Here is a 144,179-nt window from a genome sequence, read left to right as displayed (position 1 = left end):
TGATGGGAACGCTTCAAGTTAAAATATACCATCGGATTGGAGAAAACTCTGATCCGATGGTATAATAGGGACTCCTGACTTTACATTGAAAGTCAATGGGGGACGGATCCGTTTGCAATTGCACCATATTGTGTCAACGTCAAACGGATCCGTCCCTATTGATTTGCATTGTAATTCAGGATGGATCCGTTTGGCTCTGCACGGCCAGGCGGACACCAAAACGACTTTTTCCTTCATGTCCGCGGATCCTCCAAAAATCAAGGAAGACCCACGGAAGAAAAAATGGACACGGATCACGGAACTACGGAACCTGTTTTTGCGGACCGCAAAAAAAAAACGGTCGTGTGCATGAGGCCTAAAGCTGCCTTTAAACTTCATCTTAAGGTCTGGACTCAAGTTATTCTTTCAAATCCCTGGGGTCCAGCAGTATCCAGGTAGGAGCACCGTGACACATTAAAGAGACATTTTAGGCCAAAACATACCACTCTGCATTTCCTACACCTGGGACATGACATAAAGGGCCCTGGGGCGCGGCCGCCAGTTGCACATGAGCATTTTGTCTCTTCTCTCCCTATGCTCAGATTACAGGGAAACGGAGGTGACCGCTCTGGATCAGGGTTTTATAGGGCTCTTCCTAGCAGAGGATGGCTACCTGCGGATTGGCTGGCTGCACGGCATTATGGGTGATATCACGTTCCCCACCTTGTCTCCTCTACACTTACTGTCACTACCAGAGGTTTGAGATGTTCTCACAGCTCTGTTTCTCCACCCCTGTGATGATGTCACTACTAGAGCTTGGAGGAGTTCCCTCTGCCCTGTTTTTCTGCCCCTGTGATGAGGTCTTTACTTTCTGTTTCCTTCCTCCCAGCTGTCCCTCCTGTGTTTGATTTTGTTGCCTTTAAATCACCCCTCCTCCTTTGTAGAGGTGCGGATTATACTTTTCATTTGAGCTGTATCTCTCGCTTGAGTATCTTCACCTGTGTGATATCTTTTCACTGGATCTGCGTTCTGCTGAAGCAAGTACTTCGGATATTGTCTGCTGACTTTGGATCTGTTTTCACTGCAGCTGCAGGTCCTTCAGTTAAGTGTTCAGACATTGTGTGTTTCTGTTTCTTTTCTGACTGGATCCGAGGTGACCCCGGTTCCGTCCATATACTGAGCAGGGCACCGGTGGCCGTGCCCCTTCCACTAGTGTAGGGGTTTCAGTGGTCATCAGCCTTAGGTACGCGGGCATGTCTCGATCCACCATCTGGATCTGGACATGGGCTTAGCAGCTTAGGGAGAACTTTTAGGGTCTGACAGGGGTCACCCTTTATCCTCCCTAGTTTGGGTCCGGTCAGTTGCTTTTCACTGTGTAGGCTCTTGTTGCTCACTTACAGCCGTGACATTATAATCCGCCAAACCATCCTTTTTTGACATGGATCCGCTTTCTGACCTGGATGACCGCATGCAGGGTCTTTCTTTGGAGGTAGCGGATCTCCGTCAATCTATGACTCAGCTTCAAGCATTGGGCTCTGCTCCGGCCCATGGAGTCTGTTGCGAGCCAAAGGTCTCACTTCCGGAAACGTTCTCCGGGGGCAGTGAGAATTTTGTTCGTTTCAGAGAGGCATGCAAACTCCATTTTTGCTTGTGTCCCCATTCCTCTGGTAATAAGGAACAGAGGGTGAGGATTGTCATCTCCCTGCTCAGGGGTAGTGCTCAGACTTGGGCTTTTTCGTTGCCATCGGGGGATCCCTCCCTTCGATCCGTGGAAAGATTTTTTGTGGCCCTGGGGCAGATATATGATGACCCGGATCGTGTTGCTCTGGCCGAATCTAACTTACGTTTTTTATGCCAGAACAAACTGTCTGCGGAGCTTTATTGTTCTGAATTTCGGAAATGGGCAGCTGATTCAGGTTGGAATTATGCTGCACTCCGGATTCAGTTCTCTCATGGTCTCTCAGAGACATTGAAAGATGCGTTTGCTTAGCATGAGAGACCAACGTCCTTAGAGTCTGCCATGTCATTGGCGGTACGCCTTGACAAGCGTCTAAGAGAAAGAAACGAGACCTCTCTGTCCAGTCATTTTCAGTCTAGGGGCAGTGGTGCGGACTAATTCAGTGTGCAGGGGCCTCATCCTCTCTCGGTTCCCTCTGTGGAGGAGCCCATGCAGCTAGGTTGACTTGTCCCTGATAAAGGAGGATTTAGTCCTCAGAGAATGGTGTGTTTTTGTTGTGGGGGCATAGGTCATTTGGCAAATGTTTGTCCGTCTAGGAAATTCTTGAACTATACTAAGAGTTATAATAAGAGAAAAACCGTTCCCGTTTTCTCCTTTCTGCCAAGGTAGCGCTAGGGAGCAAAGTCATTTCTTGTGAAATTTTTGTCGATAGTGGAGCGGCCGTCAATCTTATTGATACTCAATTTGTAACCATGCATGGTTTTCAGGTTTGCACATTAGAAAAGGATATACCTGTTTTTGCTATTGACTCTGCTCCACTCTCACAGAGATCCCTGAAGGGCATTGTTCACAATATCCGGTTAGCGGTAGGTGACACTCATGTGGAGGATATATCTTGTTTTGTCCTTAACGGATTGCCTTCTCCTCTAGTTTTGGGGTTACCCTGGCTCACTAAACATAACCCCACTATTGATTGGCAAGGAAGGCAAATAAATGAGTGGAGTGAGTTTTGTAAAGAGAATTCTCTCACAGCGATTTTTGCAGAGGTGTCTACTAAAACGGTGCCATCATTTCTCTCTGATTTCTCGGACGTGTTTTCCGAGAGCGGTGTTCAGGAGCTACCTCCTCACCGGGAGTTTGACTGTCTCATTAACCTCATTCCCGGCGCCAAGCTGCCAAAAGCACGCCTCTACAATCTCTCACAACCGGAAAGAATCGCAATGCGAACTTATATCTCTGAGAGTCTCGATAAGGGGCATATTCGTCCCTCAAAATCACCTGTTGCCGGAGGTTTTTTTTTTTTGTTAAATTCTAGATTTTAGGGAGCTGAACCGTATCACGATTCGCGATCCCTATCCCCTTCCTCTGATCCCGGACCTCTTCAACCAAATTGTTGGGGCCAAGGTTTTTTCCAAATTGGATTTGAGAGGCGCGTACAACCTGGTCAGGGTCAGAGAGGGGGATGAATGGAGAACGGCCTTTAATACCCCTAACGGGCATTTTGAGAATCTCGTTATGCCTTTCGGCCTGATGAATGCTCCGGCCGTCTTTCAGCATTTTGTTAACAGTATTTTCTACCATTTAATGGGGAAATTTGTATTGGTGTATCTTGATGATATTTTGATTTTTTCCCCTGATGTTCAGACCCATCAGGATCATCTTTTTTAGGTTCTGCGGATTCTGCGGGAGAATAAATTGTACGCCAAGTTGGAGAAATGTGTTTTTATGGTATCAGAGATTAAATTTCTGGGTTTTCTCCTCTCTGCTTCTGGTTTTCGCATGGATCCGGAGAAGGTCCGTGCTGTGCTGGAGTGGGAGCTTCCTGAGAATCAGAAGGCATTGATGTGCTTTCTGGGTTTTGCGAACTATTACAGAAAGTTCATTTTGAATTATTCCTCTGTTGTCAAACCCCTCACTGACATGACAAAAAAGGGGGCGGATTTTTCCTCTTGGTCGGAGGAGGCGCTTGCAGCTTTTTCTAAGATTAAAGAGAGTTTTGCGTCTGCTCCCGTCTTGGTGCATCCCGATGTTTCTTTACCTTTTATTGTTGAGGTGGATGCTTCCGAGGTGGGTGTGGGTGCGGTTTTGTCCCAGGGCCCTTCTCCTGCCAAGTGGCGACCCTGTGCCTTTTTCTCTAAAAAACTCTCCCCGGCAGAGAGAAACTATGATGTGGGAGATAGGGAGTTGTTAGCCATCAAGTTGGCTTTCGAGGAATGGCGCCATTGGTTGGAGGGGGCCAGGCACCCTATCACCATTTTTACCGACCATAAGAATCTGGCGTACTTGGAGTCGGCCAGGCGTATGAATCCGAGACAGGCCAGATGGTCTCTGTTCTTCTCCAGATTCAATTTTGTCGTTACATTCCGCCCTGGAAGGCTGATGCTCTCTCTCGCTGTTTTCCGGGAGGAGGAAACTCCGAGGACCCGGGTCCCATTTTGGCGGAGGGGGTGGTGGTTTCTGCTCTGTATTCTGATTTGGAGGCCGAGGTCCAGGCTGCCCAGACTGAGGTACCTGCCCGTTGTCCTCCTGGGAAGTTGTTTGTGCCTCCTGAGTTACGTCACAAACTCTTCAAGGAGCATCATGATACTGTTCTTGCTGGTCACCCCGGGAGTAGAGCCACGGTAGATCTCATTGCTCGGAGATTTTGGTGGCCGGCTCTTCGTAAGTCGGTGGAGGGTTTTGTGGCTGCTTGTGAGACGTGCGCTCGCGCTAAGGTCCCTCGTTCACGGCCTTCAGGTCCCCTTCTCCCGTTACCCATACCTTCTCGTCCTTGGACACACCTCTCCATGGACTTTATCACGGATCTTCCTCGTTCCTCAGGGAAGTCGGTGATCCTGGTGGTGGTGGACCGTTTTAGCAAGATGGCTCATTTCGTACCCTTCCCTGGTTTACCCAGTGCTAAAACGTTGGCGCAAGCTTTTGTCGACCATATTGTTAAATTACATGGCATTCCCTTGGATATTGTTTCCGATAGAGGCACGCAGTTTGTGTCCAGATTCTGGGAGGCTTTCTGTTCTCGCCTGGGGGTTCGGCTGTCCTTCTCTTCTGCTTTTCACCCGCAGTCGAATGGTCAGACTGAAAGGGTCAACCAGAATCTGGAGACATATTTGCGCTGTTTTGTGGCAGAGAACCAGGAGGATTGGTGTTCATTTCTCCCTCTTGCTGAGTTTGCTTTGAACAACCGTCGTCAGGAATCTTCTGATAAGTCACCATTCTTTGGTGCATATGGGTTCCATCCGCAGTTTGGGACATTCTCGGGAGGGGCTCCCTCTGGTTTGCCTGAGGAGGAGAGATTTTCCTCGTCTTTGTCTACCATTTGGCAAAAGATTCAGAGTAATCTTAGAAAGATGAGTGAGAAATATAAGTGTGTGGCTGATAAGAGACGTATGCCTGGTCCAGACCTGAATGTGGGTGATCTGGTGTGGTTGTCTACAAGAAATATTAAACTGAAGGTTCCCTCCTGGACATTGGGTCCCAAGTTTATTGGGCCTTATAAAATCTTGTCAGTCGTCAATCCTGTTGCCTTCCGTCTTGATCTTCCATGGGTTTGGAAGATACATAATGTATTTCACAGGGCTATTTTAAAACCGTATGTCCAGCACACGGTGCCCTCCTCTTTGCCTCCTCCTCCGATTTTGGTTGATGGCAATCTGGAGTTTGAGGTTTCCAGAATTGTGGACTCTCGCATTGTCCGCGGTTCTCTTCAGTACCTCGTTCATTGGAAGGGTTATGGTCCTGAGGAGAGGATGTGGGTTCCGGTGTCGGACATTAAAGCCACTCGCCTCATCAGGGCATTTCATAGGGCTCATCCTGAGAAGGTGGGTCCTGGGTGTCCGAAGTCCACCCGTAGAGGGGGGGGGGGGGGGGGGTACTGTCACTACCAGAGCTTTGAGACGTTCTCACAGCTCTGTTTCTCCACCCCTGTGATGATGTCACTACTAGAGCTTGGAGGAGTTCCCTCTGCCCTGTTTCTCTGCCGCTGTGATGAGGTCTTTACTTTCTGTTTCCTTCCTCCCAGCTGTCCCTCCTGTGTTTGATTTTGTTGCCTTTAAATCACCCCTCCTCCTTTGTAGAGAGATTATACTTTTCATTTGAGCTGTATCTCTCACTTGAGTATCTTCACCTGTGTGATATCTTTTCACTGGATCTGCGTTCTGCTGAAGCAAGTACTTCGGATATTGTCTGCTGACTTTGGATCTGTTTTCACTGCAGCTGCAGCTCCTTCAGTTAAGTGTTCAGACATTGTGTGTTTCTGTTTCTTTGCTGACTGGATCCGAGGCGACCCCGGTTCCGTCCATATACTGAGCAGGTGGCCCCTTCCACTATTGTAGAGGTTTCAGTGGTCATCAGCCTTAGGTACGTGGGCATGTCTCGATCCACCATCTGGATCTGGACATGGGCTTAGCAGCTTAGGGAGAGCTTTTAGGGTCTGACAGGGGTCACCCTTTATCCTCCCTAGTTTTGGTCCGGTCAGTTGCTTTTCACTGTGTAGGCTCTTGTTGCTCACTTACAGCCGTGACACTTACTTTCACTTTCTAACATGTGAAGCTATTGTAGGAAAACTGATTTGTTACCGAAGTGCAAAGAAATTTGGATTGATTTAGAATTGAAGTATTACTAAACTTCAGATCGAATTCAGCTTCAGCAGCTTCGGTTCACTCAACACTAGTTATGTCTCCTAATCCAGTTCTACACCTAATGATTTCAAATATTAGTTTTGATCTAATGATTGCAGATAAATTACATGAAGCACCTTTTAGTCCAAGCATATACAGTATAACCTACAACAAGGTGTAGCTTTATTTTATACAATGGCTTTTTGATGAGGGATAAGAGCAAATGCTACACTTAGGCCCCTTTCACACGGCGAGAATTCTGCGCGGGTGCGGTGCGTGAGTTGAAAGCATTGCACCCGCACTGAATCCGGACCCATTCATTTCTATGGGGCTGTGCACACGAGCGGTGATTTTCACGCATCACTTGTGCGTTGCGTGAAAATCGCAGCATGCTTCTCTTTGTGCGTTTTTCACGTAACGCAGGGCCCATAGAAATGAATGGGGTTGCGTGAAAATCGCAAGCATCCGCAAGCAAGTGCGGATGCGGTGCGATTTTCACGTACGGTTGCTAGGTGACGATCGGGATGGGGACCCGGTCATTATTATTTTCCCTTATAACATGGTTATAAGGGAAAATAATAGCATTCTGAATACAAAATGCATAGTACAATAGGGCTGGAGGGGTTAAAAAACATTTTAACTCACCTTAATCCACTTGCTCGCGCAGCTCGGCTTCTCTTCTGTCTTCTTCTTTTCTGTGTGCGGGAAAAGGACCTGTGGTCACGTCACTCTGGTCATCACATGATCCATCACCATTAGGGATGAGCGAACCTGAATTGTATAGTTCGTGTTCGTACCGAATTTTGTGGTGTTCTACCCGAATTCGAACATTTTCGTAAAAGTCTGGGTTCGGGTTCGGTGTTCGTCGCTTTCTTGGCGCTTTTTGAAAGGCTGCAAAGCAGCCAATCAACAAGCGTCATACTACTTTCCCCAAGAGGCCGTCACAGCCATGCCTACTATTGGCATGGCTGTGATTGGCCAGTGCAGCATGTGACCCAGCCTCTATTTAAGCTGGAGTCACGTAGCGCCGCACGTCACTCTGCTCTGATCAGTGTAGGGAGAGGTTGCAGCTGCGACGTTAGGGCGAGATTAGGCAGTGATTAACTCCTCCAAAAGACTTCATTCAGTGATCGATCTGCAGCTGTGGATCATTGAACTGCTGCTATTCAATTGCTCAGTGTTTTTAGGCTGCCCAGAGCGTTTTTCATTCACTTTTTTCTGGGGTGATCGGCAGCCATTTTGTGTCTTGTGGTGCGCCAGCACAAGCTGCCACCAAGTACATTTAACCCTCAATAGTGTGGTTATTTTTTGGCTATATCCTACATCAGGGTCAAGCTGTCACACCAAGTGCATTTAACCATCAATAGTGTAGTTATTTTTTGGCCATATACTACATCAGGGGCAAGCTGTCACCAAGTGCATTTAACCCTCAATAGTGTGGTTGTTTTTTGGCTATATCCTACATTGGTCAAGCTGTCACACCAAGTGCATTTAACCATCAATAGTGTGGTTATTTTTTGGCCATATACTACATCAGGGGCAAGCTGAGCCTGTCACCAAGTGCATTTAACCCTCAATAGTGTGGTTGTTTTTTGGCTATATCCTACATCAGGGTCAAGCTGTCACCAAGTGCATTTAACCATCAATAGTGTGGTTATTTTTTGGCTATATACTACATCAGGGGCAAGCTGAGCCTGTCACCAAGTGCATTTAACCCTCAATAGTGTGGTTGTTTTTTGGCTATATCCTACATCGGTCAAGCTGTCACACCAAGTGCATTTAACCATCAATAGTGTGGTTATTTTTTGGCCATATACTACATCAGGGGCAAGCTGAGCCTGTCACCAAGTGCATTTAACCCTCAATAGTGTGGTTGTTTTTTGGCTATATCCTACATCAGGGTCAAGCTGTCACCAAGTGCATTTAACCATCAATAGTGTGGTTATTTTTTGGCCATATACTACATCAGGGGCAAGCTGAGCTTGTCACCAAGTGCATTTAACCCGTCAAGTTATTTAGTGTCCGTCAAAGCACAGTTTTTGTTCTGGGTTGAAATACAATTCCCAATTTAGCAATTTCCTAATTTAGTGGTTTCTGCTGTATCAGGCCTACTTTAAATCTATCCCTAAAAGGGTATATAAGATTCAAGGTGCAGATAGGGTCATTCTCAATAACTTCACACACACGCTACTGTGCATTTCCAAGTCTAATTCTGTCTGTAAACGTATACCTTTCACCCAGCGCCTAAATACTAGGCCTCAAATTTACATCCATCTAAATCTGTGGTTATTGCTGTGGCTGGTCAAGTTATTTAGTGTCTGTCAAAGCACAGTTTTTGTTCTGGGTTGAAATACAATTCCCAATTTAGCAATTTCCTAATTTAGTGGTTTCTGCTGTATCAGGCCTACTTTAAATCTATCCCTAAAAGGGTATATAAGATTCAAGGTGCACATAGGGTCATTCTCAATAACTTCACACACACGCTACTGTGCAATTCCAAGTCTAATTCTGTGTGTAAACGTATACCTGTCACCCAGCGCCTAAAAAATAGGCCTTAAATTGATATTCATCCAAATCTGTCATTATTGCTGTAGCTGGTCAAGTTATTTAGTGTCCGTCAAAGCACAGTTTTTGTTCTGGGTTGAAATACAATTCCCAATTTTGCAATTTCCTAATTTAGTGGTTTCTGCTGTATCAGACCTACTTTAAATCTATCCCTAAAAGGGTATATAAGATTCAAGGTGCAGATAGGGTCATTCTCAATAACTTCACACACACGCTACTGTGCATTTCCAAGTCTAATTCTGTCTGTAAACGTATACCTTTCACCCAGCGCCTAAATACTAGGCCTCAAATTTACATCCATCTAAATCTGTGGTTATTGCTGTGGCTGGTCAAGTTATTTAGTGTCTGTCAAAGCACAGTTTTTGTTCTGGGTTGAAATACAATTCCCAATTTAGCAATTTCCTAATTTAGTGGTTTCTGCTGTATCAGGCCTACTTTAAATCTATCCCTAAAAGGGTATATAAGATTCAAGGTGCACATAGGGTCATTCTCAATAACTTCACACACACGCTACTGTGCATTTCCAAGTCTAAATCTGTCTGTAAACGTATACCTTTCACCCAGCGCCTAAATACTAGGCCTCAAATTTACATCCATCTAAATCTGTGGTTATTGCTGTGGCTGGTCAAGTTATTTAGTGTCCGTCAAAGCACAGTTTTTGTTCTGGGTTGAAATACAATTCTTAATTTAGCAATTTCCTAATTTAGTGGTTTCTGCTGTATCAGACCTACTTTAAATCTATCCCTAAAAGGGTATATTAGATTCAAGGTGCTGATAGGGTCATCCACAATAACTTCACACGCTACCGTGCATTTCGAAGTCTAATTCTGTCCGTAAACGTATACCTGTCATCCAGCTCCTAAATACTAGGCCTCAAATTTATATTCAGCTAAATCTGTCGTTACTGCTGTGCCTTTATCAGTGTAATACGGTACCTAAATAGATAGCCAGATAGTGTTAGGTGTCTGTAAAAAAAGGCCTGAATTTGAATTCAATACATTGGGCCAAATAATATTTTTCTTATTGTGGTGAACGGTAACAATGAGGAAAACATCTAGTAAGGGACGCGGACGCGGACATGGTCGTGGTGGTGTTAGTGGACCCTCTGGTGCTGGGAGAGGACATGGCCGTTCTGCCACAGCCACATGTCCTAGTGTACCAACTACCTCAGGTCCCAGTAGCCGCCATAATTTACAGTGATATTTGGTGGGGCCCAATGATGTTCTAAGGATGGTAAGGCCTGAGCAGGTACAGGCATTAGTCAATTGGGTGGCCGACAGTGGATCCAGCACTTTCACATTATCTCCCACCCAGTCTTCTGCAGAAAGCGCACAGATGGTGCCTGAAAACCAAGCCCATCAGTCTGTCACATTACCCCCATGCATACCAGGGAAACTGTCTGAGCCTCAAGTTATGCAGCAGTCTCTTATGCTGTTTGAAGACTCTGCTGGCAGGGTTTCCCAAGGGCATCCACCTAGCCCTTCCCCAGCAGTGGAAGACATAGAATCAGGGCCATTTGAAGGAATTTGGGGGCACCAAGCAAAATAGACATGGAGGCCCCCACAGTATAGCCATACAGTTTAAGTTCACCCACACTTTTTGCCGCCCTAGGCAAGATAAAAATTGACGCCCACCCCACCCCTTTCTCAGCTTTTAAATTAAAAGAACTGCTATGTTTCCCTTAGGGTTAATCCAGCTTCTTGTAGCTGTCTCTTTTTGTGGAACGGAATTGCGGACCCATACATTTCTATGGGGCCGCACGACGTGCGGCCCCGATCCGGAATTGCGGACCCGGATCCGCAATTCCGATCCTGAAAAAAATAGAACATGTCCTATTCTTGTCCGCAATAGCGGACAAGAATAGGCATATTCTTAGTGCTGGCAATGTGCGGTCCGCAAAATGCGGAACGCACATTGCCGCTGTCCGTGTTTTGTGGATCCGCAAAACACACACGGATGTGTGAATGGACCCTAAATGTGAGGTAAATTAGTTTCCAATGTAGTATTAATAACTAAACAATTACATAATAAACATATTGCATTGTCTACTTACCACCAGGACAATAAGATTATCTGGTCTCTGCTCTTGGTCTGGCTCTGCGGACTTCTTTGTCACTCTCATTCCCCCCCTCCCTTGTCACTCTCATTATCCCCCCCCTCCCTTGTCACTCTCATTATCCCTCCCCCCTTGTCACTCTCATCCCCCCCCCTCCCTTGTCACTCTCATTATCCCCCCCTCCCTTGTCACTCTCATTATTCCCCCCCCTCCCTTGTCACTCTCATTATTCCCCCCTCCCTTGTCATTCTCATTATTCCCCCCTCCCTTGTCACTCTCATTATTCCCCCCTCCCTTGTCACTCTCATTATTCCCCCCTCCCTTGTCACTTTCATTACCCCCCTCCCTTGTCACTCTCATTATCCCCCCTCCCTTGTCACTCTCATTATCCCCCCCTCCCTTGTCACTCTCATTATTCCCCCCCTTGTCACTCTCATTATTCTCCCCTCTCATTATTCCCCCCCCTTGTCACTCTCATTATTCCCCCCCTCCCTTGTCACTCTCATTATTCCCCCCCCCCCTTGTCACTCTCATTATTCCCCCCTCCCTTGTCACTCTCATTATTCCCCCCTCCCTTGTCACTCTCATTATCCCCCCCTCCCTTGTCACTCTCATTACCCCCCTCCCTTGTCACTCTCATTATTCCCCCCCCCTTGTCACTCTCATTATTCCCCCCCTCCCTTGTCACTCTCATTATCCCCCCTCCCTTGTCACTCACATTACCCCCCCTCCCTTGTCACTCTCATTATCCCCCCCCCCTTGTCACTCTCATTATTCCCCCCCTCCCTTGTCACTCTCATTATCCCCCCCTCCCTTGTCACTCACATTACCCCCCTCCCTTGTCACTCTCATTATTCCCCCCCCTCCCTTGTCACTCTCATTACCCCCCCCTTGTCACTCTCATTATTTCCCCCCTTGTCACTCTCATTATTCCCCCCTCCCTTGTCACTCTCATTATTCCCCCCTCCCTTGTCACTCTCATTAGCCCCCCCTTGTCACTCTCATTATTCCCCCCCCTCCCTTGTCACTCTTTTCTCCCCCTCCCTCCCTTGTCACTCTCTTCTCCCACTACCTTGTCACTCTCTTCTCCCCCTCCCTCCTTTGTCACTATCTCCCCCCCTCCCTTCTTTGTCACTGACTCCCCCCTCCCTCCTTTTCACTCTCTCTCATTTCCTCCCCCCTCCCTTGTCACCTCTAGTGTAGCGTGGCTGAGCTCTGTTCGGTCCGCGGTACAGGAGTATTTGTTTCCTGTACCCGACCGGACTGAAAGGAAGTGCACACTAAGTGAGCATTTCCTGTCAGTCCGGCCGGGTACAGGAAACAAAAGCTCCTGTACCACGGACCGAACAGAGCTCGGCCACGCTACATTAACAACAGCACAGAGGCAGAGCAGACACAGCAGGCAGGATTCTTTAGAGCGGTGCCGGCAAGCGCTCAGCCTCAGCCGCTCAGGCAAAACAAGCAACGGCTCTGCTTGGGGCCCCGGGCCAGCTCGGGGCCCCAAGCAATTGTTTGTTTTGCCTGTGTGTTAGCGACGGGCCTGCATAGAATGCACTGACGCACAACCACTTATGTTTCCTGATGATCAGGACATGGGAATGCCACCTCAGCACGTCTCTGATGATGACGAAACACAGGTGCCAACTGCTGCGTCTTTCTGCAGTGTGCAGACTGAACAGGAGGTCAGGGATCAAGACTGGGTGGAAGACGATGCAGGGGACGATGAGGTCCTAGACCCCACATGGAATGAAGGTCGTGCCACTGACTTTCATAGTTCGGAGGAAGAGGCAGTGGTGAGACCGAGCCAACAGCGTAGCAAAAGAGGGAGCAGTGGGCAAAAGCAGAACACCCACCGCCAAGAGACTCCGCCTGCTACTGACCACCGCCATCTGGGACCGAGCACCCCAAAGGCAGCTTCAAGGAGTTCCCTGGCATGGCACTTCTTCAAACAATGTGCTGGCGACAAGACCCGAGTGGTTTGCACGCTGTGCCATCAGAGCCTAAAGCGAGGCATTAACGTTCTGAACCTTAGCACAACCTGCATGCAAAGCATGAACTGCAGTGGAGTAAACACCTTAAAAACAAGGAAGTCACTCAGGCTCCCCCTGCTACCTCTTCTGCTGCTGCCGCCTCGGCCTCTTCCTCCGCCTCTGGAGGAACGTTGGCACCTGCCGCCCAGCAAACGGGATGTACCACCAACACCATCACCTCCGTCACCAAGCATCTCAACCATGTCACACGGCAGCGTTCAGCTCTCCATCTCACAAACATTTGAGAGAAAGCGTAAATTCCCACCTCGATCCCTGGCCCTGAATGCCAGCATTTCTAAACTACTGGCCTATGAAATGCTGTCATTTAGGCTGGTGGACACAGACAGCTTCAAACAGCTCATGTCGCTTGCTGTCCCATAGTATGTTGTTCCCAGCCAGCACTACTTCTCCAAGAGAGCCGTGCCTTCCCTGCACAACCAAGTATCCGATAAAATCAAGTGTGCACTGCGCAACGCCATCTGTGGCAAGGTCCACCTAACCACAGATACGTGGACCAGTAAGCACGGCCAGGGACGCTATATCTCCCTAACTGCACACTGGGTAAATGTAGTGGCAGCTGGGCCCCAGGCGGAGAGCTGTTTGGCGCACGTCCTTCCGCCGCCAAGGATTGCAGGGCAACATTCTTTGCTTCCTGTTGCCTCCTCCTCCTACTCGGCTTCCTCCTCCTCTTCTTCCACCTGCTCATCCAGTCAGCCACACACCTTCACCACCAACTTCAGCACAGCCCGGGGTAAACGTCAGCAGGCCATTCTGAAACTCATATGTTTGGGGGACAGGCCCCACACCGCACAGGAGTTGTGGCGGGGTATAGAACAACAGACCGACGAGTGGTTGCTGCCGGTGAGCCTCAAGCCCGGCCTGGTGGTGTGCGATAATGGGCGAAATCTCGTTGCAGCTCTGGGACTAGCCGGTTTGACGCACATCCCTTGCTTGGCGCATGTGCTGAATTTGGTGGTGCAGAAGTTCATTCACAACTACCCTGACATGTCAGAGCTGCTGCATAAAGTGCGGGCCGTCTGTTCGCGCTTCCGGCGTTCACATCCTGCCGCTGCTCGCCTGTCTGCGCTACAGCGTAACTTCGGCCTTCCCGCTCACCGCCTCATATGTGACGTGCTGGACAGACTGTGCAAGCAGCAGCAGGCCATAGTGGAGTTTCAGCTGCAACACGCACGGGTCAGTCGCACTGCGGACAGCACCACTTCACCACCAATGACTGGGCATCCATGCGAGACCTGTGTGCCCTGTTGCGCTGTTTCGAGTACTCCACCAACATGGCCAGTGGCAATGACGCCGTTATCAGCGTTACAATACCACTTCTATGTCTCCTTGAGAAAACACTTAGGGGGATGATGGAAGAGGAGGTGGCCCAGGAGGAGGAGGAGGAGGAGGAAGAGGGGTCATTTTTAGCACTTTCAGGCCAGTCTCTTAGAAGTGACTCAGAGGGAGGTTTTTTGCAACAGCAGAGGTCAGGTACAAATGTGGCCAGCCAGGGCCCACTACTGGAGGACGAGGAGGACGAGGATGAGGAGGAGGTGGAGGAGGATGAGGATGAAGCATGGTCACAGCGGGGTGGCACCCAACGCAGCTCGGGCCCATCACTGGTGCGTGGCTGGGGGGAAACGTAGGACGATGACGATACGCCTCCCACAGAGGACAGCTTGTCCTTACCTCCGGGCAGCCTGGCACACATGAGCGACTACATGCTGCAGTGCCTGCGCAATGACAGCAGAGTTGCCCACATTTTGACGTGTGTGGACTACTGGGTTGCCACCCTGCTGGATCCACGGTACAAAGACAATGTGCCCACCTTACTTCCTGCACTGGAGCGTGATAGGAAGATGCGCGAGTACAAGCGCACGTTGGTAGACGCGCTACTGAGAGCATTCCCAAATGTCACAGGGGAACAAGTGGAAGCCCAAGGCCAAGGCAGAGGAGGAGCAAGAGGTCGCCAAGGCAGCTGTGTCACGGCCAGCTCCTCTGCAACGTGTTAGCAGGAGGCAACATTTCACAAACATGGTGGAACAGTACGCGTGCACACCCCTCCACGTACTGACTGATGGTTCGGCCCCATTCAACTTCTGGGTCTCTAAATTGTCCACGTGGCCAGAGCTAGCCTTTTATGCCTTGGAGGTGCTGGCCTGCCCAGCGGCCAGCGTTTTGTCTGAACGTGTATTCAGCACGGCAGAGGGCGTCATTACAGACAAACGTAGCCGCCTGCCTACAGCCAAGCTGACGTTCATAAAAATGAACCAGGCATGGATCCCACAGGACCTGTCCATCCCTTGTGCAGATTAGACATTAACTACCTCCCCTTAACCATATATTATTGTACTCCAGGGCACTTCCTCATTCAATCCTATTTTTATTTTCATTTTACCATTATATTGCGGGGCAACCAAAAGTTGAATGAACCTCTCCTCTGTCTGGGTGTCGGGGCCTAAATTTATGACAATGGACTGTTACAGTGGTGGGTGACGTGAAGCATGATTCTCTGCTATGATATGAAGACTGATTCTCTGCTGACATGAAGCCAGATTCTCTGTTACGGGACCTCTCTCCTCTGCCTGGGTGACGGGGCCTAAATATCTGACAATGGACTGTTCCAGTTTTGGGTGACGTGAAGCATGATTCTCTGCTATGACATGAAGACTGATTCTCTGCTGACATGAAGCCAGATTCTCTGTTACGGGACCTCTCTCCTCTGCCTGGGTGCCTGGGCCTAAATATCTGACAATGGACTGTTACAGTGTTGGGTGACGTGAAGCATGATTCTCTGCTATGACAAGAAGACTGATCCTCTGCTGACATGAAGCCAGATTCTCTGTTATGGGACCTCTCTCCTCTGCCTGGGTGCCGGGGCCTAAATATATGACAATGGACTGTTACAGTGGTGGGTGACGTGAAGCCAGATTCTCTGCTATGGGACCTCTCTCCAATTGATATTGGTTAATTTTTATTTATTTTTATTTTAATTCATTTCCCTATACACATTTGATTGCAGGGGATTTACCTACATGTTGCTGCCTTTTGCAGCCCTCTAGCCCTTTCCTGGGCTGTTTTACAGCCTTTTTAGTGCCGAAAAGTTCGGGTCCCCATTTCAATGGGGTTCGGGACGAAGTTCGGATCAGGTTCGGATCCCGAACCCGAACATTTCCTTGAAGTTCGGCCGAACTTCTCGAACCCGAACATCCAGGTGTTCGCTCAACTTTAATCACCATGGTAAATAGATCATGTGACGGACCTTGTGATGAACAGAGTGACATCACCACAAGTCCTTTTTCTGCACACAGCAAAGAAGAAGACAGAAGAGATGCCAGGCTGCGCGATCAAGTTGATTAAGGTGAATTAAATTATTATTATTTTTTTTAACCCCTCCAGCGCTATTGTACCATGCATTCTGTATTCAGAATGCTATTATTTTACCTTATAACCATGTTGTAAGGGAAAATAATACAATCTACAGAACACCGATTTCGGGTTTGGGTACCAAACATGCCGATTTTTTTCACGCGCGTGCAAAATGCATTACAATGTATTGCACTCGCGTGGAAAAATCGTGCATGTTCCTGCAACACACCCGCACCTTTTCCCGCAACACCCGTGTGAAAGAGGCCTTAAAGTGTTACTGACCTTTCACAAAAGTTTTGATATGTCATAGAGATATGTGAAAGATTTTGATTGGTGAGAGTTTGAGTGTTGAGACCCCCATCAATCGTTAGAAGGAGGAGAGAGAAGCACTCACATAGTACAGTACGTTGTCTCTCCTTGCTGCAGGAGACAGCCTCAAAAGAAAGTCAATGGACACGTCTTGATTCCATTTTCTGCAGCGAGTATAGAGAGCAAATTATGTGAGCTCTTCTGTCTTCTAGAAATCGTTGGGAGTCTCAGCACTCAGATCACCACCAATGTCACTATGACATATCAAGTTTTTTTGAAAACTCAGTGACCTCTTAAAAGGATTGTCTTGTATCGGGAAAAGACCAAACAACACATGGCATCTTCCTGCAAAAAATAACTGAGTGTTACTTACTAGACAGAGGCCGACTGGAAGGACTTCAGTGGCCATGCGGGATCTGTCAGGTAAGTAATGTTCACTTCATTTTTGGATGAAACCAGGCAAGCTTTTTAACCACCATACACATTATATTAATGTCAGCCAAACCTGTCAATTTCAGCAGGACCAGCTAACAGTCTAAAATGCATGGGGGGCCTCGTGACTCTCCCACGACAGTTGCAAGGATTTCAACATCCTTCATACTATTGATCTCAGAGCAGATAATCCAACAACAGAAGTGTATGGCAGCGGCTTATTCCTCTCTCCCTATTCAGAAGACATGCACACTTAGCCAGATATCGGGAAGAATAGTTGTCGGTCGATCAAACATTCATCTGACAATTATGTAATGTGCATGGCCAGAGTTAGACAAAAAAAATTGAGAAGTGACATAGCTTTGTGTATGCAGGCTGAGGAAACAGGTGTTAGAGTAGTTTCCCTTTAAATCTTTAAATAAATATTAAAGACTGCTTTTGTCTCGTGTTCCAAATCCACAAAGATTTACAGTGAATTGATCGGCGAGTTAATGGTGCTTTTTGAAAGGCTTCAGAGCTGTGATTTGGCCAGTGCAGCCAGCATGTGACCCAGCCTCTATATAAGCTGGAGTCATAAACATTTTTTTACCCTGCTCTGAGCCCAGTGACACAGAAAAATAACTTTTATCCATCTGTTAGTTAGGTGGGCGTCGGTGGCCATTTTGTGCTAGTTCAGTGCACCAGCAAAGCATATGTGCATTTGTGACAGTCAAATACAAGGTTTAAATACTGCAGTTATATTCAGTGTTTAAAAAAAACACCAATTTTTTGGAAGACCCTACATCTGGGGCCTTTGCTGCATTTTTCACAGTGAAATACAAGCTTTAAATACTGCAATTATATTCTGGGTTTAAAAAAAACACCCATTTTTCCAAGACCCTACATCTGGGGCATTTGCTGCATTTCTGACAGTGAAATACAAGCTTTAAATACTGCAATTATATACTGGGTTTGAAAAAACACAAGATAATAAATTTGTGGCCTTTGCTGCATTTCTGTCAGTCCAATACAAGTGTTAGATACTGCTGTTATATTCTGGTTTAAAAAAACACCCATTTTGGGCAAGATAATAATTTAGCGGCCTTTGCTACATTTCTGGCAGTCCAATACTAGTGTTAGATACTGCTGTTTTATTCTGGGTTTAAAAAAACACCAATTTTTGGCAAGACCCTACATTTGGGGCCTTTGCTGCATTTCTGACAGTGAAATACAAGCTTTAAATACTGCAATTATATACTGGGTTTGAAAAAACACCCATTTTGGGCAAGATAATACATTTGCGACCTTTGCTGCATTTCTTACAGTTTAATACAAGTGTTAGATACTGCTGTTATATTCTGGTATTAAAAAAATACCAGACCCCATTTTGGTAAGAAGACACCCCAAGGTATTCCGTGAAAGGCATGGCGAGTTCCTAGAACTTTTTATTTTCTGTCACAAGTTAGCGGAAAATGATTATTTTTTATTTTTTTCTTACAAAGTCTCATATTCCACTAACTTGTGACAAAAAATAAAAAATTCTAGGAACTCGCCATGCCCCTCACGGAATACCTTGGGGTGTCTTCTTTCCAAAATGGGGTCACTTGTGGGGTAGTTATACTGCCCTGGCAATTTAGGGGCCCTAATGTGTGCGAAATAGTTTGAAATCAAAATCTGTAAAAAATGGCCGGTGAAATCCTAAAGGTGCTCTTTGGAATGTGTGCCCCTTTGCCCACCTAGACTGCAAAAAAGTGTCACACATGTGGTATCGCCGTACTCAGGAGAAGTTGGGGAATGTGTTTTGGGGTGTCATTTTACATATACCCATGCTGAGTGAGATAAATATCTTGTCACAAGTTCTATGAATTCACTATGCCCATCAGCGAATACCTTAGGGTGTCTACTTTCCGAAATGGGGTCATTTGTGGGGTTTTTCTACTGTCTGGGCATTGTAGAACCTCAGGAAACATGACAGGTGCTCAGAAAGTCAGAGCTGCTTCAAAAAGCGGAAATTCACATTTTTGTACCATAGTTTGTAAACGCTATAACTTTTACCCAAACATTTTTTTTTTATCAAAGACATGTAGAACAATAAATTTAGCGAAAAATTTATATATGGATGTCGTTTTTTTTTGCTAAATTTTACAGCTGAAAGTGAAAAATGTCATTTGTTTGCAAAAAAATCATTACATTTTGATTAATAACAAAAAAAGTAAAAATGTCAGCAGCAATGAAATACCACCAAATGAAAGCTCTATTAGTGAGAAGAAAAGGAGGTAAAATTCATTTGGGTGGTAAGTTGCATGACCGAGCAATAAACCATGAAAGTAGTATAGTGCAGAAGTGTAAAAAGTGGCCTGGTCATTAAGGGGGTTTCAGCTAGCGGGGTTGAAGTGGTTAAAAAAGCCAAGGCTGGGGGGCCTGCAGCTAATTAGAGCTAGACCCAGCTGGAGCAGGAACAAGTAGCCACAGCCCTGAGTGAGACACTGAGAGTGGTCATGAAGTTGAGAGGCTTGTGTAAAGCCTGCTGAAGTGATGCCTCTCCCATTGGTTTAACCACCTCCCGACCGCTGTACGCACCGATGCGTCCGGGAGGTGGTTGATTTGTTCCTCCTGGACGCATCGGCGCGTCATCTCGCGAGACGCGGGCCGGCTTTTCGCAGCACAGTATTTCGTCAGCAGCCTGCCGGCCACGATCATTGGCTGGCAGGTTGCTGATTTTTAAAAAATCCAATCAGCAGCCATTTAACCCCACATATTAGTAAATATGATGGGGTTATATGGCTGCTGTGCTCCTCTGCTCCTTCTTTTGGTCGGTTGGTTCCAGCAGAGGAGCAGAGGAGCACATCATCACTGTGAGTACCCACTACACCACACTTAGCCCCCAGATCACCCCAATTAACCCTTTGATCACCCCTTTGATCGCCCCTGTCAATCACTAGTGAAAGGAAAAAAGTGATCAGTGCAAACTGTCACTTTTTTTTTTCACTGGTATTGACCGTTAGGTTTCAGTATAGTTTAGGCCCCTTGGTTAGGTAGTTTAGGGATCGGTTAGCGCCCAGCCCACCGCACCGTATCGCTAATCAGCATTTGTACTTTTATAGTATCTGGAAGTGATCAAAACTGATCACGGTCAGATCTATAATAGTACTAGTGTCACCCAAAACGCAGTGTTTGCCTGATCAGGCCTGATCGGTCGCCCACACGTGCGTACACCCACGCCCGCCCCACCGCAGTGACAACATTTTTTTATTTTTTTTGATCGCTGCACATTCACTTTACACGCACTGCGGCGATAAAAAAATCAGTTTTGATATGTTTTATCAACCGCAGCGGCCTCCGGTACTTCGCTAGCCTCCCATTTGTAAGACAGGCTTGCTTTTTTTTTCTTGGGTAGTCTCAGGGAATACCCCTAAATTTAGTTGCCCACATGTCTAACAGGGGGTATTCTTCTGAAGAGGCCTACAGGCTTCTGACCCAGTCGGATGAGGAGTGGGAACCCTCATCTGATGAATCCAGCGGGTCAGAATACGAACCTGTAGAAAGCAGTGGCTCTCTGACCCAAAGTTCGGACGAGGAGGCTGAGGTCCCTGATACCACCAGGCGTACCCGGCCCCGTGTCGCTAGACCGCAGGTTGCGCAGGATCCGCTTCAAGAGCAGCAGAGTGGGGCTGGTGCTGTCGGATTACGTGGTGAGGCATACACCAGCAGCCCAGCCCTTCCTGGACCTAGTACCAGCACTGCCGTACAACCTGGTGAAGTAGCGAGCACCAGAAGGGCAGTTGAAGCTGGTACGGTGGCACGTGCAGTAGTGACCCCGTCGCAGCCACCGCAAAGACGTGCCCGTAGAGCCCCTAGAGTCCCTGAGGTGCTGGCAAACCCTGATTGGCAGTCCCCAACTTCAGCTGCACCTGTAGTTTTCCCTTTCACCGCCCAGTCTGGAGTTCGGGTTGAGACAGCTCAGATCGATTCGGCCCTGGGATTTTTTGAGCTGTTCTTGACTGCGGAGCTTTTAGACTTAGTCGTGGCAGAGACAAACCGGTATGCCACACAATTTATCACCGCTAACCCGGGAAGCTTTTATGCCCAGCCTTGACCCCATTTTGGAAAGAAGACACCCCAAGGTATTCCGTGAGGGGCATGGCGAGTTCCTAGAATTTTTTATTTTTTGTCGCAAGTTAGTGGAATATGAGACTTTGTAAGAAAAAAAAAAAAAAAAAATCATCATTTTCCGCTAACTTGTGACAAAAAATTTTTTTTTCGAGGAACTCGCAGTGCCCCTCACGGAATACCTTAGGGTGTCTTCTTTCCAAAATGGGGTCACTTGTGGCGTAGTTATACTGCCCTGGCAATTTAGGGGCCCAAATGTGTGAGAAGAACTTTGCAATCAAAATGTGTAAAAAATGGCCTGCAAAATCCGAAAGGTGCACTTTGGAATATGTGCCCCTTTGCCCACCTTGGCAGCAAAAAAGTGTGACACATCTGGTATCGCCGTACTCAGGAGAAGTTGGGGAATGTGTTTTGGGGTGTCATTTTACATATACCCATGCTGGGTGAGAAAAATATCTTGGTCAAATGCCAACTTTGTATAAAAAAATGGGAAAAGTTGTCGTTTGCCAAGATATTTCTCTCACCCAGCATGGGTATATGTAAAATGACACCCCAAAACACATTCCCCAACTTCTCCTGAGTACGGCGATACCAGATGTGTGACACTTTTTTGATGCCAAGGTGGGCAAAGGGGCGCATATTCCAAAGTGCACCTTTCGGATTTCACCGGTCATTTTTTACAGATTTTGATTGCAAAGTACTTCTCACACATATGGGCCCCTAAATTGCCAGGGCAGTATAACTACGCCACAAGTGACCCCATTTTGGAAAGAAGACACCCCAAGGTATTCCGAGAGGGGCATGGCGAGTTCCTAGAATTTTTTATTTTTTGTCGCAAGTTAGTGGAATATGAGACTTTGTAAGGAAAAAAGAGAAAGAAAAAAAAATCATCATTTTCCGCTAACTTGTGACAAAAAAAAAAAAATCTAGGAACTCGCAGTGCCCCTCACGGAATACCTTGGGGTATCTTCTTTCCAAAATGGGGTCACTTGTGGCGTAGTTATACTGCCCTGGCAATTTAGGGGCCCAAATGTGTGAGAAGTACCTTGCAATTAGTGTTGAGCGCGAATATTCGAAAAGCGATTTTTTTTCGCGAATATCGCAACTTCGCGATTTCGCGAATATTTCGAATATAGTGCTATATATTCGTAAAAACGAATATTTGTTTTTTTTTTTGTTTTTTTTTTCACAAAATTACAGTACACATATAATTGATTGTTTCCCAAAGGTCCAACAGCTCAGATCTTACTCACATTGCCTAGAAAGTGATTGAGGCGCGAATCTTCGTAAGGCGATTTTATTAGCGCACATGCGAATATCGGCACGTCCCAGAACAGAGGCAAAGGGCTTTGCATTCATACATTAGTGAATTGAGTTGCGAATCTTCGTAAGGCGATTTTATTAGCGCACATGCGAATATCTACACTTGTCCCAGAACAGAGGCACAGGGCTTTGCATTCTTACATTAGTGATTGAATTGAGCTGCGAATCTTCGTGAGGCGATTTTATTAACGCAAATGCGAATATCTACACTTGTCCCCAGAACAGAGAGGCAAAGGCCTGTGCATTCATATAGTATAGCACCATATTCGCGAATACGTAGAACTTCGTAAAATTCGATTTACGAATATTCGTATTTTTTATTTTACTTTCCACCTTACAGATGACATTGATCTGTACTCTGTCAACTACTGTCATCACCCCCCACTGTATCTCGATTGATTCCCAAAAGTCCAAAAGCTCAGATCTTACTCACAGTGCCTAGAAAGTGATTGAGGCGCGAATCTTCGTAAGGCGATTTTATTAGCGCACATGCGAATATCTACACTTGTCCCAGAACAGAGGCAAAGGGCTTTGCATTCTTACATTAGTGATTGAATTGAGTTGCGAATCTTCGTAAGGCGATTTTATTAGCGCACATGCGAATATCTACACTTGTCCCAGAACAGAGGCAAAGGGCTTTGCATTCTTACATTAGTGATTGAATTGAGCTGCGAATCTTCGTGAGGCGATTTTATTAACGCAAATGCGAATATCTACACTTGTCCCCAGAACAGAGAGGCAAAGGCCTGTGCATTCATATAGTATAGCACCATATTCGCGAATACGTAGAACTTCGTAAAATTCGATTTACGAATATTCGTATTTTTTATTTTACTTTCCACCTTACAGATGACATTGATCTGTACTCTGTCAACTACTGTCATCACCCCCCACTGTATCTCGATTGATTCCCAAAAGTCCAAAAGCTCAGATCTTACTCACATTGCCTAGAAAGTGATTGAGGTGCGAATCTTTGTAAGGTGATTTTATTAGCGCACAGGCGAATATCAGCACTTGTCCCAGAACAGAGGCAAAGGGCTTTGCATTCTTACATTAGTGATTGAATTGAGTTGCGAATCTTCGTAAGGCGATTTCATTAGCGCACATGCGAATTTTGCATCTCATAATATGTATTATGCGATGCGAAAATTCGAATTATCGCATATGCGAAATAATAACGAATTCGAATATTCGCGAATATTTTACGAATATTCTTTCGAATATTCGCGAAATTTCGCGAATTCGAATATGGGACATGCCGCTCAACACTACTTGCAATCAAAATGTGTAAAAAATGACCGGCGAAACCCGAAAGGTGCACTTTGGAATATGTGCCCCTTTGCCCACCTAGGCTGCAATAAAGTGTCACACATGTGGTATCGCCGTACTCAGGAGAAGTTGGGGAATGTGTTTTGGGGTGTCATTTTACATATACCCATGCTGGGTGAGAAAAATATCTTGGTCAAATGCCAACTTTGAATAAAAAAATGGGAAAAGTTGTCTTTTGCCAAGATATTTCTCTCACCCAGCATGGGTATATGTAAAATGACACCCCAAAACACATTCCCCAACTTCTCCTGAGTACGGCGATACCAGATGTGTGACACTTTTTTGCAGCCAAGGTGGGCAAAGGGGCACATATTCCAAAGTGCACCTTTCGGATTTCACCGGTCATTTTTTACACATTTTGATTGCAAAGTTCTTCTCACACATTTGGGCCCCTAAATTGCCAGGGCAGTATAACTACCCCACAAGTGACCCCATTTTGGAAAGAAGACACCCCAAGGTATTCTGTGAGGGGCATGATGAGTTCCTAGAATTTTTTATTTTTTGTCGCAAGTTAGTGCAATATGAGACTTTGTAAGAAAAAAATAAATAAAAAAATCATCATCATTTTCCGCTAACTTGTGACAAAAAATAAAAAGTTCTATAAACTCACTATGCCCATCAGCGAATACCTTAGGGTGTCTACTTTCCGAAATGGGGTCATTTGTGGGGGTTTTCTACTGTCTGGGCATTGTAGAACCTCAGGAAACATGACAGGTGCTCAGAAAATCAGAGCCGTTTCAAAAAGCGGAAATTCACATTTTTGTACTATAGTTTGTAAACGCTATAACTTTTACCCAAACCATTTTTTTTTTTTGCCCAAACATTTTTTTTTTATCAAAGACATGTAGAACTATAAATTTAGCGAAAAATTTATATATGGATGTCGTTTTTTTTGCAAAATTTCACAGCTGAAAGTGAAAAATGTCATTTTTTTGCAAAAAAATCGTTACATTTTGATTAATAACAAAAAAAGTAAAAATGTCAGCAGCAATAAAATACCACCAAATGAAAGCTCTATTAGTGAGAAGAAAAGGAGGTAAAATTCATTTGGGTGGTAAGTTGCATGACCGAGCGATAAACGGTGAAAGGAGTGTAGTGCCGAAGTGTAAAAAGTGGCCTGGTCATGAAGGGGGTTTCACCTAGCGGGGCTGAAGTGGTTAAACAAAGTACTTCTCCCAACGTGAACACCATGATGAGCTGCTTGCTATTGCTATGTTCACATATATCTGTTCAGAGATCTGGCAGGCTGTTCCAGCACACAGCAGCTTGCTGGATCCTCTACGTCCACGCCAGATCCCCATTGACGGCAATGAGGTCAGGTGGTGATCCGTTCGATTTCTGGCATAAATGCCGGGTTTCGGCCAGACAAAAACTATTGCATGCAATGTTTTATGTCCAGCAGACAGCCAGCATTTGCGAAGGATCTCCAAAACAGAGTTGTGAAGACAGCCTATGCCTCTATGCTTTATCTCTCTTTATATTACCTATGCTGTAATTGCAGATGATGAATACATGTATTTCATACTACTAATAAACAATAAGGGGCATAATCATGGTCTGCACGTTCTTAAGAAGAATGATTCCTTGAAAGTTCATCGTTATTGCCGGCATTCTAATTGATACAATGATTGTTCTGTTCCTTTTAGCCTGTGATCAAGGAGTATTACATCACTGCATTCACTGAGTGCCCCTCCTCTTGCAGATACTCAGCAAAACCCAAAGAGGGAGGGGAATGGGTAAAGCAGCTGACAGAGAGAGGTGATGATGGAGAGCGGACAAGTGCAAGGCTTATGCAGCTTCATAATGCAGGCCCTACTGCTGCTGTTAGCTATCAATCAAGCAACTACTAAAGGTATTTTCGTATCAGTACCATCTACTCCATGCCAGGCACCCTTGCAGTGGGAAGGCAGGACAGTAGTGTATGATCATAACACTGGTAAAAACACCAGGGCAACTGTCAGTTATGATGCCCAAATGCAAAGAATCCGGATCTTGGAGGAGAGAAAGAGCCTTGTGCCCTGCAAACGGTAGGTTTTATTACAACACAGCAACCTACAATAGCAGGTTTAACTGCTCCTAAAATGATGGTTGTCTTTTTATTGTTATCTGTATAATTCCAAATTTTTGACTGGTTTTAGTCAGCAGTTTATCAGTTGTCACAGTCATTATTCTATTGGTTGACACATTAACCAGTTCCACTATAAAATGTAGACATCATGTGCTAATGTACTTATAATGTAAAACTCTCTGTGCTTTACTGTTGTCGAGATATTTTATAGATGTTAGGCCTGTGATGACTGGAGCTGTCTTGAAAGCAAAACTGGCATTAAATGCTCAAATGACAGTGGGCTAATTCCCCTAATAGTGCCATTTTCAAGTAATGTAAGAAGGTTCTTCTTTTCTTCTTGACAAAAAAGAGTGCCATGGAATCAACCCTTTTAAATGGATCTCTGTGTTCCAACAGGTCTGTATTACCTAAAAGTACTCCATGTGAGAAACTTTATTCTCTCCTGCCATGAAGCATGATTTATTTGTCCTCTTGGTGAAAATTCATAGGAACATAGAGATGAGCAAATCCATTCTACACAAGTCAAATCTGTTATAAATTTTCCCAAAAAATTCAAATTCCAGTGAATCCAAACTGTGTGATTCATTTGGTAGGAACCGATCAAAATGGCAGCCACCATTTTACAGATCAGAAGACAGAGAAGGCATCTGCCACCAAAAAGGTACAATTTTTGGACCGTTCATGTGTTTACCCATAGCCATATATGTCACTTTGACATTACTAAGGGTACTTTCACACTAAAATTGAAGTTTTCCGGTATTTGGTTCTGTCACTGGGGCTCAATACTGGAAAAAATGCTTCAGTTTCGTCCCTATTCATTGTCAATGGGGACAAAACTAAACAGAACGGAGTAGTCCAAAATGCATTCTGTTCCGTTTAGTTGCATTCCCAGACCGGAGAGCAAACTGCAACGTGTTGTATTTTGGTTTCCGTCCTGGGATGCGGAGCAAGATGGATCCGGCACTACCCCCAATGCAAGACAACGGGGACGGATCCATTTTCTTTGCCACAATCTGACACAATAAAATACGGTTACGTCCCCCATTGACTTTCAGTTGAGTTAATGATGGATCCGTCTTGGCAATGTTAAAGATAATACAAACGGATTATCAGCAACGGAAGCGTTTTTGCTGGACCCTGCTCAGTCAGGGAAGAGCGAGCATCGGACGTCACTGGGCTCGGCGCATGCCCAGTGACGAGGATGAAACTCCTGCCCTCAGTCTCCTGCAGATCGCACTGGCGCAGCCCTCAGTGGGTACTGCACCTGTGCGAGAGTTCGTTCGGCCGTGAGGGAGGGGGAGGAGAGGGATGAGAGGCTGTGGGAGGTTAGGCAGTCGGAAGGAAGGCGGGCTGGGCACTGTAAGAGGGGCGTTACTGGACTCACTAAGGGGAACACTGGATGGATTACAAGATAGAAGAGCACAGCCTATTCAAGGTAAGCTGTGCTGCATGACTGCTTTAAAATCCGATTTTGGGTTAGGGGAGGTGACAATCCCTTTAAAAACATTTCAAATTAGGAATCTAAAATCGGGTTCTGTACCAAGGTACCAGCTGGTACCAAACCCCATTTCAGGTTCTGAAGCATTAAAATGAAGTGCTAGAGCAAATCAACTTCAATCTATGATCTAAAGCTCGATTTGCTCAACACTAGCCAGTAGGCCTAATAATGGGTCATGATTTCCTGTTCTGCATAGGAAAGTTTTCAGTAGCTATTATCATTATCACCATAGGCAGAATTACAATAAAAAGTAACACTGTAACCTCTGTATAACACAGTATTTACCATTCACATTAGGTGATATCACAGCTTGTTAGCTCCATCCTAACCCCTGCACAGGCACAAATCATGCCTAGAAAACTCTTCCATAGAAGACAGTGATGTCAGCTCCTGTCCATTGTGTCTATGGCCCATTTAGCTGCTCTCAAACAGGAAGTCAACATATTTTAGGCCTCAATATATATGTAGTGGACCAGAGGGACACTACCATTCCTACATTCCTATTGCTAGCCATTGTATTGGTTTGCATGACCAACTATACCACGAGCAGCAAAGTGTCATTTTGTTATATGCAAAAACTGTTATGTTCATGTACTGTGCTTGGTTCACCAGCAGGTGGCAGTGTATCTGGCTTGGAATACCTTTAGATAGAATGGAACTTACCATTCCATTCTCCCCTCTTTTGAGCAGAAATGGGCTAGTCCCGCTTCTTACCAAGGGAGGTTGCAGGTGACTGTAGGGAGTTGAGAGTTGGAGTGAGAGAGTGAGGGTGCCTTCACACATGGCAGATTTTGTGACAGAAAATTCCTTGACTGAAAATCAGTTCCATTCATTTGAATGGGGCAGCAAGCACATGGATTTCTAAAAGCCCCAGTAAGGTGAATGGAACTAATTTTCAGTTGCTAAATCTTCTGCCACAAAATCTGCAGCCTGAAGGCACCCTAAAGCATCATGGTGTGGTCAGGAAGCACTTTCCCCTCACTGATGCAGAAGCTTTAGGAAAGTTGCTCAGAGAGCAGCACATTCCTGCTATATAAAAGAACTTAGTACTAGTGTCGAGCGAGCATGCTTGGCCGAACGGCTGTTTGGCTCGAGCATTGCCATGCTTGGCACATCCAAGTGCTCAGCCGAATACTGCGGGTGCTCGAGTACAATTTAATACAATGAAAGTCAATGGGAGACACGAGCATCAAACCAGGCACTCCCTGCTCTGAAGAAGAGAGGGTGTCTGGTTCACAAAAAAAGGTTAGAAATTGATGGAAACCCCATCAAAATGGTTTGGAAACAGCATTAAGAGAATGGATGCATCTTGGATTCCTATTATCTACAACATACAATCACACAAAAGCTATATGTTAAAAGCCAGGTATATGCAAGCCATCAATCTATCCATGAGACAGATGACATGCTTAGTCAGCATACCTTACAATGGAAGCCTTGTGCACTATGAGACATTCCAAACTATCTCTCAACTGACTGAGAGCCAGTAAGCCTCAAAGGTACTTCAGGTCTGTTGGATGGCTTGGGTGGACCTGTGCACCTAGATCATAATCATTAGGGAGACAAAAAGTTTTCTGATTGTCCTAATATAATATTCAATAACCTTTCTATACAGTTTTGCATAAACATGGGCATATGGGAAAGACATGCAAATGAGCAGAATCTGCCTTGTTTTTCAGCTGAAAAACCATTTGTATGGAAAATTTGCGATCTACACTACTCATGAATAGCACCATCTATTGGTTTCATAGTCTTATGACAAGAGTAATAGTCTTGTCATAAGACTATGAAACCAATAGATGCCGCTGTTCATGAGTCATGAACAGCGCCATTTATTGGTTTCATAGTCTTATGATAAGACGATTACTCTTTTCATAAGACTACGAAACCAATAGATGGTGCTGTTCATCTTGTTTGGGTGCTAGTAAGTGGGGCACACTGCTCAACAGAGTCCACACACCGTGTAGCACTTAGCCTATAATAGCCTACTCTAACACTGAGGTGTGTATCGGATTGCTGCTATCATTCATACATCTTCTAGCACTTTATCTACAGTAATATAAGCTTGTTAGGGTGTATCTGAGGACTATTGCCCTGCTTGTAATGACATCCAATAGATGGAGCTGTTCATGAGTAGTGTAGATCACGAATATTCTAATCGCAAATTTTAATAGCAAATTTTCCATGCAAAAGGCTACACTAATAATCTTGACATAAGACTATGAAGACAATAGATGGCGCTGTTAATGACTCATGAACAGCGCCATCTATTGGTTTCATAGTCTTATGACAAGACTATTACTCTTGTCATAAGACTATGTAACCAATAGATGGTGCTGTTCATGAGTAGTGTAGATTGCAAATTTTCCGTTCAAATGGTTTTTCAGCTGAAAAACAAGGCAGATTCTGCTCATTTGCATGTCTTTCCCATATGCCCATGTTTATGCAAATTAGTTTTTACATGACAAAACTGTATAGAAAGGTTATTGAATATTATCTTAGGACAATCAGAAAACTTTTTGTCCCCCTAATGATATTGATCTAGGTGCGCAGGTCCACCCAAGCCATCTAACAGATTTGAATTAACTTTGAGGCTTACTGGCTCTCAGTCAGTTGAGAGATAGTTTGGAATGTCTCATAGTGCACAAGGCTGCCATTGTAAGGTATGCTGACTAAGCCTGTCATCTGTTTCATGGATAGATTGATGGCTTGCACATACATGGCTTTTGGCATATAGCCTTTGTGTGGTTGTCTATTGCATGTCATAAATAATAGGAGTCCGAGATGCATCCAGCTATCCTCTTAATGCTGTTTCCAAAACATTTTGATGGGGGTTTCCATCAATTTCTAACCTTTTTTTGTGAACCTGACACTTTCTTCTCTTCTGAGCAGCGGGTGCCTGGGGTTCTCCTTTTGACTTCTATTGTGCTTGGTAGACCACACGAGCATATCTATGTGTTCGGCCCGAGCACACGGGCACTTTGGTGCTTCATCAACACTACTTAGTACCTCTGAGATGGAAAATGATGCTAAAGACACCCTACTCAGCAAAACAGGTCACAGGAAACCTCGCTCTCATAAGAAACAGTAACTGTAAAGCTAATAGGAACCAGACTGAAGTCAGAGATTAGCTCAGCAGCAGAAAGATAAAGCAAAATAGTCAAGATTACCTGTCAGTTTACCCTAAGCCTGCTGGAGCCAAGAGAAAGATCAAGTATTGTTTGGATGACACAAGTTTATTGCAAGTGTATTCAAGTAGAAATCATTAAACTTTACCAAGTCTGGACTTTACTTACTCCACCAACTACAACTCCTTTGTTGCTACGGAGCCTAACCCCGGGGAGGGTCAGTGTCCACGTAAGAGCACTGTGACACAAGCTATTAAGGCTGCATCACCACTCGGCATTCCTAACACTGGGACCCAATCACCCTTGGGGGGTCGCCCGTAACATATAGAGTGAGATGGAAAAATAAAAAACCAAAAATTCTACAAAATATGTTTAACATAAAAACATAATTTAAACAATAGGTAATTTACTGATGACGCATTACCTTTAAATCTCCACTCTTTCTAAGCTTAGTAGCCAAAGTAGGCATTCTTATCAGTGAAAAAGAGCTATGTATACACACTTCATCATTATGCTATTTATCGCGAATAATATGCCATTTAATTAATCACGTATTGCGATTTTGTGTATTTTACGAATATTCGCCATATTCATCTTTTAGAATATTCTTTTTTTCCCCCCAATTAGTACAGTTATTGCCCTTCAGCATACTTCTCCCCGACAAGCGTCCCCGTCACCATGGGAACGCCTGGTAGTTAGAATATACCATCGGATCTGAGTTTTCACGATCTAACTAAGATCCATTGGTATATTCTAACCACCAGGCGTTCCCATGGTGATGGGGACACTTGAAGTTAGAATATATCGCCAGGGCACTGTGATCCACGCAATTAACCCCTCAGGTGCGGGTTAATTGCGCGGATCACAGCGCCCTGTGCGCCCTCCCCCCACCTCCCCAGTATTAAAATAATTGGTTGCCAGTGCGCTCCCCCCTCCCCAGTATTAAAATAATTGGTGGCCAGTGCGCCCTAACACCCCTTCCCCCCCAGTATTAAAATCATTGGTGGCAGTGGCCACAGGGTCCACCTCCCACCCATTGGTGGCAGCAGGCAGTTCCGATTGAGTCCCAGCATAATGGCCGGGCTTCGATCAGTTACCATGGCAGCCAGGACTCTACTGAAGTCCTGGCTGCCATGGTTAGTTAATCACTCAGCAGCATTTACTTACCTGCAGGGCTCTCCTCCTTCTGAGAACTCACAAATCTTTGCGGCGCATTGCTGTAGGCATATGCGGCGCATAGACCTGTGAGTTCTCAGAAGGAGGAGAGCCCCGCAGGTAAGTAAATCCTGCTAAGTGAAACTGCCTGCTGCCACCAATGACAGGGGGGGAGGAAGGGGGACCCTGTGACCACTGCCAGGTGGGGGGAGGGGGACCCTGTGGCCACTGCCACCAATGATTTTAATACTGGGGGGAGGGGTGGTTAGGGCGCACTGGCCACCAATTATTTTAATACTGGGGAGGGGGGGCGCTCTGGCCACCAATTATTTTAATACTGGGGAGGTGGGGGGAGGGCGCACAGGGCGCTGTGATCCGCGCAATTAACCCGCACCTGAGGGGTTAATTGCGCGGATCACAGCGCCCTCGCAGTATATTCTAACTTCAAGCGTCCCCGTTAGTGCTATATATTAGTTTTTTAGAATATTCGTCATTTTTTACCATCTAAACTCTTGATTCCTCCCTGCTTCTTGCTTGGCCCACAAGCATTTTAAGCAGAAAGGTATCATGTGTTTAGATGGAGAAAATTCCGAATATTCGATATAATGAATAAATAGCACTATATTCGCAATGTTCGTGAATTATCGAAGTTGCGATATTCACGATTAATATTCGCTATGTGAATATTCGCGCTCAACACTACACAAAACCAGAACCAGGAGTGCAGCTAGGGAGTCTGAAGCTATCACTGGCAAAGGTGTATGGCCAAGAAAAGGTCTAAATAGGGCATTGAGTCCCAGGATCAGAACCTGATAGGTCCATGACTTGGTGTTTCATTAGTCAGACCCAGCACACAGGAACAGAATGGCTGGGGTGCTATACTGCATTCTGTGTGGTGCTGTATACTATACGGTGCTATACTGCATACTGTGGGGTTCTGGGGTGCACTGTAACACTAGGGTGAGCCGAACCCTGGTCTCCTTCCTGCAGAGCGGTGCCCACTTCCAGCCTGAGCCCAGCTGCCCAGAGCACTGATCCTGAGCCGCTGGAGTCTTCAGAACTGGAACTATTTACAGTCATTCATTGTACTCTACCAGATGTGTGGATTTTTTTGTGTGTGTGTTGTGGCGGAGGGCGTGATTGCATGCTAAGGTGTGGGAAGGCGGGATCCAGGGGGCCCAAGTAAATTTTTGCCCAGGGTCCAATCAATATTAAAGACGGCCCTGCTTAAACCATAGATACCTCTGGGAGATAAAATATATAACAAGTAGAATTTAGCGTTAGGTTCCCATCTTACAGAGATCACCTTGACATTTGTACAAAGTGTATTTGCCAAGAATCTCAAATTTACTAAATAAGCGTAGCATTTGCATCAGAATACTTCCTTGTACTTTGTTTGGTTTGCAGATTGCTGTTGCATTGTATTTTTATTTCTTTGTGTTTCTAGCCATGGCAACGTGCACCTGTGCATTGGGATGTGCTGACTGACCCCATTTTTCTTTACAGTTTGAACCGGAGGTGTGGCTGACTCTTTAGTCGTGCACTCCTGACTAGCCTGTATGCCCCATAGGCTGATTCTAATTAGTGTAAGTATAAAGCTATAGACTGCGCTCCCTGCACTCACTGCAAGCCTTTTGGCATCAGGAGAGGTATAGAGTGGACTCTCATTGCATTCATTGGAGACCATCTGGCACCAGGAGAGGTATGGAGTGGGCTTGGCAAGCATGTTGGTACCTGAATTCCCTGGATTTAATGGGGGCCATTTTGGCACCAAAAATGATAAAAATCACAGTGGGCCCAGCATGCATGTAGAACCTGCACTTCCTGATTTTTATGGTGGCCGTTATGGCCTATATGGCACATATCAGTTAGAATTTAGTGTAAGGTTCCCGTCTTACAGAGATCGCATTGACGTTTGGCAGACGGGCCCAAATAATTTTGTACAAAGTGTATTTGCCAATATTCTCAAATTTACTAAATAAGCGTAACTAGCATTAGCATCAGAATACTTTTTTGTACTTTCTTGGTTTGCAGAGTGCTGTTGCATTGAATGTTTTTTCTTTGTGTTTCTACCCATGGCAACGTGCACCTGCACATTAGGATGTGCTGACTGACCCCTGTTTTCTTTGCACTATCCTAATTTGTTGCCTTGGATAGAACAAAATATTTGGCGTTTCAAAGAATTGAAAGATGATTTCTTACATTATGGGCCAACAGAAAAGGATTTTTGCTACATATGGCAAGTAGTATTGAGAAAAGTGAAGCAGAATTTGGTCCGAAGTTTAGGAAAACTTCGATTCACAACAAAGCCGAATTTCCTTGTGCTTTGTTGTGACGAATCAGGTTTTCCTAAAATGGTGGCTTCACGTGTTACAAAGCAAGAATAAGAAACCCGGAAGAGCGAGATCTTCCATAATGCCGTGAAGCCAGCCAGTCTGCAGATCATCCCGTGATGTCACAGCCTTGCCGCCATTTCACTGTGATCTGAGCATAGGGAGAGATGAGGCAATTGCTCATGTGATAGAGACAGTGTTGCTTAAAACTGTTTTAAAAACGGATATTGGAGGGGGAGAGTGCAGGGAGATTGTAAAGAGAGTTTTTTGAGATTGTAGGGAGAACATAGGGAGACAGCAGGGAGACTGCAAATTGAGTGTAATCGCCGCGTGCAACACATTCTAGTGCACCCACATTCAGAGTTAATCACTTATTTTAGTGATACAGTTATGATGCGTCCATATTCCAGGACAGTGTAATTTTTTGCGCTGTACATGTGTGCAGTGGAGCGAAATTTATCATAGCGAATGCCATAAGTTGCAAGCAGTTGCATTACATAGCATCAGTATTAGGCCATAATTAAATACTTCGCCCTGTACATGTGTGCAGTGTAGAGAAATTTATGATAGTGAATTCCTTCTGTGTGCAATGAAACTAAATTTATCAAAGCAAATTCCTTCCGGTAACAATATAGTTGTTACACACAGCCAAAGGAACAGGCAGTGGGAAAAATTATGCTGCAGTCAGCAAAAGTAGCAGCAGACGAGGTGGTGGTAGCAGCAGCAACAGGCCAGAGGTTCCACTGTCATCTAGTGGTCGTGTTTTGACCAACAATCCAGCTGTACTAGAATGTGTGACTTGCTGTTTAAACAATCATCTCAAGTAACAACAGATACACACAGCCAGCAATCTGGCATCTAGTTGCATAAGGCCCAAGAACTGCCTTTATAAACTCCTGAATCTGCCTCTTGCTTTTGCTGCTCCATCTGTTAGCCAAGTAATGTTTGCCGTCGGCTCTGCTCCACTTTTCTGCGACAACTGTCACAGGCCAGCACAAACTTGGAGGAGCGGTCCACTGCAGACTCCTCTACCTATGATGGGAGTATATGTGGAATGTTGCAAGAGGTCAGGGGCATGCACCAGAGACAGGTGAGGGTGACACAAGTTACCTGAAAACATATGTAGATGGTAATGTAGCCGTATCGCACATGCCAGAGGGTGAAGAGGGGGCATCGTTATTATCAGGGGGCAAGGGTGGCAGCTTGCCCATGAAACAGCAGGGCGGAAGCGTGCCCATGAGACAGCAGGGTGAGGGTAGTGGGAGATCTGGAGCCAAACATGAGAGGGGTACACCGTCTGCTACTACCTGTGAGGATCACACTAGCAGTGCACGGGTTCATAAAAGCAGTGGCAGGCAGGCATCTTGTGTAGCTTTTATGTAGATTTTATGTTGAATGCCAAGATTGAACAGTTGAACCACCATCTTATGCATACCACCATTTTGTGATATCTTTTCAACACGTGTTACGTACATGGACTATCTGCTGCGGAGGTGGCAGTGTTATATATGAAGAAAAGTTGATAATAAAGAAGATATTTTAAGCATTTGGTGTGCTCTTTAAACCTACTGTTTCCATAGAACGGCGCTAGAGGAATTACAGAGTACTAGACAGTCTGGTTAGACTAAAAGTCAGAGATACCAAAATTCTTCTAATGCCACAGCACAAAAGGCACTTCATAGTGCTGCACCTGCCACAGTGGTACTATTACCCTCAGAGGGCGAAGCGATAGCGCTCCTCAACTTGCACAGAAAAGAGCGCATTAGAGCAGAGGAGAGCCAGCATATACCGCCGTGCAGCAACTGTTCCCTGAGTGAGCAAGCAAAGACACCTCAGCAGAGCTACAATAGAGGCCATAGAACATGTGCATTAGTCAAACTGCAGCCGACTCTCAGTGGCAGAACGGCAAAGGCAAAATAGTTAGAGAAAGAGCGCAAACCCTCCAGCAATCCCTAGAGAGAGAAAGAGACGCATGGTGGGAGGCCAAATTCCAGAGCTAGAGTGCCCGCACTGCTATCCACGGAGAGACCATGTACTGCAGCCAGTTAGTTTCCCGCCACTAGGCCCAAAGCCTGCAGCAGCGTATCCAAGCCAGTGCATGGCAAGTCTGCACAGAGCATCGCAAGTCTGCACTGAGCATTGAAAATCTGCACAGAGCATCGCAAGTTATCACAGAGCATCGCAAGTCATCGCAGAGCATCACATCATCAAGAAAAGACATGTCTCCTTTAAGACTGACATTTGTTCCTGCTCCTCAGTTACACATAGGTTTTTTTTTATTACTTATCATTACACATAGGTTTTGGCATAAAGAGACATCTTTTGTGTTCAGAAATAATAGACTTTAAAGTAAAACAAAGGACAGTTTGTAGTACACGGACTCCAAAGTAAAGTCATTTACTGCCTGCAAGTAGCAGTATTGATAGAGAAGAAATTCACCCGGATGTATGATAGGTGGAAATCATACATTAAAGACATTCGTAGAAAGCTAAAACAAGAAAGTATAAAAAGGAACTTGAGTGACATGGTAGAGACGATAGAAGAATCTGAATCAGAGCTTATGGCAGCATATGTCAACCTGCGGTCATCTACGAAACCTTCCCAGGATATTGTAAGGAACATGGACACATGTACTGCGGTCACTAAAGATTTAGTACGGCTCATGAGAGAACTTTCATCTGCAGCAAACAGTGATGAAATTAAAGTAAGAAAGAGAATGAACAAGCTTTTTATGAGAGACTATGCTAGGTCCTGAGGGGGAACCACATTCTACCTTCGCTGGCAGAAGTGCCATTCACATATCAGAGTCCTCAAGTACTTCAGCTAAAAGAAAGGAATTGGTTGAACAACTTGCTGTCAAGAGAGCAGAAATTGAGAGGGAAGCTACCATCAAGGCACAGCGCCATCAAATAGAGGCACAGCGCCATCAAATGGAAGCTGCATGAAAAGTCTGGAAAGGCAGAAAGAAGTTAAGATCATAGAAGCCAGACTCAGAGTACACGAAGAGGATATGAATCAGAGTAGTCTTAGGTTCAAATCTGTACTAAGTGAAGAAAAAGACTTCTATTTTCCTCTATACGCCAAGGAGAATGGAAGGAAATCTCCAGCATTTAATGAGGAAATAAGTCATTATCCTTCCATTCCTGAACAGAAAGACAAAGAGAGACCTAGTCCAGTGTTAGGAAAAAGGTGTGTGAACTTACCTTCTCTAATGAAAAATTAAGAAGAGGACTCCCCTAATTCAGAACTAAATGAGAAAATAGAACTGATTATATTCCTAGATGTCACTGCAATGGTCAGGAGAATGTTACAACCATTGTCCAGGCAAAACCACAAAGAACAATCCTCGCTAGACTTCCCATTCTGGAACCTACTGAATTTTAAGGAGACGTAATAAAGTCATAGGAAGGCAAGCTTTGAAATGATCATTCAGCATCATTGCTTCAGTCCAGTTGACAAGTTGGTGGAGAGATATGTTGGTGGAGAAGTCAAGGTAGTTCTTAAAGGTAACTTCTATAGAAGAGACGAATAAGTCTACAAGCAAGCTTGGGAAAAATAGAATGCAAGATATGGTCATCCTTTCTTAGTACAAAGAGGCTTTAGAGAGAAACTAGCCTAAAATAGGTCCTAAAGAACACTTCAGACTCCAAAAGTATGGTGACTTCCTGCAAGCATGCAGCAATGCCGTCCCACATGTTCAAGGACTGGAAGTACTGTACAACTAACTAGAAAACCATAGGATGCTAACTAAGCTACCTGAAGAAGTGGCTTTTAGATGGAATCACTATGTGACTAAACAGTTAGATCTAGGTAAGAACTTCCCAAGTTTTAAAGAGTTCTCTGAGTTTGTCAATGAGGAAGCACGGATAGCATGTAATCCAGTAACAGCATTATATGTCTCAAAATCCTTAGAAGAAAGGCCTGAAAGACAGATAAGATGTGCAAAAGTAACTAGCTTTGCAACAAACACAGCAGCTAAAGGTCCAGATACCTACGAGAGCAAGTCCAAAGTCACTACTGGGATCAATAGAGAGACAGAACCAACAAATCTTCAGACTACCTTCAAATGTATGTTCTGTGGAGAGAACCACTCCATACACAAGTGCCAACGATTGAAGGAGAAGTCCCCAGAAGAAATGAAAAAAAATGGTACTGGATAACCAACTGTGTTTCAGATGTCTAAGAAAAGGCCATGTTACTAAGGAGTGTAAGAAAAAAGCCACATGCAGCGTTTGCAAAGGACACCACCCTACACCACTACATGAAGAACGTCCAAAGAAAGATAAATCCTCAATACCTAAAGATACTTAGGAAGAAAATAAAGTATCGGTATTCTCTTGCAGAGTGAGGGAAGGAGAAAGCAATGGCACATCAATGGTTGTACCAGTGTGCATTACAAATCCTAAATGGAGGAACAAGAAGGTATACGCCTATGCGCTACTGGATGCCCAGAGTGACGTCACCTTCATTGATCAAATCTGCAAGAAATTACAAGTGGCTACAGAACCAGTGAAGCTCAAACTCCCCACGATAACGGGGAGAGACACATTAGTGAACAGTAAAAGGGTCAAAGGAGAGAGTTAGAGAACTCCATTCAAACTTCACATTAGATCTACCTCCAGCTTATACAAAATATGATATACCTCTAGATCAAGATCACATACCTACCTGTGAAACAGACAATGAATGGGATCACCTATCTGTTATATCTCATGAAATGTCACCACTGAAGGATTTTGGTGTTGGACTGTTGATAGGCTATGATTGTCCTGAAGCCTTGGTACCACGAAAGGTAATCACAGGAGGAAAGGGTGAACCCTACGCTGTTCAAACTGATCTAGGATGGGGTGTTGTTGGAGGAAAACAGCAGATCGCAAACTCAAGACAGGTGACAGGATTATGTCATTGTATATCTGTCTAAGGCTGCTTTCACACTAGCGTTCGGGTTTCCGTTCGTGAGCTCCGTTTGAAGGAGCTCACGAGCGGACCCGAACGCAGCCGTCCAGCCCTGATGCAGTCTGAATGGAGGCGGATCCGCTCAGACTGCATCAGTCTGGCGGCGTTCAGCCTCCGCTCCGCTCGCCTCCGCACGGACAGGCGGACAGCTGAACGCTGCTTGCAGCGTTCGGGTGTCCGCCTGGCCGTGCGGAGGCGTGCGGATCCGTCCAGACTTACAATGTAAGTCAATGGGGACGGATCCGTTTGAAGATGTCACCCTGTGGCTCAATCTTCAGGCGGATCCGTCCCCCATTGACTTTACATTGAAAGTCTGGACGGATCCGTCCCAGGCTATTTTCACACTTAGCTTTTTTTAGCTAATATAATGCAGACGGATCCGTTCTGAACGGAGCCTCCGTCTGCATTATTATGGGCGGATCCGTTCAGAACGGATCCGCCCGAACGCTAGTGTGAAAGTAGCCTAAGAGTTACCAACTGTAAGTCCAGCGACAGTAATCAAGATCCTTGAATCCGACTTTTCAGACATAAGTTCTAAAGAAAAGAGTATATCCCAAGAAGACATAATGTTCGTAAACACTCTAGAAGTCTAGCAAGATAGAATTGTTTGAAGAAAAGGATGGGAAGAGATCCCAAACTCAAGAATGATTATTTGAAATTCATGGAAGGCATCCTTGAATAAGGACATGCAGAGAAAGTTAATAACCAACCTAAAGAAGAAGTGTGGTACATCCCACATCAAGGTGTTTACCACTTAAGGAAACCAGATAAGATGAGAGTAGTATTTAATTGCTCAGCAAAGTAAGATGGTGTTGCATTGAATGATCATCTACTAAAAGGACCAGATCTTACAAACACTCTGCCAGGAGTACTCTGTAGATTCAGAAAGTATCCCGTAGCGGTCATGTGTGACGTTGAAAAGATGTTCCACCAGTTTCATGCGAAGAATGAAGATAGAGACTTCCTGAGGTTTCTATGGTGGGAGGATGGAGATACAGAGACAGCAGAATACAGAATGAAAGTACACTTGTTTGAAGCAGCATCATCTTCAGGTTGCGGCAATTATGGTATGAAGTACCTGGCCAATCAGAATGAAAAGGATTGGCCATCAGCAGCAAATTTTCTGAAGAAAAACTTTTATGTAGATGATGGTCTAGAGTCCACAGAATCTGCAATCGAACTAGTGAAATAAAGCCAAGAGTTATGTGCAAGAGGAAACCTGCACCTTCATAAATTCATCTAAAAAAACAGAGGTATTGGAATCCATCAGTGACTCTGAACGTGCAGCAACAATGAAGAATTTAGATCTCAATTATGATCATCTTCAGGTCCAGAGCGTACTTGGATTGGGATGGAATGTAGAGAATGACAACTAGATGCACCATTCTTTTTGCAGTGGCTTCTATATATGATCAATTCCGATTCTTGGCCCCAGTAATGTCTCAGTACTCCACTCAAGTTGGAACATCCTATACAGAAATTAATTATTCTACTTGATAGAGATAAAAGACACTTGGAAGTTGAGAACCTGAATTCCTCAAATTGTGTTTGTGTGTTAAAGACAAAATCAAGGTTATTTACAGTGACTTCATGTTTGGATGTCATATAACTATTAGATATATTGTGTTCACAGAAGCAGAAAAGATAATATGCCTTTAAGATTCATTATATGAATGTGAGGTAAGCTTAATGACACAGCAGAAACAACAGAGAGCATAGAGTTAAACTGTTGTTGCTGGGCTGGAGTCTAGACCATTCATAGCCAGCCTCACACACAGCAGGAGTTTTTACCAATCACGGCCAGCCTCACACACAGCTTGTGTGGAAAATTCCCCTAGCAGGAACTGCTGGAATCATTATTAACCAGAGAGAGGAGCTGAACAGACACACACTCCACTAAGAGCTGTGTTTTATGGAAGCAGAGAGGCCAAAATAGGTATTTAAAACAGTTAGTTAATGTTCCTACTGTTAATATAGTGATTAGAACTGTATACTGAACCAGCTATATGTGTGTTTACTTACAGTTCCACCAATTGCAAACTACGAAGTTCACAATTCAAATTCCATATTGCAATCCAAATAGCATACCAACCATACCAGATCATACTCAGCCAATCTGCAAATAGTCACTGCTAACTGCATATTGCAACCAAATTTAGCAAATTAACTATTAGTTCAACCTCAGATATACCTCTCAGAGAGATCATAATGTGCTTAAATAACTTAAAGTGAGAGTACAGATACTCAAGAGAGAAATATAGCCACCATTGCATGTTGAATGACAGAGATAGCAAAATTCTTCTAATGGCACAGCGCAATAGGCCCTTCATAGTGCTGCACCTTCCACATCTTGCAGTCCTGAAGCTAAAATGCTATACTCAGCACTGTGGGAATATTTCACGCAGTCACTGGGGGATCTTAGCGTGGTGGTATGCAGGATTTGTGGGTAGAAGGTGAGGAATGGCCAGGGTGCTAACTTTGGCACAACAGTCCTGTGTCAGCACATGGAGCGTCAACATAAAGTAGAGTGGGAAAACCTGCCAGTCGTTTTGTGTTACAGGCTAATGCAACAACCGCTACCTCTAACACCGACCCTCACCCCCCGCAAATTAGGGCTTGTCAACATCAGCAGAAGGAAGCTGTAATTCCATCCCATCGACTCCCATTTATTGCTCCTGATGCTCCTTCTTCTCCTCATCACTTGCTTTTTCAGCAATCAATCATCGAGGTGATTGCAAAATGACAACAGTATGCGTGCACTCATCCAATGGCGCAGAAGCTGAATGTGCACTTGGCTAAGTTGCTGGTACTATAGTCCCTCACTTTCCATGTACCTTAGTTGACTATGGAAGTAGTATGTAATAGAATATGGAATTATTATTTTTTATACACCCCTTAGGGGGGCCAGGTCTTAATGATGACCATTCTCCTCTTTTCCTGGCTTTACTTTCAGATAATTTTTTTGCGGTCTCCATGTCTGAGAAAAGTCAGCATGATACAGAAAGAAGTAGCTGAATATTCCTGATGGCATATTCTCATCAATATTAGATGATGTAGAAAAGAAGGAAAAGTAGGTGGCAGAAGAAGGATCTTCCACCTGTAGGCCATTAGAGCACTTAGCAACTAGGGGTGGGTGAAGGGAGGGGCTTTCTTCTTCTGTCACTGCGGGAATGTGCCATGACTAGTTTTCTCTCCTCTTTTATCAGTTTGTTAGCTCCAACTGCTGGTCACCTGCTGTGTCACAAGGTACTCAGCATATGTAGTTTCAGGATGCAAGGATTAAAGGTAAGTATAACTTTAATTATAAAGTAAAATGTATATAGTATTGGCACCATGTGGCCCCTTTATATAAATCTCATACAAAGGGGGAATTTTCAGGAGATTGCAGGCCCCAACAGAAGTAATTTGCATATTGTGCCACACAGCTAACCAACTAAACCCCATACCAGCAATGTTTGGCTAACATATTATATGGCATCTACTAGTTTTCAGGCTCCAGTCCTTTATGGCAATGATCCAGGGCCTTGTTTGAACCATCCACCATGTTCGGGCCATCTGGTTTTAACCCTAATACATTTTTAAAGTGAAATACCATCTGGTTAATAGTGTATATTTGTATAGTTTTCAATTTTACACTTGGAATATGGAAATCATTTTTTTTATATATGGATTCATGTCTACTTGAATTTCTTTCTATTTGACAGAACAGAGCCATTTACAATTTTAATGTGTACATTATTATGTTTATTGTCAGTCCATTTTGGAAAGAAGTGCTATCCAAGCTAGAGATTAGGCAATTCTATTTCCCCAAAAATTCTGATTCCAACTATCCCAAATTTCTTGTGATTTGTTTCAAACAAATCACAAAGGGAAACCCCCATGTAATACTTCCCTGAGTGAGATGTGCAATACAGTTCTCCTTCCAATAGGACTGACTGTTTCAATATTGCACATGTCTAAGTAAAACTTGCAAGCCAATACTTCTTCCAAAAGGACTGAATGGCCAAGTAATACACTTCTGTGAGTCAGACAGTTCTTCTGTCCAAAAGGATAAGAGTAATGTGTCTCAAGAGAAAACTGCCCTGGTTAGCTTTATGGCATTTTGGATTTCTGAGAAAAAAAAGTATGCAAAATAACATATCATACATCTGCTGGCATCAGATAGACAATATTCTTTTCTTTTTGGAGGAAAAGCTAATTTGAATATCTTTCCCAGAAACCCAAAGGTATGCAAATTAGCTTTCCTTCCAAAAAGAAACAAATACTAATGGTGGATTTAGATGGCTAGATAATCAGGCATATTATCGGGAAGGAACGCCCATCTAAAGGTGCAGCCGATCACCCGATGAACGAGCGAAACAATTGTTCATTGGGTGAAACTGTAATTCGTGCAGGTACCTAAATTATTGTTTCTGAGCAGCAGATCGTGCTGTCTAAACAGCAATCTGCTGCTCAGAAACAATGCAGCTGTATGAGGATGAGTGATTGCAATAGTGATCCCTTGTCCTCATACTTTGGAGGTGATCTCTGCATGTAAATGCAGTGCTTCACCTCCACTTAATGAGCAGGCTTCTGTCAGGAAGGAGTGCTTTCTTCCGGACAATATGCTGCTCATCAGCCCATCTAAAGTCAGCAGATATAAGATAAGCTAATTTGCCTATATATTCCCAGAAACTCAGAGCATTGTTCTCTGGCATACAATACAATCATGTATACAAAGCAGCAGGGCTGTCTTTAATATTGATTGGACCCTGGGCAAAAATTTACTTTGGCCCCCTGGATCCCGCCTTCCCACACCCTAGCAGGCAATCACACCCTCCACCACAACACACACAGAAAAAATACTTCCAGTTCTGAAGACTCCAGCGGCTCAGGATCAGTGCTCAGGGCTGGAAGTGGGCACCGCTCTGTAGGAAGGAGACCGGGGCTCACTCTAGTGTTACAGCGCACCTCAGCACCACACAGTATAGTACCCTATAGTGTACAGCACCCCACAGTATGCAGTATAGCACCCTATAGTATACAGCACCCCACAGTATGCAGTATAGCACCCTATAGTATACAGCAACCCACAGTATGCAGTATAGCACCCCATAGTATACAGCACCCCACAGTATGCAGAATAGCACCTTATAGTGTACAGCACCCCACACTATACATTATACAGCACCCCACAGTATACAGCACTCCACAATATACAGCCCCCCACAGTATACAGCACCCCACAGTATGCAGTATAGCACCTTATAGTGTAAAGCACCCCACACTATACAGTATACAGCACCCCACAGTATACAGCACCTCATGGTATACAGCACCTCACAGTATACAGTATACATCCCCCCAAACTATACAGAATACAGCACCCCACAGTATACAGTAGAGCAATATAGCACCCCACAGTATACAACCCCCCAAAGTATACAGCACCCCATAGTATACAACACCCCACAGTATACAGCACCCGACATTTTGAAAAATGTGCTGAATCGGAGGTTAAATTCACTCATCTCTTATACAAATCAAAAGCAAACTATTGCTGTTAAAAATACATTTTCACCACAGCCTCTGAGTGTTGCTATCCATTGAATCTGTGGAAATTCTAAATAAAACCTTGGCAAATTGGGCATTCATGCATATGGTCAACTCTGAATAATCCTTTAACAGATAATTGTTGATTACACTATGAAGTGGATTTTACATTTTTGATCTCACAGATTGTATTGTAGCAGTAAATACAATTTCAGCAACTATTCAGGAATGATTAATGATACGATTTCTCTGAACCCTGGCTGTTCTACTTTTAAAATTTAAGATGAAGCTCTTTTTGGAACCCATTGAGAGCTCTGCATTTTATTTCAAGTCGTTTTTCACTATAACTGAATAATAAGCAGAAATAGTTCAGCATAAAACCTAGCAACTCTCAAAACACAAAAGATTATTTGCAATCTGCTCCTTATACCCACTGCCTAAATATTTAGAATGTGTAAAACAATTATGTCCCTTGGGCTGATTGAAGTCTGGCTTACCATTATTACAGATTTGAGTATTTCAATATTTCAGATGTCAAGTTCTATCAATACATATCCTTTAAAGCTGGCTGCATGACCAAGGAAAAGTTTATATCAGTTCCTGGAAAATTCATATCGACATTGATTTCAAAATTAACTTTTAATCACCGATCCTAGTTTTTTGCTGAGGTCCAAAACAAATATTGTTATTTCTTTGAAGACTGTATTCCTGTTCCATGATTTACTCCAATCTCATATTTGCAAAATATATGCTTCATCTGCTGTTTTCCTTTTCAGCTGGAAAAAATGATTGAAGCCAGGGAAGATGTTGTGCAATTGACTGAGGTGTCAAATTGTTCACATTTATTAAAAGGTCAAATAATGGTGGATCTATTTGTCATTCTGTCAGTACAGAACTTGAAGTTCCTTGCTTCAGTGCAAAATCTGTTAGGTACGGCACCCTTATCTACCACAAGTTCTTTACAGTAGCAATCTCCTTATATGAGTAAATTGGATCTTTTGGGCCTCATTAGGTTCCAGGACTGTGGAACAAAAAACTCTGCATCCCTATAGTTAGGCTACTTTCACACTAGCAGCATGGACCTCCGGCAGGCTGTTGTGTCGGGTGAACAGCCTGTCCGATCCGTCCTGCCGCTAGTCAGGCGGAGGCATGGCAGCTCATGGCTAGAGGCCGCCGGAATAAAAAGACGACACGTCCGACCTTTATTCCGGCAGCCTCTCGCCGTGCGCTGCCGTGCCTCCACCTGAACGCCGCACCGCCCCCATTATAGTCAATGGAGACGGAGCGGCAGTCCAGGGGCACATGGTCACTAACGGCAGGACAGATCTGACAGGCTGTTCACGCACTGGTCATATTTAATACTGGGAATCCGCACTGGCCACCGATGAATATAGAGGGAGGGGGGCCGCACTGGCTACAATTAATACTGGGGAGGGAGGGGGGGCCGCACTGGCCACCAATAAGATAAATACAGGAGGGGGGGGGGGTCTGCCCCCTGCTGCCTGGAAGCATCTGCCAGGCAGCAGGGGGCAGTCATGTACACAGTTCTCAGTATATTCTAACTTGAAGCGTCCCCATCACCATGGGAACGCTTCTGTGTTTAGAATATACTGTCGGATCTGAGTTTTCCGAAGTGAAATATCAGATCTGAAATAAACAGTTATGCAAACGGATCCGTTGTGAACGGATGCAAGCGTTTGCATTATAGGAGCGGATCCGTCTGTGCAGACACCAGACGGATCCGCTCCTAACGCAAGTGTGAAAGTAGCCTTATTTATCTCTTCCCTGCACACTGACCTCTGCACAGGTCACATCAAACATGTCTAGAAAACTCTCCCATATAAGTCTATTGTGTCTATGGATCATGTGTCTACTGCAACGCATATCTCTAAATCAGGCATGCTCAACCTGCAGCCCTCCAGTTGTTGTAAAAATACAACTCCCACAATGCCCTGCTATAGGTTCATAGCTGTAGGCTGTTCGGGCATGCTGGGAGTTGTAGTTTTTCAACAGCTGGAGGGCCGCAGGTTGAGCATGCCTGCTCTAAATGCTGTTAATAGTACCGGTAGCTCAGGCAATATGGATGCCCTTATAGTCATACTTTACTTTTGAGTGTCAGCTTTCTGTCCTTTAGGGAAATGTTCATTTTTGTCTAGATTACATATATAGTTTCTGAGATTCACACAACTTACAGTATATTACAATCATAGGTATTTTGTGAGGATCTGTTTCCAAACAATTCCAGTATTTAAAAAGTGTATAACAGCATCACTGACCTACAGTATTTGCTATTGGAACTGTTTTGTTATTAGAGGATCTACCTACTATAAGGGTGTTGCCACATGTGGTTTTTTAAGCCAAAATCAGGAGTTGATCAGACAGATTTTGGCTTCAAATGCTGCATTTAAAAAAAAAACTGAATGTGTGGCAGCACCCTAGGTTTAAGCACCAAGTAGTATATTGGGAGGAGACAAATTCATAGATCCTGATTCATCAAAATTGGCATCTGCTACACTAGTCTGCCAGAGGAGCCATTTAATGTATGATGAGGTGCAGGAGATCCATGTGCCAAAATGAAATCTATGGCAGCTCGGAGCTGCTGTAGATTTCGGTAATTATTTATGCCAGTTTCTGGCATAAATAATGATGAAGACGAGCCAGGGCCAATGGCCAAACCCACACTCTTTCTTGGCCACGCCCAATTTTTGTAAAATTGGCAAAGGCAGAGTAAGATGCCAGTTGTGACTAGAAAAGTCACAAATCTGGTGAATTTGAGACTTTCCGACCCCACAAACAGTTGTAGGGGGAATAATACATTTCCCCCATAGTTTTTTTAAGCTGAGAAGTGTGGCCAATAATTAGTCATCAAGTAGTGGACACTAATAGGTTTGCTATCACTCACAAATTGCAAGAAACCATTGAATTATTCAATAATTTCTTTCTTTATTTTGGAGGAGGGGAGAAAAGAATGAATCTCTACAAACTGCAGCTTGTAATATCAGTGCTCTTTAAAAATGTACTTATATAACTTATTTAAAAATATGTTTTAGAATATGTGGGGGGTTCAGTCAGCACAACCCTATGCAGGTGCACATTGCTATGGCGAAATACAGATACAAACGCAAAAACACAAATGCAATCGCACTCTGCAACCAGCACTCTGCCCTACCTCTATGCTGGATGTTGAATGAGGCATTGGTGTACATTTTGGCCAAAGCGTAATAAGCCACTCACCACGTCAAGGTCGCCTCCATGAGTGGTCCCTAACACTAGTTCCTACCTATTATGGGCCATGACAGCCACACAAAGTCCAGAGAGCGCAGGTACAGCATGCACGCCAAGCACACTCTGCTTTTAACCCCGTCCGGTGCCATTACAGCTTTCATCGGATCCAGGGATGCAAGTATCAACATGCATGCTGAGCCTACTATATACTTCTCCTGGAGCCAAATGGCTACTGGTAGGTGCTATATAAGCAGACTCAGTTTTATACTGACTTTAAAACCAGCCTCCAGGGCAGACTAACTGGTCAGGTGTGCATGACTGCATGGAGATCGCCACGCCTCCAATATATACTACAAAGAAAAAATGTGGGGGGTTCAGTCAGCACAACCCTATGCAGGTGCACATTGCTATGGCGAAATACAGATACAAAGGCAAAAACACACATGCAATCGCACTCTGCAACCAGCACTCTGCCCTGCCTCTATGCTGGATGTTGAATGAGCCTCTATGCTGGATGTTGCCTCATTCAACATCCAGCATAGAGGCAGGGCAGAGTGCTGGTTGCAGAGTGCGATTGCATTTGTGTTTTTATGTTTTAGAATATGTAATATAAACCATACATATATACACTGTACTGCATCTGATAATACAGAAGTAACACTCACCTTTAAAAACCAATTAATACAGTATATATAAAGGAAGGGACAAAAAACATTTGCCTTCCCAACACAGAACCAGGAGTCACTGTAAATAAGCTGGTACATTAACATCTACTAATGCTCAGCTCAGATTGATAAGCAGGAGCATATGATCAGAACATAGGGTAAAGAGAACTCTTACCAGGATAGGGCTGTGATGGATAAAAATTGTCGTTAAAATACTATGTGACCTCTATTTATTGTAACCTATATGGACAAGATGGATGACGTATGATGTAAACACTCAAATGGCAAAAGCATAAGGGGATTAGAGAAGGGTAGTTTATGATGCCTAAGCTGTTTCACTTTAAATTGGTTGTCAAGTTCGAGGACTTTTTTTTATCAGACCCATGCACCATGCTGTACCTGTTAAAAAACTCATATTGCTCCCTGCCACTCTATTCCCAGCTCCCTTCAGTGGTCTTCTGGTACCCATCCTGCAAACTTCTGGGTGAATGAGGTCATGTGCGCCACTGAAGTGAATGAATGACTTCAGTGGTAATATGTCCCCATCCCATGTAGCACGCGGCCCAGCAGGAGGATGCACTTTTCAGATACCAAGCATTTGTTTTAAAGTACACTTTTACTTTTGTTATTTCGTGTTGAGAAGATGCAGATGTGAATGTAAATTAGAAAAACATCCTTATGGTCAGTGGCTTTTATGCAGTCCTTTCAGAATTTTTAATTTTTTTTAAAGAACCATCCTTAATACAATTATGGGAGAGTATTCACACCTGTAGAATATAATTAGATATGCCAAGTAAGGCTGGGTTCACATCATGTTTTTGTCTCATGTTTAGAATATACATTGGGGGAGAAAAGGATGCAAAAGCGTTGTATACACAATTGTTCCATTCTGCAGAGTCCAGCAAAAAAAGTTAACCTATACATTATTTTTTTTTACAAGGGAACTCTATGCTGAAAGATGGCACTTTATGGCAGACATCCTCAAACTGCGGCCCTCCAGCTGTTGCAAAACTACAACTCCAAGCATGCCCGAACAGCCTACAGGTATCAGCCTACAGCAGGGCATTGTGGGAGTTGTAGTTTTACAACAGCTGGAGGGCCGCAGTTTGAGGTTGCCTGCTTTATGGCATCGATAGGAGGAATCTGTTTAACGTATACACTTTTTGCATACATTAAACGTAAGACAAAAACATCAGGTGAGCCCTTCCTTACTCTAATGCTAAGAGCAAAGAGTCCATAGTACCTTCAGTTGAGTTAGAACTGATGCTGTTATGGAATAAAGCCAAAGGAACTTCAGTGATTTTTTTATTATATATTTCGTGGGGGTCCCAGTGGCCAGACCTCCACTAATCGGGCATTGATGACATCATGAATCAATATGCTTTTCTGAAATTTTCAAAAGATATGACTTTATAGAATAATCTATTTCTACTTCCTGTGCTCAACTTTTTGGACCTGTCAATATTGTGCAGAAAGTCGAGTTCTGAATGTTTGAAAACCTTTAATAGTATGGGGACGTGAAGTGAAGAGTGGATGGATTGTGTTTGGTGTCCATGGTGTTTGAAGATTTCACCAAATAATGGTGAAATCAGTTGTGTTTAATGGGTCACAGAGTTCATGTGACGTATATCAACCTTCATGATGGGAAATTTAGAGGGCTAAGTGAACTTATCAATCCCTTGATTCAAAAACATGAACTATAACTATTCAGGTCAGGCCCTTAAAGAAGAAACATTTGATAAGCCAAAAAGTGCAATCTCCCTTCAGTGTTCAACCACCTAGTATTTCCCTTGGAGTAAAACTTTTATATTAGAGACTGTGGTTTTTAGAAAGGGAAGAAATATGACCAAAATAAAGAGAGCAGGGATGTAAGATAACAATGGAAAGTAAGGAATAGACACTGTCTTTCTTTGTTTCCTTGAAGAATAAAGTGAAATATTCATTGATAGCATACTGTAAAATCTTGCCAGAATAAGCATCATACCAGTTCAAAACACTAAGGAGGGAATTTATCAAGACCCGTACTCCAGAATCTTGGCTTCCAAAAGTCACAAAGCTGGGGCTTTATGACTTGTTGGGTTACTTGTGCAAATATTTAGTGATTTTTGCATTTTGACACCACATACTCCAGTTTTGCAAAGTGAGCTGGAGAGTTGGCCTGGTTAGTTATGTTAACTAGTTTCACTCCAGATTTATCACTGCGACTTATTTAAAATCGCAAACTCACTCCATTAGGAAAATGGCATAAAAAACCTGGAGCAGCATTTTTAGACAAAAGTGTAAGGTTAAAAAATGCACCAGATTTAACAAAGAACATAAGACCTTTGATAGATTTGGTGCAAAGTACGCCAATGCAGACTTAAGCAAAACTGACTTCAAATATTACTTTCATGGTAAATCTCCCTGTTTGTAAAATTTGGTGTATTTTTGTCTATAACTATGACTCTAATTTTTCTATGCCATCCACCTTAAGGGAGAGACTAATACCTTTAAAAAAAAGTTGCAGAGATAAATCTGGAGTGAAGCTAAATATTGTATCTAACCACACACACTTCCTCAATTACTGTTCAAAAGTGAAGTGAATGTGGTATAAAAATGCAAAAAGTCACAAACTTTTTGTGCAAGTAACCTCAAAAATTCACAAAGCCCTATTTAGTGCAGGGCTTGATAAATTCACCTCAAAGTGTAACGTTTGATGAATTTTGCAAAAACTATGGCAATGTAGACTCGAAACATACTTCCAATATTATCCTCATGATACATTTTCCCCCAAAATATTTATAGCTACCTCAACTTGGCTATTCGGGTGCAGAAGTAGTGGATGCACTTGGGTCTGGGGCACTGTTGGATTATTATGCTTTGTAAAATTAGGAAATAGTCCAAAAATGATGCCTTTTTGGGGGCAGATGCTTGCCGGTGTTTATACACACAGTGTGGTATCAGAAGCAAATAGCTTGTAGTTTTTCAAAAATTATCTAAAAAGTATCCCTTTTTAGAGAATAACAACAGTCTTGTTGTCATTTTAACCCAATCCCAACATCCGCCATACATGTTCAGTGGATTTCAAGTCTTTAAAGATGGTGCTGCTCAAGAGCTGAGTGGGCACCATAGCTGCTAGGTGCCTGCTGTTTTACACAGTAAACACCCTGTTTCAGTATCCATGATCAGAGACAACTCTGATCATGGATTTTAACCCCTCAGATGCCATAGTCAATTTCAAACACATCATCTGAGTGGTCATTTACAGGAGTGCTCCCACACAATCTCATTGCTATGCGGCTGGGGACTTCTGAAGGGTCTCAGGCCTGCCGTTGCAAAGTTCCTATCAAGCCCTGTCTGTTGCGGTGCTTGATAGAAGTGCACAGATTGCAATGGTAAATCATTGCAGACTGTTAGAAGCAATCAGACAATCACTATGAAGTCCCCTGGGTGAACTAAAAATAAATGTAAGTAAGAACAGATGTTAAAAATTATAAAAAATATATAAAAAAGCAAATCAGCCTCTTTTACCATTTTATGTAGCGATGAGCGAATTGAAGCTGACAAAGTGGAATTCGTTCCGAATTTCAGGAGAAATTCAATTCGCAACGAATGTGAATTTAATTGCACTTCGTGGTAACAAATCGCATTTTTCCTAAAATGGCAGCAACACGTGTGAGGACTGAGGACATGGGGCAAGAAACTCTGGGAAGGCAGGATCACCCAGATTGACATGCATGCATGCAGCCAATCAGCAGCCAGCCAGCACTGTGATGTCACAGCCCTATAAATACAGCATCCATTTTAGATTCTGCCATTTTCCAGCGTTCTGAGTGCAGGGACAGACATGAGAAGGTGCCAGGGACAGCGATTGGAAAAACCTTATCGTGGAAAAAAAAGACAGACAAAATGATTTATAAGTGCAGGGAAAAGATAGGGAGGAATCATTTCACAGCATCTTAGTGCAGGGAGAGATGTCAGAAGGCGCTAGGGATAGTGATACGAAAACAATTTGCAAGTGCAGGGAAGGATTATTTGGGGATCCAAATAACCATTAGACAGCTCTGTCATTCCAGCTATTTGTTGTTGGGGTGCAAGTTCTATGTTGGAAAGCCTATAGTGGCTTATATCTGTGGAAAAATAAAAATATATACGCACTTCACTGCTGCAGGTATTTCTTGTGAAAGAGTACAGGAGTGTATTTCAGTAAAAAAAAAAAATATATATATATATATATATATACGCACTACACTGTTGCAGTGATTTCTGGTGAAAGCGCATAGGGGCGTATTGCATTCCTACAATAAAAATATATACGCACTTCACTGTTTAAGTTTTTTCCCGTTAAAGCTTTTAGGGGCGTATTTCATGAAAAAACAGAAAAATATATACACACTGCACTGTTGCAGTGATTTCTGTTGAAAGCGTATAGGGGCGTATTTCAGTCCTAAAAAAAATTAGATACGCACTTCACTGTTTAAGATTTTTCAGGTGAAAGCGTATAGGGGCGTATTTCATTTTAAAAAGAATAATATATACGTACTGCACTGTTGCAGTGATTTCTAGTGAAATCGTATAGGGGTGTATTTCATTAACAAGAAGAATCTATATGCACTTCACTGGTTAATTTTTACCTGTTGAAAGCGTTTGCGTGCCTATTTCAGTAACAGAAAGAAAAATCTATACACACTTCACTGCTTAATTTTTCCTGGTGAAATCGTATAGGACCAGTTTTCTTTAACCACAGGAAAAATCTATACACACTTCGCTGGAATATGAGACTTTATAAGAAAAATAAATAAATCATCATTTTCCGCTAACTTGTGACAAAAAATAAAAAATTCTAGGAACTCGCCATGCCCCTCACGGAATACCTTGGGGTGTCTTCTTTCCAAAATGGGGTCACTTGTAGGGTAGTTATACTGCCCTGGCATTTTAAGGGGCCTAATGCGTGAGAAGTAGTTTGAAATCAAAATGTGCAAAAAATGCCCTGTGAAATCCTAATGGTTCTCTTTAGAATGTGGGCCGCTTTGCCCACCTAGGCTGCAAAAAAGTGTCACACATGTGGTATCACCATACTCAGGAGAAGTAGGGCAATGTGTTTTGGGGTGTATTTTTACATATACCCATGCTGGGTGAGAGAAATATCTCTCTAAAAGTCAACTTTTCCCATTTTTTTATACAAAGTTGGCATTATAGAGAGATATTTCTCTCACCCAGCATGGGTATATGTAAAAAGACACCGCAAAACACATAGCCCTACTTCTCCTGAGTACGGCGATACCACATGTGTGACACATGTGTGACACTTTTTTGCAGCCTAGATGCGCAAAGGGGCCCAAATTCCTTTTAGGAGGGCATTTTTAGACATTTGAATCCCAGACTTCTTCTCAGGCTTTAGGGCCCCTAAAATGCCAGGGCAGTATAAATACCCCACATGTGACCCCATTTTGCAAAGAAGACACCCCAAGGTATTCAATGAGGGGCATGGCGAGTTCATAGAAGTTTTTTTTTTGGCACAAGTTAGCGGAAATTGATTTTTGACTTTGTAAGAAAAAACAAAAAAACAAAAACAAAATCAATTTCTGCTAACTTGTGCCAAAAAAATGTCTGAATGGAGCCTTACAGGGGGGTGATCAATGACAGGGGGGTGATCAGGGAGTCTATATGGGGTGATCACCACCCTGTCATTGATCACCCCCCTGTAAGGCTCCATTCAGACGTCTGTATATGTTTTGCGGATCCGCGGTGCCCGTGTTTTGCGGATCCATGGATCCGCGTATCCGCAAAACACATACGGACGTCTGAATGGAGCCTTACAGGGGGGTGATCAATGACAGAGGGGTGATCACCCCATATAGACTCCCTGTTCACCCCCCTGTCATTGATCACCCCCTGTAAGGCTCCATTCAGACGTCCGTATGTGTTTTGCGGATCCGATCCATGGATCCGTGGATCTGCAAAACACATGCGGACCTCTGAATGGAGCCTTACAGGGGGGTGATCAATCGCCGCTGGCAGGCTGTAGATCCACTTGCTTACCTGCAGTTCCTGTGAACGCGCGCGCCTGTGTGCGCGCGTTTACAGGAAATCTCGCGTCTCACGAGATGACGTGCCGATGCGTGACTGTGCCGGAGTGAGCCCCCTCCGGAATGCGATCCTGCGTTAGGCGGTTAATTTGCTTTTCATTTATTTAGTGCAGCTAAAAGTATGTCAGGCAGAGAAGTGACAGGCCATGCACAGAGGAGTGGCAGAGGCCTAAATGTTTCTGGCGCAGGCAGAAGTCGCAGCAGAGTAAGGGGTCGTGACAGCAGGAAGCTCTCGGCGTCATTTAGCGGGCGTGTGTTGACCAGCAACCCAGCAGTTCTTGATTGGTTAACTCGGTCATCCACATCATCACAAGTGACCTCAGACACCTCTAGCCAACAGTCGGTGGGTTTGTCAGACACAACCCTTAGTTGGCATGGCCCTGGAGCCCTCACCTGTCCTCAACCTGCCTCTGTCCTTTGCTGTTCCATCACCAACAGAACTATTGCATGCTGTGGGCTCAGCTCCACTATACAGTGAGGACGAGCTAAGAGAGGGCAGTCAGCAACTACTGTCCGACCAAGATCTGGAGGTAACATCTGCCGCCTTCTCCGCTAGGCAGGCTAGTAGTGATGAGGAGAGTGGTGTGGGCGTTTCAAGCGGTAAGGCTCCTGACCCAGAGAGGGTTGAGGAGGACATCAGTGACGTGCAGACACTACTCGATGATGATGAAGCCGATCGCACTTGGGAGCCGGTTGCAGAAGGGGCTTCATCATCATCATGAGAAGAGGGTGGCAGATTGCCTGTGAGCCAGCGTGGAGCCAGCAAGTCGATAGGGTGGCCGGGAGTAAGCAGGGTGGAAGCAGTGTGAGGTTGGGAGCCAAACGGGCACGTGGTAGACCCGGTAGTAGTGGTGCAGGGGTTCACGGAGGCAGTGGTGGTAGCAGTCAGTCTGTGCGGGCTGTTGGGGGGAAAATAACCTACTCGCCGGTGTGGCAAGAAAGAAATAGTCATCAAGAAATCGAATCCTGGCTTTCTCTGCGACAACTGAAAATTATAACCATGTTGACCGACAAAGGGAAGAACATGGTGTCGGCGCTGTGTCAAGGAAGGCTGAGCCATGCGCCATGCATGGCACACGTGTTCAATCTGGTTGTCAAACGGTTCCTGAAGTTTTCCACCCATCTGCAAGACATCCTAAAAATAGCTTGGAAACTTTGCATGCACTTAAAGGGAACCTGTCATGTGGATATTTGATTATAATCTAACTAATTATATACAATCATTAACTACTAAAAAGTACCTTAGATGTATTTACTTACTGGTGTGACAGATGGTTACCTCATACACACAAAGATGCCACATGCTGCATTCTAATGAGCTGATTTGAGTCCAGCGTGATGTCAGTGAGTCCAGCATATTTTTAATTCAGAGCTATAGCCACTCCCCTGCCCACCTGCTGCTGATTCATATGGAAAATAACTGTCAATCAGCAGCAGGTAGGCGGGGAGAGTCAGGAGCTCATGAATATTCAGGACTCATCATTATGAGCTGGAGCTTTTTAATACAAGATGTTGACAGATTGACTGGGTCAATTAAAGAAAGTGATCCAGCATTTTGCTAAGAAAATCAGTCACTTATTTATGTTGCCCTTAGTGAGGACACCATAAAACTGGTGACAGGTTCCCTTTAAGCCACTTGTACACCGCAAATCACACCCTCCTTGAGCTGCAGCGGCAGAACGACATCCCCCAACATAGGCTGCTATGCGACGTTTCCAACTGTTGGAATTCCACCCTCCATATGTTGAAACCTTAACTGTATGAGTGGAGAAAGGCCATCACCAATTTCTTGACGATCCAAGCGGATAGGAGTACTCCCCTGTGTAAGGCCTCATGCACACGACTGTGCCGTTTTTGCAGTCCGCATCCGGCGACTCGGATACGGACCTAAACAACGGCCGTGTGCATGAGGCTAACTTTGATGTCAGTCAGTGGCAGCTCATGTGTGACACCTGCCGTTTGCTCAGGCCCTTTGAGAATACCATGTTATTTGTCAGGACTACGGGATGAATGACGTCATTCCACTGCTTCATGTCCTGGAACAGATGCTGGTAACAATGGCTGGTCAGGGGACTAGAGATGTGGTGCCTAGATATCATGACCACATGAGCCTTGTTGGGGCTGAACTGGAAGAGAAGGAGGAGGGGGGGGGAGTAAATTGGAGCACAGGCACTGTTTAGCGAAATGGGTGGTTTTTCTACTCAGGTGACAGGAGAGAAGGAGCAGGATCAGCCAGAGGAGCTACATGGCGATGAGGAAACGAGACAGAGGACCCAGACACACTGTGGCAGTATGCAGTGGAGATGGAGGCAGAGAGTCCCTCCAAGTCACTTGTCATGCCCTGCTCAGGTTATGTGCGGAGGTCTGCAAGGTTAACAGCACGTGTGTAGTTTTTTTGTTTGTTTTGGGTTTGGAGTTGAGCGGTATCTGCCTCCCTTCAGGTGCACTGGGTGAGGTTGTTTGTGTGAGTTTAAATTACGCCCCTTCCCAGTGTCCTGTGTGGGTTATAGCTTCTGTCTTGCTCTGTGGAAAGGTGGATCTGCTGTTTCTGCTCTGCTACAAGATAAGTTGGTTTTGGTTTCCTTTTTGTGTTCTGTCTAGGCTGTTAGCGAGACACCTGCCTCTTCCAGAACCTGAGGAAGCAGGCTGCCTCTTTCCCCCTTTCCACCATCTCAGGGACTTTAGGGAATCTTCAGCCTTAGGCACGGGGGCACGTTGATTCCCATCTTTAGGGTCTTAACGTGGGCACAGAAGTCCAGGAAGAGCTGTAGGGAATTGTCAGGAGGTGACCTTTATCCCCAGCATTTGGCCTAGACGCTTGTTTTGAGGTTTTCTGTGTGTTTATTGTATCTTGCATCCTATCCATCGTGACATCACTAGCACGAATGGCCCAATGCATGCTCACTTGCTTGTGCAGTGACAGCCTAATTGTCACCATTCGGCAGAGGGATGACTTCTGCCTCTCAACCTCGCTACCGGTCCAGAATGGGTGCTTTTTTTACACCCACTGAGAGGGAGGACAAACTAAACTACTACAGAGACATCCTATGTAGTCAGTTGGCTCCTGCCTATCCGCTCGCAGGTCTGACTGGGGGGGCACTCTGTGCTCATGTTCCACTGGGGAGGGGTGGGGTGGCAGGAGCAGTACCATCTCCATCAGCAGCAGCCTGAGTCTACAGTAGCTGATGAGTAGCTTTCTTCACCCGCACAGTGAAGAAACTACTCACCAGCAGCAGCAGGTAGACCTGGAGCAGGACCTGAACCAGCAGGTGGTGGCATACTTGGACAGCACCCTGCCAACGCACATTGAAGATCCGCTGGACTACTGGGCAGCCAAACTGGAGTTTGCCCTGGAAAGTAGTGTGGCATCAGAGTAGGTGTTTAGTGCGGCAAGGGCCATAGTTACCCCAAGGAGAACTTGCTTATACACCCAAAATTTGGAGAGACTGACCTTTGTCAAGATGAATCAGGTGTGGTTCAGCCAGGTTTTTCACCCACCAATTCCAGATGCATCAGGCTAGATCATCCATGGTGCCAGACCAACACTTTGACAAAACATTATGGTTTCTTCTTTCTACCTGACTCAGCTATTACTCTGATGCTGCCACCCACCCGATGCTACAGATCTGATGCCAAGTGCTCCTTCTTTCACCCACCTTCATCAGCGTGTACTGGTAATGCCACACACCGCCCCACTCTGTCACTGGGTCACTTTGTGGTCTCCTGATGCAGCTGCTGCCATATCCACACTATGTCACCTTGCCACTCCGTGGTATCCTGATGCTGATGCTGTCGTATCTACACTATGTCTCCATGCTACTGTTAAGTATCCTGATGCTGCTGCTGCTGCTGCTACCTTATCCACACTATGTCACCTTGTCATTCTGTGGTATCCTGATGCTGCTGCTACTGCCATCTCCACACTATGTCACCTTTCCACTCTGTGGTATCTTGATGATGATGCTGTTGCCGTATCCACACTATGTCACCTTGCCACTCTGTGGTATCCTGATGCTGCCGTATCCACACTATGTCACCTTGCAACTGTTTGGTATCCTGATGCTGCTGCTGCTGCCTTATCCACACTATGTCACCTTGCCACTCTGTGGTATCCTGATGCTGCTGCTACTGCCATCTCCACACTATGTCACCTTTCCACTCTGTGGTATCCTGATGATGATGCTGCTGCTGTATCCACAATATATCACCTTGTCACTCTGTGGCCTCCTCCTAATGCTGCCACCTCCATACTCTGTTGTTGTGCCACTCTGTGGCCTCCTACTGATGCTGCTGCTGCCACAACCTCTAGACTTGGTAATTGTGACACTCTGTGTTCTCCTCTGCCACTCTGTGGCCTCCTACTGATGCTGCTGCTGCCGCCACCTCCACACTCTGTCATTGTGCCACTCGTAGGCCTCCTCATACTGCTTCCACCTCCAGACTCGGTCATTGTGCCACTCTGTGGCCTCCTACTGATGCTGCCAACTCCATACTCTGTCGCTGTGCCACTCTTTGGCCTCCTCCTGATGCTGCTGCTGCCACCTCCAGACTTTGTCATTTTGCCACTCTGTGTTCTCTTTATGCTGCTGCGAACTCCATACTCTGTTGTTGTGCCACTCTGTGGCCTCCTCCTGATGCTGCTGTGCCACCTCCAGACTCGGTCATTTTTCCACTCTGTTTTCTTCTCTTGCGGCTGCCAACTCCATACTCTGTCATTGTGCCACGCTGTGGCCTCCTCCTGATGCTGCTGCCACCTCCACACTCTGTCATTTTGCCACTCGTAGGCCTCCTCCTACTGCTGCCAACTCCATACTCTGTAATTGTGCCACTCATAGGCCTCCACATACTGCTGCAAAGTCAAGACTCTGTCATTGTGCCACTCTGTGTTCTCCTCATGCTGCTGCCAACTCCATACTCTGTCATTGTGCCACTCTGTGGCCTCCTACTGATGCTGTCAACTCTATACTTTGTCGTTGTTCCATGCTGTGGCCTCCTCCTGATGCTGCTGCTGCTGCTACCACCTCCAGACTCGGTCATTGTGCCACTCTGTGGCCTCCTCATACTGCTGCCAACTCAAGACTGTGTCATTGGGCCACTTTATGGCCTCCTCCTGATGCTTCCACCTCACCACTATTTCATAGGTCCACTCTGTGGACTTCTCTTGCTGTTCCCACCCTCCCCACTTCATGCCACTATTTTGCCTTTCGGCCTGGCTGACATCATCATTTATTTGACCCTTCTTGTGATTTGTCACACAATGGATCCTGCCTCTGTAACAGCTGTAAGGCCTGTATGGTCCCATCAGAATTGGCTTGTGATTTAGTAGCCAAAAGAGTGGGTACAAAACACAGAAGACTTGCAAATATTCCATTTACGTGTCATCTCTGCTTTAGATCCACTCCTGTTTTTTTGGCATTAGCAATACTGATGGATTATTGTGCAAATGCTGGCTGAGTGAAGGCATATGCTCCACAGACAGGATAGTTTTTTTGTGGGTTATTATTCTGACGGATCAGAGGAAGGGCAAATTAATCCGTCAAATCAACACAAACTTACTGCTGACACCCTCTTTACTCTGTCAGGGGGGCTCTACTTGTATAAGCGTTTAATAGAAGAGATTCTGTAGACATCGATGTGGAATCAGCTGATGAGGGTGTAAAAGGAGTGCGCTTCTTCTTGACGATAACAGCTACCTGTAAGGTTGAGTTGATACTTAATTTTTTATGGTCAGTTTTGGCCCAGTGACTGCCCAAATAAGTGAAGTTGCGTGTTACTGCAAGGCACAATGTTCTACACCCTATAAAGGCTCTCTGCAGCCTGGAAATAGCAGTTTTTTAACTGAATTCACCGTGAATAAATTCGGATCGAAGCAAATTTTTCCGAAAGATTATGCATAAAAATAAGTAAAAAATTATTGATATGGCCACATCTGAAAATGCCTGCATGGGGAATAATTTAAAATGAAACTCATAAAAGTATGACAGAATTGCATATTTTTCCAATTTCAACCTATTTACAATTTCTTTTTCTAGCTTCCCACTATGCAACATTAAATAGTGCCATTAGAAAGTCAAACTTATCCCTCAAACTACAAAGTCTGTTATGGCTATGTGAATGAAAAAATAAAAAAAGTTATGGCAGACAGTAAAAAATGAAAAAAAAAATATCACTGCATCACAAAGAAAATATATTTCTTCATGAAATTTAAAAAAATTATTCCTTTTTTGGGAGCGGTTTCAGATTTGTTAAACAGTTTAGGGTGGTATTTTCAGCAGCAGCAGTACAGTATGAAAAATTATGAACAAGGCAGGAGATGTGCAGCCGTGCAGGTAACATAACTTATGAGGCTGAAAAAAGACATCTGTTCATCCAGTTCAGCCTGCAAGTTGATCCAGAGGAAGGCAAAAAACCCTGTGAGGTAGAAGCCAATTTTCCCCACTTTAGGTGAAAAAAATATTCTTTCCGACTCCAATCAGGCAATCAGATAACTCCCTGAATCAATGAGCCCTCTGTAATAGCTATAGCCTGTAATACACTGCCTGTCCAAAAAGAAAGTCACCACCTGGATTTAACTTAGGGTACTTTCACACTTGCGGCAGGACGGATCCGACAGGCTGTTCACCCTGTCGGGTCCGTCCTTAAGCTATTTTGCCATGCCGCTGAACCGCAGCTCTGTCCCCATTGACTATAATGGGGATGGGGCGGAGCTCCGACGCAGTATGGCAGTTCGCAGTGAGAGGCCGCCGGACTAAAAGTCGGACATGCAGGACTTTTAGTCCGACGGCCTTTAGCGGCGGTCCGGCGGCACGGCAAAATAGTGGAAGGACGGATCCGACAGGGTGAACAGCCTGTTGGACGCGTTCTGCCGCAAGTGTGAAACAAACCTAATCAAATAGTTATGAGCCTCCTATTGAATAATTACTGCATGGGCGATTATCTTTCAGCTGGCAATAAGTTATTTAACCCCAACTGGTGCAATGAGTTGTTTTCTTTAAAAGGACCGCGCTGCACCCGGACAGAGATGACTATAGGAATAATCAGTATAATGGTAATTATTATTCTGCGCAGCAACGAGGCTATTATCCACCTAGGCCTAACAACTACTATGAAGGGAGATTTAAACCTAATGAATCCAATTATAAGAGAAGGAATTATGAGAGACCACCCCAAAGAAGAGAACAAATGGAGAATAGGGAAGAGAGAGGACCCCCTATAGTACAGGGAAATGTGGGTGCAGAGATCCCTGTGGGTGCACACCAAGGAATGAAGGGAGTGCAGAGGTTGGAGATAGAAAGGCAGACCACCCCATTAATAAGGAATCATGTAGAGGAAAAAGGGGGGGACGGAAACATCAGCCCAAACCCCAAAAAAAGCAGGGGAACGTAATGGGGATTTTCAATTTGAGTTCCTATGTGTTATCTGATTCAGAAAGGGAGGTGTTAGAAAAAGGGCTCAAATTTGCTCCTACCTTAAAGATCAACAAATTTGAGGCCTTTTTGGATGTACATAAATTTATACGGAAGCTGAATATTGCCAAATATTATGTATCCAATCAAGCCCCTGTGAAAAGCTCTGAAATGGAGGAGGGGATTGTGCATACACATTTAAAGGAGAAGTCCATATTTAACCCCAAAAACTAAAATAATGAATGTTTGGAAGCCTTCAAGAGAGGGGTTTTGAAGGGAATTGAGGAAATAAGTGTGAAACCAAGGAGACAGAACCTGACACAGGAGCAGAGGAATGCACTTAAAAGCTTGAATGATTATCACAAGATTATTATAAAGCCGGCTGACAAGGGGGGGGGGGGGGTAGTCGTGATGGATATGGTAAAATATGAGGCAGAAATGTTGAGGTTATTATCAGACGGGGAGACTTATCAGGTTTTAAAAAAGAACCCAACTATTGAATATAAGGGAAAACGCGATGCACTTTTGACTAGGGGTTTTAGGGATAATGTCATTAATAAAAAGGAGCTTGAGTATCTCAATAATAAGTTCCCGGTAACAGCGGTAATATACTTTTTGCCCAAAATACATAAGAGCCTGACCAACCCCCCAGGTAGGCCCATTGTATCGGGGATCAACTCTCTCATCAACAGGCTAGGAGAATATGTTGACTACTTTCTCCAGAAATACGTCCCACTGATGCCATCGTATCTGAAGGATTCAGGGAGTGTTATTAATCTGATCAAGGATTTTGGTGCCTGCCCTAAAGATATGTGGCTGGCAACAGTCGATGTAACATCACCATATACAGTAATCCCTAAGGATTTAGGCCTTGGAGCAATAGCAGAGGAGCTGAGGCAGGACCCTTTGATGACAGAGATACAAGGGAGGTTAATTCTCGATTGTGTAGACTTCTGCCTCTGTCACAATTACTTTTGGCACAAGGAAAACTACTACCTCCAGCGCACAGGAACGGCGATGGGGGCGAAATTCGCCCCCAGTTTCGCTAATATTTTTATGGGGGCGTGGGAGAAAGAAAACATCAACCCCGTCCTGAATAAGATGACTGTTTTTGGTGAACTTGTTGTTTGGAGGAGGTTCATTGATGACTGTCTGATTGTATGGAGGGGAGGAAGACAGGGTCTTTTGGACTTCATTGACAGTCTAAACAGCAATCAATGGAACCTCTCCTTCACAAGTACGGTCAGCAGCAGCAGCATTGATTTCCTTGATTTGACAATCTTTGTGGAGGACAATCACTTGAAGACCATTACATTATTCAAGGAGACTGACGTCATTGGGTATATAGACACTTCCAGTTGTCACCACGCCCACCGAAAAGGATCCATCGTAATTGCACAAAGTTGGAGGACTTTAGAGCGCAAAGTGAGGTCATCAGTGAGCGGTTTCTGGAGAAAGGTTATTGCAGAGAAGATCTAGAGAAATGTAGAGAAGAAGTAGAGAGAGAAAAAACAGGAGAGGGAGCTTCAGGGAGAATAAGGAAAGATTTTCGCTTTTCTTTTCTCACTCAATACAATGTTCAAGCTGGTAATATTAAGAATATAATAAGAAAGAACTGGCCAACCCTGAAAAATGACCCAGTGCTGGGGAAGGATATCCCAGAACATCCCAATGTGATTTTCAGAAAGGCACCAAGTCTACAAACTAAATTGGTGCATACAGACGTGGACAAAATTGTTGGTACCCTTTGGTCAATGAAAGAAAAAGTCACAATGGTCACAGAAATAACTTTAATCTGACAAAAGTAATAATAAATTAAAATTCTATAAATGTTAACCAATGAAAGTCAGACATTGTTTTTCAACCATGCTTCAACAGAATTATGTAAAAAAATAAACTCATGAAACAGGCATGGACAAAAATGATGGTACCCCTAGAAAACACAGAACATAATGTGACCAAAGGGACATGTTAATTCAAGGTGTGTCCACTAATTAGCATCACAGGTGTCTACAACCTTGTAATCAGCCATTGGGCCTATATATATGGCTCCAGGTAATCACTGTGTTGTTTGGTGATATGGTGTGTACCACACTCGACATGGACCAGAGGAAGCAAAGGAAAGAGCTGTCTCAAGAGATCAGAAAGAAAATTATAGACAAGCATGTTAAAGGTAAAGGCTATAAGACCATCTCCAAGCAACTAGATGTTCCTGTGAGTACAGTTGCACATATTATTCATAAGTTTAAGATCCATGGGACTGTAGCCAACCTCCCTGGACGTGGCCGCAGGAGGAAAATTGATGACAAATCTAAGAGACGGATAATCCGAATGGTAACAAAAGAGCCTAGAAAGACTTCTAAAGAGATTCAAGGTGAACTTCATGCTCAAGGAACATCAGTGTCAGATCGCACCATCCGTCGTTGTTTGAGCCAAAGTGGACTACATGGGAGACGACCAAGGAGGACACCATTGTTGAAAACGAATCATAAAAAAGCAAGACTGGAATATGCCAAACTACATGTTGACAAGCCACAAAGCTTCTGGGAGAATGTCCTGTGGACAGATGAGACAAAAATCGAAGTTTTTGCCAAGGCACATCAGCTGTATGTTCACAGACGAAAAAATGAAGCATATCAAGAAAAGAACACTGTCCCTACTGTGAAACATGGAGGAGGCTCTGTTATGTTCTGGGGCTGCTTTGCTGCGTCTGGCACAGGGTGTCTTGAATCTGTGCAGGGTACAATGAAATCTCAAGACTATCAAGGAATTCTAGAGAGAAATGTACTAGCCAGTGTCAGAAAGCTTGGTCTCAGTCGCAGGTCATGGGTCTTGCAACAGGACAATGACCCAAAACACACCGCTAAAAACACCCAAGAATGGCTAAGAGGAAAAAATTGGACTATTCTAAAGTGGCCTTCTATGAGCCCTGACCTCAATCCTATTGAGCATCTTTGGAAGGAGCTGAAACATGCAGTCTGGAAAAGGCACCCTTCAAACCGGACACAACTGGAGCAGTTTGCTCATGAGGAGTGGGCCAAAATACCTGCTGAGAGGTGCAGATGTCTCATTGACAGTTACAGGAAGCGTTTGATTGCAGTGATTGCCTCAAAAGGTTGCGCAACAAAATATTAAGTTAGGGGTACCATCATTTTTGTCCATGCCTGTTTCATGAGTTTATTTTTTTACATAATTCTGTTGAAGCATGGTTGAAAAACAATGTCTGACTTTCATTGGTTAACATTTATAGAATTTTAATTTATTATTACTTTTGTCAGATTAAAGTTATTTCTGTGACCATTGTGACTTTTTCTTTCATTGACCAAAGGGTACCAACAATTTTGTCCACGTCTGTAGCTCTCTATATTCGGAGGGTATTAGGAAAGAGAGTAAGTTTACCTGGTGTGGGTTCTGTCTGCCGTGCCACAATAGGAAGAAAGAAAAAAGAAAGAGGGACACCCAAAATGTACATTCGAATCAGAAGGGTCAGGATTATAAAATAAAAGGATGCATTACATGTGAAAGCATAGGGGTGGTCTACATGCTGGAGTGCCTGTGTGGGCTCCAGTATGTGGGCCGCACCATGCGTAAGCTGAAAGTTAGGGTTCAGGAGCATGTCCATAATATCAGAAAGGGACTTGAGACCCACAGTGTCTCGATGCATTTTAAAATCAAGCATCAGAAAGATCCAAGTGGCCTGTCTTTTGTAGGGGTGGAGTTAGTGAAACCGCATTGGCGTGGAGGGAATACAATCGAGCGGATCAACAGGAGGGAGGTGGAATGGATCTACATGATGGATTCCCTGTAGCCAAAAGGGATGAATGTAGAATTCGATCTTAAACCTTGCCTCACTTGAAAGAGTCTTCTGCAATCCCCCCTCTGTCCATGTCTTGGTTCGTGGCAGTAGTGAGGGACTGACCGCTGCTGGCTGGAGACATTCGTGTGGATCGCTTTGCCCGTCATTCATTCCTGGATGGAGGGAGGTGTCCCCAGAAGAAGGACTGAGCTATTGGTGGAGAAGGATCGTGTGGGGAGTGGCCATCCATGAATGAATGGGGTAGCGTTCCCATGGTGTATAAACAACTGCTGAAGGGCGGTCCCATGACACCTGAGGGGCGTCCCTATGACGTGTCATTTTGTTATAGGCTGGGAAGAACCACGTGTCTCCTGACGTCTTCACTGGTGGGACTATACTATGTGAGATCTCTGGGTTAGTGATGCATGGAGGAGGGCGGTATCAGGTATGAATGATCAGGGGTTATGATTGACTAAGGGGGTGGTGACGTTTCGGCTGTCCGTGAATGAGGGCTTAGCCCTTAAGGTTTATTGAATAAGGCAATATGCTTCCGTAATAGGTGGATAGTAGCGATTAGGAGAAGGCTATACAAATAGGATATATCTAATCCAGACATGGGTATGTGGGATTCTGTCCAATAACCCTGGGAGTGCCGCATGCACAGAGATGTGTATGTGGTTACTTTGTCCATCAACCCTGGGAGTGCCATGTCTATTAACCCTGGGAGTGCCGCATGCACAGAGATGTGTATGTGGTTACTTTGTCCATTAACCCTGGGAGTGCCATGGCTGAGTTTGTTAACATCAAGTTACCCAGCTATTCTGTTATTCTGTGTGAGTGTATGTATTTCTTTGCTATTCATAGGAATGCTGGTTTTAAACTGATTTAGATTTATTTGTCTCTGTGTTAAACATGCGATCATGTATGTTTTTGTGTTTTTTTTTACTGGTATTATGTTTAATGTTATGTGATCAGTCTGAAGCAGTTCAGATATGTTGGTAATTTATAATTCACATTATAATCAATAATTAGGTGACCCAAAGGAGGTCTATATGTGATATTTGTATAATAAATGTATTTGATGTATTTTTTGGATGTTTTAAATGTTTGTATTGAGCCCTTTGAGCTTTGATGATTTTAAAAAGGTGTAGCCTATCAGTGGCAGGTATATAAAGACCGCCTCTTGGTAGGCATAGTAGATACCCCTGGCGAAGCTTCACAAAGCGAAACCCGGGTCGGGTGAATTGATTTGTATACACCGCATGTGATTTTATCCATCTTGTAAGTATAATAAAAACCTTGCAGTTGGAACCTCATGTGAATGTACTTCACTATTGGTGGCACCTTGATTTCTCATAAGGTTACCTGGAGGAGGGATGTACTTAAGTGAGCTGATCGCTTACCCATATTCAAGAAATTCCTGTGAGATCTGGAAAAGAGGATTTTTCATCTCTGTCCGGGTGCAGCGCGGTCCTTTTAAAGAAAATGTGTCTATAGATGTGAACATTGCCCACTTCACTACTGGAATTCGTGACGCACCGAAAGAAAGCCAACGTACCTAAGGCTATTTTATATATTTCATATATATTTTGGTGCAATGAGTTGCTTTTCATCTCTTAAACAACCATGTCAAAAGACACATCTCATGGTCGTGAAAAAGATGTTAGTCTGTTTGAGAAAGGTCAAATCATTGGCATGCATCAAGCAGAGAAAACAAGGAGATTGCAGAAACTACTAAAATTGGGTTAAGAACTGTCCAACGCATTATTAAAAACTGGAAGGATAATGGGGACCCATCATATTCAAGGAAGAAATGTGGCGGGAAAAAAATCCTGAATGATTGTGATCAGCGATCACTTAAACGTTTGGTGAAATCAAATCGAAGAAAAACAACAGTAGAACTCAGGGCTATGTTTAATAGTGAAAGTAAGAGCATTTCCACACGCACAATGTGAAGGAAACTCAAGGGATTGGGACTGAACAGCTGTGTAGCCGTAAGAAAACCACTAATCAATGAGGCAAACCAGAAAAAAAGGCTTCAATTTGCTAGGGAGCATAAATATTGGACTATGGAGCAATGGAAGAAGGTCATGTGGTCTGATGAGTCCAGATTTATCCTGTTCCAGATTGATGGGCGCATCAGGGTAAGAAGAAAGGCAGATGAAGTCTACCATCATCAATGCAATATCTTGGTGAAAAATTAATGCAACATTGGATGGAAATAAATCTTGTGACATTGCAGAAGCTTATCGAAACAATGCCACAGCGAATGCGTGCCATAATTAAAGCTAAAGGTTTTTTTGGGGGGACAGGGAGTGTATTATTACACCTCAGAAATACATCCAGGCCCCTCTTGAACTCTTTTAGTGAACTCACCATCACCACCGGGTTTCATAGTCTCACTGCTCTTACTGTAAAGAATCCTCTTCTATGTTTGTGTAAAAACCTTCTTTCCTCCAGACGCAGAGGATGTCCCCTTGTTACAGTCACAGTCCTGGGGATAAATAGATGATGGGAGAGATCTCTGTACTAACCTCTGATGTATTTTTACATAGTTATTAGATCTCCTTGAGTCGTCTTTTTTCTGAAGTGAATAACCCTAATTTTGATCATCTTTCAGGATATTGTAGTCCACCCATTCCAGTTACTGCTTTAGTTGCCCTCCTCTGAGCCCTCTCCAGCTCTGCTATGTCTGCCTTGTTCACAGGAGCCCAGAACTGTACACAGTAGTCCATGTGTGGTCTGACTAGTGATTTGTAAAGTGGCAGGACTATGTTCTAATCACGGGCATCTATGCTGTTCACTAAAATTCCTAGGTCCTTTTCCATGTCAGTGTTACCCAGTGTTTTACCTTTTAGTATGTACGGGTGACTTGCATTATTCCTTCCCATGTGCATAACCTTACATTTGTCAGTGTTAAACCTCATCTGCCACTTATCTGCCCAAGCCTCCAATCTATCCAGATCCATCTGTAGCAATATACTGTCCTCTTCAGTGTTAATTACTTTACACAGTTTAGTGTCATCTGCAAAAATTGATGTTTTACTGTGCAAGCCTTCTACAAGATCATGAATAAATATATTGAAGCGAATAGGGCCCGATACTGACCGATGTGATACCCCACTAGTGACAGTGACCCAATCTGAGTGCATACCATTAATAACCACCCTCTGTTCTCTATTACTGGGCCAGTTACTTACCCACATACAGACATTTTCTCCCAATCCAAGCATTCTCATTTTATATTCTAACCTTTTATGTGGTACAGTGTCAAATGCTTTGGAGAGTTGTAGTAGTTTTGGCAGCAAAACATGGAACATAATGAACAAAACAGAAGATGTACTGCTGTGTAGGTGTTGTAGGAGCAGGAGTTACATATTTTGGACCATGATGGACAGACAGGCACTGGCATCATTTGGATAGTGTTAAATAGCTAGTCCCCACTGACGGCAATCGCAGGTCTACTCATTGGCATATTTTTTAAATGTTAAAAATAAATTACCAATTTGTGCGGAACGAATCCCCCAAACATTGGATTCACTAGAAACTGAAGTTTTTAGGAAATTAATAATGACTTCAATTAATGTTGAATGGAATTGCTCATTTCTAGTGAGTCTCTATTTCTTTATTACATGGTATTGTTGTGATACATGCTTAATATTATTATCCTGGAGGCTATCTGCCTGTTCCACAATTCAACCAATACTCTATGGTCTTCTGGCAAACAAAAGTCACTTTAATTGTGTGGTGTATAGCACCAACAAGGATGGGGTGAGATTAAGCAATTCAGAAATTGGCAAAGAGTTGTGCAGAAACAAATGCAGGACCAGTGGTGGGTGAGATGTAATGTAAGCCAGGGGCAAGGAAACCAAATACAAGCAGAGTTAAGTATGAGGCAGTAGTCAGGAGAGCAATTAAATTAGCCAAGGATTAGTAAGGTCGCAAAGCAGGGGCAGATTTGTGGTAAACCAGCAGTAATCAGGAGGGTAGTCAGATGAGGTAGGGATCAGTAAAAATGATGTGCTGAGTCAGGTATGCAGTACAGAAAAGTAAAACAAAGAGTAGCTAAATGGGCCACGTCAATGATCAGTCACATAACAATGCACCAACAGTAGCAGGAATGCACTAGACAAGCTAGAAATAGGGTAACTTAGGCCAGTACATTGCCATTTTAAACATAACATTTTTAATGGTTGGCTGGGTGAACATGTGGTATATGCGTCCCATATACATTATTTCAGTGACCTTGTGACCAAACTGCTTAAGTTGCATACCAATTCACATGTGGACTCTTAAGTGGGTTGAAGAGTTTGTGCAGGGGTTTTATATTGATGCGCTATCCTCAGGATAGGTTATCACTATCTGATCGACGGGGGTCCGACACCCAGCACCCCATGCAAGTGCTACTTCCTCTTCCTGTCTACCCCATAGGCTGATTTTAATTAGTGCAAGTATAAAGCTGTAGTTTGCTCTCCCTGTATTCATTGGAAGCCCTCTGGTTCCAGGAAAGGTAAGGTTTAGAGTTGGCTCAGCATGCATGTTGGACATGCATTCCCCGGATTTAATGGTGTCCATTTTTGTCACCAAAAGCGGAAAAAAGGCAGAGTGGACCCAGCATGCATGTGGAACGTGCATTCCCTGTATTTTGTGGCGACCATTATGGCACTCAACAGGTAGTATTTGGAGGTTAGGTTCCTGTCCTAGAGAGATCGCCTTGACACCGATTGATAATTTTGCACAAAATGTATTTGCCAAGAATCTTATATTTATATAGTATTAGCACCATAATATTTCATATAATTATGGCATTATTGTATATTATTTGTGTTTTGCAGAGCGCTGTTGCATTTTTTTTTGGGCTTTGTGTTTACAGTCATGGTGATGTGCACCTGCGCATTAGGATGTGCTGACTGACCCCCTTTTTCTTTGCATGGGTCTTAAAATCGGCAAATTAACCGCCATTCTTAATAAATGACCCCCTAAATCTTTGCCCTTGGTGAAGAAAAATCTAGCTACAACAAAATACTGCTACGGTCTGTGTGGTACAGTAATTACTTTTCTACTAAGATTCTTTTAAAATGTTTGCTACTTCTTTGGCTTCTCACAGAAGAAATATATTACTGCATATTCAGTCAAAATGTATGATCTTTTCAGACTATGAAATGTTGAAGAAAGGAAAACCAAGGCCACATTGAATAACAACAATATTAATAATATATAATAATGTAAAAAATAATAATAATAATGCATAGCATTACACAACCCAGAGAGCCGTGCATGACATTAAATGTTTCAAATAGGCATAGTCTACAGGTGAAAAAAAGTCTTGCTGTAAAAGTCTAGACAGTGATGGCATTATCCTTTATCTTTAGACTCAGAATCTATGAAAGAAAACAGAGACATTTGAAATTCTTTTGTAGATATACAGGGCACATGAACGTTTTCAGGTCATTAAGAATGTTTCAGACTACAGATGACGTGTCCTTGTTCTTCACATTGTGTATCTATAAGAAATCATCAATGGGTTTCAGTGTGTGTGTATGAGGAATAAACTAAGATTCTTATATGAAAGGGAATCTATCCCCAGTGACTTCCTTTTCAACCTTTCTGCCTAGACATGTAGCTGTGGTTCACCTGATTAAAGGGGTTCTGCAGTTTGTTAAAACTGATGATCTATCCTCTGGATAGATCATCTGCATCTGATCGGCGGGGACCCCGCTGAAGAACTTTAAACAAACTGAAAAGTGAAGAACCCCTTTAAAATGCTGTTTTACTTCTGTAAATCCGAGGCTCTGTTTCTGAGTTATGATACATTTTCTTAATATGTAAACAAAGCATTTGGCGCAATGATTACATCACCATTGATCTTGTTGCACCAAAGGTCCACTCTTTTCTGTGGGCAGCCGCTCCCTCGCTGCTTTGCTACTGCCTAGACCTGTTAATCAAGGTAGCCAGGGTGGTGCTGGTCACATAAAGGAGTGGAGCTTTGGTGCAATGAGAGCAACGGTGACACTGTCATTGCATCAAAAGCTTAATTTGCATATTAAGAAAAAGTAGCATAACTTGGGAATGGAGTGTTTTCATGAAGTGAACCACAGCTATGTGTCTATGCAAACAGTTAAATAGGGAGGTCACTGGTGACAAATTCCTTTGAACTGGAACAAGCTTAGAATTGTGCTTACCTGCTCAATTATGTGGTTGCAAGCCAAAAGCTACAGGAAAATCTAATTTACAAATCAATTGGGATTCCTGAGGAAAGCTTTGATAGCAGCTCGGACTGGCCCACAGGAGAGCAGGTACATTCTCAGGTGGGCCCCTAGTTCCCCTATGATACAAGGCACAGTACACTGACTGCACTACATACAGATAATCCGTGTACAGCGTCTGATTACCCAACTTATCACCATACATGTATCAGGTAGCTGAGATGACTTTTAGGTACAGAGACAGGGTCTCCAGGACAGAATAATCTGAGGCACATGCTAGGCAGCAGTCTACTATTGAAAGTAAGTTTGTGTTTTAGCACATTTTTAGGGATTTGTGAATAGGGGTCAGGTGATGTTTGCATGTAGCTGTAGTGTGGACACCCAGAATTCATTTTACTGGTGGGCCCTAGGCACCCCAGTCTGACACTGTTTGATGCTAAACTTAATTGGGAAGTTTAGTTGGTACCTTAAATTAGCACTGGGAGTATGTACTGCAATTTAGTTACTGGAATATACAAGTGGCCCCCCGGGTTACAATATTTTTGACATACAATGGTCTTTCCTGGGCCATCATAACTGAAAACCACATTCAAAATACAGTTCCACAAATACTGGTGATCTGCAGCCAGCCAGCTGGGTATTTCTTTGGTATAACACGTGTACTACTGAAGTGCATAAACAGATTGTCTGTCTGTTAGCACCTCTCGGCATCACAGTATGGCACTGCATGTCCGGTACTACTCTCGACCTGTACCGGGATGAGTTGCTCCTTCAACACTGCACACTGGATGAGGGTAGCTTTATTCTACAGGTTGAGTTAAAAGTCACAGAAGACCCTTTTATTTCAGAAACAAAAGGGAAAATCTAATATCTGAATACCCCAATAAGTAATGGGTGAGGGGGCCTATCTTTTAGGCTATGTCCGGAACATGGCCGCTAGTGATGAGCGAAGCGAGCTTCGTATGTTACATCCAAAGTCACTTTGTTCAAGGCTTTGGATTAATACTGTATGGAGATCCGTCTCCATACAGTATTATAATGTATGGACTTTGATGAGCCGAAGTTAGTTATTCACGAAGTTGCTCGTCACTTTGTTGAATAACTGCGGTAATTGATTTTTAAAGTGGAAAACCACTTTAAAACTTGAAAACCGAACTCGACTTCCGTTCTGACTGGGACCTCAGTTTAGGTTTCAAGTTTTAAAGTTGTTTTCCCTTTAAAAATCAATTACCAAAGTTGTTCAACGAAGTCACACGCAACTTCGTGAATAACTAACTTCGGCTCATTTCCGAGGCTACTATTACGCATCCCAGCTTCAGTGGTTAATGATGGAGGATGGTGGACTGCGTCGTTACTTGGAAGGGGAATTTGAAGATCTCCAATACAATATGGTTAGTGCTCTAGAAACTGGAATTTTAAAAATAAAGGGTAGGAAGTGCCCAATCAGCAATATGATGTACTTAATATGGGTTAATGTGAAAAAATTACTGGGTAAATTTAAATTTAAGCGAGTTTTGGAAGTTAGATGATTTTGTATTTTGGGAGAGAAATGGTATCAAGTTTCACAGATAGTGGCGGATGGAAAATTGATATTTTAGATTAAAGCATGCATTTGACTCAACTGAAAATAAAGAATATTTAATCACTAAACATTCAGAATTCGCAGAATATTGTGTTTTCTTTATTGTTTTGTTTTTTTAGTGAGTGAAATAAGATAAGGATAGAATTCTGATGGTATTAGTAATCATGTAACATATGTTTGCATATATTTGTGTAATTTTTTTTTTTTTAACTGTCTAGCCCTTGAGTGGCTTTTGTGTTTCTTTTCTTATATATGAGGAAAATGATATAAAAATATTTATAATAATAAAAAAAAAACTTCGGCTCATCGGAACCCACACATTCTAATACTGTGCAATAATAATTTGAAGTTTTGAACAAAGCGACTTTGCTCATCTCTAATGGCCACCATCTTGAAAGCCGCCATATTGGATCAAGGGCATGTTTTTTCCAAAGGGAAGGCGGTCATGTAGCATATCAAAGAAGATGAGAATTTTCTCAGAAATCGATTGCCGCAATGAGATTGGCAATATCTCTGGTGGTTCAAAAGAAACTTGCAACAACAACTGGGAACATTCCCCATTTGACATTTTCAATGTGTTGTCCCTGGTGCTGTACACAGAACTTTGTTTTGATAACTTTTGAACCACAAGAGATATTGAAAATCTAAATGTGGCAACCATTTTCTGAGAAAATTCTGGTCATCTTTGATATGCTACATGACCTCTTCCCTTTGGAAAAATTTGCCCTTGATCCAATATAGCAGCTTTCAAGATGGCTGCCATGTTCCAGACGACATAGCCTAAAAGATAGGCCCCCTCACCCATTACTTGCTGAGGTATTCAGATATTTCATTTTCTGAAATAAAAGGGTGTCCTGAGATTTTTGACTCACCCTGTATTTTTCTTATGTTTGTATGTATTGTACAGGACCCTGAGGAACCTGTTACGGTATTTTCCATAGCTTCCAGTAATTACTTATGACTTTTATTCCCTTAGTGGCCTCCAATATGCCTTTTTACGGTGATCACTAAAGGGCCTTAAACGGCCTAGTCTAAACACTGCATTGATCTCTGGTGCAGTGGAGATTGGGGGCTCAGCTCTCATATGAGAGCCAAGCTCCTTCTCTAAAGACCTGGATCAGCAGAAGCATAAATAGTGATGTTTTATATTTATAGTAGTGACAATTTGAAACAAGTATAAGAGTGGTATCTGCGGTGGGTAATGAAATGGTTTATGTCTTCCTGTGTCTCAAGTGTAAAAGGGGTCTGAAGAGAACCATATGCCAATTACAGGTATGCTTGCAGGTTGAGCTGACAGCCAATTAGATGTCGTAGCTGAGTCAGGCTAAAAAGACAGCAATAGGCATCTAAATACAAGATGATACTTGGGACCAAGGAAGAGAGAGTTGTTGATACTCTGTTTAGCGTGGCTCATCCTGACTAGAGAGTAGAAATTCATTGCCCAGTCACATCTTTTTAACATGAGTGGTTGTCAGAGATAGTGTCCTTTGTATCCTGAAGTAGAGCCTCAAAATAGGGTCAAGGGCAACATGTACAACTGACCCTCTTACAAAAATATGGCCATCAAGTAATAAAAATAGCATGAATTGATCAACATTGTAAATAACAATTACGTCTTATCTCTTTCTAGCAATATCAAATATTTGACTTCCTTAGTATCTTTAATATTGCTATGTAGTCCAAATCAACGTGTATTTCTCTGTCAATGTAGAAAACAGATATATATTTCAAAGCATCCATACCGTGGGAAGAGGAAAGATATCAGGCAGAGGAGAAGGAGAGGCTAGACTGTCTGAATACCAGGACTAATTTCTTAAAAGGGTTTTGGAGGATGAAGAGAGACTGTAAGAAATTTGAAATCCATAAGACAAGAAGAAATACACAAGAAAATTACAAAATTGCTTAGTTCAGTTGAAGGACACTATCCTTAAACTGATTTTTTTGATATTTGACTCAACTTGAAACTTGTTCCGTGCTACATTAGCCCTAGCAAGAGCTGCTATTATGTTCAGAAACCACAGCAATGTGTGGCTATATCCTTTCATGGCAGAGAATGGACATTTTCCACTTGGAGATTTCAGGGTATGCATTAATAACTATGGCTGAGTGTTTTGGTAATTGATCCTGATGGATGACACAAAGTAGCTGTTAAGATAATTGAAAGAGCATGTTCACTTGCACTGTGGTTGGTTTTCCTGTATCTATAGACAATATAAATATATGAGGAAAAAAATCTGAGTTCCCATACACAAGAATATACACTTTAATTGCCAGAGATTTACACTCATTTCACACCTCTGGTATCTACTGTGCTATTTTTTTGACTTGACTTCAAAACAGAAAATATACAGGGAAAAATGTGTCATATCTCACCATCCTAATTGTGTGCACCTACTGCAACCTTAAAGAGAAACTATCACCATAAAATGCATTGCAATCTGCAGCATGTTACAGACCAGGAGTAGCAGATTGATATATAGTTTTGTGGAAAAAGATTTAGTAAAACTTGTAATTTATATACATTTAAATCTCTTTTCTTTCTGACTTCAGTTGTACACGTGAACCATCTTATAAATGATTGAGCATTCTCTGCATAAGTGTGTACACGGAGACAGCTGTCAGTCACTGATAGTTATAAACACGGCGGTCTTAAAATGTATAAATTATTAATCGTTTCCCACAAAACTATAGCCCTGATTTATTAAGAACATATTAAGTATGTGCTACCAGAAGAGGCATGTAATTTACGATGAGGCACAGGCGTTGTCATAAATTACCTGCCTCCTCTGCCTCTCTGTGTGCTGTAATGAAATCTACAGTAACTCAGAGCTACCATAGATTTGATTCATTATTCACTCCAGTCAGGGGTGATGTCCCGTTTTTGTAGACTTGGCAAGGGTAGCGTAAATGCAGATTTCAACAAGAAAAGTTGCAATTGTATTAATTTGCGACGTTTGTACACCAAAAAGAGGCATAACGGAAATTATAAATTCAACCCTATATATTTATCTGATCAGCTCCTACTCTATATAATGCTGCCAGCAGATTCTCTATAAAGGGAGCGTATCACTTATGTTATTTTTTACTAATTAATAACAGCTAGGGAAACAAATTATTTTTTCCAATTTGCTTTTATATTCTGTTTGTAGAAAATTTGATTCTACTTTTTTTTTAAATGTAATTATGTGGGCAGCCATCTTGCCTGGGATACTGTTAAGCATAGAGATATGCTTTGCAGATGATGCATGGACCGTAAGACTATAGAGGGAGGGGGAGAAGGTGATCTCCGACCATCACCTATTGTCAGTGGTGGAACCTGTGTTATGCATATAACATTTCATTGCAATCCTACCTGAGATGGTAATGAGATGACTACTGAAAAGTGATCCCTACAGACCAGGAAGTGTCAGCCTATTAGCATTTTTTTTATCCAGATGTAGAAAATTATAGAAAACATTTCTTTAAAACATGTTTAACATAAAAACTTGATTTTAAACAATAGTTCATTTTCTGATGACACATTCTATTTTGCTTCCATCCTTTTAACGTATAACAATAACCAGCTCTAGACATCCTCAAATAATATAGTTTATTGAGCAAATATGTGCAATTGTAGTGCAAATAAAGGTAAAACTATAAAATAAAAATACCTTGATAGTATTGAATGATGTTCTAGCAGTTTACTAATACAGTTGCAAGAAAAAGTATGTGAACCCTTTGGAATGATATGGATTTCTGCACAAATTGGTAATAAAATGTGATCTGATCTTCATCTAAGTCACAACAATAGACAATCACAGTCTGCTTAAACTAATAACACACAAAGAATTAAATGTTACCATGTTTTTATTGAACATACCATGTAAACATTCACAGTGCAGGTGGAAAAAGTATGTGAACCCCTGGATTTAATAACTGGTTGAACTTCCTTTGGCAGCAGTAACTTCAACCAAACGTTTCCTGTAGTTTCAGATCAGACGTGCACAACAATCAGGAGTAATTCTTGACCATTCCTCTTCACAGAACTGTTTCAGTTCAGCAATATTCTTGGGATGTCGGGTGTGAATCGCTTTCTTGAAGTCATGCCACAGCATCTCAATCGGGTTGAGGTCAGGACTCTGACTGGGCCACTCCAGAAGGCATATTTTCTTCTGTTTAAGCCATTATGTTGTTGATTTACTTCTATGCTTTTGGTCGTTGTCCTGTTGCAACACCCATCTTCTGTTGAGCTTCAGCTGGTAGACAGATGGCCTTAGGTTCTCCTGCAAAATGTCTTGATAAACTTGGGAATTCATTTTTCCTTTGATGATAGCAATCTGTCCAGGCCCTGATGCAGCAAAGCAGCCCCAAACCATGATGCCCCCACCACAATACTTCACAGTTGGGATGAGGTTTTGATGTTGGTGTGCTATGCCTCTTTTTCTCCACACATAGTGTTGTGTGTTTCTTCCAAACAACTCAACTTTGGTTTCATCTGTCCACAGAATATTTTGCCAGTACTGCTGAGGAACATCCAGGTGCTATTGTGCAAACTGTAAAAGGGCAGCAATGTTTTTTTTGGACAGCAGTGGTTTTATCTGTGGTATCCTCCCATGAAACCCATTCTTGTTTAGTGTTTTACGTATCGTAGATTCGCTAACAGGGATGGTAGCATATTCCAGAGACTTTTGTAAGTCTTTAGCTGACACTCTAGGATTCTTCTTCACCTCATTGAGCAGTCTGCGCTGTGCTCTTGCAGCCATCTTTACAGGACGGCCACTCCTAGGGAGAGTAGCAGCAGTGCTGAACTTTCTCCATTTATAGACATTTTATCTTACTGTTGACTGATGAACAGCAAGGCTTTTGGAGATACTTTTATAACCCTTTCCAGCTTTATGCAAGTCAATAATTCTTAATCGTACGTCTTCTGAGAGCTCTTTTGTGTGAGGCATCATTCACATCGTGCACTGCTTTTGTGAAAGCAAACCCAGGACTGGTGTTTTTTTTTTTTTTTTATAGAGCAGGGCAGCTGTAACCAACACCTCCAATCTTATCTCATTGATTGGACTCAAGTTGGCTGACACCTCACTTCAATTAGCTCTTGGAGATGTCATTAGTCTAGGGGTTCACATACTTTTTCTACCTGCACTGTGAATGTTTACATGGTTTGTTCAATAAAAAACATGGTAACATTAAATTCTTTGTGTGTTATTAGTTTAAGCAGACTGTGATTGTCTATTGTTGTGACTTAGATGAAGATCAGATCACATTTTGTGACCAATTTGTGCAGAAATCCATATAATTCCAAAGGGTTCACATAATTTTTCTTGCAACTGTATATGGGTAGAGTTGAGCGAACACCTGGATGTTCGGGTTCGAGAAGTTCGGCCGAACATCCCGGAAATGTTCGGGTTCGGGATCCGAACCCGATCCGAACTTCGTCCCGAACCCGAACCCCATTGAAGTCAATGGGGACCCGAACTTTTCGGCACTAAAAAGGCTGTAAAACAGCCCAGGAAAGAGCTAGAGGGCTGCAAAAGGCAGCAACATGTAGGTAAATCCCCTGCAAACAAATGTGGATAGGGAAATGAATTAAAATAAAAATTAAATAAATAAAAATTAACCAAAATCAATTGGAGAGAGGTTCCATAGCAGAGAATCTGGCTTCCCGTCACCCACCACTGGAACAGTCCATTCTCAGATATTTAGGCCCCGGCACCCAGGCAGAGGAGAGAGGTCCCGTAACAGAGAATCTGTCTTCATGTCAGCAGAGAATTAGTCTGCATGTCATAGCAGAGAATGAGGCTTCACGTCAGCCACCACTGCAACAGTCCATTGGCATATATTTAGGCCCAGCACCCAGGCAGAGGAGGGAGGTCCCGTAACAGAGAATCTGTCTTCATGTCAGCAGAGAATTAGTCTGCATGTCATAGCAGAGAATGAGGCTTCACGTCAGCCACCACTGCAACAGTCCATTGGCATATATTTAGGCCCAGCACACACACAGGCAGAGGAGAGAGGTCCCGTAACAGAGAATCTGGCTTCATGTCAGCAGAGAATCAGTCTGCATGTCATAGCAGAGAATGAGGCTTCACGTCAGCCACCACTGCAACAGTCCATTGGCATATATTTAGGCCCAGCACACACACAGGCAGAGGAGAGAGGTCCCGTAACAGAGGATCTGGCTTCATGTCAGCAGAGAATCAGTCTGCATGTCATAGCAGAGAATCAGGCTTCACGTCAGCCACCACTGCAACAGTCCATTGTCATAAATTTAGGCCCAGCACCCAGGCAGAGGAGAGAGGTCCCGTAACAGACAATCTGGCTTCATGTCAGCAGAGAATTAGTCTGCATGTCATAGCAGAGAATGAGGCTTCACGTCAGCCACCACTGCAACAGTCCATTGGCATATATTTAGGCCTAGCACACAGGCAGAGGAGAGAGGTCCCGTAACAGACAATCTGGCTTCATGTCAGCAGAGAATCAGTCTGCATGTCATAGCAGAGAATGAGGCTTCACGTCACCCACCACTGCAACAGTCCATTGGCATATATTTAGGCCTAGCACACAGGCAGAGCAGAGAGGTCCCGTAACAGACAATCTGGCTTCATGACAGCAGAGAATCAGTCTGCATGTCATAGCAGAGAATCAGGCTTCACGTCAGCCACCACTGCAACAGTCCATTGTCATAAATTTAGGCCCAGCACCCAGGCAGAGGAGAGAGGTCCCGTAACAGAGGATCTGGCTTCATGTCAGCAGAGAATCAGTCTGCATGTCATAGCAGAGAATCAGGCTTCACGTCAGCCACCACTGCAACAGTCCATTGTCATAAATTTAGGCCCAGCACCCAGGCAGAGGAGAGAGGTCCCGTAACAGACAATCTGGCTTCATGTCAGCAGAGAATTAGTCTGCATGTCATAGCAGAGAATGAGGCTTCACGTCAGCCACCACTGCAACAGTCCATTGGCATATATTTAGGACCTAGCACACAGGCAGAGGAGAGAGGTCCCGTAACAGACAATCTGGCTTCATGTCAGCAGAGAATCAGTCTGCATGTCATAGCAGAGAATGAGGCTTCACGTCACCCACCACTGCAACAGTCCATTGGCATATATTTAGGCCTAGCACACAGGCAGAGCAGAGAGGTCCCGTAACAGACAATCTGGCTTCATGACAGCAGAGAATCAGTCTGCATGTCATAGCAGAGAATCAGGCTTCACGTCAGCCACCACTGCAACAGTCCATTGTCATAAATTTAGGCCCAGCACCCAGGCAGAGGAGAGAGGTCCCGTAACAGAGGATCTGGCTTCATGTCAGCAGAGAATCAGTCTGCATGTCATAGCAGAGAATCAGGCTTCACGTCAGCCACCACTGCAACAGTCCATTGTCATAAATTTAGGCCCAGCACCCAGGCAGAGGAGAGAGGTCCCGTAACAGACAATCTGGCTTCATGTCAGCAGAGAATTAGTCTGCATGTCATAGCAGAGAATGAGGCTTCACGTCAGCCACCACTGCAACAGTCCATTGGCATATATTTAGGCCTAGCACACAGGCAGAGGAGAGAGGTCCCGTAACAGACAATCTGGCTTCATGTCAGCAGAGAATCAGTCTGCATGTCATAGCAGAGAATGAGGCTTCACGTCACCCACCACTGCAACAGTCCATTGGCATATATTTAGGCCTAGCACACAGGCAGAGCAGAGAGGTCCCGTAACAGACAATCTGGCTTCATGACAGCAGAGAATCAGTCTGCATGTCATAGCAGAGAATGAGGCTTCACGTCACCCACCACTGCAACAGTCCATTGGCATATATTTAGGCCTAGCACACAGGCAGAGCAGAGAGGTCCCGTAACAGACGATCTGGCTTCATGTCAGCAGAGAATCAGTCTGCATGTCATAGCAGAGAATGAGGCTTCACGTCAGCCACCACTGCAACAGTCCATTGGCATATATTTAGGCCTAGCACACAGGCAGAGGAGAGAGGTCCCGTAACAGACAATCTGGCTTCATGTCAGCAGAGAATCAGTCTGCATGTCATAGCAGAGAATGAGGCTTCACGTCACCCACCACTGCAACAGTCCATTGGCATATATTTAGGCCTAGCACACAGGCAGAGCAGAGAGGTCCCGTAACAGACAATCTGGCTTCATGACAGCAGAGAATCAGTCTGCATGTCATAGCAGAGAATGAGGCTTCACGTCACCCACCACTGCAACAGTCCATTGGCATATATTTAGGCCTAGCACACAGGCAGAGCAGAGAGGTCCCGTAACAGACAATCTGGCTTCATGTCAGCAGAGAATCAGTCTGCATGTCATAGCAGAGAATCAGGCTTCACGTCAGCCACCACTGCAACAGTCCATTGTCATAAATTTAGGCCCAGCACCCAGGCAGAGGAGAGAGGTCCCGTAACAGACAATCTGGCTTCATGTCAGCAGAGAATTAGTCTGCATGTCATAGCAGAGAATCAGGCTTCATGTCAGCCACCACTGCAACAGTCCATTGGCATATATTTAGGCCTAGCACACAGGCAGAGGAGAGGTTCATTCAACTTTGGGTAGCCTCGCAATATAATGGTAAAATGAAAATAAAAATAGGATTGAATGAGGAAGTGCCCTGGAGTCCAATAATATATGGTTATGGGGAGGTAGTTAATGTCTAATCTGGACAAGGGACGGACAGGTCCTGTGGGATCCATGCCTGGTTCATTTTTATGAACGTCAGCTTGTCCACATTGGCTGTAGACAGGCGGCTGCGTTTGTCTGTAATGACGCCCCCTGCCGTGCTGAATACACGTTCAGACAAAACCTCCAAGGCATAAAAGGCTAGCTCTGGCCACGTGGACAATTTAGAGACCCAGAAGTTGAATGGGGCCGAACCATCAGTCAGTACGTGGAGGGGTGTGCACACGTACTGTTCCACCATGTTAGTGAAATGTTGCCTCCTGCTAACACGTTGCGTATCAGGTGGTGGTGCAGTTAGCTGTGGCGTGTTGACAAAAGTTTTCCACATCTCTGCCATGCTAACCCTGCCCTCAGAGGAGCTGGCCGTGACACAGCTGCCTTGGCGACCTCTTGCTCCTCCTCTGCCTTGGCCTTGGGCTTCCACTTGTTCCCCTGTGACATTTGGGAATGCTCTCAGTAGCGCGTCTACCAACGTGCGCTTGTACTCGCGCATCTTCCTATCACGCTCCAGTGCAGGAAGTAAGGTGGGCACATTGTCTTTGTAGCGTGGATCCAGCAGGGTGGCAACCCAGTAGTCCGCAACAGGTTAAAATGTGGGCAACTCTGCTGTCGTTGCGCAGGCACTGCAGCATGTAGTCGCTCATGTGTGCCAGGCTGCCCAGGGGTAAGGACAAGCTGTCCTCTGTGGGAGGCGTATCGTCATCGTCCTGCCTTTCCCCCCAGCCACGCACCAGTGATGGACCCGAGCTGCGTTGGGTGCCACCCCGCTGTGACCATGCTTCATCCTCATCCTCCTCCACCTCCTCCTCATCCTCGTCCTCCTCGTCCTCCAGTAGTGGGCCCTGGCTGGCCACATTTGTACCTGGCCTCTGCTGTTGCCAAAAACCTCCCTCTGAGTCACTTCGAAGAGACTGGCCTGAAAGTGCTAAAAATGACCCCTCTTCCTCCTCCTTCTCCTCCTCCTGGGCCACCTCCTCTTCCATCATCGCCCTAAGTGTTTTCTCAAGGAGACATAGAAGTGGTATTGTAACGCTGATAACGGTGTCATCGCCACTGGCCATGTTGGTGGAGTACTCGAAACAGCGCAACAGGGCACACAGGTCTCGCATGGAGGCCCAGTCATTGGTGGTGAAGTGGTGCTGTTCTGTAGTGCGACTGACCCGTGCGTGCTGCAGCTGAAACTCCACTATGGCCTGCTGCTGCTCGCACAGTCTGTCCAGCATGTGCAAGGTGGAGTTCCACCTGGTGGGCACGTCGCATATGAGGCGGTGAGCGGGAAGGCCGAAGTTACGCTGTAGCGCAGACAGGCGAGCAGCAGCAGGATGTGAACGCCGGAAGCGCGAACAGACGGCCCGCACTTTATGCAGCAGCTCTGACATGTCGGGGTAGTTGTGAATGAACTTCTGCACCACCAAATTCAGCACATGCGCCAAGCAAGGGATGTGCGTCAAATTGGCTAGTCCCAGAGCTGCAACGAGATTTCGCCCATTATCACACACCACCAGGCCGGGCTTGAGGCTCACCGGCAGCAACCACTCGTCGGTCTGTTGTTCAATACCCCGCCACAACTCCTGTGCGGTGTGGGGCCTGTCCCCCAAACATATGAGTTTCAGAATGGCCTGCTGACGTTTACCCCGGGCTGTGCTGAAGTTGGTGGTGAAGGTGTGTGGCTGACTGGATGAGCAGGTGGAAGCCGAGAAGGAGGAGGTGGCAACAGGAGGCAAAGAATGGTACCCTGCGATCCTTGGCGGCGGAAGGACGTGCGCCAAACAGCTCTCCGCCTGGGGCCCAGCTGCCACTACCTTTACCCAGTGTGCAGTTAGGGAGATATAGCGTCCCTGGCCGTGCTTACTGGTCCACGTATCTGTGGTTAGGTGGACCTTGCTACAGATGGCGTTGCGCAGTGCACACTTGATTTTATCGGATACTTGGTTGTGCAGGGAAGGCACGGCTCTCTTGGAGAAGTAGTGCCGGCTGGGAACAACATACTGTGGGACAGCAAGCGACATGAGCTGTTTGAAGCTGTCTGTGTCCACCAGCCTAAATGACAGCATTTCATAGGCCAGTAGTTTAGAAATGCTGGCATTCAGGGCCAGGGATCGAGGGTGGCTAGGTGGGAATTTACGCTTTCTATCAAATGTTTGTGAGATGGAGAGCTGAACGCTGGCGTGTGACATGGTTGAGACGCTTGGTGACGGAGGTGGTGGTGGTGGTGTTGGTGGTACATCCCCTGTTTGCTGGGCGGCAGGTGCCAACGTTCCTCCAGAGGCGGAGGAAGAGGCCGAGGCGGCAGCAGCAGAATAGGCCGAGGCGGCAGCAGCAGAAGAGGTAGCAGGGGGAGCCTGAGTGACTTCCTTGGTTTTAAGGTGTTTACTCCACTGCAGTTCATGCTTTGCATGCAGGTGCCTGGTCATGCAGGTTGTGCTCAGGTTCAGAACGTTAATGCCTCGCTTCAGGCTCTGATGGCACAGCGTGCAAACCACTCGGGTCTTGTCGTCAGCACATTGTTTGAAGAAGTGCCATGCCAGGGAACTCCTTGAAGCTGCCTTTGGGGTGCTCGGTCCCAGATGGCGGCGGTCAGTAGCAGGCGGAGTCTCTTGGCGGCGGGTGTTCTGCTTTTGCCCACTGCTCCCTCTTTTGCTACGCTGTTGGCTCGGTCTCACCACTGCCTCTTCCTCCGAACTGTGAAAGTCAGTGGCACGACCTTCATTCCATGTGGGGTCTAGGACCTCATCGTCCCCTGCATCGTCTTCCACCCAGTCTTGATCCCTGACCTCCTGTTCAGTCTGCACACTGCAGAAAGACGCAGCAGTTGGCACCTGTGTTTCGTCATCATCAGAGACATGCTGAGGTGGTATTCCCATGTCCTCATCATCAGGAAACATAAGTGGTTGTGCGTCAGTGCATTCTATGTCTTTCACCGCTGGGGAAGGGCTAGGTGGATGCCCTTGGGAAACCCTGCCAGCGGAGTCTTCAAACAGCATAAGAGACTGCTGCATAACTTGAGGCTGAGACAGTTTCCCTGGTATGCATGGGGGTGATGTGACAGACTGATGGGGTTGGTTTTCAGGCGCCATCTGTGCGCTTTCTGCAGAAGACTGGGTGGGAGATAATGTGAACGTGCTGGATCCACTGTCGGCCACCCAATTGACTAATGCCTGTACCTGCTCAGGCCTTACCATCCTTAGAACGGCATTGGGCCCCACCATATATCGCTGTAAATTCTGGCGGCTACTGGGACCTGAGGTAGTTGGTACACTAGGACGTGTGGATGTGGCAGAACGGCCACGTCCTCTCCCAGCACCAGAGGGTCCACTAACACCACCACGACCATGTCCACGTCCGCGTCCCTTACTAGATGTTTTTCTCATTGTTATGGTTCACCACAACAACAAATATATTATTTGGCCCAATGTATTGTATTCAAATTCAGCGGGATATAAATTTGAGGCCTAGTATTTAGGTGCTGGGTGACCGGTATGGATTTAGTGACAGAATTAGACTTGGAAATGCACAGAAGCGTGTGTGTGTGAAGTTATTCTGAATGACCCAATGTGCACCTTGAATATTATATACCCTTTTAGGGATAGATTTCAAATAGCTCTGATATAGCAGAAACCACTAAATTATGAAATTGCTAAATTGGGAATTGTATTTCAACCCAGAACAAAAAATGTGCTTTGACGGACACTAAATAACTTTCCCAGCCACAACAGGACAGCGTTAACGAGAGATTTAGCAGGATATAAATTTGAGGCCTAGTATTTAGGCGCTGGGTGACAGGTATGGGTTTAGTGACAGAATTAGACTTAGAAATACACAGTAGCGGGTGTGTGTGAAGTTATTCTGAATGACCCAATGTGCACCTTGAATATTATATACCCTTTTAGGGATAGATTTCAAATAGCTCTGATATAGCAGAAACCACTAAATTATGAAATTGCTAAATTGGGAATTGTATTTCAACCCAGAACAAAAAATGTGCTTTGACGGACACTAAATAACTTTCCCAGCCACAACAGGACAGCGTTAACGAGAGATTTAGCAGGATATAAATTTGAGGCCTAGTATTTAGGCGCTGGGTGACAGGTATGGGTTTAGTGACAGAATTAGACTTAGAAATACACAGTAGCGGGTGTGTGTGAAGTTATTCTGAATGACCCAATGTGCACCTTGAATATTATATACCCTTTTAGGGATAGATTTCAAATAGCTCTGATATAGCAGAAACCACTAAATTATGAAATTGCTAAATTGGGAATTGTATTTCAACCCAGAACAAGAAATGTGCTTGAACGGACACTAAATAACTCGCCCAGCTACAGCACTAACGACAGATTTAGCTGGATATGAATTTGAGGCCTAGTATTTAGGCGCTGGGTGACAGGTATGGGTTTAGTGACAGAATTAGACTTGGAAATGCACAGTAGCGGGTGTGTGAAGTTATTCTGAATGACCCTATGTGCACCTTGAATATTATATACCCTTTTAGGGATAGATTTCAAATAGCTCTGATACAGCAGAAACCACTAAATTTTTAAATTGCTAAATTGGGAATTGTATTTCAACCCTGAACAAAAAATGTGCTTTGACGGACACTAAATAACTTTCCCAGCCACAACAGGACAGCGGTAACGAGAGATTTAGCGGGATATAAATTTGAGGCCTAGTATTTAGGCGCTGGGTGACCGGTATGGATTTAGTGACAGAATTAGACTGGGATATGGCCAAAAAATAACCACACTATTGCTGGTTAAATGCACTTGGTGATGGGCGCAGCTTGCCCCTGATGTAGTATATGGCCAAAAAATGAACAGACTATTGCTGGTTAAATGCACTTGGTGTCACAGCTTGACCAACCACACTACTGAGGGTTAAATGCACTTGGTGACGGGCGCAGCTTGCCCCTGATGTAGTATATGGCCAAAAAATGAACAGACTATTGCTGGTTAAATGCACTTGGTGACGGGCGCAGCTTGCCCCTGATTTAGTATATGGCCAAAAAATGAACAGACTATTGCTGGTTAAATGCACTTGGTGTGATAGCTTGACCAACCACACTACTGAGGGTTAAATGCACTTGGTGACGGGCGCAGCTTGCCCCTGATGTAGTATATGGCCAAAAAATAAACAGACTATTGCTGGTTAAATGCACTTGGTGTGACAGCTTCACCCTGATGTAGGCTTTAGCCAAAAAACAAACGCACCATTGAGGGTTAAATGCACTTGGTGACAGGCGCAGCTTGCCCCTGATGTAGTATATGGCCAAAAAATAAACAGACTATTGCTGGTTAAATGCACTTGGTGTGACAGCTTCACCCTGATGTAGGCTTTAGCCAAAAAACAACCACACCATTGAGGGTTAAATGCACTTGGTCGCAGCTTGTGCTGGCGCACCACAAGACACAAAATGGCCGCCGATCACCCCAGAAAAATGTGACTGACAAACGGTCTGGGCAGCCTAAAAACAGTGAGCAATTGAGGATCAGCAGCTCAATGATCCACAGCTGCAGATCGATCAGTTAATCAAGTCCTTTGGAGGAGTTAATCTGCCTAATCTCGCCCTACTGTCGCAGCCGCAACCTCTCCCTACGCTAATCAGAGCAGAGTGACGGGCGGCGCTATGTGACTCCAGCTTAAATAGAGGCTGGGTCACATGGTGCTCTGGCCAATCACAGCCATGCCAATAGTAGGCATGGCTGTGATGGCCTCTTGGGGCAAGTAGTATGACGCTTGTTGATTGGCTGCTTTGCAGCCTTTCAAAAAGCGCCAAGAAAGCGTCACAAAAGCGCGAAGAAAGCGACGAACACCGAACCCGAACCCGGACTTTTACGAAAATGTCCGGGTTCGGGTCCGTGTCACGGACACCCCAAAATTCGGTACGAACCCGAACTATACAGTTCGAGTTCGCTCATCCCTATATATGGGCAGAAATATGACAATCCAGGACTTTTTTGTTATTAAAGCAATAATCGGAAGAAGACATGCCACAGTGGAGGAGTGTATCAACATACACATTTATGGTATGCATGTAATATATACATTACAGACCAAAAGTTTGGACACACCTTCTCATTCAAAGAGTTTTCTTTATTTTCATGACTATGAAAATTGTAGATTCACACTGAAGGCATCAAAACTATGAATTAACACATGTGGAATTATATACATAACAAAAAGTGTGAAACAACTGAAAATATGTCATATTCTAGGTTCTTCAAAGTAGCCACCTTTTGCTTTGATTACTTCTTTGCACACTCTTGGCATTCTCTTGATGAGCTTCAAGAGGTAGTCACCTGATATGGTTTTCACTTCACAGGTGTGCCCTGTCAGGTTTAATAAGTGGGATTTCTTGCCTTATAAATGGGGTTGGGACCATCAGTTGCGTTGTGGAGAAGTCAGGTGGATGCACAGCTGATAGTCCTACTGAATAGACTGTTAGAATCTGTGTTATGGCAAGAAAAAAACAGCTAAGTAAAGAAAAAATGAGTGGCCATCATTACTTTAAGAAATGAAGGTCAGTCAGTCCAAAAAATTGGGAAAACTTTGAAAGTGTCCCCAAGTGCAGTCACAAAAACCATCAAGCGCTACAAAGAAACTGGCTCACATGCGGACCGCCCCAGGAAAGGAAGACCAAGAGTCACCTCTGCTGCGGAGGATAAGTTCATCTGAGTCACCAGCCTCAGAAATCGCAGGTTAACAGCAGCTCAGATTAGAGACCAGGTCAATGCCACACAGAGTTCTAGCAGCAGACACATCTCTAGAACAACTGTTAAGAGGAGACTGTGTGAATCAGGCCTTCATGGTAGAATATCTGCTAGGAAACAACTGCTAAGGACAGGCAACAAGCAGAAGAGACTTGTTTGGGCTAAAGAACACAAGGAATGGACATTAGACCAGTGGAAATCTGTGCTTTGGTCTGATGAGTCCAAATTTGAGATCTTTGGTTCCAACCACTGTGTCTTTGTGCGAACCATAAAAAGGTGAACGGATGGACTCTACATGCCTGGTTCCCACCGTGAAGCATGGAGGAGGAGGTGTGATGGTGTGGGGGTGCTTTTCTGGTGACACTGTTGGGGATTTATTCAAAATTGAAGGCATACTGAACCAGCATGGCTACCACAGCATCTGGCAGCTGCATGCTATTCCATCCGGTTTGCGTTTAGTTGGACCATCATTTATTTTTCAACAGGACAATGACCCCAAACACACCTCCAGGCTTTGTAAGGACTATTTGACCATGAAGGAGAGTGATGGGGTGCTGCGCCAGATGACCTGGCCTCCACAGTCACCGGACCTGAACCCAATCGAGATGGTTTGGGGTGAGCTGGACCGCAGAGTGAAGTCAAAAGGGCCAACAAGTGCTAAGCATCTCTGGGAACTCCTTCAAGACTGTTGGAAGACCATTTCAGGTGACTACCTCTTGAAGCTCATTAAGAGAATGCCAAGAGTGTGCAAAGCAGTAATCAAAGCAAAAGGTGGCTACTTTGAAGAACCTAGAATATGACATATTTTCAGTTGTTTCACACTTTTTTGTTATGTATATAATTCCACATGTGTTAATTCATAGTTTTGATGCCTTCCGTGTGAATCTACAATTTTTATGGTCATGAAAATAAAGAAAACTCTTTGAATGAAAAGGTGTGTCCAAACTTTTGGTCTGTACTGTACATTATAAATATACTATAAAAATAACATAAAAAGTAAACAATATAAAATGAAAAACTGTCACTAGTGACATGAACAATCCAAATCAAGGAATAATAATAAGTACCCTTGCATTATGAAAATATGATTATTGGTGTAACCTATATATAGCTGTTATATGAGAGAGGCTGTCATATAATACAACACACATCGAATCACACAGGGTTTTTTACCCATGTGGGTGAATAGGTAGTGAATGATATGCATATGCATTGGTGCCAATAAAGTATACATCATTTTGGATAATGGCGAACTTTTGTACATTACATACTTTGGATCTGTGTTACAACCTTCTCTGGCTTTCTGTGCATGGCAGAATTCTTCACGTGGCACTAGGAAATAAATGATCTGGTGTGCGTTTGAACAAATGGAACTTCAGGTTAAATAAAATCTGTGCAACTAGCCCTATTTGATCCTATGCTTTATTTTAACCATAGGCTGATATTCAATATTAAACCAATTCAGCAATGTACTTTGTTTTTCAACTTAGGTTTTTTGAATACATCTATCTATATAAAGATGCAGTGATGTTCCAAATTGAGCAAGTTACAAAAATATGCGTGAAAAATTCTCTGACTGAACCATGGGATCCATATGATATACCAGACAATTCAACATATGAAGATCAATACTACATTGGAGGACCTGGTGATCAGATATTGGTCCAGGAGTGGTCTGACAGAAAGCCTGCCAGGAAGTGTAAGTTTTTTTAAAACTGTGTTACTAATTCAAGAATGCAGTAAACACTCTAATTACATACCGTACAAATTTTAGATATAGCAATTCTAGAGAGGAAGAGTATATCCAGTATATCCAATATTCAGCATTTTTCAAACCAGCACCTATACTTATGTAATTGCATGTAATTAAAAATTTTGTAAAGCTACTGAGTTACTCACTGAAATCCATCTGTATAGCGCCACCTGCTGTTTGCTTTTTCTAATGTCTTTGTCCTGCTCACTAAGAGGGAAGCACATCTTCAGTTACATCCAACAACTGCCACCAGCAGCAGTAGAAAGGACACACTTCCTGAATCTGCATGCTCCCTAAGCTGATAGCAGAGCAATTTTGGAGCAAAGAGTAGGGAGATCTCTGGTTCTATTTGAGGTACAGAGCTGGTTCTAAGTTTGTTAGAAACAGACTATATTGCGCAAGCTGCACAAATGCGAACTGAATATGACCCTTTAGTTTTGAACAAAATCTTGGGTGCCGTGGAAAATAACGGCACATTAGTGCAAGGGATGTCTATTCAGCTGGGTTCGGTGCAGAGCGATATTTCCTTAATAAGAGAAGATCTAGTAAATATCCGGGACCGAGTCCAGAATGTGGAAAAAATAGTGGACTCTTTGCAAACTGACATAGATATTTTAAAATCCAAAACCGCCCTGTTAGCTTCAGAAAATCAATCACTACAAAATAAGCTGGAGGATCTAGAAAATAGGGCAAGGCGAAATAATGTTCGTATAATTGGTTTTCCAGAAGGAGCTGAAGGCCGACAGCTAGAGGAACAACTTAAAGACGTAGTTTTGAACAATCTTGGTAGTGACTGTTTTTCCTCTACGTTTCAAATAGAAAGAGCCCACCGAATACCAGGAGGGAAACCTATCCCAGGGAGGTCGCCGCGAGCAATCTTAATGAAATTATTATTATCTGCCGATAGAGACATGATATTGAGAAGAGCAAGAGAATGTACACCTATTGAATATCAGGGCACCAAACTGCTTTTTTTCCCAGACTTTGCTCGGCAGACTCAGGAAAAAAGAAGAAACTTTATAGAGATAAAGAAACGCTTGGCGTCTAAAGACATCAAATATTCTTTACAATATCCAGCAAAATTAAGAGTGATTTACAACGGGACTTCCCAATTTTTTGAAAAACCACAACAAGCGCTAGACTGGATGGAGCAAATGGGCATATGAAATTGTGTAATATTATCATGGAGGGGAGGTGGGGTTAGGGCAAGGGAGAACGGCCGGAGGTTAGAGGTTTGCTGATTAGATCGGGCGGACCAATGGAGAGGGGAGAGGGGAGAGGGGGGGGGGGCAACCCACCTTGCAGGTATGTTTTTTTTTTTGTTTGTGTGTTTTTTTTTTTTTTCTTTCTTTTTTTCTCTGCTGTAGTGAAGGATGTCTACTAGAATTGTAACTTGGAATATTAGAGGGCTTGGGGAAAGGGTTAAGAGACAAGCTAATATGGATGCATTAAAGCGATACCTTCCAGCAATTATTTGCATGGTAGAAACTCATCTTACTAAAGAAACCGTGTTCCGCTTGACAACGGGATGGTATTCTCAATCCTATCACTCCACTTTTAGTAGTTCCTCTAGGGGCGTCTCAGTTCTGATTCATAACTCTGTGGATTTCACCCTTATAGAATCTTATATAGATGACCAAGGCAGGTTTATCTTTCTGTATGGTAAGCTGTATGGTTGTAGCTATATTCTTGCTTTTTTTATATACCCCCGCCCTTCTCAATGTACCCACTGATCCAGCTAACACGTTTCTCTGAAGGGAGATCAGAATGCCGGCTAGTTCTGATGGGGGATTTTAATGCGGTCATGGACCCCAATAAAGATAGATTCACACTAGATGCAGAACGGGTGAGGAATGCATGTAATTTACCGTTGCCACAGTTCTGCTCGGAGGTGGGACTGGTGGATATATGGGAACATCTTGGTGGGGGAAAGAGAGTATACTCTTGTGTTAGCAGGGGTGGTAGAGCAATGTCCAGGATCGACTTAGCATTTACTAATGAGAGCAATCTGAGTAATATCCGGAAGATACGATATGGGGTAAGAACAGTTTCGGACCACTCACCCGTACTGGTTGAGGTCTGCACGGGGAGGAATAAGGATAACCGGGGGTTAGGATTTAGGCTGAATCCATACTGGCTTACTATTATGGATAATCTTCAGTCCATTAAATCTCTGATGTCCTCCTTTTGGGAGGTTAACCTTCCCTCTGCGAACATCAATGTAGTATGGGATGCCCTGAAAGCATATCTGAGGGGGTCTTTATAAGCGAGATTGTTGCAGCAAAGAGAACATTTTAAAAAAAAGAGGAGGAACTGGCCAAGGCTGCTGCAGATACAACTGAGCGATTTACCAGTCAACCTACTGAGTATAACAGGGAAGAGATGCAGAAGGCCAGCTGCTCCTTGGAAAAATATATAATAGAGAAAGCAAATCATAGAGTATTTTTTAAGGGCTTAAAATATTTCTCGGAGTCTGGACGTCCTGGTAGGCTGCTAGCTAGGATAATCACACAACAAGACAAGAAAAATCAATCTATTATCTCTATTCGCAACATAGCGGGGGAAATTATAACGGACCCAGAAGGAATTAGGGACACCTTTTTACAATACTTTACTCAGATATATAGTTCCTCTTTTGGCTTGTCACCCGAACTAGCGACGCGGTTCCTGGAGGGAATTCCACTTTCAACTTTAAATGAAGCTCAAATAGAATATCTGGAAGAGGAGCTATCTCTTTCGGAGCTCCAGGAGGCTTTGGGATCGGTCTCTGGGAATTCGTCGCCAGGGACGGATGGCCTTCCATATGAGGTCTATCGTAAGTATAGTGATGTGATTCTTCCTCAGCTGCTAGAGGTTTTCTCCCAGGCAATACAGGGAGGGAGCCTACCATGCTCTATGATGGAGGCTCTTATTGTTCTAATTCCTAAAAAGGATAAAGACCCGATAGAAATGAGTTCTTATAGGCCAATTTCGTTATTAAATACAGACGCTAAGTTATTATCAAAAGTCTTGGCTAGGAGGCTTTCACGGGTGATATCCTCTATTATCCACCCAGACCAAAATGGCTTTATGCCAAAAAGGGGTACCCATCATAACCTGCATAGACTATTTATGAATATTCAGTCCCCGGGATGTGGTACCCGCTCCATCCTGTCGCTGGATGCCACCAAAGCATTCGACAGGGTGGAGTGGACCTTTCTCTGGGAGGTAATGAAAAAAATGGGCTTTGGCCCTAGATTCATGGCAATGGTTCAGCTATTATATAGCTCCCCAGTTGCTAGGATTAGGATTAATGATACGATCACTGAGAGCTTTACCCTAGGAAGAGGTACCCGCCAAGGTTGCCTTCTCTCCCCTCTCTTGTTCAATATTTATATTGAACCCTTAGCAGCCAGTATAAGGCAGGATCCGCAAGTGGCCGGTTTCGGCATAATGGGGAAGCATGACCGTGTATCTCTCTACGCAGATGATATCTTGGTTTTTGTTCATCAAACAGAAACCACTCTCCCTCGTATAATGGATCTGGTTGGCTCTTTCTCTGCGCCGTCTGGTCTGGAAATCAATTGGGAGAAGACGGTTCTCCTTCCTATAGACGAGTTGCGAGGTGACTGGGATAACCAATTAACAGTCTCTGATTCAATAAAGTACCTGGGGATTTCAGTTTCTGCCAAACCTCAGGAATATTTACAACTCAACTTGATTCCCCTGTTGATAAAACTGAGGGCCAAAATTAAGATATGGCAAAAAATTGTACAGGCAAGAGCGGATAGAATCTCTTTAATAAAAATGGTAGTACTGCCCCAGGTCCTCTATGTCCTGCGCAACTCGCCTGTATGGATCGCAGACAAGTATTTTAGATTGATAGAGCGGATGCTTAATGATCTATTATGAGGGAGGAAGCGCGTGAGATTGAAGACACTCTATTTCTCCATGCCTTATAATCAGGGAGGCCTTAATCTCCCCTACTTTAGGGGTTACTTTATGGCCTCTCAACTTTGCTTTTTTAACGACTGGGAAAATAGCCATTTCTGCAACAGGGTAGTGAAAGACTCAGGTTTTACGGACTTCTTTACTGTATTGGAGTCCGACTATTTACTAAATATACAGACTGAGTATACACCTTTTTGCAGAATGGCTATAAAGACCTGGCTGGCTATTAGGAGTTGGTGTGGAATCAAGGCATCACTTATTTGTACTCCATTGTGGCATAACTCAAAGCTTTTGAATTTAAGGGATTTGAATTGTTGCCAGTACTGGAGGACTAAGAATGTTCAGTACCTACATCAGGTGGTTAGTGGCGGACAAATTCTGCCCCCGATGGAGTTAGGGCAAAGGGTAAATTTGGGTGAGGTGGCTTGGTATGCATATTTTCAATTGAGGTCAGCACTCTCTAGCACTTTGAATAGTCACCTTCTGTTTATAGATAGTCCTGAATTTTTACATGATTTAATTATTAAGAAAACTGTCACGAAAATTAAAATATCACATTGCTATAGACACTTAATGAAAATTTTTTTTGGGGGTCTTCTTTCTCCAGGACAGAAATCCTGGTCATTGACACTCTCAGAGGTGGGTCCCCCAGATTGGGAGAACATAGGGGAAAGCTTAAAATTTGTTTCACAGAATTTTAATCACACAGTTGTACAATTTAATATTTTGCACAAAATATATGTGACACCTATGTGGTTATATAGGAGAGGACTCAGAGTCTCCTCTGACTGCCCACGTTGTGGCGACTCCGAGGCAGACCATCTACATCTGTTTTGGGACTGCCCGATGGTGGGTAGCTATTGGGAAGATTGGGACATGGGTAATTAATTAATTTGGAATTGTTCTCTTTTTTTTTTTTTTTTTTTTCTTCTCCTGCAAGGTGGGGGGGGGGGGGGGGGCATGGGGGGGGGGCGGGTTGGGGACGATCTTATTAGTCCGGTTTTTCCTTATGTACTGCAATTGGGAAAGGATGTGAAGTCGCATCTGAATATTGGAGTATCTCTAGGAACGCTGGAGGACGGCGGGACTCTCAGGCACTGAATAATGGCTAAAGTTTTTGCTAAAGCAGGGCACTCTGCGCTTACGGGCGGGGACCTGGCGCTTGGGACTCTGGGCGGCCTGGTGACCGGGTGCGCCCCGAAATGCGGCTCTTTCTTTTCGATATGTGGTTGGACTGTAGGTAGCGATACGATACATGTTGTATGGGTGCAATTAGGGGACAGAGCCAGCTTTTGGTGGTGTTTCTGCCCACATTTCTTATAAACGCCGGTGAGTGTTGAGCGATACTTGATTTGAGTCCCCTCGCACCTGAGATACTGGTGTGACTGTATGCGAGGTATGGTTGAGTTGGGCACGAATTTTCAATCTTAACTATATGGGGATGAGGCAGTAAAATATGCTGTGGTTTTCTGTTTCTTTTTTTTTTTTTTTTCTCTCCACTGTGATAGAAGACTGCTGGACCCCCCCAGGTTGCTTTAAGAAATGTCTGCGATTAAAGATCGCTATAAGCCCGCTATGTATGGTTAATGTGAGCACCAGGTGAATGGATCTAAGATTGTTAATCCTGCCGTTTTCTGTACCCATATTCGGGAAAGGACGCGTGGAGCGCGTGCTCGCTCTCCGATGGCCGCCCGGACCGTGGGTCCCCGACCTCTGCCCTTTTTTGGATATTGACATGTTAAGTTAGATGCTTTGTGTGGCTGCGAGTCCCGCTCCCCTCTTAGCAAGCGAGATCTCCATTTGATTTGTTTCATCTCTATAAGTATGGTTATTTGTATGTAATTGGTACTAATTATGCTTATAAATCAGAAATGTACGGACTTTAGGATTTATAATACTACTAAGGTTATATGGATATTTATTTTTTGTATCACAAAAAAAAAAAAAAAAAAAAAAGAAACAGACTATATTGTACTGGATTTCCATTTTTTTTTTTTTTACATTACTCATGGGATAACCCCTTTAATGTTGATGTTTTGAGCCACCAGCATGTGACTGCTCAGTGGTACCACTCTGACAGCATTAACTATGGATCCTCTATTGGCCCAAGTCTCTACTGCCATAATCATGGCAGAATTATCACAATTTTTGATGAGGTACCATAGTTTGTCTGTCTATATATTTAGTTTAAATTTAGTTGCAGACTGAGTTCCTTTGCCTCCAGAATTCTGTTTCAAATGGTATAGAATATGAAAACGTTTAGAAAGATGGTGTGTGGGTGTATGTGTGGATGGCACATATAACATTTTTGTACTGGCCCATCAACGTGTTAGAACTCCCTAGTTTTACCGACCTGCTGATAATTCACAAGTCATTAAATTGCAAATTTGGTTGAGGATCCAAATAAAGCAGGAACTATGCCTCTTCGCTACAGTATTCTTGTTTAACAGATACAAAAAGTGCAGAAGCATGGAATGCATTATTTTTAAACTACAGGAACACATGTAGCCTGGATATTCTGAAAAATATATTACAAGTTTTTTTAAACTAAACTGATATCTGTACTGTTTCTCAACCTTGAGAAAGAGAACTTCCTTAGTTTATCTTAGTGATTTTCCTGTTGCTAGGATCAACACTGCCTGTTCATTTACTTCCAATGCCAATGTTCCCAAGAGCATACCTAAACACTAGTGTTGGATATAGTGGAAGCTTGTTCAGTATACTAAAAGGTAGACAATATGGTTCCCATGGGCAGTCTTCAAACCTGTGCTATGAATAGGTTCACATGCTGCTGTGAGATAGAACTCCAATTCATATTGTGAAAATACTTTTTTTTAAGGTTTCAGGCTTTATTTTAAAGTCTACATGGAGAACCTTTCCCTTGGTAGATTTGCACACAAAACAGCTGTGAAATGTCTGATCTATTGACCATGTTGAATGTGTGGGAACTAGGGATGAGCGAATCGACTTTGGATGAAACATCTGAAGAGCGCTCCGTACAGTATCAGTATGTATTGGCTCCGATGAGCTAAAGTTATTACTTTGCGAAGTCTCAGAACTTCAGAAATTGATTTATACTGTAAAAAACTATTTCCCCGATCTCGGGTTCAGTTTCAAGTGGTACCTTGGAACCTAACCCGAGTTCAGGAAATGTTTTTTTACAGTAAAAATTAATTTATTAAGTTATTGCGCGAAGTCTTGCGACACTTCGCGAAGCAATAACTTCGGCTTATCGGAGCCAATACAATCTAATACTGTACGAAGCACTCGCTCCGTACAGTATTGAAACAAAGTTTTATGTGAATCGACTTTGGATGTTTCATCCTAAGTCGATTCGCTCACCCCTAGTGGAAACCTACAATTTTACCCCAAAATGAAATGGGCCATGAATAGAATAAATAACATTGAAGACAACTGTTTTCATCCACACCACCTGTCTTGCTCTATGACAAGCCATAAGTTATCTTTATGATTTACATTTTCATTTGTTAATAAATAATACCATACATTTTAAATAATGAAAGTAAATTAATAAATGAAAAATAAAAAAGTAATCATTATGGTTCATGAATTTTGAATGACTAAAGACAGATTATTCTCCACACGGCTGTGGGAGGGAGTGATTTTATTTACATGGGACTGAATGATTTCAGCAGGCACTCTGTTCCGATCACCGTGTGCCACGCGGCGGTGATTGTAAATACATATGACGTACCGGTACGTCATGTGTCTTTAAGTACCAGGGCATCATGACGTACCGGTACATCATGTGTCATCAACAGGTTAAAGACTATGTACACATTTGGGGGCAATTTTTTTTTCATTATTGCATTATACTTATTTTAGTCTAAAAAACATTTTTTTCAATTGGTCTTTATTAACAATATGGAATCCTTTTTTCTGTACAGAGCTACCATTCTCTATCAGCTGCCTGTGGATTATTTGTCCTTTCTGTCATCTGAGAAGACTTACTTCTTATCTCTGCTCTCTCACATCATATCTTACTGATAAGAATGTGGCTTAAATAATTGTTTATGACCTCTCAGTAGTTTAGAAATAAGGGTAATTAGATGACCAGCTCAAAGTGAAAGTGAGAGTACCAGTCACTCAGTTAGAAAAACAGTTAACCCTTTGTGAATGAACAGCTCAATATTTTTAATAAAGGCCAATTGAAAATATGATTTTTAGCAAAAAATAAGTTAAATGCAATCATAAAAAAATAACTCCAAAGGTGTACATAGCCTTTAAGAAGAAAAAATAATTTTCATAAGCTTACAGTTAAAATTCTGTGCTTCTTGCTGGAGATATCTGGATCCGACACTGCTGCATGTTAACTGACACGCACCGGCCCCATTCACTATAATGGGGACCAGCGGAGATCAGACCGCGACCCGGCAAACAGGCCAAGAAGCAGACGTATGAAAACTGATGCACACAGTGGTTATTTGTCCATCTGATTATCTGCATATTTGCAGTGTTGTCTCTGCAGGTCCCCATTATTTGCCAGACGGAGATGTGGTTGCTTCTGGCAATGCCGGAATGCAGAGAGATTTGGCAGGTTATTCCCTGCCAGAACAGTCTGCTGGATCTCTTTACCGCAAGTGTGAAACAGGCCCAAAGTGATTTATAACCTGACTATTGTTATTTCCACCTGAAGTTGTGTTGTCAATATATATGCCACCATGTTCCTGTGTACACATAGTTCCAGCAGAGTACATGAACACCATTGGTGTTGGAACGGTGAGGTATTTTAACTGTGAGCATTTTAAGGTTGTCAAAAAATTCCTGCCACTGGAAAACCCTTTTAATTAACTTTGTGAATAGAGCATAGTCCACAGATCAAATCATGGTTTGGTTACTTCATGGTTAGCATGGTTTCCTTACAGCATTGGATGCAAACGTGTAAAATCTGCATGTAATTGTTATGTTTTTCCCACGTTTTCCACTATTTTAGCTCTCAAAATTGAACACTGGTATTACAATATGCTCCTAGGCCTCAATTTAGTCAATTTTTTTTTTCAGTTTGTATTATCAATGTACATATATATTGTATTCAAATATTTCACAAATTTCCTAATTTTTTGTTTCGCTTTGAACAGATGAAACTTGGGTCGGCGCTTATACGGACAAGGATTGCTATCCAGTGCAAGAAACCTACACAAAGAATGACAGCATGACTACTTCCACACGCTTCTTTGACTTACAGCTAGGCATAAAAGATCCATCGGTATTCAATCCTCCAGGCAGCTGCATGGCAGCACTAGAAGAGTTAATGGGAGAAGGGTGCTGATTTATTCCATCGATTTCTATGTTTTACTTATATAGTATGCTTTAGAAGACAATGTGAATATCTAGGAAGCAATGACGAAAATAATTCATGCAGCAGATGAAGCTGTAACTATAGTTGGTAAAGAGGCATAACCATCATAATATCTGCAGCCAGGGTGATGATTTTTTTTCATGTGAAAAAATGCTTGCCATAGGGTTTCTCATATAATAATTGATTAAAACCTACAGTCCTAACCTTATGACTCATATATAGTAGACATATATTGCTGGTTTGTTTGGTACCCATGAGACAGCATTCTAAAGGCCAATACAAGAAGGTTCTTATCTAATGATTACTGTAGAATCCATGAGTAAATTTGCTCTACCATATGCTGTATTATGAGGAGATCTCCCGTAGAAGCATTAATTTTAGAATATGGTGCCTCATAGTCTATGAATGGCTGCACCATATACCTCCAAACAGGGTCAGAGCATACAGGTGCATGACCTCTTTGTCAATTGCAACCTAGAACAATTTACTGTTGTGAACAATGAAACAAACTTGCATAATTCAAGACAATTTTACGGAGTCCTGTTTTTTAGAACAGTGTGCTACACAAATGGCATTGCACCCCATGGTATGATACATGATGCATGCTACAAATTTGAAGTACTACGGGTCCATTCACACGTCCGTATGTGTTTTGCAGATCCGCAAAACACGGACAACGGCAATGTGCGTTCCGCATTTTGCGGACCGCACATCTCCGGCACTCTCATAGAAAATGCCTTTTCTTGTCCGCAATTGCAGACAAGAATAGGACCTGTTCTATATTTTTGCGGAACGGAAGTACGGATCCGGAAATGCGTATGCAGACAGCACATTCCGGCCCCATTGAAAATGAATGGGTCCGCACCTGTTTCGCTAATTTGCAGAACGGATGCGGACTAGAGTTGAGCGGACACCTGGATGTTCGGGTTCGAGAAGTTCAGCCGAACTTCCCGAAAATGTTCGGGTTCGGGATCCGAACCCGATCCGAACTTCGTCCCGAACCCGAACCCCATTGAAGTCAATGGGGACCCGAACTTTTCGGCACTAAAAAGGCTGTAAAACAGCCCAGGAAAGGGCTAGAGGGCTGCAAAAGGCAGCAACATGTAGGTAAATCCCCTGCAAACAAATTTGGATAGGGAAATGAATTAAAATAAAAATTAAATAAATAAAAATTAACCAAAATCAATTGGACAGAGGTCCCATAGCAGAGAATCTGGCTTCACGTCACCCACCACTGGAACAGTCCATTCTCAGATATTTAGGCCCCGGCACCCAGGCAGAGGAGAGAGGTCCCGTAACAGAGAATCTGTCTTCATGTCAGCAGAGAATCAGTCTGCATGTCATAGCAGAGAATCAGGCTTCACGTCAGCCACCACTGCAACAGTCCATTGTCATAAATTTAGGCCCAGCACCCAGGCAGAGGAGAGAGGTCCCGTAACAGAGAATCTGGCTTCATGTCAGCAGAGAATTAGTCTGCATGTCATAGCAAAGAATCAGGCTTCACGTCAGCCACCAATGCAACAGTCCATTGTCAGATATTTAGGCCCAGCACCCAGGCAGAGGAGAGAGGTCCCGTAACAGAGGATCTGGCTTCATGTCAGCAGAGAATCAGTCTGCATGTCATAGCAGAAAATCAGGCTTCACGTCAGCCACCACTGCAACAGTCCATTGTCAGATATTTAGGCCCAGCACCCAGGCAGAGGAGAGAGGTCCCGTAACAGAGGATCTGGCTTCATGTCAGCAGAGAATCAGTCTGCATGTCATAGCAGAAAATCAGGCTTCACGTCAGCCACCACTGCAACAGTCCATTGTCATAAATTTAGTCCCCAGCACCCAGGCAGAGGAGAGAGGTCCCGTAACAGACAATCTGGCTTCATGTCAGCAGAGAATCAGGCTTCACGTCACCCACCACTGTAACAGTCCATTTTCATAAATTTAGGCCCAGCACCCAGGCAGAGGAGAGAGGTCCCGTAACAGACAATCTGGCTTCATGTCAGCAGAGAATCAGTCTTCATATCATAGCAGAGAATCAGGCTTCACATCACCCACCACTGTAAGAGTCCATTTTCATAAATTTAGGCCCAGCACCCAGGCAGAGGAGAGAGGTCCCGTAACAGACAATCTGGCTTCATGTCAGCAGAGAATCAGTCTTCATGTCATAGCAGAGAATCAGGCTTCACGTCAGCCACCACTGCAACAGTCCATTGGCATATATTTAGGCCCAGCACACAGGCAGAGGAGAGAGGTCCCGTAACAGAGGATCTGGCTTCATGTCAGCAGAGAATCAGTCTGCATGTCATAGCAGAAAATCAGGCTTCACGTCAGCCACCACTGCAACAGTCCATTGTCAGATATTTAGGCCCAGCACTCAGGCAGAGGAGAGAGGTCCCGTAACAGAGGATCTGGCTTCATGTCAGCAGAGAATCAGTCTTCATGTCATAGCAGAGAATCAGTCTTCATGTCATAGCAGAGAATTTGGCTTCACGTCACCCACCACTGTAAGAGTCCATTTTCATAAATTTAGGCCCAGCACCCAGGCAGAGGAGAGAGGTCCTGTAACAGACAATCTGGCTTCATGTCAGCAGAGAATTAGTCTGCATGTCATAGCAGAGAATGAGGCTTCACGTCAGCCACCACTGCAACAGTCCATTGGCATATATTTAGGCCCAGCACACAGGCAGAGGAGAGAGGTCCCGTAACAGAGGATCTGGCTTCATGTCAGCAGAGAATCAGTCTGCATGTCATAGCAGAAAATCAGGCTTCACGTCAGCCACCACTGCAACAGTCCATTGTCAGATATTTAGGCCCAGCACCCAGGCAGAGGAGAGAGGTCCCGTAACAGAGGATCTGGCTTCATGTCAGCAGAAAATCAGTCTTCATGTCATAGCAGAGAATCAGTCTTCATGTCATAGCAGAGAATCAGGCTTCACGTCACCCACCACTGTAAGAGTCCATTTTCATAAATTTAGGCCCAGCACCCAGGCAGAGGAGAGAGGTCCCGTAACAGACAATCTGGCTTCATGTCAGCAGAGAATCAGTCTTCATGTCATAGCAGAGAATCAGTCTTCATGTCATAGCAGAGAATCAGGCTTCACGTCACCCACCACTGTAAGAGTCCATTTTCATAAATTTAGGCCCAGCACCCAGGCAGAGGAGAGAGGTCCCGTAACAGACAATCTGGCTTCATGTCAGCAGAGAATCAGTCTTCATATCATAGCAGAGAATCAGGCTTCACGTCACCCACCACTGTAAAAGTCCATTTTCATAAATTTAGGCCCAGCACCCAGGCAGAGGAGAGAGGTCCCGTAACAGACAATCTGGCTTCATGTCAGCAGAGAATTAGTCTGCATGTCATAGCAGAGAATGAGGCTTCACGTCAGCCACCACTGCAACAGTCCATTGTCAGATATTTAGGCCCAGCACCCAGGCAGAGGAGAGAGGTCCCGTAACAGAGGATCTGGCTTCATGTCAGCAGAGAATCAGTCTTCATGTCATAGCAGAGAATCAGTCTTCATGTCATAGCAGAGAATCAGGCTTCACGTCACCCACAACTGTAAGAGTCCATTTTCATAAATTTAGGCCCAGCACCCAGGCAGAGGAGAGAGGTCCCGTAACAGACAATCTGGCTTCATGTCAGCAGAGAATCAGTCTTCATATCATAGCAGAGAATCAGGCTTCACGTCATCCATCACTGTAAGAGTCCATTTTCATAAATTTAGGCCCAGCACCCAGGCAGAGGAGAGAGGTCCCGTAACAGACAATCTGGCTTCATGTCAGCAGAGAATTAGTCTGCATGTCATAGCAGAGAATGAGGCTTCACGTCAGCCACCACTGCAACAGTCCATTGGCATATATTTAGGCCCAGCACACAGGCAGAGGAGAGAGGTCCCGTAACAGAGGATCTGGCTTCATGTCAGCAGAGAATCAGTCTGCATGTCATAGCAGAAAATCAGGCTTCACGTCAGCCACCACTGTAACAGTCCATTGTCAGATATTTAGGCCCAGCACCCAGGCAGAGGAGAGGTCCCGTAACAGAGGATCTGGCTTCATGTCAGCAGAGAATTAGTCTGCATGTCATAGCAGAGAATCAGGCTTCACGTCACCCAACATTGGAACAGTCCATTGGCATATATTTAGGCCCCGGCACCCAGACAGAGGAGAGGTTCATTCAACTTTGGGTAGCCTCGCAATATAATGGTAAAATGAAAATAAAAATAGGATTGAATGAGGAAGTGCCCTGGAGTCCAATAATATATGGTTAAGGGGAGGTAGTTAATGTCTAATCTGGACAAGGGACGGACAGGTCCTGTGGGATCCATTCCTGGTTCATTTTTATGAACGTCAGCTTGTCCACATTGGCTGTAGACAGGCAGCTGCGTTTGTCTGTAATGACGCCCCCTGCCGTGCTGAATACACGTTCAGACAAAACGCTGGCCGCCGGGCAGGCCAGCACCTCCAAGGCATAAAAGGCTAGCTCTGGCCACGTGGACAATTTAGAGACCCAGAAGTTGAATGGGGCCGAACCATCAGTCAGTACGTGGAGGGGTGTGCACACGTACTGTTCCACCATGTTAGTGAAATGTTGCCTCCTGCTAACACGTTGCGTATCAGGTGGTGGTGCAGTTAGCTGTGGCGTGTTGACAAAAGTTTTCCACATCTCTGCCATGCTAACCCTGTTCTCAGAGTAGCTGGCCATGACACAGCTGCCTTGGCGACCTCTTGCTCCTCCTCTGCCTTGGCCTTGGGCTTCCACTTGTTCCCCTGTGACATTTGGGAATGCTCTCAGTAGCGCGTCTACCAACGTGCGCTTGTACTCGCGAATCTTCCTATCACGCTCCAGTGCAGGAAGTAAGGTGGGCACATTGTCTTTGTAGCGTGGATTCAGCAGGGTGGCAACCCAGTAGTCCGCACAGGTTAAAATGTGGGCAACTCTGCTGTCGTTGCGCAGGCACTGCAGCATGTAGTCGTTCATGTGTGCCAGGCTGCCCAGGGGCAAGGACAAGCTGTCCTCTGTGGGAGGCGTATCGTCATCGTCCTGCCTTTCCCCCCAGCCACGCACCAGTGATGGACCCGAGCTGCGTTGGGTGCCACCCCGCTGTGACCATGCTTCATCCTCATCCTCCTCCACCTCCTCGTCCTCCTCGTCCTCCAGTAGTGGGCCCTGGCTGGCCACATTTGTACCTGGCCTCTGCTGTTGCCAAAAACCTCCCTCTGAGTCACTTCGAAGAGACTGGCCTGAAAGTGCTAAAAATGACCCCTCTTCCTCCTCCTCCTCCTCCTCCTCCTCCTCCTCCTCCTCCTGGGCCACCTCCTCTTCCATCATCGCCCTAAGTGTTTTCTCAAGGAGACATAGAAGTGGTATTGTAACGCTGATAACGGCGTCATCGCCACTGGCCATGTTGGTGGAGTACTCGAAACAGCGCAACAGGGCACACAGGTCTCGCATGGAGGCCCAGTCATTGGTGGTGAAGTGGTGCTGTTCTGTAGTGCGACTGACCCGTGCGTGCTGCAGCTGAAACTCCACTATGGCCTGCTGCTGCTCGCACAGTCTGTCCAGCATGTGTAGTTCCACCTGGTGGGCACGTCGCATATGAGGCGGTGAGCGGGAAGGCCGAAGTTACCCTGTAGCGCAGACAGGCGAGCAGCAGGAGGATGTAAACGCCGGAAGCGCGAACAGACGGCCCGCACTTTATGCAGCAGCTCTGACATGTCGGGGTAGTTGTGAATGAACTTCTGCACCACCAAATTCAGCACATGCGCCAAGCAAGGGATGTGCGTCAAATTGGCTAGTCCCAGAGCTGCAACGAGATTTTGCCCATTATCACACACCACCAGGCCGGGCTTGAGGCTCACCGGCAGCAACCACTCGTCGGTCTGTTGTTCTATACCCCGCCACAACTCCTGTGCGGTGTGGGGCCTGTCCCCCAAACATATGAGTTTCAGAATGGCCTGCTGACATTTACCCCGGGCTGTGCTGAAGTTGGTGGTGAAGGTGTGTGGCTGACTGGATGAGCAGGTAACTGTAGGTTTGGTGGACCAAGAAGGTCCAAGAGAAAGCGGACAGAATAATGGGTGCAAATCCACAACCAGAGATCGAGAACAAATTGGTTTATTCAGGACCTGAATAAACCAATTTGTTCTCGATCTCTGGTTGTGGATTTGCGCCCATTATTCTGTCCGCTTTCTCTTGGACCTTCTTGGTCCACCAAACCTACAGTTCCCACACTCACCCTTTTGGCGGTTCGGCACCGACCAAAGGGTGTTTTTTAGGACAGAGCCGGCGGCACCAACCAACCCTAATATCTACTCAGCTCTCATTGTAGTTGCATCCAATAGGTGCAACTTTTAACAGGTGAGCACATTACCTCTCGTCTGAAAAAAGGAAAATTATCCCTTACATATTCACCCTATGAGCGCCTTCTCTTTCTTTTCGTCTACAACCGCTGGATGAGCAGGTGGAAGAAGAGGAGGAGGAAGCCGAGAAGGAGGAGGTGGCAACAGGAGGCAAAGAATGTTGCCCTGCGATCCTTGGCGGCGGAAGGACGTGCGCCAAACAGCTCTCCGCCTGGGGCCCAGCTGCCACTACCTTTACCCAGTGTGCAGTTAGGGAGATATAGCGTCCCTGGCCGTGCTTACTGGTCCACGTATCTGTGGTTAGGTGGACCTTGCTACAGATGGCGTTGCGCAGTGCACACTTGATTTTATCGGATACTTGGTTGTGCAGGGAAGGCACGGCTCTCTTGGAGAAGTAGTGGCGGCTGGGAACAACATACTGTGGGACAGCAAGCGACATGAGCTGTTTGAAGCTGTCTGTGTCCACCAGCCTAAATGACAGCATTTCATAGGCCAGTAGTTTAGAAATGCTGGCATTCAGGGCCAGGGATCGAGGGTGGCTAGGTGGGAATTTACGCTTTCTCTCAAATGTTTGTGAGATGGAGAGCTGAACGCTGCCGTGTGACATGGTTGAGACGCTTGGTGACGGAGGTGGTGGTGGTGTTGGTGGTGCATCCCCTGTTTGCTGGGCGGCAGGTGCCAACGTTCCTCCAGAGGCGGAGGAAGAGGCCGAGGCGGCAGCAGCAGAAGAGGCCGAGGCGGCAGCAGCAGAAGAGGTAGCAGGGGGAGCCTGAGTGACTTCCTTGGTTTTAAGGTGTTTACTCCACTGCAGTTCATGCTTTGCATGCAGGTGCCTGGTCATGCAGGTTGTGCTCAGGTTCAGAACGTTAATGCCTCGCTTCAGGCTCTGATGGCACAGCGTGCAAACCACTCGGGTCTTGTCGTCAGCACATTGTTTGAAGAAGTGCCATGCCAGGGAACTCCTTGAAGCTGCCTTTGGGGTGCTCGGTCCCAGATGGCGGCGGTCAGTAGCAGGCGGAGTCTATTGGCGGCGGGTGTTCTGCTTTTGCCCACTGCTCCCTCTTTTGCTACGCTGTTGGCTCGGTCTCACCACTGCCTCTTCCTCCGAACTGTGAAAGTCAGTGGCACGACCTTCATTCCATGTGGGGTCTAGGACCTCATCGTCCCCTGCATCGTCTTCCACCCAGTCTTGATCCCTGACCTCCTGTTCAGTCTGCACACTGCAGAAAGACGCAGCAGTTGGCACCTGTGTTTCGTCATCATCAGAGACATGCTGAGGTGGTATTCCCATGTCCTCATCATCAGGAAACATAAGTGGTTGTGCGTCAGTGCAGTCTATGTCTTCCACCGCTGGGGAAGGGCTAGGTGGATGCCCTTGGGAAACCCTGCCAGCAGAGTCTTCAAACAGCATAAGAGACTGCTGCATAACTTGAGGCTCAGACAGTTTCCCTGATATGCATGGGGGTGATGTGACAGACTGATGGGGTTGGTTTTCAGGCGCCATCTGTGCGCTTTCTGCAGAAGACTGGGTGGGACATAATGAGAACGTGCTGGATCCACTGTCGGACACCCAATTGACTAATGCCTGTACCTGCTCAGGCCTTACCATCCTTAGAACGGCATTGGGCCCCACCATATATCGCTGTAAATTCTGGCGGCTACTGGGACCTGAGGTAGTTGGTACACTAGGACGTGTGGATGTGGCAGAACGGCCACGTCCTCTCCCAGCACCAGAGGGTCCACTAACGCCACCACGACCATGTCCACGTCCGCGTACCTTACTAGATGTTTTCCTCATTGTTATGGTTTACCACAACAACAAAAATATTATTTGGCCCAATGTATTGTATTCAAATTCAGCTGAATATAAATTTGAGGCCTAGTATTTAGGCGCTGGGTGACCGGTATGGATTTACTGACAGAATTAGACTTGGAAATGCACAGTAGCGTGTGTGTGAAGTTATTCTGAATGACCCTATGTGCACCTTGAATATTATATACCCTTTTAGGGATAGATTTCAAATAGCTCTGATATAGCAGAAACCACTAAATTATGAAATTGCTAAATTGGGAATTGTATTTCAACCCTGAACAAAAAATGTGCTTTGACGGACACTAAATAACTTGCCCAGCCACAACAGTACAGCGGTAACGACAGATTTAGCGGGATATAAATTTGAGGCCTAGTATTTAGGCGCTGGGTGACCGGTATGGATTTAGTGACAGAATTAGACTTGGAAATGCACAGTAGCGTGTGTGTGAAGTTATTCTGAATGACCCTATGTGCACCTTGAATATTATATACCCATTTAGGGATAGATTTCAAATAGCTCTGATATAGCAGAAACCACTAAATTATAAAATTGCTAAATTGGGAATTGTATTTCAACCCAGAACAAAAAATGTGCTTTGACGGACACTAAATAACTTGCCCAGCCACAACAGTACAGCGGTAACGACAGATTTAGCGGGATATAAATTTGAGGCCTAGTATTTAGGCGCTGGGTGACCGGTATGGATTTACTAACAGAATTAGACTTGGAAATGCACAGTAGCGTGTGTGTGAAGTTATTCTGAATGACCCTATGTGCACCTTGAATATTATATACCCTTTTAGGGATAGATTTCAAATAGCTCTGATATAGCAGAAACCACTAAATTATGAAATTGCTAAATCGGGAATTGTATTTCAACCCTGAACAAAAAATATGCTTTGACGGACACTAAATAACTTGCCCAGCCACAACAGTACAGCGGTAACGACAGATTTAGCGGGATATAAATTTGAGGCCTAGTATTTAGGCGCTGGGTGACCGGTATGGATTTACTGACAGAATTAGACTGGGATATGGCCAAAAAATAACCACACTATTGCTGGTTAAATGCACTTGGTGTGACAGCTTGACCAACCACACTACTGAGGGTTAAATGCACTTGGTGACGGGCGCAGCTTGCCCCTGATGTAGTATATGGCCAAAAAATGAACAGACTATTGCTGGTTAAATGCACTTGGTGTGACAGCTTCACCCTGATGTAGGCTTTAGCCAAAAAACAACCACACCATTGAGGGTTAAATGCACTTGGTGACAGGCGCAGCTTGCCCCTGATGTAGTATATGGCCTAAAAATGAACAGACTATTGCTGGTTAAATGCACTTGGTGTGACAGCTTGACCAACCACACTACTGAGGGTTAAATGCACTTGGTGACGGGCGCAGCTTGCCCCTGATGTAGTATATGGCCAAAAAATGAACAGACTATTGCTGGTTAAATGCACTTGGTGTGACAGCTTCACCCTGATGTAGGCTTTAGCCAAAAAACAACCACACCATTGAGGGTTAAATGCACTTGGTGACAGGCGCAGCTTGCCCCTGATGTAGTATATGGCCAAAAAATGAACAGACTATTGCTGGTTAAATGCACTTGGTGTGACAGCTTGACCAACCACACTACTGAGGGTTAAATGCACTTGGTGACGGGCGCAGCTTGCCCCTGATGTAGTATATGGCCAAAAAATTAACAGACTATTGCTGGTTAAATGCACTTGGTGTGACAGCTTGACCAACCACACTACTGAGGGTTAAATGCACTTGGTGACGGGCGCAGCTTGCCCCTGATGTAGTATATGGCCAAAAAATGAACAGACTATTGCTGGTTAAATGCACTTGGTGTGACAGCTTGACCAACCACACTACTGAGGGTTAAATGCACTTGGTGACGGGCGCAGCTTGCCCCTGATGTAGTATATGGCCAAAAAATGAACAGACTATTGCTGGTTAAATGCACTTGGTGTGACAGCTTCACCCTGATGTAGGCTTTAGCCAAAAAACAACCACACCATTGAGGGTTAAATGCACTTGGTGACAAGCGCAGCTTGCCCCTGATGTAGTATATGGCCAAAAAATAAACAGACTATTGCTGGTTAAATGGACTTGGTGTGACAGCTTCACCCTGATGTAGGCTTTAGCCAAAAAACAACCACACCATTGAGGGTTAAATGCACTTGGTCGCAGCTTGTGCTGGCGCACCACAAGACACAAAATGGCCGCCGATCACCCCAGAAAAAAGTGACTGACAAACGGTCTGGGCAGCCTAAAAACAGTGAGCAATTGAATTTCAGCAGCTCAATGATGCAGAGCTGCAGATCGATAGATTAATCAAGTCCTTTGGAGGAGTTAATCCGCCTAATCTCGCCCTGCTGTCGCAGCCGCAACCTCTCCCTACGCTAATCAGAGCAGAGTGACGGGCGGCGCTATGTGACTCCAGCTTAAATAGAGGCTGGGTCACATGGTGCTCTGGCCAATCACAGCCATGCCAATAGTAGGCATGGCTGTGACGGCCTCTTGGGGCAAGTAGTATGACGCTTGTTGATTGGCTGCTTTGCAGCCTTTCAAAAAGCGCCAAGAAAGCGTCACAAAAGCGCGAAGAAAGCGACGAACACCGAACCCGAACCCGGACTTTTACGAAAATGTCCGGGTTCGGGTCCGTGTCACGGACACCCCAAAATTCGGTACGAACCCGAACTATACAGTTCGAGTTCGCTCATCCCTAATGCGGACCCATTTTGCGGACGTGTGAATGGACCCCTAGGAATCATTTAACTCAACATGGTCAACCCTAACAGGCAGTATACCTGATATAATAGGGTTGCTGACATATGCTCCTTAAAAATGCTGTAAAGGGAATAAATATAAATATTTTTAGAATGATGGTGGTGCAAGTTCACAAGAACTCAGTAATATGACTCGCAAGAACTCGGCAATACCCTGTAGACACATCTTCAGACAAGTTAAAATACAAGCTATAAGACCTTTATGTCACTTGACAGCTTGTCAAGGATCCATTCACAAATATGTAAGTTGTGTGGCCAGGTTAGTTTCTTAAAATAGTTGATTTCACCTACAGTAGTCTTTTCTTTTTGCAACCGCTATTAAAGTATATCCATATTAAATAAATATTATTTTGTACTGTAATTGCTGTTCTGTTGAGTCTTATTCCTAGGAAGTTCACCCTAAGTATACTTTTTAACTCTAGCTCACTGAGATTTCATTTCATTCATTCACTACAATGCTTGTGCTGGCTATTTTCATATGATTACTATATACAATATACTTTATATGACTCTCAGAATGTCTCTGTACATTTAACTTGTATAGAAAGGACCGGCACTCGCTCTGGTTGTAATTTTAAGCAATTTTAATGGTCACATACATGTGGTAAGTGACGCGTTTCGGCTTCTAAGAGCCTTTGTCAAACATAATAGGTGCAGGTAACAAACAAATTTAAATAGCCTGTGATGGAGCCGGAAATGACGTTGGTAACCATAGCAACGTAGTAAACAAAGGGCACAACAATACAGAGATAACAATTAAACAAGTGAATGTCATTAGTTAATCAGTGCACCATGCTTTACAGTGCTATATTCTGCTGAACAATAGAATATGCTGCTCAATGCTAGATGCTACACACTGTAACAAACTTGCAAGAAAAAACGTCATTAATTCTCAGTGCACCATGCTTTACAGTGCTACATTATGCTTGGCATTATTATAATAATACAAAATACTAAATGCAGAAGTGCTATATATTGCGTGGTAAGACTTACGCCCTGATCAGGCACTAAATGACATGGGGTTTCGAATGCATCAAGTTCTCTGTGGAAGAAAGAGAGAGGGAACTAATGACATTCACTTGTTCTGTTGCTACTTACAGCGCAAGCACCTGCAACTTCAACCCGATGAATTCCACTAATTTCGCATACACTGAAGAACGGGCACGAGAAATAGTGTCCGGCATCACTGTGAATGCAGATTTTCTGAAGGTACCATCTGCTGAGTACAAAGGACGCGAGTGGGAGAAAGAAGCAAGGAAACAGACAGCTTGGGAGCTGCACACTACCACACTGGCTGAATACTGCAGACTTCAACGCATCCCACGAGGCCTCAGAGTAAACCTCAGACCAACATTCTTCTGTGACAATATTAACTATTGTTCTCAGTTTGCAAACATCCTTAACAAATGTTCTATGGACCTGATGGTCCTAACTATTGAATACCTGACACAGGCTTTAGCGGAAAGCAGAGAGAAGATTGCCTCCATCCTCCATATCCTTGCCTGCAATGCATACACTGCTCTAGTGCCATCAAAGGAGAATACTACACTCACCCATACACAGGGGAAAAATTCAAAATAAATGGCTTTTTTACCTGCAACAGCAACTTCGTGGTTTATCTCTTGAAGTGTCCCTGTGGACTTGTGTATGTCGGTGAGACCTCCATGAGGATGAAAGACCGTTTCTGTAAGCACAAATCTACAATTAGAAAGAAAAATTTACTACTTCCCATCCCATATCACTTTGAGAAACACCGGCATGCCATCTCCCAGTTACGCTTCCAGATAATAGAGCACGTATCACTACCCAGGAGAGGAGGAGATAGGTGTAAAATGCTAAAAAAAAACGAGAAGCCTACTGGATTCATCGCTTGCAAACCCTAGAACCGAAGGGGTTAAATCGTGATTATGATTTGAATAGTTTCCTTTAAGGTATAGTGTGTAGTACCCCTTTCAACATGTTCCCTCTCTCTTTCTTCCACAGAGAACTTGATGCATTCCAAACCCCATGTCATTTAGTGCCTGATCAGGGCGTAAGTCTTACCACGCAATATATAGCACTTCTGCATTTAGTATTTTGTATTATTATAATAATGCCAAGCATAATGTAGCACTGTAAAGCATGGTGCACTAAGAATTAATTACGTTTTTTCTTGCAAGTTTGTTACAGTGTGTAGCATCTAGCATTGAGCAGCAAATTCTATTGTTCAGCAGAATATAGCACTGTAAAGCATGGTGCCCTGATTAACTAATGACATTCACTTGTTTAATTGTTATCTCTGTATTGTTGTGCCCTTTGTTTACTACATTGCTATGGTTACCAACGTAATTTCCGGCTTCATCGTGGGCTATTTAAATTTGTTTGTTACCTGCACCTATTATGTTTGACAAAGGCTCTTAGCAGCCGAAACGCGTCACTTACCACATGTATGTGACCATTAAAATTGCTGTAATGACCGGCGTCACGCACAGGGAGGGAATAGGGAAAGCCCTGCCCAAGGGAGAGGGAAAGGTGGTGACCCCTGACTCACCTTGCGGCTGGCACCTGACTGCCCTGACGTCCCTAGACGGGTTCCTCACCCGTGCGGCGATCACGTGCCTAAACCCTGGCTTTCCCTGAAATGAGCCCTAGATAGTGAACGGGCCGGTGGGATTGCTAGTCCGCACCACTGACACTAAGAGGGAAACACCAGGGAGAGGATAGACAACACAGACAAACATATAAACCCAGGTGGGTGACCACAGCAGACCACCAAGGTCCAACAGGGATCCGGAGGGAAACGTTCTGGACCAACAACCAGAGAACTCAGCAACACAGCTCCAGTGGGTCAGTATAGAAGTCCAGGCAGGAAGCTCTATATCTGGCAACCAGAGAAGTGTGAGAGGGGAATATAAGGAGGTTGGGAGTGCTGGACAAGGAACAGCTGAGGAGAAGGAGCTACGGATCCCTGAGTGAGCCAAAAAGGGTTGCAAAGCAAACCCAGAAACCTATCATAAGGAAACAGCCCTATCTTGCATAGAGCGCGCAGCCAACCGCTGCGACTTCCTGACCCCGGGTATAACGGAGTCAGGCGTGGGTCTTGACACCCTCGTGACAATTGCTTAATATTACAACCAGAGCGAGTGCCGGTCCTTTCTATACAAGTATCTGCGGACCTTCCCTGGATACGCGCACCGCATCACTGACAGCGGAGTGCCGCCTGTATCTTCCCTGGATCTGTGCATTTAACTATCTTTGTTTTTGCCGATATACACTCACCTAAAGAATTATTAGGAACAACTATTCTATTTCTTATTAATGCGATTATCTAGTCAACCAATCACATGGCAGTTGCTTCAATGCATGTAGGGTTGTGGTCCTGGTCAAGACAATCTCCTGAACTCCAAACTGATTGTCAGAATGGGAAAGAAAGGTGGGCTACAACAGCAGAAGACCTCACCGGGTACCACTCATCTCCACTACAAATAGGAAAAAGAGGCTACAATTTGCACGAGCTCACCAAAATTGGACTGTTGAAGACTGGAAAAATGTTGCCTGGTCTGATGAGTCTCGATTTCTGTTGAGACATTCAAATGGTAGAGTCCGAATTTGGCGTAAACAGAATGAGAACATGTATCCATCATGCCTTGTTACCACTGTGCAGGCTGGTGGTGGTGGTGTAATGGTGTGGGGGATGTTTTCTGGGCACACTTTAGGCCCCTTAGTGCCAATTGGCCATAGTTTAAATGCCACGGGCTACCTGAGCATTGTTTCTGACCATGTCCATCCCTTCATGACCACCATGTACCCATCCTCTGATGGCTACTTCCAGCAGGATAATACACCATGTCAAAAAGCTTGAATCATTTCAAATTGGTTTCTTGAACATGACAATGAGTTCACTGTACTAAAATGGCCCCACAGTCACCAGCTCTCAACCCAATAGAGCATCTTTGGGATGTGGTGGAACGGGAGCTTCGTGCCCTGGATGTGCATATCTCAAATCTCCATCAACTGCAAGATGCTATCCTATCAATATGGGTCAACATTTCGAAAGAATGCTATCAGCACCTTGTGGAATCAACGCCACGTAGAATTAAGGCAGTTCTGAAGGCAAAAAGGGGTCCAACACCATATTAGTATGGTGTTCCTAATAATTCTTTAGGTGAGTGTATATCTAATTTTTTTAATTTATTTTAAACTGTTCAATAAAAATGGATTACGCATGATACTTAACTATACAGCCTTTCATTATAAGAGACATTTTATCTCATTTAATAATCTAGACTGGGGATATGATAGAAACTTTTAAATACATAAATGGAATCAACAATGTAACAGAGGAGAGAATATTTAAAAGAAGAAAAACTGCTACAATAGGACATCGTTTTAAATTAGAGGGGCAAAGGTTTAAAAGTAATTTTAGGAAGTATTACTTTACTGAGAGAGTAGTGGGTGCAAAAGTGGTAGCTGCAAATACAGTGAATGAGTTTAAGCATGTATGGGATAGGCATAAGGCCATCCTTCATATAAGGGCTATTCATAGTATTTAGTTAGAGGTGGGACGACGAATCAGTCGAATCCACGAATCCCTCAAATCTTGCCGGATTCGAAGGATTAGTGGACTCGAATCCCGACCTCATTTACAAAATTCAAATCCGACAAATCCCGGGCATAGTCATCTGTATTGCGGTCCTCAGGACAGCAATACAAATGCCTTGCCTGTGCTGCAGCACGGAGATGAGTGTCTGCTGGCACTCAAACCCACAACCTTCTGTATCAGAGGCAATGCACTTACCCACACAGCTATAAGAGCTGCATAGCCACTGACTGAAAAAAAATTGAGACTTCTACTGTAGACTCTGTTAGCTGTTATAGCCAGTGTACATCTATACACATGACAGCTGCCCCAACACACCCAGCTCTGCTATATCTCTATATGACAGCTTCCCCAGCACACTCAGCTCTGCTATATCTCTATATATGATAGCTGCCCCAGCACACCCAGCTTTGCTACATCTATACACATCACAGCTGCCCCAGCACACTCAGCTCTGATATCTCTCTCTCTCTCTCTATATATATATATATATATATATGACAGCTGCCCCAGCACACTCAGCTCTTCTACATCTATACACATGACAGATGCCCCAGCACACTCAGCTCTGCTATATCTGTATAGATGTAGCAGAGCTGGGTGTGCTGGCGCAGCTATCATATAGCGATATAGCAGGGCTGAGTGTGCCGGGGCAGCTGTCATGTGTATAGATGTAGCAGAGCTGGGTGTGCTGGGGCAGCTGTTATGTGTATAGATGTAGCAGTGCTGAGTGTGCTGGGGCAGCTGTCATATAGAGATATAGCAGAGCTGAGTGTGCTGGGGCAGCTGTCATGTGTATAGATGTACACTGGCTATCAAAGCTATGACAGAGTTTACAGTAGAAGTCTCATGTTTTTTCATGCAGTGGCTATGCAGCTCTTGTAGCTGTGTGGTTAGATGCCTTGCCTGTAATGCAGAAGGTCACAGGTTAGAGTCCCAGCAGAAACTTTTCTGAAATACACAAGCACTGACTTCATATATGGACATACAGGCCGGAAGAGGCTGCATAGCGTCGCTGACATGGAGGTAAGTATAAGTGTTTTGTGTTTTTTTTTTAATACCGGACTGTAACTGCCACATAGGGGGAGCAGGAGGCACTTGATACTGGCAAATGGGGGGGGGGGGGTGGCACTATGATACTGGCACATGGGGGGGTTGCCACTATGATACTGGCACATGGGGGGAAATGGCACTATGATACTGGCACATTGGGGGGAGATGGCACTATGATACTGGCACATTGGGGGGAGATGGCACTATGATACTGGCACATGGGGGGGTTTGGCACTATGACACTGGTATATTGGGGGATAGCACTATGATACTGGCACATGGGGAGGTGGGTGGGAAGGAGAGAGGCACTTGATATTGGCACATTGGGGGGAGATGGCACTATGATATTAGCACATAGGGGGGAGGAGAGAGGCACTTAATACTGGCACGTTGGGGGGAGATGGCACTATGATACTGGCACATTGGGGGAAGATGGCACTATGATACTGGCACATGGGGGCGTGAGCACTATGATACTGGAACATGGGGGGAGATGGCTGTATGATACTGGCACATGGGGAGGTGGGTGGGAAGGAGAGAGGCACTTGATACTGGCACATTGGGGATGGAGATGACTCTATGATACTGGCACATAGTGGGAGGGAAGGAGAGAGGCACGTGATACTGGCACTTTGGGGTAGTGAGATGGCACTATGATACTGGGACATGGGGGGGAGAGAGGCACTTCATACTGACGCATGGGGGGTTTGGCACTTGATACTGGCACATAGGGGGGCATCTATGGGGACACTTACTGGCACATTATTGGGGGCATTATGGGGGTCCCTTTTTACTGGCACATTATTGGGGACACTAAGGGGGAATCTACTGAGGCCACAAAGAAGGGGTATTTTATATGGGGGGGGCTCTGTGTGGTACTAGTATTATCAGGGGGTTTATCTGTTTCTGCAGTATTGTATTGGGGAGCACAGCAGCACAGTATTGTGGTAGGATGATTTGTCCAAAAGATGAGAGAATGATGGAAAAGTAGTAAACTAAGATTTGTTTTTGTCAAACTGCAGAGATGAAAAATGGCTGAAAACTGGAGGTCTGATCTGAAGGTCTGAAAGGAGAAGATGAGGAAAGAGAACATCTACGTCAAAGAGACATCACTGGATGTAAGAGGTATGTGTGCTGTATTACCCTGTATTTCCAATTTTTTTCAAATCCAAACCCAAATAGATTGTTAAAAAAGTAAGTACTATTTTTTCATATTAAAAGAATATTAAGTCTGGATCACTTTGTTTCTTACACCGTTCACACAATTCTTATGTACAGGATTCGTAGGATTTGAGATTCGAAAGATTCGAGAAATTCGAGAACCTTTTCGGATTCGGATTCGAATTCTAAAAAAATTTGATTCGTCCCACCTCTATATTTAGTATATTGGGCAGACTAGATGGGCTAAATGGTTCTTATCTGCCGACACATTCTATGTTTCTATGTTTCTACTCACCCTCTTTGAATTCTCTCTAGCTCTTCTATATATTTTTTTTAGAATGTGGAGCCCAAAAGTGAATCCCATTTTCAAGATGTGTCCTTACAAGGGATTATAGAGAAGTAATATAACTTTGGGAACAGGTGTTTTATATTCCCTATATTCTGCTTTTGCAGCTGCTGCTTGACATTGAGTATTTCTGCTTAGCCTACTTATAACCAAAATACCCAAGTCCTTCTTTTGTTCTGTTGCCCCTAACGTTATTTAATTTAACATATATGCAGTAATATGATTAATGCAACCTAGGTACGTTACTTAACCCCTTGAGTCCTAGAGAATTTTTTGTTTTTGCATTTTCATTTTCCCTCCCAGTTTTCCCGTTGCCATAACTTTTATATATTTCTGTTCACATAGCTGTACAAGGGCGTGTTTTTTGCAGGAAAAGTTGTACTTTCTAATGGCACCACTTAATATTGCTTATGATATTGGTAAGTGGAAAAAGAATTCCAAATGGGGTGGAATTGGAAAAACTGTGTGAAACTTGGCTTAGAAGATGATATTACCTGCCTTGTAAATAATTAATTTGATCTATACCATATAACCAGAAAATCATTTGCTACACTGTCAGAAATGATGAGTTACTCTATTACATGGCCATAAAATGTACAATAAAATAGTACAAATATGTTTTAACAGTTAAGCTTAAAGACTTAACATTAATTTTGCTGTGGTAAGAAAGATTCATAACATGATGATCTGTAAAATCCACAGAGCCACTACACTGCAGTTAACATTGCATTCCCATGGTTGTTTTAAAAGAATGTTAACCTACATGAGTATCTATATTTCTTTGTGGTTAATCTTTTATTTTGTGTTACTTTTTCTGATTCCAAATCAGTAACTCAAGGCAGCAAGAGAAAATCCTTCAACCTCCTACAAATATTGTTCTTTGGCTTTGCCTGGAAAATTTTATTTTGATTCCAACAGCAGGAACAACATTTTCTTCTTTTTGTTTTGTTACCTAACCTGAATTTGGTAGCATCAAAAAACAATTTAATGTGCAGGGGTGTGTTCCAACTCTACTGTGACCACATTATTCATTGAGGTAAGAAGGATCGAGCATGTTGGATTTAAACATGCCCAATCTTTGGTTTCTGCTAAAGAACCTAACTGAATAGGCAACTAACTGAAAAGGCAGTGGCTTGTTGTATTTGTCCATTTAAAATATATGCATGCACATGTGAGGCAGACTCATGAAGAATAACTGTTGTCCTAATGAACATTCATAGTTTAAAGGCCCTAGAAAAGATTTGCAAGGTCCCTACTGATGAAAATATGGCCTTTGCACCCCTGATTAATACTATGATAAGTGATGCTGAAGGAGACATAGTACAGAAATACAGGCACAAACCATTACTTCTTAAGCGACCTTTTAAATGATCTTTTAACTGTAGTCTATAGCTATGAAGAGAACGACAGATGTCAGCAGACTAGAAATTGGGAATCTGTTTGCTATGGAAAGTTATTAATTGGATCAACACCATCAACACTGAAGACAGCCAGTTTGGCTAGTGCAGGGATACCCAACCTGTGAACCTCCAGCTGTCCATGTATGGACAGCCTACATCTATTAGGGCATGCTGGGAGTTGTAGTTTGGTAATAGCTAGAGGGCCGCAGGTTGAGCATCCCATGGCTAGTACATTTGATTGCCATATGAAAAGGTCCTTTTTGATAAACAGATTTACTGTCCATAAGGAACGTGGATTGACAAAATAGCAAGTAGATCAGCGCTCGTTTAGCTCCATTTACCTGGAGAAATCATCATTACTAAAAGTCACCAAACAATCTTTAATGCAATGGTTAATTTACATACCATTTAATTTTCATCTATGATGTGCTGCAAACAAAATATTTTAACATCCTGTGGCAATGTGAACATTGAAGTGTTTGCACCAGGGGCGTGTCACCAAGGGGCCCAGCCTTGGTGGAGTAAAAGCCCTAGTCCAGGTGTCCACTAAAGTAGTTGGGGGACACCATATAGATAGTGTAGCTGGTTCAGCTATTTCAGGGAGGGCTCATACTGGGAACAGGCAATGTGTTGGGTGGGTGACTGTTCTCCATGCTCCAGTCCGGGAATTAGGGCATGCTCACGTCCAGGGATTCCATTTAATCTGATTTCTGGAATTGGGTGTGTCTCACTCTGGAGAGTGTGCAGACAGAGGCCTGGTGAGGCTCTGTCAGTGTGGTCTCAGCTAGGCAAGGCTGAGGGGCCACGAGGCTATGCAATAGCCTGGACTTTGGGGGGACGCCCGGGAACAAGCATTGAAAGGTCAGAGTCGGGAGGACTGCTAGACCACAACCCCCTCCAAAGGTACTGCATTTGTTACAGCCTGAGGGCTGGTGCACTGTATGTCTGGTGTAAGTCGCACCTGGTTCCATGTGGGAACGCTATCGTATAGCCGAGTTAGGGATACAATGTTTATTATGTTTAGGTAGAGCCCAGACAGGCAGGCATTTGTCTTATGCCATGTTGTGTATGAAGAGTGTAAAATAAATTGCACTGTTTGGATCTGAAACCCAGTGGTTATGAAGATAATTCTGTGAGAATGACCCTCGAATAAGAGACGATCCCTTACACATCCATATAAATAAAAAAAAAATCTATGAAAAGGGAATTTTTGCTTGCCTGCCTGGTGATACTGTAATTTCACATAAAGCAATAATTGGGAACAATGGTTACAAATAGACTATAAGTGCAACCCAGAGTAGAGAATAGTTATCCAGAGGGCCAAAATACATTTATATGGAACTTCTTTAAATGTGGATTTATTAGTTAATTTATTCAAGTTGTTAAATTACTAAACTAAGGGCGGAAACTATGAACACAGAAAATATGTTCTGATGACCAGTCAATTACTGTGGAATATATTTGGAATCAATAGGAACAGGATTTGAGGAGTGTGAAAGGACATAAAAGATTAAATACTTTTGAAAAATAACAACAAGCAAACACTTCACTTATTAAACTATTAATTGAACCTTCTAGTATAAAGATGTTACTGTTTGAGAGGACTACGGCTTTCCAGTGGACATTAAGAGACTTTCTAACCTTAGAAAAGAGGAAAGACGTCAAATCTCTAAATATGGAATATCCCAGCCTCCAGCTGTTGTTAAACTTCAATTCCCAACATACACACTTGCTCTGCTTTTATTGAAACTCCCATAGAAGTGAATGCAGCATGTTAGGAGTTGTAGTCTAAGAACAGCTGGAGTGAAAGAGGTTGCTGATCCCTGGAATACCATGCAGTCTTTTAAGTTATGGTACTGTAGCCACAACTAAATTTTACAGATGATATTGCAGGATGTGTTTCTAAAAGGATGAAAATAATATGTACTGTACCACCCAAATGATCACAGCAGGAGGTTATGCTTATGTAGGGTCAATAATTGTCAGTGTCTCAAAACCAGGAGACTGATAATAGATTTTTAGAAACTAGTAGTTTTAAGTAAGACCATTGAAAATTCAACTACAATATTACTACGGGATCCAATTTCTCAGCACAGAGCAAAGCATGTGAATACTAAATGACACTTTCTGGTCTCCTCGAATTTCTAACACATAAGCACCCCTAATCAACCTGTGTAGTTGATTAGGGGGTGCACTGTACATACAAACAAAACCAATTGTCTTCCTGCAGACTCCCACTACTTCTCCAAGGTTGTGCAAGAAGATATAGGGGGAGGGGGGATTTATGAAGACTAGAAATTCTAGCAGTCTTGATCTAGTTGTTTGATCCAGTATAAATTTCAGGTCATACATTACTTGCACAGGAAATCTTCCAGAAGCAATCATAAATGTGTTGGCCCATGTAGGTCCTGGGTTCTCCTGCCCAATTTTTACAAAAAGTTGTCAGTGCAGCGTAAAAGGGCAAAAAGCTAAAAAGTCAAGCTTATGCATAACTTTGCAACTTCTTGGTACCACTATTAATAATAAATCTCCACCACTGGTTATAAGAAGGAAATGGCTACAAACTTCAGCTATAAATTCTTAAAATTAAAATTACAACAGATTAGATAGATAGACAGATGAGAAAACTACTAGAAATGATGATGTGGGAATGTAACTTGTTATATACTTCCCTCTGATGACAAACTAGGAAAACACGGATTGTTGATGAACCGAGGTTTCTTGTATCAGTATTCATGTGGTTACTGACCACTTCTGAGAAATATGTTCAACATTGAGAAATAGGAAATCAAGAATGAAGTATAGGCCAAATCTGGTGCCTTTACCTTGACTTAACCTCTCCAAGATTTTGAATAAGAAACATGCGGGGAAGCAATGTGTGACGCATACAACCACATTAACTTGGAACACTAGACAAACTAACATGAAACCCCTTTTGTGGGGTGGTCTACGATATGACACAGACATTTTGGCTCCAACTGCATATGATTGATATGCAATAATAAACTCCCATATGAAGAAACCATTAAACTTCGAAGACAGCAAAGCAAAATTCTTTCTTGACTTGCTTTCCGATTAATCTGTTTGAAAATATCTTTCATGGTAAACTATATTTCTAAACTACATTGCATGTTGGAGTGAAACGTGGTGGTATGGAACTATGAACCTTGCAGTCTTTAGCGTAAAATTAAAGTACTGATGGCGCTATGCCGGAACATTTGAATAGTCTGCTTTGTTATTCTTTGCAATAAAAATGTGACAATGATGGACCTACATTAATAAAAGAGGATCTGTGAGGATCTGTTTATTCAACAAAGCATTTGTCATATCTGTGATGGCTCCTTAATTTTGAAAGCTATGATGCTAATGTGAACTGAGCCTCAGACCATAGTTCTTTTCTTTACAATACAATAGTGTAGCATGCAGTGTAATTTTATCCAGTTTAAAAAAAAACAAAAACAAACACAGAAACCTCAAAAGTCCATTGTGGATATCCGTTATGGATCATGTAAAATAGAAGCCATAATGCAGTATGAAAAGATCCTTAGAAATGGCAGAGTAAATTCAAGTTACAGTAATTACACTGAACAAAAATATAAACACAACACTTTTGGTTTTGCTCAGATTCTGCATTAGCTGAACTCAAAGATCTGAAACATGTTCTACATACACAAAAGACCCATTAAGCTCATTTATTGTTCACAAATCTGTCTAAATCTGTGTTAGTGAGCACTTTTTCTTTGCCGAGATAATCCATCCCACCTCATAGGTGTAGTATATCAAGGTGCTGATTAGACAGCATGAATATTGCACAGGTGTGCCTTAGACTGCCCACAATTAAAGCCCACTCTGAAATGTGGAGTTTGATCACACAGCACAATGCCACAGATGTTGCAACATTTAAGGGAGCGTGCAATTGGCCTGCTGACTGCAGGAATGTCTACCAGAGCTGTTGCCCGTTCAATGAATGTTCATTTCTCCACCATAATCCATCTCCAAAGGCGTTTCAGAGAATTTGGCAGTACATCCAAACATCCAGCATGTTCACTTCCATGATCGTCTGAGACCAGCCACCCAGACAGCTGCAGCAACAATTGGTTTGCATAACCAAAACATTTCTGCACAAACTGTAAGAAACCATCTCAGGGAAGCACATCTGCATGCTCGTCATCCTCATCGAGGTCTGGACCTGACTGCAGTTCGTCGTTGTAACCCACTTGAGTGGGCAAATGCTCACATTCAATGGCGTATGGCACGTTGGAGAGGCGTTCTGTTCACGGATGAGTCCCGATTTTCACTGTTCAGGGCAGATGGCAGACAGTATGTGTGGCGTCATGTGGGTGAGCGGTTTGCTGACGACAACATTGTTGTTGCCACACCTGTGAGGTAGGATTGATTATCTCGGCAAAGGAAAATCCATAGTGTAATCACTTTGAGAATTAGAACTTTTTAGCTATTGAGTTATTGGGTTCAATTAAAATCTTGTACATGTCAGTGACAAGAAACACATTCATGTATGTTAGTCTTAGAAGAAACAATAATGATTTAAAAAAAATATCTAAATATAGCATATCTTTTGCACAGAATGCAAAGCTATGTTTGGAGGACTAATGATTACTTGTTAAAAGCTATGGACACCTTTTAAGTGGAAAAAATACTTTTTACATATGTTAGTAGTATTATTAGTGGTAACCCTGAATAAAAAAATAAAAAAATAATTGTGTTAAGTTTCAGTCTGCAAGCTTCAGTCCTTCATTCCTTTTTAGATTCCCTGATATTCAGTTTGCAATGTGCTCCTAGTCTCAAACTATTCTCATGTGGAGGTATCCTTCCCAGAAATATGATGCTTCATTCCAGCAGCAGTGAAGATAGAGCGCTGCACCTGCACAGATAGCATGCAGTGTGGACACAAGATACTGTACTAAGATCTCTAGCATGACATTGTACTTGTCTCCCATTTCCTTCATGCTAGAGTATCAGAAGAGACTTTCTTGTGTTTACTCTGCATGATGACCAAAGCTCAGCAGGGAAGCAGTTGAACGTTATTCTCCTATGATGTCTGTGCAGATACTTGATCTTCCCTGCTGCTCGAATGAAGCGTTGTAGTTTCAGTGAACTCTGCTTCAGAAATGCCCTATAGTAGCAATATGTATGCCCCTACACACTGTCTTGTCTTTGTATACAGTCTGCTCACCTGTGGATGTGAACAGCCTTCTCCTTGCCCATACTCCAGGCTGGGTTAGCAGTTCCCTGTATGATATGCTTCGTAGAAATAGATTCATCTAATACATGGGAATTGTGGCAGGTGCAGCACTATGAAGTGCCTTTTGCGCTGTGGCATTAGAAGAATTTTGGCATCTCTGAATTTTAGTCTAACCAGACTGTCTATTACTCTGCAATTCCTCTAGCGCCTTTCTATGGAAACAGTAGGTTTAAAGAGCACACCAAATGCTTCAAATAACTTCTTTATTAACTTAACTTTTCTTCATATATAACACTGCCACCTCCGCAGCAGATAGTCCATGTACAAAACACGTGTTGAAAATATATCACAAAATAGTGGTATGCATAATATGGTGGTTCAACTGTTCAATCTTGTCATTCAACATAAAATGGTGGATATATTTCTCTCTTGCCTCTGTCCGTGTTTTGTGGATCTGCAAAACACACACGGATGTGTGAATGGACCCTAAATGTGAGGTAAATTAGTTTCCAATGTAGTATTAATAATTAAACAATTAAATAATAAACATATTGCATTGTCTACTTACCACCAGGACAATAAGATGATCTGGTCTCTGGCTGCAGTCTGGCTCTGGGGACTCCATTGTCACTCTCTCCCCCCTCCCTTGTCACTCTCTCCCCCCCCCCTCCCTTGTCACTCTCCCCCCCTCCCTTGTCACTCTCTTCTCCCCCCCCTCCCTTGTCACTCTCTTCCCCCCCCTCCCTTGTCACTCTCATTCTACCCCCCCCTTCCTTGTCACTCTCATTCTACCCCCCCCCCCTTGTCACTCTCATTCTACTCCCCCCCTTGTCACTCTCATTCTACTCCCCCCTCCCTTGTCACTCTCATTCTACTCCCCCCCTGTCACTCTCATTCTACTCCCCCCCCGTCACTCTCATTTCCTCCCCCTTGTCACCTCTAATGGAGCGTGGCCGAGCTCTGTTCGGTCCGGGGTACAGGACCTTTTGTTTCCTGTACCCGGCCGGACTGACAGGAAGTGCTCACTTAGTGTGCACTTCCTTTCAGTCCGGCCGGGTACAGGAAACAAATGCTCCTGTACCCCGGACTGAACAGAGCTCGGCCACGCTACATTAACAACACAGCAGTCAGCAGGCGCAGGCAGGCTGCACAGCACTGAGCCTGCCGCTCAGGAGGCGCAGCATGTAGGCGCCGCCGGCCGGCCGCCCGAACCTACATAACCAATTTTTATTTTATTTTTTACCTCAACGGGCGCCCCCTGCTAAATGGCGTCCTAGGCGACTGCCTAAGTCGCCTTACAGGTAGCGCCGGCCCTGCCAATAGTTCTACTGATCGGTATGCAATTTATATGGATTGGTATTTGTATGCAATATGTAGTTTGTAATTGTATCTGTAGTTTGGTGGAACTGTAAGTAAACACACATATAACTGGTTCAGTATACAGTTCTAATTAGGGTTGAGCGAACCCGAACTGTAAAGTTCGGGTTCGTCGTACCGAACTTTAGGATTTTTGGACCTTTCAGTAAAAGTTCGGGTTTGGCGATTTATTGGCGCTTTTTGAAAGGCTGCAGAGCAGCCAATCAACAAGCGTTTAACTCTGTGCCCTAAGAAGCCATCACAGCCATGCCTACTAATGGCATGGCTGTGAATGGCCAGTGCAGCATGGGACCCAGCCTCTATATAAGCTGGAGTCAGGTAGCGCTGCACGTCACTCTGCTCTTATTAGTGTAGGGATAGGATGCTGCTGCTGTGAGGGAGAGAATAGGACACAATCTTTAATCTGAAGTGCTTGTTAACTCAGCAATCTACATAGATTTAGTTTTGTGGGTGCTGTGCACAATCTTTTCACCCTGCCCTGAGCCCTGTGACAGAGAAAAATAACTTTTATCCGTCTGTTAGGTGGGCGGCGGTGGCCATTTTATGCAAGCTCAGTGCACCAGCACATCATATGTGCTTTTGTGACATTCAAATCCAAGCTTGAAATACTGCAATAATAATCTGGGTTTATAAAAACACCCATTTTTTGGCAATATCCTATATCCGGTGCCTTTGCAGCATTTGTCAGTGTGCAATTTAAGCTATAAATACAGCAATAATTTTCTGGGTTTTAAAAAACACTCTTTTTGGGTAAAATACAAAATTTTACCGTCCTTGCTGCATCTGTCAGTGTGAGATACACGCTTTAGATACTGCTGTCATATTCTGTTAGTAAAAAAAACACCCATTTTGGGAAAAGTACTTTATATTGCAGCCTTTGCTGCATCTGTGATTGTTAAAAACAAGCTTGAAATACTTCAATAATTTTATGGGTTTTTGGCAAAACTCTCCATCTTGGGCCTCTGCCACATAAGTCAGTGTGCAATTTAAGCTAGAAATACAGCTTTAATTTTCTGGGTTTTAAAAAACACCCTTTTTGGGCAAAATACTAAATTTTACAGCCCTTGCTGCATCTGTACGTGTGAAATTCAAACTTTATATACTGCTGTCATATTCTGTTATTAAAAAAACACCTATTTTGGGCAAAATACCTAATTTGTGGCATTGTCTGCATCTGTCAGTGTGAAATTCAAGCGTTATATACTGCTGTCATATTCTGTTATTAAAAAAAAACACCCTTTTTGGCCAAAGTACTTAATATTGCACCATTTGCTGCATCTGTTATTGTTAAAACAAGCTAGAAATACTTTCATAATTTTCTGGGTTTTAAAAAACACCCATTTAGGGCAAAATACTTAATTTATGGCCTTGTCTGCATCTGTCAGTGTGAGATACACGCTTTAGATACTGCTGTGCTATTCTGGCATAAAAAAAAAAACATTTTGGGAAAAAATCTTTATTTGTGGCCTTGTCTGCATCTGTACGTGTGAGATACACGCTTTAGATACTGCTGAGCTATTTTGGTATTAACCACCTCCCGTCACACTAACTCAGAAAGGCGTGACTGCGGCGGCTCCCTCAGGTCACACTAACGCCGATCGGCGTCATCTCATGAGACCCAAGATTTCCTGTGAACACACGCTCACAGTTCACAAGTTCATCTACAGCCTGCCGGCTGCGATCATTGGCTGGTAGGCTGTGGATTTTTTAAATGACCAATGAAATGGGTATGTCAGACGCTATTTTGAAAATAGCGTCTGATATACCTGCTACCTGCTCCTCTGGTGGTCCCTTTTGCTTGGATCGACCACCAGAGGACACAGGCAGCTCTGTAAGTAACACCAATCACCACACATACACATTACACCCCCCCCCTGTCACTTATTAACCTCTTATTAACCCCTGATCACCCCATATAGACTCCCTGATCACCCCCCTGTTACCCCCCTGTCATTGATAACCCCCTGTAAGGGTCCCTCATCACCGCCAGGTAGTTAGCTACTTGCTAGGTAGTTAGCCCACCGCACCGCAGTCACTGATTAGTAGCTGATTAGAGTCATCGCTGTCGCTAATCAGTACTAGTACTATATAGTATCTGTAAGTGATCAAGACTGATCACAATCAGATCTATATAAGCACATTAGGGTCACCTTAGGCTCTACAAAAAAACGCAGTGTTTGCCCGATCAGGCCTGATCTTGTGCGCACATTTGCGTTCAGTCCGCCCCACCGCAGTGACAGAATTTTTTTTTCTGATCATTGCAAAAAAACAGTAAAATCGCTGCGCCGCTATAAAGATCACTTTTGAGCTTTTGGGATCTTTATTAGTGATCGCAGCTTTACTTCGTAAGCACTCCTTTTTACTAGGTAGGTTTTTCTTTTTTTCCTGGGTAGTCTCAGAGGAATACCCCCTAAATTTAGTGAGCCCAAAATGTCAAACAAGGGGTATTCCGCTGAAGAGGCCTACAGAATTCTGGCCGTGATGGATGAAAGCGAAGGGGACGCCTCACCCGCTGAATCCAGTGGTTCAGAATATGAACCTGTAGACAGCAGTGGCACTCTAACCGCTAGTGAAGATGACGAGGTTGAGGTCCCTGCTACGGTCAGGCGTACCCAATCCCATGTCAGGGTTCTGCATACCCCACATGATGAGCCTCATTTGAAGCAGAGTGGTGCTAGCGCTGATCTTTTTTATGGTGTGGCATACACCAGCAGCGCAGCACATCCTGGACCTTCTACCAGCACTGCCGTATTCCCTGGTGAAGTGGCGGGCACCAGAAGGGCAGTTCAAGCTGGTGCGGTGGCACGTGCAGTAACTCCCCCATCACAGCCACCGCGTTCACAGGCCCGTAGAACCCTTAGTCTCCCAGAGGTGCTGGCAAATCCTAATTGGCACTCCCCTGCTTCCACCGCACCCATATTGCCCCCTTTCACCGCCCAGTCTGGAGTTCGCGTGGAGACAGCTCATTTAGAATCAGCCCTCGAGTTTTTTTAGCTGTTCTTCACCGCGGATCTCTATGACCTAGTTGTGGCAGAAACCAACCGCTACGCCACACAGTTTATTACCGCCAATCCGAAAAGCTTTAATGCCCAGCCTTACCGGTGGAAACCAGTCACAGTTTCCAAATTTAAATTTATTTTTGGGCCTTATCCTCAGCATGGGTTTAACAAAAAAAAAAGCATTGCGGTCATATTGGTCTAAAGACCCAATACATTACATGCCCATGTTCTCTGCTGCAATGTCCATGGCACGTTTTGAGGGCATCATGCGCTTTATGCATTTCGCTGACAATAACACCTGTCATCCAAGAGGCCACCCTGCTTATGATCGGCTCCACAAAATTTGGCCCTTCATAGACCATTTGTAATCCAGATTTGCAGATGCGTATACCCCCAATCAAAACATCTGCATAGACGAGTCCCTAGTTCATTTTACCGGGCGCCTTGGCATCAAACAGTACATCCCAAGCAAGCGCGCCGGGTATGGGGTCAAACTGTATAAGCTCTGTGAAAGGTCCACAGGCTATACATATCGTTTTAGGGTCTATGAGGGAAAAGACTCAAAACTGGACCAAGTCAGATGTCCTGACTACCTGGGGAGCAGTGGCAAGATTGTCTGGGACTTGGTGTCACCCTTACTCCACAAGGGGTACCACTTATACGTGGACAATTTTTACTCAAGCGTGGCCCTCTTTCGGGCTGCCTTGTGTGACCAAGAACTGCTCGCGGTGAAGTGGAGGGACAAGAAAGACGTTTACCTTCTGTCCACCATTCACGCAGACACGACAGTGCAAATTTAAAGGGCAACTGGAGTCATTGAGAAACCCCTCTCTGTACATGACTATAACCTTCACATAAGAGGGGTGGACTTCAATGACCAGATGTTGGCTCCCTATTTAGTGTCCCGCCGCAGCCGATGCTGGTATAAGAAGGTGTCTGTATATTTAATTCAATTGGCTATGTATAATAGTTTTGTTCTCTACAGTAAGGCTGGGAGAACAGGATCCTTCCTAAAATTCCAGGAAGAGACCATTTCGGAAATCCTGCATCCAGGAGGGTCCGTGGCCCAAGTCCCTGATGTAGTGAGCCGGCTACATGGCAGACACTTCCCCAGTGTCTATCCTGGTACCCCAACTCAACGTTCCCCAAGAAAAAGATGTTGTGTCTGTAGCAGGGGTGGAATAAGGCGTGACACCTCCTTTTTTTGTCCTGACTGTCCTGATCAGCCTGCCCTATGCATAAAGGAGTGTTTCTGCAAGTTCCACACACAGGTACACTATTAGTATAGGGATTGCGTGACACAGGACAGGCACACAGGGGTCTTAGGGCCCTTTCACACAGAGCTGCCACAAACCTCTCCTTTCACCTGGGACAAAGTGCATAATGTACTTCGCCACATCTCTGGATAGGTTTGTCCTCTAAAGGTAAAAAAAAAAAAATCACAGGTAAGCAAAAAAGTTAATGTTCTGTTTGAAAAGTTCAATAAAGTTTATACAAGTTAATGTTGTGTTCAAATGTCATATAAAGTTAATGTTAATAAATTTATTGCGTTCCGGCCTTTTAATTTTTTTTTTACCTTCTAGGTGGACCAACCGATCAATCAGCTGCAGCACTGATGTGCATTCTGACAGAAGCATTGGGCTGCTGTCAGATTACACAAAGTCGGTGTATGCGGCGCTGCAAGACGAAATTTCTCCTCTGCAGTAAAAAAGATACGTTTGCCGAGGCTTATGAGCTTAGAGGCCGTGTTCATATGCTTTGAAAAACACTTTGTATAAAAATACAAAAAATAAAAAATTCCAGCAATGATTTATTCATCCACATCGATTGATGTGAATGGAGAAATCGGGTTTCGCCAGGGCATAAGAGTTGAGTGGGTTTGGATGTTGGGCGGAGCTCCTATGTCCTGGCAGACGCCTTTCCCCTCCTTTTTTTTTGTTGCACATTTTTGGGCAGAGATTTTTTCATCCACATTGATCGATGCGAATGAAGAAATCTGTGCCGTTCATTTTTTCTTTCAGCCCAGAGGCTGAACAGAAAAAAAATCTCATTACCCATATGCTCAATATAAGGAGAATAGCAGAAACTCCTAATGCTGGCCATACATGTAATGATTGTGGAGACCCTCAAATGCCAGAGCACTACAAACACCCCACAAATGACCCCATTTTGGAATGAAGACACCCCAAGGTATTCGCTGAGGGGCATATTGAGTCCATGAAAGATTGAACTTTTTGTCCCAAGTTAGCGGAAAGGGAGACTTTGTGAGAAAAAACAAAAAAATAATCTGCTAACTTGTGCCAAAAAAAAAATCTTCTATGAACTCGCCATGCCCCTCACGGAATACCTTGGGGTGTCTTCTTTCTAAAATTGGGTCACATGTGGGGTATTTATACTGCCCTGGCATTTTAGGGGCCCTAAAGCGTGAGAAGAAGTCTGGAATCCAAATGCCCTCCTAAAAGGTACTCATTGGAATTTGGGCCCCTTTGCGCACCTAGGCTGCAAAAAAGCGTCACACATGTGGTATCGCCGTACTCAGGAGACGTTGGGCAATGTGTTTTGGGGTGTCTTTTTACATATACCCATGCTGGGTGAGAGAAATATCTCTGTAAAATGACAACTTTGTATAAAAAAAATGGGAAAAGTTGTCTTTTACAGAGATATTTCTCTCACCCAGCATGGGTAGATGTAAAAATACACCCCAAAACACATTGCCCTACTTCTTCTGAGTATGGTGATACCACATGTGCGACACTTTTTTGAAGCCTATGTGCACAAAGAGGCCCAAATTCTAAAGAGTACCTTTAGGATTTCACAGGGCATTTTTTACGCATTTGGATTCCAAACTACTTCTCACGCTTTAGGTCCCCTAAAATTCCAGGGCAGTATAAATATCCCACAAGTGATCCCATTTTGTGTCACAAGCTAGTAGAATATGAGACTTTGTAAGAACAAAAAATAATAATAAAAAAAATACATCATTTTCCGCTAACTTGTGCCCAAAAAAAAATAAATTCTAGGAACTCGCCATGCCCCTCACGGAATACCTTGGGGTGTCTTCTTTCCAAAATGGGGTCACTTGTGGGGTATTTATACTATCCTGGCATTCTAGCACCTCAAGAAACATGACAGGTGCTCAGAAAGTCAGAGCTGCTTCAAAATGCGGAAAGTCACATTTTTGTACCATAGTTTGTAAACGCTATAACTTTTGCACAAACCAATAAATATACACTTATTGGATTTTTTTTTTTATCAAAGACATGTAGCACAATAAATTCTGACACAAACTTGTATTGAAATGTAATTATATTTGAACAATTTAACCAGATAAAGTTAAAAATACACATTTTTTTAGAAAATTGCGGCCTATTTTGATTAATATCGTAAAAACTAAAAATCTTAGCAGCAATCAAATACCACAAAAAGAAAGCTGTATTTGTGAGAAGAAAAGGAGGTAAAATTCATTTGGGTGCCAAATTGCATGACCAAGCAATAAACCGTTAAAGTTGTGAAGTGCCGATTTGTAAAAAAAGGGCCTGGTCACTAGGGGGGTATAAACCTGTGGTCCTTAAGTGGTTAAAAATACACCCATTTAGGGGAAAAATGGGGGGATACAGAGGACACAGACTATACACCTCCCGTAGAGGACAGCTTTTCCTTGCCTCTGGGCAGCCTGGCACACATGAGCGATTACATGCTTCAGTGTCTCCACAATGACCGCCTGAGTTGCCCACATTCTAACTTGTGCTGATTACTGGGTGGCCACGCTGCTGGATCCCCGTTACAAGGACAACGTACAGTACTTAATTGCATCACTGGAGCGTGATCATAAGATGCGCGGGTACAAGCATGCGCTGGTAGACGTGCTGCTGGTGGCATTCCCACCTGATAGCGGGGGCACAGTGGAAGCACAACTCGAAGGCAGAGTAGGAGGTCGCCAATGCAACTGGAGCACCACTAGCACCTCAGAATGCAAGGTTAGCATGGCCAAAATTTTGAAAAGCTTTGTCAGCACGCCACTACAACCAGCACCACCAGCTGATATGGAACGTCTTAGGCTACTTTCACACCTGCGTTCGATCGGATCCGTTCTGAACGGATCCGCTCATATTAATGCAGACGGTGGCTCCGTTCAGAACGGATCCGTCTGCATTATAACTTAGAAAAAATTTCTAAGTCTGAAAGTAGCCTGAGCGGATCCGTACAGACTTTACATTGAAAGTCAATGGGGGACGGATCCGCTTGAAGATTGAGCCATATGGTGTCATCTTCAAGCAGATCCTTCCCCATTGACTTACATTGTAAGTCGGAACGGATCCGCTCGCCTCCGCACGGCCAGGCGGACACCCGAACGCTGCTTGCAGCGTTCAGGTGTCCGCTCACTGAGCGGAGCGGAGGCTGAGCGCTGGCAGGCAGATGCATTCTCAGTGGATCCGCCTCCACTGAGAATGCATTAGGGCCAGACGGCTGCGTTCAGGGCTGCTCGTGAGCCCCTTCAAACGGAGCTCACGAGCGGACACCTGAACGCAGGTGTGAAAGGAGCCTTAGCAGGAGGCAGCATTTCACCAACATAATGGAGCAGTATATGTGCACACGCCTACACGTACTGAATGACAGGTCTGCCCCTTCAACTTCTGGGTCTCCAAATTGGGCACATGGCCTGAGTTTGCCCTTTACGCCTGGGAGGTGCCTGCAGCCAGTGTATTGTCTAAACGTGTGTTTAGCATGGCAGGGGGCGTTATCACAGACAAGAGCAGCCGCCTGTCCACAGCCAATGTGGAAAAGCTCACGTTCATTAAAATGAGCCAGGCATGGATCCCACAGGACTTGTGTCTCTTGTGCAGAATAGACATGTATACCGGCCTTAACCAGCCATTGTTATACTACAGCGCAATTGTTCATTGATGTATTTTGGATATTTCACACTCTTTTGGAGTGTACCCTAATTAAAGATTTTTTTTTTTTTAAATTAAAGCCAGTCCTCCTCCACCGCCGCTTCGACCTACACCGCTACGTCCACCGCCTCCTCAAACTCGTACTCCATATGGACCTCCACCTCATACATCAAGTTTATTTTATTTAATTTGTACATATTTTTTTTATTTTATATACTTCACTAATTTGTCTGTTACATTTTTGGGTGAAATTCACCAATTTTTTATTGTGATATACCACTGCTATACCTAGTAGACAGGTAAAATAAATTCATTAATTTGTCTGTTACATATTCGGGAGAAATTCACCACTTTTTGGGTGCGATATACCACTGCTATACCTAGTAGACAGGTAAAAAAATGGCAAAAGTTAAAAGACAATTTTGTCATCAGCCTGCCAGCCAATGATCGTCGCTGGCAGGCTGATTTTCAAAAAAACGAATCAGAAGCCATCTAACACATTATATTTATAAATATAATGTGTTAAATGGCTTCTCTGCTCCTCTGCTGGTCCTTTTCGTTGGTTGGTTCCAGCAGAGGAGCACAGTTCACAGTGAGTACACCCAACACTACACTTAGCCCCCAGATCACCCTCCATCACGTTTTTTTTCACTGGTATTGACTGATAGGTTTTAGGATAGTTTAGGCCCCTTGGTTAGGTAGTTAGCAATCGTTTAGCGCCCAGCCCACAGCACCGCTTGTTACTGATTCGCTGATTAGCGTATCGCTAATCAGCATTTGTACTTTTATAGTATCTGTAAATGATCAGAACAGATAACAGTCAGATCTATAATAGTATTAGTGTCACCTTAGTTTGCCCTCCACCCAAAACGCTGTGTTTGCCTGATCAGGCCTGATCGGTTGCCCACACGTGCGTTCACCCACGCCCACCCCACCGCAGTGACAAAAAAAATATATATTTTTTGATCACTGCACAATCACTTTACAAGCGCTGCGGCGATAAAAAAAAAATCAGTTTTGATATTTTTTTTATCAATCGCAGCGGCCTCCAGTACATCGCTAGCCTCCCATTTGTAAGGCAGGCTTGCTTTTTTTCTTGGGTAGTCTCAGGGAATACCCCCTAAATTTACAAACCGGATTCCCAAAAAGTTGGGACACTATACAAATCGTGAATAAAAACTGAATGCAATGATGTCGAGGTGCCAACTTCTAATATTTTATTCAGAATACAACATAAATCACGGAACAAAAGTTTAAACTGAGAAAATGTACCATTTTAAGGGAAAAATATGTTGAATCAGAATTTCATGGGGTCAACAAATCCCCAAAAATTTGGGACAAGGCCATTTTCACCACTGTGTTACATCTCCCCTTCTTCTTACAACACTCAACAGACGTCTGGAGACCAAGGAAACCAGTTTCTCAAGTTTACAGTAGAAATAGGAATGCTCTCCCATTCTTATCTAATACAGGCCTCTAACTGTTCAATCGTCTTGGGTAGAGTTGAGCGAACACCTGGATGTTCGGGTTCGAGAAGTTTGGCCGAACTTCCCGGAAATGTTCGGGTTCGGGATCCGAACCCGACCCGAACTTCGTCCCGAACCCAAACCACATTAAAGTCAATGGGGACCCGAACTTTTCGGCACTCAAAAGGCTGTAAAACAGCCCAGGAAAGAGCTAGAAGGCTGCAAAAGGCAGCAACATGTAGGTAAATCCCCTGCAAACAAATGTGGATAGGGAAATTAATAAAAATAAAAATAAAATAAATACAAATTAACCAATATCAATTGGAGAGAGGTCCCATAGCAGAGAATCTGGCTTCACGTCACCCACCACTGTAACAGTCCATTGTCAGATATTTAGGCCCAGGCACCCAGGCAGAGGAGAGAGGTCCCGTAACAGAGAATCTGGCTTCATGTCAGCAGAGAATCAGTCTGCATGTCATAGCAGAGAATCAGGCTTCACGTCACCCACCACTGTAACAGTCCATTGTCATATATTTAGGCCCAGGCACCCAGGGAGAGGAGAGAGGTCCCGTGACAGAGAATCTGGCTTCATGTCAGCAGAGAATCAGTCTGCATGTCATAGCAGAGAATCAGGCTTCACGTCAGCCACCACTGTAACAGTCCATTGTCATATATTTAGGCCCCGGCACCCAGGCAGAGGAGAGAGGTCCCGTAACAGAGAATCTGGCTTCATGTCAGCAGAGAATCAGTCTGCATGTCATAGCAGAGAATCAGGCTTCACGTCACCCACCACTGTAACAGTCCATTGTCATATATTTAGGCCCAGGCACCCAGGCAGAGGAGAGAGGTTCCGTAACAGAGAATCTGGCTTCATGTCAGCAGAGAATCAGTCTGCATGTCATAGCAGAGAATCAGGCTTCACGTCACCCACCACTGTAACAGTCCATTGTCATATATTTAGGCCCAGGCACCCAGGCAGAGGAGAGAGGTCACGTAACAGAGAATCAGGCTTCATGTCAGCAGAGAATCAGTCTGCATGTCATAGCAGAGAATCAGGCTTCACGTCAGCCACCACTGTAACAGTCCATTGTCATATATTTAGGCTCAGGCACCCAGGCAGAGGAGAGAGGTCCCGTAACAGAGAATCTGGCTTCATGTCAGCAGAGAATCAGTCTGCATGTCATAGCAGAGAATCAGGCTTCACGTCACCCACCACTGTAACAGTCCATTGTCATATATTTAGGCCCAGGCACCCAGGCAGTGGAGAGAGGTCCCGTAACAGAGAATCTGGCTTCATGTCAGCAGAGAATCAGTCTGCATGTCATAGCAGAGAATCAGGCTTCACGTCAGCCACCACTGTAACAGTCCATTGTCATATATTTAGGCCCAGGCACCCAGGCAGAGGAGAGAGGTCCCGTAACAGAGAATCTGGCTTCATGTCAGCAGAGAATCAGTCTGCATGTCATAGCAGAGAATCAGGCTTCACGTCAGCCACCACTGTAACAGTCCATTGTCATATATTTAGGCCCAGGCACCCAGGCAGAGGAGAGAGGTCCCGTAACAGAGAATCTGGCTTCATGTCAGCAGAGAATCAGTCTGCATGTCATAGCAGAGAATCAGGCTTCATGTCACCCAACATTGGAACAGTCCATTGGCATATATTTAGGCCCCGGCACCCAGGCAGAGGAGAGGTTCATTCAACTTTGGGTTGCCTCGCAATATAATGGTAAAATGAAAATAAAAATAGGATTGAATGAGGAAGTGCCCTGGAGTCCAATAATATATGGTTAAGGGGAGGTAGTTAATGTCTAATCTGCACAAGGGATGGACAGGTCCTGTGGGATCCATGCCTGGTTCATTTTTATGAACGTCAGCTTGTCCACATTGGCTGTAGACAGGCGGCTGCGTTTGTCTGTAATGACGCCCCCTGCCGTGCTGAATACACGTTCAGACAAAACGCTGGCCGCCGGGCAGGCCAGCACCTCCAAGGCATAAAAGGCTAGCTCTGGCCACGTGGACAATTTAGAGAACCAGAAGTTGAATGGGGCCGAACCATCAGTCAGTACGTGGAGGGGTGTGCACACGTACTGTTCCACCATGTTAGTGAAATGTTGCCTCCTGCTAACACGTTGCGTATCAGGTGGTGGTGCAGTTAGCTGTGGCGTGTTGACAAAACTTTTCCACATCTCTGCCATGCTAACCCTGCCCTCAGAGGAGCTGGCCGTGACACAGCTGCCTTGGCGACCTCTTGCTCCTCCTCTGCCTTGGCCTTGGGCTTCCACTTGTTCCCCTGTGACATTTGGGAATGCTCTCAGTAGCGCGTCTACCAACGTGCGCTTGTACTCGCGCATCTTCCTATCACACTCCAGTGCAGGAAGTAAGGTGGGCACATTGTCTTTGTACCGTGGATCCAGCAGGGTGGCAACCCAGTAGTCCGCACACGTTAAAATGTGGGCAACTCTGCTGTCGTTGCGCAGGCACTGCAGCATGTAGTCGCTCATGTGTGCCAGGCTGCCCAGGGGTAAGGACAAGCTGTCCTCTGTGGGAGGCGTATCGTCATCGTCCTGCGTTTCCCCCCAGCCACGCACCAGTGATGGGGCCGAGCTGCGTTGGTGCCACCCCCCTATGACCATGCTTCATCCTCATCCTCCTCCACCTCCTCCTCATCCTCGTCCTCCTCGTCCTCCAGTAGTGGGCCCTGGCTGGCCACATTTGTACCTGGCCTCTGCTGTTGCAAAAAACCTCCCTCTGAGTCACTTCGAAGAGACTGGCCTGAAAGTGCTAAAAATGACCCCTCTTCCTCCTCCTCCTCCTCCTGGGCCACCTCCTCTTCCATCATCGCCCTAAGTGTTTTCTCAAGGAGACATAGAAGTGGTATTGTAACGCTGATAACGGCGTCATCGCCACTGGCCATGTTGGTGGAGTACTCGAAACAGCGCAACACGGCACACAGGTCTCGCATGGAGGCCCAGTCATTGGTGGTGAAGTGGTGCTGTTCCGCAGTGCGACTGACCCGTGCGTGCTGCAGCTGAAACTCCACTATGGCCTGCTGCTGCTCGCACAGTCTGTCCAGCATGTGCAAGGTGGAGTTCCACATGGTGGGCACGTCGCATATTAGGCGGTGAGCGGGAAGGCCGAAGTTACGCTGTAGCGCAGACAGGCGAGCAGCGGCAGGATGCGAACGCCGGAAGCGCGAACAGACGGCCCGCACTTTATGCAGCAGCTCTGACATGTCGGGGTAGTTGTGAATGAACTTCTGCACCACCAAATTCAGCACATGCGCCAAGCAAGGGATGTGCGTCAAACCGGCTAGTCCCAGAGCTGCAACGAGATTTCGCCCATTATCGCACACCACCAGGCCGGGCTTGAGGCTCACCGGTAGCAACCACTCGTCGGTCTGTTGTTCTATACCCCACCACAACTCCTGTGCGGTGTGGGGCCTGTCCCCCAAACATATGAGTTTCAGAATGGCCTGCTGACGTTTACCCCGGGCTGTGCTGAAGTTGGTGGTGAAGGTGTGTGGCTGACTGGATGAACAGGTGGAAGAAGAGGAGGAGGAAGCTGAGTAGGAGGAGGTGGAAACAGGAGGCAAAGAACGTTGCCCTGCGATCCTTGGCAGCGGAAGGACGTGCGCCAAACAGTTCTCCGCCTGGGGCCCAGCTGCCACTACATTTACCCAGTGTGCAGTTAGGGAGATATAGCGTCCCTGGCCATGCTTACTGGTCCACGTATCTGTGGTTAGGTGGACCTTGCCACAGATGGCGTTGCGCAGTGCACACTTGATTTTATCGGATACTTGGTTGTGCAGGGAAGGCACGGCTCTCTTGGAGAAGTAGTGCCGGCTAGGAACAACATACTGTGGGACAGCAAGCGACATGAGCTGTTTGAAGCTGTCTGTGTCCACCAGCCTAAATGACAGCATTTCATAGGCCAGTAGTTTAGAAATGCTGGCATTCAGGGCCAGGGATCGAGGGTGGCTAGGTGGGAATTTACGCTTTCTCTCAAATGTTTGTGAGATGGAGAGCTGAACGCTGCCGTGTGACATGGTTGAGATGCTTGGTGACGGAGGTGGTGGTGTTGGTGGTACATCCCCTGTTTGCTGGGCGGCAGGTGCCAACGTTCCTCCAGAGGCGGAGGAAGAGGCCGAGGCGGCAGCAGCAGAAGAGGCCGAGGCGGCAGCAGCAGAAGTGGTAGCAGGGGGAGCCTGAGTGACTTCCTTGTTTTTAAGCTGTTTACTCCACTGCAGTTCATGCTTTGCATGCAGGTGCCTGGTCATGCAGGTTGTGCTAAGGTTCAGAACGTTAATGCCTCGCTTCAGGCTCTGATGGCACAGCGTGCAAACCACTCAGGTCTTGTCGTCAGCACATTGTTTGAAGAAGTGCCATGCCAGGGAACTCCTTGAAGCTGCCTTTGGGGTGCTGGGTCCCAGATGGCGGCGGTCAGTAGCAGGCGGAGTCTCTTGGCGGCGGGTGTTCTGCTTTTGCCCACTGCTCCCTCTTTTGCTACGCTGTTGGCTCGGTCTCACCACTGCCTCTTCCTCCGAACTGTGAAAGTCAGTGGCACAACCTTCATTCCATGTGGGGTCTAGTACCTCATCGTCCCCTGCATCGTCTTCCACCCAGTCTTGATCCCTGACCTCCTGTTCAGTCTGCACACTGCAGAAAGACGCAGCAGTTGGCACCTGTGTTTCGTCATCATCAGAGACATGCTGAGGTGGTATTCCCATGTCCTCATCATCAGGAAACATAAGTGGTAGTGCGTCAGTGCATTTTATGTCTTCCACCGCTGGGGAAGGGCTGGGTGGATGCCCTTGGGAAACCCTGCCAGTGGAGTCTTCAAACAGCATAAGAGACTGCTGCATAACTTGAGGCTCAGACAGTTTCCCTGGTATCCATGGGGGTGATGTGACAGACTGATGGGCTTGGTTTTCAGGCGCCATCTGTGCGCTTTCTGCAGAAGACTGGGTGGGAGATAATGTGAACGTGCTGGATCCACTGTCGGCCACCCAATTGACTAATGCCTGTACCTGCTCAGGCCTTACCATCCTTAGAACGGCATTGGGTCCCACCAAACATCGCTGTAAATTATGGCGGCTACTGGGACCTAAGGTAGTTGGTACACTAGGACGTGTGGCTGTGGCAGAACGGCCGCGTCCTCTCCCAGCACCAGAAGGTCCACTAACACCACCACGACCATGTACGCGTCCCTTACTAGATGTTTTCCTCATTGTTACCGTTCACCACAATAAGAAAAATATTATTTGGCCCAATGTATTGAATTCAAATTCAGGCCATTTTTTTACAGACACCTAACACTATCTAGCTATCTATTTAGGTACCGTATTACACTAATACAGGCACAGCAGTAACAACAGATTTAGCTGAATATAAATTTGAGGCCTAGTATTTAGGCGCTGGGTGACAGGTATAGGTTTACTGACAGAATTAGACTTGGAAATGCACAGTAGCGTGTGTGTGAAGTTATTCAGAATGACCCTATGTGCACCTTAAATCTTATATACCCTTTTAGGGATAGATTTAAAGTAGCTCTGATACAGCAGAAACCATTAAATTAGGAAATTGCTAAATTGGGAATTGTATTTCAACCCAGAACAAAAACTGTGCTTTGATGGACACTAAATAACTTGACCAGCCACAGCAGTAACGACAGATTTAACTGAATATAAATTTGAGGCCTAGTATTTAGGCGCTGGGTGACAGGTATAGGTTTACTGACAGAATTAGACTTGGAAATGCACAGTAGCGTGTGTGTGAAGTTATTCAGAATGACCCTATGTGCACCTTGAATCTTATATACCCTTTTAGGGATAGATTTAAAGTAGCTCTGATACAGCAGAAACCACTAAATTAGGAAATTGCTAAATTGGGAATTGTATTTCAACCCAGAACAAAAACTGTGCTTTGACGGACACTAAATAACTTGACCAGCCACAGCAGTAACGACAGATTTAGCTGAATATAAATTTGAGGCCTATTATTTAGGCGCTGGGTGACAGGTATAGGTTTACTGACAGAATTAGACTTGGAAATGCACAGTAGCGTGTGTGTGAAGTTATTCAGAATGACCCTATGTGCACCTTGAATCTTATATATCCTTTTAGGGATAGATTTAAAGTAGCTGTGATACAGCAGAAACCACTAAATTAGGAAATTGCTAAATTGGGAATTGTATTTCAACCCAGAACAAAAACTGTGCTTCGACGGACACTAAATAACTTGCCCAGCCACAGCAATAACCACAGATTTAGCTGACTATAAATTTGAGGCCTATTATTTAGGCGCTGGGTGACAGGTATACGTTTATTGACAGAATTAGACTGGGATATGGCCAAAAAATAACCACACTATTGATGGTTAAATGCACTTGGTGGGACAGCTTGACCAACCACACTATTGAGGGCTAAATGCACTTGGTGACAGGCTCAGCTTGCCCCTGATGTAGTATATGGCCAAAAAATAACCACACTATTGATGGTTAAATGCACTTGGTGTGACAGCTTGACCCTGATGTAGGATTTAGCCAAAAAACAACCACACCATTGAGGGTTAAATGCACTTGGTGACAGCTTGCCCCTGATGTAGTATATGGCCAAAAAATAACCACACTATTAATGGTTAAATGCACATTGTGTGACAGCTTGACCCTGATGTAGGATTTAGCCAAAAAACAACCACACTATTGAGGGTTAAATGCACTTGGTGACAGCTTGCCCCGATGTAGTATATGGCCAAAAAATAACCACACTATTGCTGGTTAAATGCACTTGGTGTGACAGCTTGACCCCGTTGTAGGATTTAGCCAAAAAACAACCACACCATTGAGGGTTAAATGCACTTGGTGACAGCTTGCCCCTGATGTAGTATATGGCCAAAAAATAACCAGACTATTGATGGTTAAATGCACTTGGTGTGACAGCTTGACCCCGATGTAGGATTTAGCCAAAAAACAACCACACCATTAAGGGTAAATGCACTTGGTGGCAGCTTGTGCTGGCGCACCACAAGACACAAAATGGCCGCCGGTCACCCCAGAAAAAAGTGACTGAAAAACGCTCTGGGCAGCCTAAAAACAGTGAGCAATTCAATAGCAGCAGTTCAATCATCCACAGCTGCAGATCGATCTCTGAATGAAGTCTTTTGGAGGAGTTAATCACTGCCTAATCTCGCCCTAACGTCGCAGCTGCAACCTCTCCCTATACTGATCAGAGCAGAGTGACGGGCGGCGCTATGTGACTCCAGCTTAAATAGAGGCTGGGTCACATGCTGCACTGGCCAATCACAGCCTTGCCAATAGTAGGCATGGCTGTGACGGCCTCTTGGGGCAAGTAGTATGACGCTTGTTGATTGGCTGCTTTGCGCCAAGAAAGCGACGAACACCGAACCCGAACCCGGACTTTTACGAAAATGTCCGGGTTCGGGTCCGTGTCACGGACACCCCAAAATTCGGTACGAACCCGAACTATACAGTTCGGGTTCGCTCATCCCTAGTCTTGGGCCTTCTTTGTTGCACCTTCCTCTTTATGATGCGCCAAATGTTCTCTATAGGTGAAAGATCTGGACTGCAGACTGGCCATTTCAGTACCCGGATCCTTCTCCTACACAGCCATGATGTTGTGATTGATGCAGAATGTGGTCTCGCATTATCTTGTTGAAAAATGCAGGGTCTTCCCTGAAAGAGATGACGTCTGGATGGGAGCATATGTTGTTCTAGAACCTGAATATATTTTTCTGCATTGATGGTGCCTTTCCAGACATGCAAGCTGCCCATGCCACACGCACTCATGCAACCCCATACCATCAGAGATGCAGGCTTCTGAAGTGAGCGTTGATAACAACTTGGGTTGTCCTTGTCCTCTTTGGTCCGGATGACATGGCATCCCAGATTTCCAAAAATAACTTTGAATCGTGACTCGTCTGACCACAGAACAGTCTTCCATTTTGCCACACTCCATTTTAAATGATCCCTGGCCCAGTGAAAACGCCTGAGCTTGTGGATCTTGCTTTGAAATGGCTTCTTCTTTGCACTGTAGAGTTTCAGCTGGCAACGGCGGATGGCATGGTGGATTGTGTTCACTGACAATGTTTTCTGGAAGTATTCCTGAGCCCATTCTGTGATTTCCTTTACAGTAGCATTCCTGTTTGTGGTGCAGTGTCATTTAAGGGCCCGGAGATCACGGGCATCCAGTATGGTTTTACGGCCTTGACCCTTACGCACAGAGATTGTTCCAGATTCTCTGAATCTTCGGATGATGTTATGCACAGTTGATGATGATAGATGCAAAGTCTTTGCAATTTTCGGTGGGTAACACCTTTCTGATATTGCTCCACTATCTTTCTGCGCAACATTGTGGGAATTGGTGATCCTCTACCCATCTTGGCTTCTGAGAGACACTGCCACTCTGAGAATCTCTTTTTACACCCAATCATGTTGCCAATTGACCTAATTAGTGTTAATTGGTCTTTCCGCTCTTCGTTATGCTCAAATTTACTTTTTCCAGCCTCTTATTGCTACTTTCTATTACAAATAAAATATTGACATTTGACATCTCCACATCATTGCATTCAGTTTTTATTCACAATTTGTTTATGTCCCAACTTTTTTGGAATCCGGTTTGTATAAGTACAGTGACTGAGTCACACCACACAAAAACTAAAGTCTTAGATTTTAGATAAACTGACTTTTCTAAAACTAGATTAGTGGTATACGAGTCCCTATCACATTGAAACAGTTTCAATGGAGTTCAGGAGAAATGTGTCACGACCATGGGCATGGTCGTGACTCCTGTAACTGCATGCAGTTGTCTGCGGTCTGGTCTGGTTGTCAATCACAGATAAGGGCTGAAGTATATTGCCTCACCTGTGGTTGCCGCTGGCAACATTATTTATGTGACAGCATAGCAGCCTGAGCTGATGCTAGGCAGCTTGCTGTAATGTGCATGCGGTTGCA

At 44.3% G+C, this 144,179-nt stretch overlaps 1 protein-coding gene across 1 annotated transcript; it reads left to right on the top strand.

The window, feature by feature from the left end:
* The first annotated feature begins 25,516 nt into the window (after positions 1-25,516).
* On the top strand, positions 25,517-100,361 carry EPDR1 (ependymin related 1). Its single transcript, XM_044295136.1, has 3 exons — positions 25,517-25,802; positions 90,256-90,464; positions 99,548-100,361. The coding sequence occupies exons 1-3, from the start codon at positions 25,537-25,539 to the stop codon at positions 99,736-99,738; spliced, it is 666 nt and encodes a 221-aa protein (XP_044151071.1). The 5' UTR covers positions 25,517-25,536; the 3' UTR covers positions 99,739-100,361.
* Positions 100,362-144,179: the final 43,818 nt, after the last annotated feature.

The sequence above is a fragment of the Bufo gargarizans genome, chromosome 5 (genome assembly GCF_014858855.1).
Source record: "Bufo gargarizans isolate SCDJY-AF-19 chromosome 5, ASM1485885v1, whole genome shotgun sequence".
NCBI classification, from domain to species: Eukaryota; Metazoa; Chordata; class Amphibia; order Anura; family Bufonidae; genus Bufo; species Bufo gargarizans.
The sequence above is the reverse complement of the archived record's forward strand: the minus strand, read 5'-3'. Positions and strand labels throughout refer to the sequence as shown.

Bases quoted from the DNA above. Each gene is read 5' to 3' on its own strand.
- EPDR1 (XM_044295136.1), top strand. From the start codon at position 25,537: ATGATGGAGAGCGGACAAGTGCAAGGCTTATGCAGCTTCATAATGCAG. The intron at 25,803-90,255 runs GTAGGTTTTATT...TTTTCAACTTAG, and splicing joins AGCCTTGTGCCCTGCAAACG to GTTTTTTGAATACATCTATC. The intron at 90,465-99,547 runs GTAAGTTTTTTT...CGCTTTGAACAG, and splicing joins CAGAAAGCCTGCCAGGAAGT to ATGAAACTTGGGTCGGCGCT.